This window comes from Equus caballus, chromosome 3 (genome assembly GCF_041296265.1).
Source record: "Equus caballus isolate H_3958 breed thoroughbred chromosome 3, TB-T2T, whole genome shotgun sequence".
In the NCBI taxonomy this organism is placed as follows: Eukaryota; Metazoa; Chordata; class Mammalia; order Perissodactyla; family Equidae; genus Equus; species Equus caballus.
In genome coordinates this window covers 46,178,017-46,296,937 of record NC_091686.1, presented here as the reverse complement: position 1 = coordinate 46,296,937, position 118,921 = coordinate 46,178,017, and the positions used below count along the sequence as shown (strand labels likewise).

Genomic DNA, 118,921 nt, shown 5'->3' with positions numbered 1-118,921 from the left:
ATTCCTGCTTATTCTTAAAGAAAGGGTAATAAAAAGATACATGAAATGGGATATAGTATTAAAATACTATTCTACTTGATCCAGTTATCTGGTTAATACATAACTAATGGCCCAGCATAGCATCATTATTTATAAGCCTGGAATGATTTGTCATCATTTAGTATCTGTAGATAGTCCTGATCTTTTCTCTATGTAACATATTCCTCGAGCTGGTATATTACTAGTCTTTATAGATTTAACTGATGGTAAAACACTTTAATTTGATGGAACACCAGTTGTTTTTATCATGTATTTACCTCTTTGTTACTGGAATTATTTTAGGATTTCTAGATAAGCAGTCATTGTTTTGCTGGGAATTGTTCAAGTATGGTTCAAACTGATCACATCTGTACAATCAATCCCTCAAAAATAGCACTGCTGCCCTGTCTAGGACTTTAAAAACAGCCATGGAATTTTAGACATCCTGTTCAGATTAGATGCCTTTCTTAGTCTCTGATCAGTACAAAGTCACCATTTTTCTTATAATGAGTAGGTTTGAGAAAAAGATATGAGAGATTGCCTGATAAAGTAAATGATCTTTAGTATTGCAATTGTTGAGTATTAACTTAGATATAAACTAAACCAACCTCTAACCAACACCAACATTAGTTTTTGTTTTTAAACCTATTCACTCTCTTTTTAAACTTGGTCATACTTTACTTTATGCTCTACTTTTTAAAATTGTTATTATCACTTTCTACACTGATGTTCCTTTAGCAAAGACCTAAGACGATGACTTCTAACAGGATAAATACGGGCCGGCCCAGTGGTGCAGAGGTTAAGTTCGCACGTTCCGCTTTGGCTGCCCGGGGTTCTCTGGTTTGGATCCCAGGTGCGGACATGGCACCACTCAGCAAGCCATGCTGTGGTAGGCGTCCCACATATAAAGTAGAGGAACATGGGCATGGATCTTAGCTCAGGGCCAGTCTTCCTCAGCAAAAAGAGGAGGATTGGCAGCAGATGGTAGCTCAGAGCTAATCTTCCTCAAAAAAAAATTTTTTTAAATAATAAATAAATAAGTAAAATTTAACAGGATAAATAATCTTTTCAATTACAATTGTATAGTTCAGTATTTAAGAACATGAGCTCCGATGTCAAATTATCTTGGTTCATAATCCCAATTCTACTGTTTACTGTGTCACCTTACACAGATTAGTCTCTTTGTGCCTCACTTTTGTTGTGAGTTAGGTGGCCATAATAATAGTACTTATTATGTATAACTGGTTAGTGTGAGAAATAAATGAGTTAATCCATGTAACATGCTTCAGTAGTTTTTAGAACATGGAAAGCACTCAATGTTAACTATAATTACCATGACATAATATTATATTGACATAAATTTCTACTTTTTAGTGTAGTATAATATGCTTAAGAATTCTTTTATGCATAGAACCAACCATAGCCTTTATCTTTAAAGATATTCCAGGCCTTCAAAGTCAACTAACATTTATTGATTTCCTATAACATGCCAAGTAGTTTTCATATTGATTACTTCATTTGACCTTTGTAACACTTAAGTGAATTATACATTATCCCCATTTTATAGATAAAGAAACAGACTCAGTAAAGTTAGGGGATGTATGCAAGTCCACACAGCCAATGGTGACCTGGAATTCAAACCCAATTTTCTTGACTCAAAGATTCTTCCCTCCAAATCATGGCTGCTTTCCTCTCATAGGTTCTTCCAAGTGCCTTTTTCTCTTCAAAGGACTTCTGATACTAAGTTCATTTATAGAACTGACAAACCATCCAAGAAGTGTTGAGTTAGTAATGGGAAATGTGAATTGCTGAAGGATATTTAAAGGACATGGGAAGCCCAGGCACTTCCTTCCTGGACTGTAAAATCGGCTTGGCATCCTAAGTCATAGGAATATAAATAGTTCGGTACCCATATAAAGAAGTGTGACTAAGGACCAAAAGGATGCAGCTAACAAGCACTCATTCACGTAATGAATGAGGCAGTCACAGAGTTCCTTCCCTTGTTTCATTCACTTCTCTGTTGCAATGCTGTCTCCTGAGGGAAGGCTCCCTTGACCACCCTGTCAAAATTAGCGTGCCCACTATTCTTTATCCCCTTACCCTGCTTTATTTTTCTTCAGACCACTTCATAATCCTAGCTCTAAACCCAATATTATATTAAACATTTAATTAATTGTTGACTGTCTCCACTAGTAAAATACTAGCTTCTTGATAGGTAGGTAGATTGCTAACAAACATTTGGGAAAACCCCAAATCTAATTTTAGAAACTACACAATAACTCTAGCCTTAGGACCAATAATATAGGTAATAGGAAAATTACTATATGACAGGCGCAATGTTAAGCAGTTTACATGCATTGATAATACCTCATTTTATCTTCAAAACAACCTTCTGAGATAGATAAGGAGCCTGAGGTTGAATAACTTTCCCCAAGAATGCAGTTTCTGTTTTCAGGGCTCTTAACCACTATGTAATATTGACTACATTGTAATTGGATTGCCTAATAAGAAAGATCATTGTCTGAAATCATGAGAAAGAAATAATCTACAAAGAGTATGTGAAAAATTCATCTAAGTAGTATGTTGGGCCAACAATAAGGTTCTTCCCCAAATGAACTTAATTTACCTTTTAAAATTGAAATTAGGAACAAATTAAAATGTATGGGACAAGATCAGTAGTCTTTGGAAATAACCCACAGGTTTGTAAATACCCCAAATTCGGTTAGAGGTTTGCATGGAACTCTGAGGAGGTACAATTGGATTTTCATTACTCTGTACATGAGAAATGCCTGAATTGAACTTGTCTAAAGAAAGAAATATGTTAAATGACTGGGAGTTGGTCTGGGGACATCTGTAAAAGAGGGATCTAAAATGACAATATTTGATGATCTATCTCTAGCATTTTTCCAGGGACAGGGTGCCCTGGCACAAAAATATGGATCTCTGGCTTGTTGGTCCTTTTTGGGAATGATTTCTTGAGGACGCCAACCATACAGTGAATCCATCTTGTTTTGACCCCAGGTTCATGAAACAGCCGTGTGATAAATGTATCTTCCCGTAATATTTGTATGCAGGGCTGATATGGAAACATCAGCCTCCAGACCACAATAGTTATGTTGCTCAGAGTCCATTTTTTTGGAAGAAGAAGAATATTAGCCCTGAGCTAACATCTGCTGCCAATCCTCCTCTTTTTGCTGAGAAAGACTGGCCCTGAGCTAAGATCCGTACCCATCTTCCTCTACTTTATATGTGGGACACCTGCCATAGCATGGCTTGCCAAGCGGTGCCATGCCCGCACCCAGGATCGAAACCAGTGAACCCCAGGCAGTCAAAGTGGAACGTGCAAACTTAACCGCTGCGCCACCAGGCCGGCCCCTCCATTTTTTAAATGGTACTAACTTTTTTAGTTTGTTATAATTATGCTGTATGAGCTTGGCTAAGGGAAAGCTACTCTTGTGGACTGGATTTTCTGTGTCTTCAGACTGTGATGATTCTCCGAGGAAATGCCGACCTATAGAATTGCCTGGGTGGCTAATTGGCCTTCCCCGACACTTGCCATGTGCCTTTCTACTCTAGCTGCATCTTTGGAGACCTGTGATTCACCTGCCTGTTCACTCTTACTCTCAATTCAGAGTTTGACAGACACCAATTCTCATTCAGGAATTGTTTAAAAACATGAGATGTACTAAAAATGATCAAATATGACCTTATGTGTTTTGAGGAGCTAATGGAAAACCATGGTTATTGTATTTTAAAAATAAATAATAAAATAATGATAATGATACTCCAAGAGAGCCATTTATATCTTTTGAAAAAAATGAGAAATCGCTGTTAAAGACTTGCTGTTTGGGGAGAACTTTTGTCATCTCTATGGATGCATTTAGTACAAATTGACCAACGGCATTTAGAGCTCTGAAATGGAAAGTTAGGAAACAAGCATGCATATTTATCATATCAGTACCTTATATTATCAAGTTTTAAGAAGGGAGAAAGGGTTTGATCCAGATATGTGTATTAGCAGACTGGTACTATTTATTTTATTATTATTTACTTATTTTTTTGTATTATTTATTATTTAAACTGAGTTCTGATAAATGAGAAAATACCATGCTGGGCAGACTTATGAAACAAACTGTTAGTTCAATTGCCAGGCAGTTTATGGAAATGGCACCTTAAAAAAAAAAAAACCTGACCTTGCTTAAAAGTCCTTATATGCTTTTAATCTTTATATGCTTTTTCCCCTGAAGGTCAAGAGTATTTATTCAGATGAGAGTTAAATGTGATAACTACTTCATTTACAATAAAATAAGATGGCAAGATGAGTAAACAGGATCTTATCTCTTTACTAGAGCTTAATTTTTACATTCTGAAAGAGGTTTTTGGAAATATATAGGAAAATATCAGCATTGTTAAAATTGAAAAACCAAAGTGAAGTTACTGTGTTTTGTTCATTACAAAAAAAAAGATTAGCTAAATGTAATTAGTACTTGAAAGGCAAAGTGATCAACAGTTCTTGACTGAAAATATTTGAGTGAAAGCATTTAAATATTTTAGCTTTTTACTTTGTTTTTGTCTTAAAAAGGAACATTGGGCCAGCCTGGTGGCATAGTTCATATGCTCCACTTCAGCAGCCCAGGGTTCACACATTTGGATCCTAGGGGCAGACCTACGCACCACTCATCAAGCCATGCTGTGGTGGCATCCCACATACAAAATAGAGGAAGATTGCCACAGATGTTAGCTCAAGGCCAAAAAAGAAAGAAAAGAATGTCAAGAGGCCAGTCCTGTGGTATGGTGGTTAAACTCGGTGCACTCTGCTTCAGTGGCCCAGGTTCCCGGGTTCAGATCCCATGTGCAGACCTACACTACTTGTCAGCCATGCTGTGGCAGCAACATGTGGAGGAAGATTGGCACAGTTGTTAGCTCAGGGCTAATCTTCATCAGCAAAAAAAGAGAGTGTCACATTGTATGTCAACTATATCACAGTAAAGCTGCCTTTAAAAAAAAAAAGCTGAAAAAGAACATGTTAAATATAGAAAATTCATGCTGTTTTCTGAACCTGCCTAGGGGGCAAAGGTATTTAAAGTATTCATAAAGAAACTTGGAATTATGTTGTTGTTTTGGGAAATTAAATCAGATATCTGATAGAATATAAGATTACTTAAGGGGCCGGCCTGGTGGTGCAGCGGTTAAGTGCACATGTTCTGCTTTGGCGGCCCAGGGTTCGCCAGTTTGGATTCCGGGTGTGGACATGGGCTGCTTGGCACGCCATGCTGTGGTAGGCATCTCACCCATAAAGTGGAGGAGGATGGGCACCAATGTTAGCTCAGGGCCAGTCTTCCTCCGCAAAAAGAGGAGGATTGGCAGCAGTTAGCTCAGGGCTAATCTTCCTCAGAAAAAAAAAAAGAGATTACTTAAAAGCCTGGCACTTAGCTCTGAAAAAAGAAAAGTCACAACTACACTCAGAAAATTTGTTTTATTATTTGTTTGATTTTTAACTTGAAGGTGGACTTTAGTACAAGATTTCACTTTGGGGATGGGACAACAGCTTAAATTCATTTGAATCTATAAACTTTTGGTTTTCAAAATTGTTAAGGAACTTTGGAACAGAATTGGAATTTTCAAAATTATTTTATTATTCAATTGTTATTTTTTATTGTTTTTCCCCTTGGTGATTTGCTTTTTTAAATCCATTTAATCTTATATAATGGTTTGTTTTAAACAAAATATAACAAACAACATTAAAGAAAATGTTTTTTTAAAAAGGAAAATCTCTTCTACTACCCTAATGTATCCACATGCCAACACTTTATGCTTTTACATTTTATAGGGCACATACAATTCTGCGTTTTTTCACATGATATCTAATTGCAAATATCTTGGATATTGGTTATAGACTAGATAATTTTTAAACATTTTATTTTGAAAAATTATCAAACTTAAAGAATAGTTGCACGAGTAACTCCCACAAACCCTTCTAAATTTACCAGTCATTAACATGTTACCTGTCTCTCTCAATCTTTCTCTCATTATTTCTGAGCCATTTGAGAGCAAGTTGCAGACATAATGACCTGTAAATACTTCAGCATGTTCCTTCTAAGTGCAAAGATGTTTTCTTACAGAGCCAAAATACAATGAATGAAATCAGGAAATGTAATATTGATTCAATGCTTTTATCTAAAATATAATCGCTATTCAAATGTTGCCAATTATTCCAAAAATTACTTTCATAGAATTTTTTTTTCCAATCCAATATCATGCATCACGTTAGTTGTCAAGTCTCTTCAGTTTCCTTTAATTTGGAAGAGTTCCTCAGTTTTTCTTTGTCTTTTTTTTGTTAACGATTGGCACCTGAGCTAACAACTGTCACCAATCTTCTTCTTTTTTTTTTCTTCTGCTTTTTTCTCCCCAAATCCCCCCAGCACATAGTTGTGTATTTTTAGTTGTGGGTCCTTCTAGTTGTGGCATGTGGGACACTGCCTCAGCATGGCTTGATGAGTGGTGCCATGTCCACGCCCAGGATGGGAACCAGTGAAACCCTGGGCCGCCAAAGTGGAGTGTGAGAACTTAACCACTCAGTCACGGGCCAGACCCTTTTCTTTGTCTTTTGAGACATTGACATTCTGAGGAGTAAATAACAGTTGTTTTAAAGAATAGCCTTTAATTTGCTTTATCTGGTTGTTTCCTTATGACGATTTAATACTCAGTGCTCATAAGGTTGCTATGACCTTGTCACCTTGATACAACACTTCTGTATCTGTCACGTTGATACCACACTTTTGGATCTGTGCACTTTTGGCAGAAATATTACATCAGTAACATTGTGTCCTTCCTAGTGCATCCCATCAACATTGGTAACATTAGCGGCTTCAGAATATTCCACTGAGTGGATATATTACAATTCTGTCACCTGATTCCCCACAGTTACACATTCAGGTTATTTCGTTTTCTCCTATTATGAATAGTGTTCCAATGCTTACACTCACGAGAAGTTTGTTTTCATATTTTAAATGATGTCTTCATCTAAATGGAACTAAGTGGTTTTTAGGATACAAACAGAATTCTGACTCTTCATACATATTGGAATTCACATTGCTCTCCAAAAGTGTTGTATCACTATAACAATTCACAACAAGTTTACAAGCATTGAGTGTTAGAAAGAATGTATTGTTAATGATTTTTATCACTAGTTTCAATATTTATTCATGGCCTTTACCTTTGTTCCTCTACTTTCTATTTTGGAAAGTTTTAAATCTACAAAATTTTCAAACAGTGCAATAGGCACTCATCTGTAAAACTCTTCATCTAGATTCTTTACTTGTTAGTCTTCAAATCAGTAAGAATTGATAAGAATATTTGTGATAATTGAAAAGTGTGTAGCAGCCAATGGGACCTGTGCCTGAGAGTTATAGAATAGTTAATAGGAGATAGAGTCTTTAGGTGCAAAATAGATGGGCAGGCAACAAGGATATATTTGATTTGTATCATCAAAACATCAGTGATGGACAATAAGGAGGTCAAAGGCAGTTGTACCAATAAAACATAATCTTTTGCTGAATTCTTTGACATGAGCCAGTTTTCAGAGCCAAAATCCATTGACTGAAGGAATTAGGTACCCAGGAGAATAGAACCATGGCCAGGAATAGGGAAATGATTTCCTCAGTCCTTCCCCAAATGGATCTATGGCTATTTATTTGAGTAATTGTACACTTTGGAAAGGGGAATACTCAAATATTTCCAACGTTCTTTGGCTTGGGTCTGACTTTGCATTGATACCCAGAGCCCTGAAACATCATCCTTGCTCTCCTCTTAGGATGAGGGTGTATGGGGTTCAGGCAAAAATGGAATCTTGGTCAGGCACACAGAAGGTCACTCTATCCACAAACCCACCCAGTGGTTATTTTACCAGTCCCCAAAGCTGTAATCAGAATAGACATATGCCATTGGTAGTTGGAACTTTGGCTCTTGGGGGAAACAGCTATCCTGGTGGGGAAGGCCAAGGGAAAACCTCCGAAACCCTCCTCCCACTCCAGTTAAGAAAATAAACCAAAAGTATCCTGGGAAAGATGGTGATTGTTACTACCACTCTTAAAACTCAAAAGGGGGCCAGCATGGTGGCACAGCAGTTAAGTTCACACGTTCTGCTTCAGTGGCCTGGAGTTCGCCAGTTCAGATCCCAGGTGTGGACGTATGCCATGCTGTGGCAGGCGTCCCACATATAAAGTAGAGGAGGATGGACACTGATGTTAGCTCAGGGCCAGTATTCCTCAGCAAAAAGAGGAGGATTGGCAGCAGATGTTAGCTCAGGGCCAATCTTCCTCAAAAAAAAAAAATTGGGGCCGGCTCGAGGCCGAATGGTTAAATTTGTGTGCTCTGCTTCGGTGGCCCAGGGTTTCGCTGGTTCCCATCCTGGACGCGGACATGACACCGCACATCAAGCCATGCTGAGGTGGCATCCCACAAGCCACAACTAGAAGGACCCACAAATAAAAATATACAGCTATGTACCAGGGGACTGTGGGGAGAAAAGGGAAAAATTTTAAAAATCTTAAAAAAAAAAAACTCAAAAGGATGCAGGGTTGGTAGTCTTCATCATATCTTGGTTAATTCACCAATCTGGGCCAAACAAAAACTAGACAGATCCAAAAAAAATTACATTAGACTTTTGAAATTCAAGTCAACCAACTGGGGTTGCTGCGGCTGTACCAGACATGGTATCTTTGCTATCACAGATTAACATGGCCTCAGTGCATGGTATATATCCTTTAATTTCGTGAAATTTCTTTTCCATCCCTATCTAAAATGGGAATTAGAAAGAATTTGCATTTACATGGACCAGACAGTATATGTTTATAATTTTGCCCTAAGGCTATGTTATAATATAGTATATTATATGCTTCTGACATCATATAAGCCAGTTAGATTTCGAATGTCTGGACATCCTGTAGAACATCACACTGACCCACTATGTCAATGACATCCTGCTAATTATGATGAGTAAAAATGGACTAGCATATTGGAGACCTTAGAAGGACATATGTGCACCACAGGGTGAAAGATAAATCTACTAAGATTCAAGAGCCTGCATGTCAATACAATATTTTAGAGGTCCAGTCATCAGGGTCATGCCAGGATACCCCACCCAAACTAAAGGACCAGTTATTGCATCCCACACCTCCTCTAATGAAAAAGGAGGCACAATATCAGATTTGCCTTTTCAGGTTCTGGAGGCAACATAGTCTACATTTGAGATCAAATGACAAGAAAGGCTTCAAGGGGCCACCCGGTGGCACAGCAGTTAAGTTTGCATGTTCCGCTTCGGCGGCCTGGCGTTCACCAGTTTGGATCCCGGGTGTGGACATGGCACCACTTGGCAATCCATGCTGTGGTAGGCATCCCGCATATAAAGTAGAGGAAGATTGGCACGGATGTTAGCTCAGGGCCAGTCTTCCTCAGCAAAAAAAAAAAAAAGAGGAGGCTTGGCAGCAGATGTTAGCTCAGGGCTAATCTTCCACAAAAAAAAAAAAAAAGAAAGAAAGAAAGAAAGAAAAGCTTTGAGTAGAGCCCAGAGGAGAAAGGGCTTTGAATCAGAACCAGACTGTGGTGTATACAGCCCTGCCTTTTAGACCATATGATGCAGGAAAACTACAACGTTAGAGGTGTCAATGGTAGGAAAAGATGCCATGTGGAATTTTTGGCAAGCCCCAGTGGAATAATCACAGTGCAGGCCTCTAGGGTTCTAGAGCAAGGCAAAACCATTTGCAGCAGAGAATTTTACTCCTTTTGAAAAACAATTTCTGGCATGCTGTTAGACCCTGGTAGAAGAGACGTACTTAACCATGGGACACCAAGTGACCATACGTTTGCAACTACCCATGATGAGCTGCTCCTATCAGACCTATTCCACCGAGTCACAAGGTTAGGCAGTCTAACAACACTTCATTATGAGATGAAAGTGGTACATCTGGGATCCAGCATACACAGGACCAGAGGGCACAAACAAGTTGCATCAGCACCTCTCTTTCAACTTGCACGATGGCTATATGGGGGATTCCTCATGATCAGCTGGTGGAAGAGGAAAGGCTCAAACTTGAATCATGGCTGGGTCAACTCAGTATGTGGGTGTAAACTGAAAATAGACGTGTCACTACAGACCCACGTAAGTGTGGCCTTAAAAATACTGGTGAGTGAAATTCCTCCCAATGAGTACACTGTGCACTCATACTTCCACAAAGTGGAAAGATAAGAGGCTCAGGGTTAGAACATATATAAACTCATGCCAGTGGTGAATGGCTTGGGCAGCTGGACAGTGGCTGGAAAGAAGAAATATTAGAAAATTAGAGTCAAGTGGATCTGGGCTAGAGCATGTAAATAAACATGAGAGTGGACACAAAGTATGAAGCTGTTTGTGTCACATGTTAATGATCACCAGAGCATCCACCATGGAAGAGACACTAAACAACCAAGGAAACAAAATGACTTGGCTACTTGATGTTAGCCAGCCTTTGTCATCAGCCACCTCAGTGTTTGCACAATGGGTGCATGAACAGAATACCCACGGCGACAGGGAATGGAGGTTGTGAGTGGACCCAAAAAGATGAACTTCTCTTACCAAAGCTGATCCAGCTACTGCCACTGGCAAACTCCACCTTAGTAGACAAGAAGAGGAGTCATCAACCTGTCGGAAGTAACTGACCTTTGATGATGAGGAAGAAGTGGGAGTGCTGTTAAGCGGGAGGACAGGGAGGATATGCTTGGTGCCCGGGAGATCCACTTGGATGCCTCTTGGTACTTCCTTGCCAAATTGTGATGGCAAATGGACAAGTACAGAGATTCTGGCTAGAGAAGGGCATGGTACCCTGGGAATGAGACTCAAGGTTTTATGAGTTATCCCTTATCCCTTTATCCCTTTATGGGATAAGGATCTGGGGCAAACCATGGGCAAACTACCAAGACCCGCAGAGGTGCTCTCTGAAGGGGAGGGGAGTTTTGAGTGGATAGTGCAGGAGGGAGATGATGAGGCTCAGCCGCAGCCCTGACATCAGCGCCTGTGCTGACGGCTGAAATTCGTCCTGCTCGTCTTATGCTTCTAAATTTCCTGGAGTAAACAGGTCTGCTGGCATCCAGGGTGAGGTGTTCCAGAATGTACGTGAAGAAGTGGATCTGAGCCGCACAAGACAAAACTGCTGTGAAAACCCTGGTGAGCCACCGAGATTCCCCTCCAATGAACAGCTTGTTGCCCCAAGCTCTATGTCACAGCCTGCTTCCCAGGGATCCCAGCCAGCAACAATCCATATACATAGATAATAGTTTAAAGTTTTGAATAGTTGTGATTTGATATGTAGGTGTAGAAGAACACCTATATTTAGTACATTTTAAAGAAATATTTTTAAAAATATGTACCAGCATTTGAAGTGACCTGGAGAAGTTAATGATTAAATTATACTTTATGATTAAATTGGAAAATATATAATACCGTGATTTGTCATAAAATCTTGAATACATATATTAAGCTGAATATATAAATCAAAGAATGAAAATTATTAAGTTGCAATGTGACACATATGGCAACTTAAGCTGTGATTTCCATATTTTTTTCTAAATTGCTATATAAAGAATTCATATAAAGAATCGTGAAAGGATTATTATTGCTGCTAAGGATAATACAGTTAAAGAACGTAGCTGAATGCTAGTGTACTTAGATGGATGGTTTACTCATTTCTGCATTTGGAAATGCTAAAGTCCTGAAATTATATTTTATGTTATTGTATGATGTCCCTGCTATTTTTGCTCAGATTGAGAACAGGTAAAAATCCAGCATTCAGATAAAGTGACTCCATAGTCTCCAATCCCCACCACCAAATTCTAGTCTCTGCCTGCTAGGGCAAGACATTCCCACTAAGTGACACTATGTGACGGTATTAGTCAGGGCTCTCCAGAGAAACAGAACCAATAGGCGGTATATATAATATATAGTAATAATATTCTATTATAGAAGCAGTATATATGACGTATGGGAATTGGCTTATGCAATTATGGAGTCTAAGAGGACCCACTATCTGTCATCTGCAAACTGGAGACCCAGGACAGCCAGTGGTATAATTCAGTCTGAGTCCAAAGGCCTAAGAACCATGAGCACTGATGTCCAAGGGCGGGAGAAGATGGATGTCCCAGCCCAAGTAGAGGGAAAATTTGCCCTTTCTCTGCCTTTTTGTTCTATTCAGACCCTCAAGGGATTGGATGATGCCCACCCACATTGATGAGGGCATCTTACTCAGTCTACCATTCAAATGCTAACCTCTTCCAGAAACACCCTCACAGACACACCCAGAAATAATGTTTTACCAGCTCTCTGGGTATCCCTCAGCCTAGTCAAGTTGACATATAAAATTAGTCATCACAGTGACATTAGAATAGTGATCTAAAAATAATATCTGGGACTCATCAGCTTAAAGTAGAGTTGGACTCTTACTCACCCAGCCTCCTCCAATGTTAACCAGATGTTTTATTTTTTAAATAAATAAAGTGTTGCAGATACGCAGATACTGTTGCAACCCCTTTTGCATTCCTCCCAGATCACACTTCCCTCCAACTCTTCCCCAGGGTCCTAAAGCATGAATCTTTAAAAATCTTTTTATGCACTGCTGGTCATATGTAATTTATAACAGTTAGTAATCTTTCCTGATTTAAAATGATTGCTATTTGCCAGCTTCAAGAAAATCTTCAAGAACTTACTGTTAAGGTACTTTATCAGAACCTGCCAAATGGAATTACTAGTTTGAATATTAGTAATTAATATGACACCTAATTCATCAAGAGATTTTGGATAGAATTGATGAAAGTATGAAAATTACAGTTGTATAAGAAGAGGGAATATGTTTGTGTGACTCTCAGTTAAATCAGTCTTGGTGATTTCCAGCCCAAAGAACATGATATGATCTTGACTGTGAATCTGCTCGCTGCACGTTGTCGTCCATGTGCTGGTAACAAAGAAAAAGTATTGGTAGTCTGATCCAGCTGATAGTACATGGGAATTCCTGAAGAAATAACATCCTGTATTTACAACTTTTGAGGCTCCTGTGAGTGAAAATAAAGTTCATAACAGCAAGTATAAACTTAAGGACATACCTCAAAATGTTTTGTTACACCTAAACAAAGTAATGCTTCAGAGGTGGGGGAATGAAATGGATGTCTCCTGAAACTAAAGAGAATATGTTGCTTAGGGAACCAGCAGAAGCAAAAGGGGAATTACTTGTGAATCTCTTTTAATTGGAAGGACTTGGAAAAGACAAGAATACAAGTAGGTTTCAGAAACAGGAAAAGTGAGTAACTTCAGAACTTGTATCTTTTACGTGTGCTCTGCAGGTCTCTTCGTTCTCTCTCACTGCAAGCTTCACTTTGGCTTTCTCCAAATTGAAGGAAACGTGGCTGCCAAAAACGCTAAAGCTCACTGACATCCTACAGACTTTGCCACCACAACGGTACTGACTCCCACGATCCTATGTTAAAATAATGCCAGGGAAGGAAGAGTTCTAAGAAGTGCCCACTTCTGGACCAATCAGTGGAGTCCAGCAGGGCTAGGGTGTTATAATTGGCCTAACCTGGGTTATATGCTCACTCTTGGACCAGTCAACTCCGCCTGGGGGAGAGGTGGCATTTGTAACAAGTAGTAGCTTTTGTTGAGTCAGAGGGTTGGAGGGGAGGGAAGCGCAGGTTAGAGAAAGGCGTAAAGAGTGGTGTGCTGCCAAAAAAGGAGAGTTTAGTGTAGAAGAAAAGCCAAAACAAGAGCTTAAGATCATCCACAGATGACTAATTAACCAGATCGACCATTATGAGATGAATAAGCTCTAACAACAATAGAGTAAAAACTAAAGCATATTTTGAAAGAATAATAATATGGAAATACCCAGAAGGATACATGTTCACTGTATTAGCTGGGGAGCATGCAGAGGGAAGAGGCCATGGAGAGATTTTCACTTTTTACACTTCTATAGTGTTTGGAATTTTTACGAATATATGTACATTTGTAGTATATCAAAGCTAGTGAAGAAATAGCAAGCAAAGACGGAAGACCCAAGATTCCTTAAAAGTCTTTTAAGCAACAGTAATAGGGGAATATTACATACTGGGAAACTAGCAGAGGTGTCACGTGATGAAAAGTACACCCGAACCTACAGAATGTAACAGTCACTGATTCTGCAGATTTGACATGAAGAGACAATAGCTATTCTACTCTCTGGGAGAAGAGTATCTGCAAGAGAAATAACATCCAAGCTGATGAAATTGGCAAGGTACTGCTCTGAGGTCACACAGTACATTGGAATCTAGATAGATAAGAATGAAAAGTAAGTGATTAGAGGAATCTGAGGCAAGAGGAAGTAGGCTGGAGAAGGTTTCAAATTTATAAGACCAAGTTGTTCAGATAGACCTGTAACCAATAATTTTTTAAAATAGTAACAAAAATGGGGCAGGTGGTAAATTTAGGTGGTTCAAGGAGCTGAAAGCAAGGCAGATATAAACTGATGAGTATGCTTCCCCAGTGAGAATGGAATGAGGAAGTGTAGTGTGTTGCCTGGTTAGGTAGAACTTTTTGTTTTAACAAACTTAAAAATTGCCAGCTGCTACTCTAAGAGGAGGTAGAATTTCACTTTACAGCAGATCTTTTTTCTGAGAGGAATCACTGAAGTGGCTGCTTTTAGTTCTGTGAATGTAAGAACACAGGCACCCCTTACCCTTTATTTTGTGGCTTGACAAAGGCTCCCCTTCCTAATGCCTCTTGATATGCAAATTTTCATAGAAAGCAAGGAGGCTCCTGGTTGGAAAGGAACCCCGACCTTGACCTCTTCTCTCTTTTTTTTTTTTTTTGCGGAAGATTCGCTCTAAGATAACATCTGTGCCAATCTCCCTCTATTTTGTATGTGGGTCACCACCACAGTGTGGCTGCTGATAAGTGGTATAGGTCTGCACCCAGGAACCGAACCAGGCCTCTGAAGCACAGACCATTGAACTTAACCACTAGGCCATGGGGCAAGCCCCTTAACCTGTTCTCTTTTGATATTCCAACTTATTGCAATCCCTTTGATAGATTGAGATGGTCCCAATTGATGCCTTCTGGCAGTAAAGGACACCAAAGGCCCCAAGAATTAGCCATGAAGACAGAGGACGTCTTGGAATAGGGACAAAGCCCTATGTGGCATAGCACATGGCTCACAAGGAAGCTTTTCCCCTCCCCACCTCACATCTTACTTGTCATGCAGAGTGTGTTCCCAAATATAAGTTAAAATCCTATAGCTTTGGGGGCCCAAACCTAGAGTGACCTGTGTCCTATTTGGACTAGCTTAGCTATCATTGCTGTACCAGTAGATAAATCATAACCGCAAGCTGGGGCTGTCAGTGAGCTGGTCTGCATCCCTAAGTCTCTCTTCTGCAGCTCAGCAGTTTGGAATTAGAACTGGCCTCTTTGAACTGAGTAAGTTTCTAGGCTTTTTAATAGTTCAGGGAGAAATGCCCAAACAGAGCATACTCTCCTAATAATAAATAAAAATGAACAAAATTCGGTAAAGATGACGGTGTAAATTTAGGGAAGCACAATTGGATTGTGATTTTAACCAAGAAACTTAAAACTAAACAGTTGCAATATATTTGCCTGAACGACAGTTGTGCTTTAACAAAGGATAGTAGGTTGGTGATGATCTCCTTGTCATCTTTAAAAGGAAAGTTCAGAAAGATAAATTTGACTGTGTGGCCTGCATATTCAGAGCCCTGGAACACAAATATGGTAGCTGACCTGTGGGCCAAGAATCTCCCTATATCAGACTAACAAAGTTGGTGACGCTTGTCATTATTGAATTGGCTGTAAAACTCAAGAACAGCCATATAAAATTAATCCTGCTAATTGCTTCGAGACAAATGCTAATGAAGGTAAGTGGAGTCCAGTCCATAGTGCTAATCTCCCTTCTGCTTCACCAAACATGTTTCTTTTCCTAAATTCTTTATCCTGGCTAATGATAAAATCATCTTCCAGTCACTCTTTTTCTACAAATCTTGTCATCATCCCTCCAACGACTGTCTCTCTTTCTCTCATCCTCCACGTCTAGTAAATTATCAGGAATTAACAATTCTTTTAACATTCTCAAATGTTTCCTCTCCTCTTCATTCTTACTGTGGTAGTGCAGTGGACATCTTTATATCTATAGCTCAGCTTTCTCCTTCTGATAATGATAGCACTTCTCTTGGTGACCTGATCCTCTCCTGCTCTAACCATGTGGTCCTCCTGGGGTCCCTCTCACAGGTCCTCTTACTCCAGCCACAAGTGGAGGCAAATGACCCAGGGTAGGAAATTAGCATAACTGAAAGAATGCGCTCAGAAACTTAACCTTCTGCAAGTCAAGGTTACTGTAGTGGTCATGGGAGATGACTCCCCAACACTGGTCCCTCCCCAAATGATTAGTCTAAGTCGGTAAGTCTCCATATTGTTGACATTTGGGATCAGATATTTCTTGTTTGTGGGGGGCTATTCAGTGTGTTGTGGGATATTTAGTAGTATCCACCCACTAGATGCCGGTAGCACCCTTCCCCCAGGTAGTGGCCAGGAAGTCTCCAGATAATGCCACATGCCCCCTGGAGGGCAACATCATGCCAGGTTGAGTACCACTGATCTCAGCCATTTATGGTAATTCCATTACTTTTTCAAGTGGTAGGTTTAGGACTGGGCCGGTCTCCTGAACCTTGCAGTGCGGCATTAAGGACATGTCCACTAGAGGGCTTCTGGGAAGATTTCCTCACTCCTAGCAAAGTGAGCCCAAAGAAACAGTCTTTTCCTCCTGAGAAGAGATAGTCTTTTTCTTGTTAGAAGTTGTGTCTGCGTATACGTGCTTAAACTGTTGCGAGTATCTCGTGACCATAAGGGAACAGGCTGTAGAATAAAGCCAATACGGAAGGAGAACTGGGAAAATGTAGAGAAATGCAAGAAACTTGCATCCTTAAGTACTGAGCTGGTGATTTCCCCTGCGTGCACCTGCAGGAATCTTATCTCTGGACTACTGCATATGTGTATGTGTAGTATATCATAAACAGCAGGGTATGCAGTATACTTCCATTTGGGGGGGATGTATTTTCGAGTATATATATATATATTTATATACACACACATACACACATGTATATCTACATACATATATACTTTTTTTGCCTAATATTCATAGGAGATGCCTCTGTGTAAATACATGTAGATCTGCTTCATTCTTTTCCTTGACTGCGGGTTGTTTCATTTTATAGGTGAAGCATGGTTTATTTAACCAGCATCCTGGAGGCTTTTACATATTTTTTAAAAAACATTTTTCTAATGCAAAGAACGGTTCAATAAACTTCCATATACTTCACATATGAGTATGAGTATGGAACAGATTTCAAAGGAGGAAATGTTAGGTAAAGTGTATGTGCGTTATGTGGTTTTGATAGATATTGTAAAGTGTCCTGGGCAGCAGATAAAGCAAATAACACTCATGAGTGACATATGTCAGTGCCCCCTGCCTTATACCCTCATGGATAAAGTAAGTTGTCAAGCTTGTTGTGCTTTAGTAATTTCATGAAATATGGTATTGTAATGTTGTTTTAGTTTGTATGTCTCTTCTAATGAATGAAGTTGAGTGCTTCTTGCTATAAGAACTATGTGTAATTTCTAATTTTATGAAATGTCTGTTCATGTCTTTGCCCATTTTTCTGTTGGGTTGTTAGGTCATTTTATTATTGACTTTAGAAGTTCTTTTTGTTTTAAGGAAATTTTCCCTTTGTGACATGAATTGCAAATATTTTTTGCCTCGTTTATGGTTTGTCATTTTTCTTAACTTTTGATGGCTTTTTCTATTCAAGAAGTTTTAAAAAGTCTTCTGTGATTCATTTTGTCAGTCTTTTATGGCTTCTGAGTTTATTTCATACTTATGAAGCTCTATCCTACTGAGTCATTTTTTAAGAAATCTCTCTTTTGTGAAGTTTTTATGTTTTTATATTTTAAATGTAAATCTTTGATCTATTTAGAAATATTTTTAGTGTAATGTGTTATGCAAGAATCTAACTTTATTTTTTATGAACTATTATCCGATTGTACTATATGTTCTTTTCTTTCTTTTAGTTTTGTATTTATTTATTATTGCAGTTTTTTCCATAGTTGCATCTATAAGCAGTTTTATCCAAGACTGTTTTTTGCCCCAAAGAATATTGTTGATGAATTCTCCTTGACTACTCACCCTCTCTTTACCTGGGAACTGTTAAACTCTCCCATAATATTAAGGATGGGTACACTCTCTTTGTTATAACAACCACTATACCTTACTGTGATACATAATATGTATGAACCCAGCTTCTGGAGCCAGAATATCATGTTCCATCTGTTGCTTACTAGCTGTGTGCCATTGGGCTTAGTGTCTCTGTGGCTCAGTTACCTTACTGTGAAATGAGGCTATTGTGAGGATTAAATGAGTTCATGCTTGTAACACATTTAAAGTGGTGCAGTCAAGGCTCTGTAAGTGTTGGCTAGTATGATTACTCCCTTTTTGGCTTGGGAGAGAGAGGAAGAGGGCTGAGGCCATGGGCAGCTTGAAGACTTTGTGGATCTTGGGCTTCTGGTTTAAAAATGAACTCAGGTAGTGTTACTCAGAGATTGTGTTCTTAACCTCTAATGTTTATGCCTCTCTCTTTTTCTTCAGTTTAGTCCAGATTCTTCTGTATTTGGAAGATGTTTCTCACAATTTTTTAAAAAGTGTTATTTTAATTTTTTAACGTGGAAGATTCCAAACATTTACAAAAGTAGTGAGAATAACAACAAACCACATTTACCTCTCACCCAGCTTTAACTGTTAATCAGCTTGTGGCCTTTCAAAGTTCTTGGTGTGAGTTTGAAAACCTTTCCCTGGTTTCCACACAAGTGAGGCTATTGTGCTTGCACCAGGAGAGTCAGCATCTGTGGGCCTGTACCTGTCCCTTCAGATTTCCTGGAAGTCTTAAACTCGATACTTGAGCTATCCTGCTTTAGCTGCTTTTTCCTGCAGCCATAACAGCCTTCTCAGGCTTTTCCATCTGTCCCATCCTTTTTATTTCCACTCTAATTGCCTCACTTTGCACCTTCATCACTTTTTAACAGTTATTGCAGTAGCAGCCTAACTGGTCTTCCTGTCCTCAGACCTCCACCTTCAGTCCACCCATCACCCTGTTGAAAGATTATTCTTATATCACAAGGCTCATTATGACGCTCTATTCAGAAGCCAACAATTGCTCTCAGCTGCCTACAGAATAAAATTCAAATTACCTTTTTTCTATAAGAATCTGAGGTGGGCCTTTTCAGTCTTTCACCAGAGTATCTTTCACTGCATACTATAGTTCTTCAATTCTAAGGTGCCATTGATTATGACAGATCATTGATTTAGTAACAGTTTTTGAGTCAGGGACCAAGGGGAAGGGTGGAACCTACTCATCATGGATAAGATACATCATTGATTTCACAATTATTAAAATGTAAGGACATATTTAATGATTCCATATTTAATGATTATTAAAACAGATACAGTATTAAGGTAACAGCAAAAAATGGATGGCGTATTAAACTGGGAAATTTGAGGAGAGTTTAGTAAAGGAATTATTTACAAGATGTGGGCAGGGGTTAGGGGGCCAACAGGACATGGTGCAGTATCCTGAGGCCAGCTTTGGGGTGGAAAGGGAGCTCTTAGAACCTCTAGGTCTGAAAGGGCAAAGAAGTGAGCATTACCAGCACCCAGAGAGGGAAGAGTATGGAGCAGGGCTCTAGATGAGAGCTGGGGCCTGGCCTTTCACAAAGACAGCAGCATGGGAACTCGGCAGGGAGCGGGCTGGAGAATAAATAACCCTATTTCACTCTTCCCCACCCCACTAGCTTCAAGTTAGCTGAACCCAGTTGGAAGCCAGAGGAAAAGTAAGTCTACCAATTCAGGTTAACTTCCAGAGGCACAGAGCATGATGGAGCAGAATGGAGCACAGTGCAGAGGGGATCCATAGGGGCAGATGGAAGACCTCTGGCACACCTGCCATCCCAGTTGCTCTCCCTTTTAAATCATAGATTAAATCTCACATGTCTGTGTATTTGCCCTTTTGCTGTTTATCTAGCCTTCAAGCCCAGCTTGATTTCTACCTTTTCCATGAAACCTTCTCTGACTTCTTTAGTCAATTTGTCCTCCAATTGGCTCCCATAAAATTCCATTCAAAAGATCTAAATTTTACACTTTATTAAGAGCTGTCTACATATTTGTCTTCTTGATATATTATAAACTCTTTGATGGTAAGGGACATTTTGCAATCATTTTGTCTCTCCCCTTCCCCTGAAGACACACAAGCCACCTGTCACAGTGTCTTCTACCCAGAGTCAGATATTTCAGATCTGGAAAAAGTCCTAGAACCAACTAACCCAACTATCTCATTTTATAGGTGAAGAAACTGGGTCTCAAATCAGTGTTCCTAAGAACCAAATAAATACTAGTCGAAGTGAAAGTGAAGTTTCAGCCAGGAAGGTCAACAGACGTCTTCAAGAGTGCTTTGAAAACAAGTGGGAAGAAAATTACCTCCTTGTGGAAAACCTACGGGGCCCTGTCACCTGGAATAGGTCTATGATTTTGGTTTTCACTCAGGCCTCATTTCCCTTATAAGAAGAATGAAATAAGCTAATGCATAAAAGTGGCTTAGCAGACGGCCTGCCACATGGTCAACTTAAATAAAAATGATTATTTGCTCTAGGGGGATTTGGTGAGATAATTGTCAATAATTGAGAAATAAGGGAAATAAGATTTTTTTCTGATACTTAACCTTGAAATTAAATTCAAATAAATGGTGGAACATTCATACAATATAATAATACATACCTGTTAAAATGATAACATACATTTGTAGTTATTGATATGGAAAAAGGTCTATAGAATATTGTTGCATAAAAAAGTAGGTTATAAAAATCATGTATAATGTGACTTTTCTTTTTCTTTTTAAATTCACGGTGATCTGGAAGGATGTTCACCAAAATGTTAACAGTGGTTTAACTGGAGTAGGTCTCTTGGTCAATTTTATGTTCTTTATGCTGTTCTGGAAAATATCTGGAATAAATGTTTTACAACTAGCTTGTATGGTTTTTAGAATCAGAAAATAAATGTTATTTTTATGTCAAAAACAAAAACCAATAATGAGTAAAGTTACCTTAAACAGAATGGTTTCTAGACCAACTTGACTAGACTGTAAAAGATAGAAAGCATTAACATATCTAAAGAAAGAACGTATGAATGTGTCAGGGAGCAGGGTGCTGAATAAGAGGAATCAGAAAAATAAACTTAGGCAGTATCCATCCAAATACTGTCCAAGATGGGGAGAATCATGGCCAGTGGAGAGGTTTTATTGACAAGACCGGTCCTATTGCGTAAATGGTTATCTCAGATACTCTCAGCCAGATGGCATTACATTATAATGAGAGAGAGAGAAGGAACAAATACACCATGTTGGAAATGAGAAGGAGAATGAAACCAAAACTCTGGGAGAGATTTTTAAAAATTACACCGTGTTATATGCAACTTTATTGCAAAAAAAATTTAAAGAATTTAACCAAGAGGAGTCGTGGCTAAATCCACTCATAACATCAGAAGAAATTGAGAAGATGGTCAAAGAGTTAACTCTCCCCAAAACGAAAGGCCCAAATGGCTTAACTTGTAAATTATATCAGATTTCAAGGAACAGATACTATATATTCTATTTAGATATTTTGGAAAAAATATAAAAAGTTGGAAAAGTCTCAACTCACTTTAAGAGGCTAACATGATTCTGACATCAAAACCAGACAAAAACCAAAAATTAGAATGAAAGCTACTGAAACAATCACTCAAACCTAGAGGAAGAAGGCGGGTGGGAGGTAGGCAAAATGGGTGAAGGAAGTCGAAAGGTACAAACAAACTCCCAGCTAGAAGATAAATTAGTCGTGGGGATGCAAGGTACAGAATGGTGACGAGAGTTAATACTGTATTGCATATTTGAAAGCTGTTAAAATTTACTAATCTTAAAAGTTCTCATCACAAGAAAAAAACATTTTGTAAGTATGTATGGTGACGATGTTAACTAGACTTATTTTGGTGATCATTTTGTAATGTGTACATATACCAAACATTATGTTGTACACCTGAAACTAATACAATGTTATATGTCAATTATACCTCAATAAAAAAAATAGAGGAAAAAGAATTCCAAATAAAATATTAGAGAAATTTACCAATTGTGTCTTAAAATGAATCATGGGAAAGTAAGATTTATTTAAGCAATACAAAATAATGCATTTATTAAAAGCTTATCAAACACATATCATGTATGTCATATATAAAACTGATGATATGAAACAGTTAAAGGAAAAAGTTTACAAACTCATTTAGATAAATACTAAAAATATATTTAATAAAAATTCAAGGGCCAGTCCCGTGGTGGAATGGTTAAGTTCACGTGCTCCACTTCAGTTGGCCCAGGGTTTTACCAGTTCAGATCCTGGGTGCAGACATGGCACCCTCGTCAGGCCACACTGAGGTGGCGTCCCACATACCACAGCTAGAAGGACCCACAACTAAAATATACAACTACATACTGGGCAGATTTGGGGAGAAAAAGCAAAAAAAATAAAATAAATAAAAAAATAAAAATTCAGTGCCTACTTCAGATTCAAACTAGAATTGCAGCCTACACCCTTGTTATCATAATTGCTTATCTGAAACAAATAGCCAAAGTTATTCTTTACAATGAAATACCACAGGCATTCTTTCAAAGCTAGTCCTGGACATTTCATTCTTTTTGAAACCTGTACCAAGATGATAGTTGTTATGACTCTCTACATGGTTCAACTTCAGTAGTGTTCCTGAGCATAGCCCAGAAATTCAAATCCCTGCAAGGCAGGGCAGGCTGCATGAATGTGTGACCCAGCCAGCATCTAACAAAATACTTTTGCCACAAAAAAGAAGAATGCTGTCTCCTGTTTTCAAGAAACATATAACACATGGGTATAAGAAAGATTTTATTTCCCTCTGGACTTTACTACAAGTAACACAGCAACACAAGTGTGGTGATAAATGTCGACTGACAGCATTAGCCAGGGGGAGTGATTTATCACTACTGAGCGATGGCAACTGTGTGTGTGCTGCTGGCAGGGCAAGGACCTGCACCTTCGGGCACGATGCTGAAACAGAAACGGGAGAGCACACAGGCAAGGTGATCCTGGGGTGGGGCTCTATTAGTCTGGGTCTTGCATATAATTGTGAACCACATCTGTGGTACAAATCAGAGGTGGGCCTCAGGGATGTGGCATGGGGCACTGTCCGTTTATGAAATGGAAGCAATCATTCCATAGGGAAAAAACTCCCTGAAAGGATTGAGTTGAAATGTTTTATTCAGATCAATTTCATACAGTGACCAGACTTGTGGTGTGTTGTCTGGTAATATTTGGCTTTGGTTTTCTTTAGTCCCTTTGTGATTTGAGCTCTCCGACCTCTGCTTTTGTTGTGTGTGTGTGTGTGAGGAAGATTGGCCCTGAGCTAACATCTGTGCCGATCTTCCTCAATTTTACGTGGGATGCTGCCACAAGCTGTGCTAGGTCCGCACCTGGGATCTGGGCCTGTGAACCCCAGGCCTCTGAAGCTGAGCACGTGACCTTAATCACTACGCCGCAAGGCCAGCCCCTCTCACCTCTGCTTTTTGCCTTGCCCATCAGTACAATCTCCTGCCACCAGGATTTGCCCCCAACATCAGAATTCTTTGACCTCGTGGTCACATCTCCTCGATATCTTTTTCTCTTCAGTACACGTGACATTTTCCGTCCTGAAAATTTCTTAAAGTCTAGTCTGCAGCTTACGTAAAACAAATTAATTACAGATAATTTTGAAGTGTAAAATTCTTGAAAGCTTTTTCTTTTACTTAAAATGAAGAGCATTTACACATAAGTTAAGGAAATAATAATAGAAATTACTTATGCTTTACCATGTGTCAGGCAATGTTCTAAGCACTTTACCTGTGAAATCTCGTCTAATCCTCACCATAACCCTAGAGATAGGCACTATTATTACCCCCGTTTTCAGATGAGGAAACTGAGGCACAGAGACAGTAAGTGTGTTGTACAGGTTCACCTGCTAACAGCTGTAGAGTCAGAATGTGAGCCCAGATGGTCTGGCTCCCATCTCTGCTCCTGGCCACTTGGCCATGCGGCTGCAAGATCACAGACCAAGACGCTTAAGGGGAATATCCCTTCTTTTACACATGCCAATCATTCATTTTCTTCTTCATTTATCATACTATTTGGAGTGCATGCTATGAAAAAAAATGCTCTTCTGGGAATGGTACAGACATTACAAAGCAATCAAACAAATGACCAACAAGTGCTACAGAAACCAAGGAAATGTATACACTCAGTATGAAATAAAACAGTTTAATCAATTATATTAGTGGTTTATTACAATCAGATTTGCAGTTAGCCTTTATCTAGTTCATGGTAAATTATTCTTGAAACCCTAATAAATGCTTTTCACATTTCTAAAAAAAAAACTAGCTTAAAACTTCATTTTATTTTCTCTATTTAATTCTGTTTTATTTGGATAAAACATTTGCTCTAAGCAAATCTAATTTAGTCAATTTTTGGAGCCAGCCTCATGGTGCAGTAGTTAAGTTCACACGTTCCACTTCAGCAGCCCAGGATTTGCCAGTTGGGATCCCTGGTGTGGACCCAGCACTGCTTGGCAAGCCATGCTGTGGCAGCATCCCACAAAAGTAGAGGTAGATGGGCACGGATGTTAGCTTAGGGCCAGTCTTCCTCAGCAAAAAAAAGAGGAGGATTGGCAGCAGCTGTTAGCTCAGAGCTAATCTTCCTCAAAATAATAATTTATAATAATAATAATTTAGTCAATTTTTACAAGTTATCATGACAGATTCAGTCTTTATTTGCTTTGTTCTTCAGTCCTATGAATTACTGACAGCTTTCTAAATTATTCCAGGATTCTGGATTTCAATGATTTATTTGTGCAATAATTTCTGTGAAGTTGTTGAAACCTGGCATGTTTCTAATTAATTACACATATTAGAATAAGCAGTGGGCTCTGACATGAAGTTAATTTTGCTTTTCTCGTCTCTACAGTATTTCTGTCTGCTTGTTCCTGTCTACGGGGATGCCTTAGTTCTGTTTCAGTGGTGGAAACAGCATATGTATTTGTGCACATTACTTGAAGATCTCCTTTAAATCTGGCAGATGGAACTGGGAAAGAACAATATGTCAACTAGTTGTTGAAGCATAGCAAGAATCCCAATTTGAAATTAGGTTAGTTTCAGGCATGAGCAGGGATATCTGGCAAACTGGTAGGGTGGGCCCACCGGAAGCCATTTATATGAGGACAAAGTTGCCTCTTAGGAGAAATCACCTTGAAGAAAGACCAAGTCAGAAACAAAGGACCTGAGATTATAAGACAGACTTAGTGGGAGGAGGCGAGGCAGCCTGGTGGCTATCATTAGCTCATTCTCATTTACAAGTCCTCTGAACGTATGTCTGGGGCCCAGGAAGTGAGAGGGCTCTAAGCAAAAATTGAAAATGCTGATAGAGAATAAGCATCTTCCTTCAGTGTCCTCATGGTGGTGCTTGGTGAGATGCGGGCAGGCAGAGCAATGGCTGAGACCAGTAAGAACTGCCATGCCTGGGGCCAGCCTGGTGGCGCAGTGGTTAAGCATGCACATTCCGCTTTGGTGGCCCAGAGTTCACCGGTTCAGATCCCGGGTGCAGACATGGCACCACTTGGCAAGCCATGCTGTGGTAGGCATCCCACATATAAAAAGTAGAGAAAGATGGGCACAATGTTAGCTCAGGGCCAGTCTTCCTCAGCAAAAAGAGGAGGATTGGCAGCAGTTAGCTCAGGGCTAATCTTCCTCAAAAAAAAAAAAAGAACTGCTATGCCTGTTGGAGCACAGCAGAAGCTGAGATGCCTCATGGAATAGTAGCAACGTCTGCAGGGAACTTGGTGCCTGCAGTGCCCATCAAGTGATCCAGAGACCTCCCTGAGCATCAGCGGAGCCCAGCAGAAATTACCATGCAGCAGAACAGGACCAAATCCTTCTAGAGAAACACAGTGCTGGTGGAAGGGCTCCAGGTTCCAGTGAGCGAATGTGGTACCTGGTGGGTGGTTGCTGAATCGGGGTGTGTTTGTGAGCATATGTGAGACACCCACTGAAGGTGCCTAAAACACCTCAAGAAAGTGTGATTTCAAAAGGGGACTAAAGTCCTGCATTATGCAGATGATAACATGAGCGGATGACTAGTGGGTTATTCCTCTTAATGTGATCTTATTTGCATCTACCAGCTAGTGGAAGCTGGGCACATGGATATATAAAATAATCGAGAGATCAGAAGTCATCACCAGAACTATTAGGGATATTGAAGGGGCCATCTCGGAATTTGTGTCATAATAATTTAGAGACAAGTAGAAAGTGTAATCTCATTGCGTAGTCACAGGCTACCATGTTATATGAGGTCTTATTTAAGATGAAATAACCCAGGCTTTGGGAAATGTACCACTTTGCACTCTAGTCAATGCTGAGAGAGCACAGTCAGAGCTAAAGAGATGACCAACAGCCAGTGGGACTTTCTTCCACCTGGTTGATGTCTTGGCACCGCATAAGATTCCAGAACCCCGAACAACCCTAGGTAGGTTACGGTCAGGCTCCAAGACTGAATAAGGCTAAATTTCCACATGCCTGGTAGAATGCTGGTGGTGTGGCTCAGAACCAGGAAGTACTTTGACGCAGAACATTTTTTGTCCATCTGTGTCTGTGAACTGAGATTCACAGCTACTATGCTCGCATTATCAGAAAAGAGAAAAGTACTGAGATCACTTCTAAGTTTCAAAGTAATCACGGTGGCTATGACGACAGTTACGATTTTTCAAATCATAAGCCAAAAGGGTATGGTAGGGAATCTTAAGGACGGGGCATCAAAGTAAGGAAGACAAATATCTGTCTTACAGTCAGAGCCCCCTTCCCCACAGAGTGAATCTGGAAGGTCATCTGGGTACTAGAAACTCACGCCAGTGTGTTCTCATGCTGCCATGGGGCCTACTGTAGCCCTATACCATTCTGGTGACTCAGCTACTCTTTGTGGCTGCTATTCCTGCTACTCCATTCTCTCCATTGTCTTCCTTAGCTTTTGCCATTCATGGTTTCTGACTACTCTTGACTTTTATTGTCTCATGGCTTCTGATCGTTGCCTTTTCTCTGGATGTTTGTTTGGTTTTGTTCTTTTCACTTGTTGAATTCTACCCCCATGATAAACTGCTGACTCACTCTGTGCGTTATACACTCAGCATTTGCAAGAGAGAATATTGGTTCATTCATTCAGTTATTCATTCTGTTGGGCAAAGCTCTCACACCTGGGTCACCTCTGCTGCAGCCAGGGCTGTGGGCTCTTGAATCATTCTGAGCCTACCTCACAAGGAAGGTGGTAGAGACAGACTCTGTGAGAATAATAATAAAGGGTTAACATTTACAGAGCGCTAACTGTGGGCCAAACATTGTTTCAGGTGCTTTACAGTTGGTCTGTTCAAACCTCTGAATAAAATTCCCACTTTTCAGATGAGGAAGCTAAGGTGATTAGAGTTGAGCAATATTTCCAAGGTCACAGCCAGCAAGCAGCAGAGCAGGAGTCTAGCTAGGCAGTCTGGCTTTTAACCACTGCATTTCCAGTTCAACTGACTTTAAAGAAACCTACGCTGGAGCTGCTGTGCATAGCAGCTGACCACTGAAGATTCCAATTCTGTGTCCACAGTGAGGAGCTGTCATTGGCAAGGAGCTCCCCAGCCGAGGACTGTTTTCCAGTCCCTTTAAATCTAAGTAGGAGCATATGACTGGTTCCAGCCAATGTGAACCGAAGTGACGTGCTTTCCATTCAGGTCAGGGAGTATCTGATGTGACTTCCTCATGCTCTGTTTACCTTCCATGGAACCTTGGAATCCACGTATGGATGGCAGTGTCATAAGATGGGAAGTGCCTTGTTCCTGGAATGACCACTTGGAGAAGAATTGCCTAGGAGAGCTGCCCAGTCAGGAAAGTGAACTAGTCTTTGCGTGAGCGAGAAATAAACTTTAATGGACTGAGATTTGGGGGTTGTTTGTTAGCCTACTCTGTAAATACACCATGTAAGCACCCATTTCTTGAATAAAATTCGTAAATTTGTTGGTAAATACGTGGTTGAGAAGTTCTAACCGTATAAATATTTGGACACTGATATTAAGTTAGATGACCTAAACAATTTTGGCAAAGGCTCTGGAGAGAAAATTTGTAACTCCTTACTGGTCTTTACTAAAAATTAATACATTACAGCAGTAATTAACTCTTCTATTTTGCATGTGTGGCCATATAGGCAAATATTATAGTATGTTAGGGCATCTTTACCTGGACTTCCTAGAATTATCATGCAAATCATCATCATTCATTGGGAAACACTGTGAACTGCTTCCACATTTCCTGGATCTAGATCCTGATACATCTGAGATAACATATTTCCCAATGTTATGGGCTGAACTGTGTCCCCTCCAAATTCATATATTGAAGTCTTAACCCCCAGTACCTCAGAATGTGGTGTATTTGGAGGTTCAGATAGAGCCTTTAAAGAGGTAATTAAGGTAAAATGAGATCATGTGGATGGGCCCTAATCTAATATGACTAATGTCCTCAGGCAGCACAGATCAAGGGATGACCATGTACGGACACAGCAAGAAGGTAGCCATCTGCAAGCCAAGGAGAGTGGCCTCAGAGGAAACCAAACCTGCCAACACCTTGATCTTACTCCTAGCATCCAGACCTGTGAGAAAATTATCTCCTGCTGTTCAAGCCCCCCAATCTGTGGGATTTTCCTATGACGGCCCTAGAAAATTAATACAGCCCCAAAGGCCCTTTGTCCTTCAAAATCAACATTGTGCTTCTTCAAGTCTCCCACGTCGTCACAGGTATAATCTTGCACAGTGTGGGCAAAATCCTTTATGTACGTGCCAATCTCTAAATACTGTGAACACAAATGCTTTATTTCACTAATTCCACAGGCAAGAGCTCTTGGCTTTTATCCTTTGAAATTCTTGTGTATTAGAAACTGTTCCTTTATTTTCTGAGTTGAGACAGATAACTCTTCAATTAAGCAGAAATGTCCCCACTAAGCTGCTGATCACATTTCAGTCTTTGAATATCACCAACAGCGTTAGAAAGATTCTTTTGATAATTTTCACAAATTTGTGAAATGCTTTCCTCCTAAGTGAAACAGAAGAGAGAGAGAGAGATCTTACTATGGTAAATATTTTCGTTCAATATTCAAGACTGTTGACAGCATAACACAGTTTGTTTGGGGACCTCTATTTTTGTTTATTTTAAAAGAAAATCGAAGCCTTAGAAGAGTGGGTTCACTAACATCAGACCTTTCGGAGAGCCCTCTGAAAGTATTTTATGGTTGTGTCCTATTCAGTTTTTATAAATTATAGAATCAAGTACTTATAGGTAATACCGATGCTTTAAATAAGATGAAATGACCTGAGGAATTAGAAGCCTATCTATTCATCTTTGTAAAAAATATCAGAATCCATGGAGAAAACAGTAATAAATATAAAGTTAGTTGAGAATGCTTATTAATATTCTTGTGGCAAAGACTATTATTGAAAAAACTTGCCTAATTGCACCAAATGTTGGAGATAAAATATGGTTTAACTGTAAGATAAGGAAAGAGAATCGAATTGCGTTAATCTGTTGCATTACTCATTTGATGCCGATGTGACTGTAATAAAGCAAGGTAGATAGCTTATGCAATCCCAGGTTGCACACTGATACTCTTCAAACTATCAAGGGACACAATTAAGTAGCATCACACAGTCACACTGGTCATCCTCACAACAGCAGCTGTACTCACAGCTGGATGAAGTGGCATTCTCACAAAGGCATTCTGCCCTAGGTAGCATGTCTGACCTCTCCTTTGAGCCTTCTCTGCCAGCCCCTGTAGATCTCACCTCTTGCACTGCTTTCAGACATGCCCAGAATGGGCTGAAATGGAGTCCGGCCTTAAATCAAAGTCCATGAATAGATAATATAAAATTCCTAATTTATATGCTCCATGGTGTGTATTCCTATGAGAGATGTAAAGCTATGTAAACAGAGTAACTAGAAAGCAAAGCAAAGGACCATTTTGCTAAGAAGGGAAGCAACAGAAGTTAGTAACCTCGTGTCTTCTGAGCGAGTATACCACCAAGCAGGGCGAAAAGGCAGCTGTCAAGGACCTCGTAAGAAGCTTGGCTAAGCTCTCAGATAAAAAGCTAACAGATTTATGAAACAAACAGATGCTGGTCTTTCATCTCCAAACTGGTTTGGTGTAGTGGCGTTGTCGTTCCTGCCATCTTCTTGGAAGGTATTACAAACCGTTCTGTCTAATTTGAGCCCCAAATGAAAGCTATAAAAGAGTTGTACTCCCCCTCGCTTCCTTTCTGGGCCTCTCTTTGCTATAAGGGTTGCTGTGAACATAAGCAGAACCCAGAAGGCTGTTTCCTTGCGTATGAACATTGTGTTCCTTGGTAAGCGAGTCTCCATCTTTCAGATCCTGCCAGCCAATGGATAACTCCTCACCTTCACAGTTAAAATGAGAAAAGAAGTTCAGAATCTGCAATGTGGCTTTGGTGTTAAGGCATATGGAAAACAGTCCATAATTTACGGATATTTGTCTAACTCTAATTTCTCATAGATTTCACTCTTAAATTTATCACCAGCACTCAAGACAGAGAACCAGAATGATTTTCTCCATGTCTCCAAATCCACTTTAAAAAGAAAAAATTACTTTTGGTTCAACTTGTACGTGTAATCAATCTTAGAGAAGTCTTGTAACACCTTGTAGAATACGTCAGCAGAAATAAATTCTAGCAACTCTTCAGCATCTGTTGCTGCCTCACAGGGTTAGCAGATGATGCCACTTGCCATTTTAATTTGTTAAATGTTATTGAGGGAAACTGGACTGTAAGGTGGAGTGCATATTTCAGATTCAGCTTCTTAGTGCTTGGTTGGTATTCACCCAAGGCATTGCATTTTAGAGTTGTTTTAACACAGAATTTGAATCAATTAATTCTGAGGCTGAACTGGAACTGATACATGTGTCTTTTGGGCCAGGAGTCGGGCTTCTGAATCCAGAACTTAGACACTATATTCTAGAAACGCATGTTGAAAAATCTTCATCTTTATAGTTGAACTGAAATCCAGAACTTGTAATGAATTAAAAAGAAATAGGAAATTTTGGACAAATAATGTCGGTTTCACATTACTATAAATAGCATAGTATGTAAGTTAAAGACATAATGATTTTCTTTTTAAAATAGCTTTTCTTCTTCATTTTAAGAAAGCATACGTTCATTAGGGATACTGGAAAATATAGAAAAGTATAGAGGAAAAAAATCTATTTGTCACTGTCCCACCATCCAAAGGTAGGTATTATCCCTATTTGGGAATGTTTCCTCTATACTTTTTTTTATGCTTTAGTTTTGAGTTTCTGTGTGTTCTTATAATTTTTTATTCTGCCCTTTTCAGTTAACAGTATATAGCAGCATTTATCTATGTTAATGCATATCTTTATGGACAATTTTAAATGGTCATACAATTTTCTACTAAGTGTAGGATCCATAATTCATCTAGTCCCAGATCATAAGATATTTAAGTTGATCCAAGTTTTAACTTTCATAAAGTACGCCTCTGTGAACATCTTTGTGCAAAGAAAAGGTTCTTAATTTTGAATTTTGGATTATTTATTCAGGCTATCTTTTCATAAGGGAAATCATATTTAAAGACCTTTAAAGAAAAAGGGCACTACCGCCAGAAATCCAAGAGAATGCTTTGCTTTATTGCATTCTCACCAGCATGGGATAGTGTAATGTATATGGGACTTCCTATTAAACATGACACTATGACCATATACATTTATTTTCTCTTCTACTCAAAGCTTCATTAAAGAGGCAGTAAGGGGCCAGCCTGGTGGCGTTCTGGTAAGTTCACACAGTTTGCTTTGGTGGCCCGGGGTTTGCAGGTTCAGATCCCAGGCATGGACCAATGCACCGCTTGTCAAGCCATGCTGTGGTACGCGTCCCACATATAAAGCAGAGGAAGATGGGTGTGGATGTTAGCTCAGGGCCAGTCTGCCTCATCAAAAAGAGGAGGATTGGCAGCAGTTAGCTCAGGGCTAATCTTCCTCAAAAAAAAAAAAAAAAAAGAGGTAGTAGAAGAATGAAATCTATATTCAAACTCATAAGATCAAAGAAAATGGGAACAAAAACATGAGATTTGGACCAGAGGAGGCTGTGATTCCAGGAGCTGACCAGAAGAGTAAAATGAAAATATGCAGACTCTTTGCTGGGAGTTGAGGAGGTCAGATATATATAACTTCTTGGCAGGAGACAAGAGAATTACTTTCTTGAATAACCTAAGATCAGGAGAAGAGACTACCAAATAATAACGTTCTGGGCTCCTAAAACAAGTGTTGGCTTGTTGTCTGAAATATTCAGAGAGAAACTTGGAGAAGAGAAAGGATAGAAAATATAAAAAGGAGCATGAGAATCATATGGGACATGGAGAAGAAATTGAATGTATGTGTAATTGCAGGTTACTTTTAACATATATGTAAGGAGAGAAGACTAAGAATTTTCAAAATCCAGGGCTAGCCCAGTGGTGTAGTGGTTGGGTTTGCGAACTCTGCTTTGGGGGCTGGAGATTTGCCAGTTCCGATCCCGCACCACTCATCAAGCGATGCTGTGGCAGGTGTCCCACATATAAAATAGAGGAAGATGGGCACAGATGCTGGCTCAGGGCCAATCTTCCTCACCAAAAAAAGAATTTTCAAAATCTGACAAAAGGTATCAAGCCATAGAGTAAATAAGCTCTAGACTCCAAGCAGGATAAATACAAAGAAAATCATGTCTCAGCACATTGTAGCAAAACTACTGAAAACCAAAGACAAAGAAGGAAATCTTAAAAGCATTCAGAGGGCAAAAAAAATCACTTTCAAAGGAACAAAAACAAGACTAACAGCTGGCTTCTAAATAGGAATCCTGAAAACCAGGAGACATCGTAACCGCCACTTTATCGTCTTTCTCAGGAGTACCTCCATGTATTCCTCTTTCTATCTTTCTTTTCTTTTCTTTTTTTGTTTCAAAGTAACTTTTAAAAATTGAGATATAATTTCTATATCATAAAATTCATCACTTTAAAATGTGCAATTCAGCAGGTTTTGGTACACTTACAAGGTTGTACAATCATCACCACTAATTCTGGAATACTTTTATAACCCAAAAAGAAACCCTCGGTCTCACCCCTTTCTCTCTTCCCCCTGACTCCTGGAAACTACTAATTTAATTTTTTGCATCATAGATTTGCCTATTCTGGATCTTTCATATAAATGGAATCATGCAACATGTGGCCTTTTGTGTTTGGGTTCTTTCACTTAGTATAAAGCTTTGGAGGTTCACTCATGTTGTAGCACGTATTATACATCATTCCTTTTTATGGTTGAATAATATTCCATTATGTGGATATAACACATTCAAAAAACTTCATTCATCAGTTGATGGATTTGTTGTTTCCATTTTTTGGAAAATAAATGGGTTTATTTCTAGACTCTCAATTCTATTCCACTGATTTATATGTTGGTCTATAAGCCCATATCACACAGTTCTTTATTTTTTTGAAAAGCAATTATGTACTCCTGACATTTATTGGATTCTTGTCAAAACCTTCAAGAATACAAACTCTGTGTTGTCTGTTGTTCAGTGATATATCCTGAAAATCTGGGATAGTCCTTAGGTTATTGTAGGTGCTCAATAAACACACGATAGAGTTGAATCTGGATTTATTCTTCTGTTTTTAATTATTTCGAAATGTGGAATTTTAGAAAATCTTTCAGAGGTTTTCTAAATATCTAATTTCATTTTTTCCAGCTATTATTTGACCAGTTTTATTACCTTCAATTTTTTACTTTTGCTCTTTGATTCATCATTTTTAAATTTATTTTTCTCCAAATTGCTACTTAATTTCCCTAAGATTATTTATTCAATCATTCTTCCCTTTTATATTACTTTGTAACACTTTTATCATATATCATATGTGAGTAAATTCTCCTATATAGGAGAGGGACAAGGAGAAACTAACTGGAAATGGGGTGAATTAGAATTTGAACTCAGACATTCCTATTTTTCTCACTTCATCACTCTGCTTTCTAAAGTATTTTGTCCCATGGGACTGTATTATTATACTGGTGCCATATACTGTTTTACCTATGGTAGAATTAGGCTTCTCTTTTAGTTTACTATTTCTCTTCCACAATTTTGTGGCTATCCTGTACTGTTTATAAAAAATGAATAAAATTGAAAATCATTCCAATAAAATTAACAAAACAATAATAACCTATTTTACTGGTATTTTAATTGTAATTATAACTAAGCCATATATTAACTTGGGACAAACTGACATTTTTTAACGTCTGTCTTCCTATATATAAATAGTTGTGTGTGTTTCCATTTATTTAAGTCTCTCAGTTAGGTTTTCTAAATTTCTTCCTCTTGATAGTAACAGGTTTTCAACAAGATACTTATTGATTTTTTTTTTCTTTTGAGGAAGATTAACCCTGAGCTAACATCTGCCACCAATCCTCCTCTTTTTGCTGAGGAAGACTGGCCCTGAGCTAACATCTGTGCCCATCTTCCTCCACTTTATACGTGGGATGCCTGCCACTGTGTCACTTACCAAGCAGTGCCATGTCTGCACCCCACATCTGAACCCGAGTACCCCCGGGCCTCCGAAGTGGAATGTGTACATTTAACTGCTGTGCCACCAGGCTGGCCCCTGCTTACTGATATTTTTAAAATTGGTATTATAGGGGCTGGCCCGACAGCCAAGTGGTTAAAATTTGGCGTGCTCCATTTCCACAGCCTGGGTTCACAGGTCCAGATCCGGGCACAGACCTGCTCAGCTCATCAGCCATGCTGTGGCAGCAACCCACATACAAAATGGAGGGAAATTGGCACAGATGTTATCTCAGGGCTAATCTTCCTCACCAAAAACATAAAATAAAATAAAATTAGTTTTATAAAAAACCTTTTTTTGCTATATTTTCTAGTTTCTTATTTCTGCTAGATGTCATTTATAATTGTGAAAATCATCCTCTTAAAAGCACTAACAAACATTTGTCAACTAATATTTACTGTGTCCATTTTTATTATGGCTTTAGCTGTGTCTCATATTTTGAATACTTTAAGAGCCTGTGTATTTATGTGTAAGGGTGGGTGTGGAAACTTTTTCCCCTGGTGATGATTCCACATACACATTGGTAAATCAAGACTAACAGAAATTTTGTTTTTCATACTCACAATTTAATCAAAGCACCTGCTAAAATGCATTTAGTACTTTATAACTGAATAAGAAGAACAAGATATCATTGCTCAGAATTGTAAACAGCCTGTTATAATAATTTAAGAATTATATTGCAAAAAAGTCACCCTATGGTAACATAGTAAAGGAAAATGACTTCTAAAGAGGTTTTAGCAAAATAAGCTAATTCTATTGCATTTCTTGGGTAAAAATCATATTGGAGACACCAGTTCCTACATCTGTTGTCTAATGAACACATCGATATCATGCATAATCACAGGGGTATGTTTTATGTGGATCGTGGCTGAAGTGTACGTTTATGTGATTCCGTTGTTCTGTTATTTTGTTACTCTGTGCACACGTAAAAACCACGCCAGTATGTACGTTATTAATATTCATTTTAAAAACCACTTTCTAGTAGAATTAAAATACGTACATGCTAAAATAAAAGAATTTGAATCAAGGTCAAGCTATCACCTCAAAGTAGGTCAGGCAACTTTCGCAATACCTGTATGTCGAGCACCAGCTCTGCCTATAATTAAAAAAAAAAAAGTTTATTTTACTACTCATGAGAAAAATTAGCCAGCATACATAAAATATTATTTTGTAACTACCTTTCATAGAATGAGGCTAAATTTCTTGAAACAACCTCAAACTTAGAGAAAAGTTGTAAGAACAGTACAAAAATTCATTTTTCTTAAGCCATTGAGGAGTAAATTGCCTAACTGGTGTCCCATCACCCCTGATCCCTTACAATGTATTTCCCACAACCATGGCATTCTGCTACAGAACCACATACTACCATAAAAATCAGAAAGTCACCAGTGATACGTTATTACCAGCTAAGCCCATTCAAGTCTTGCCAGTTTTTCAAATAATGTCTTTTAGAGCAAAAGGATCCATATCAGAATCATGAGCTGTTTTCATCGTCATGTTTTGGCTTCCTTCATTCTGAAACAGTCCCTTAGTCTTTCTGCTGTTTTTGTGACCTTAACTCTTTTCCTGTCACAAGGCAGTTGTTTGTGGAATCTTCCCAGTTTCGTTAGTCTGACGCTTCCTCCTGATTGGAAGCCGGCTGTGCACCTTTGGAAGGGGCACACCTTCTTCTTATTGAACCCTATGAGATGTACAATTTCAATTTGTCCCATTGCTGATGGCATTTACTTGGATTACTTGATTAAGGCGGTGTCTGCTGGGCTTGTCAATTCTGAGGTTAATTTTCCTCCTTTATATTTGATAAGCATTTTGGAGGGAAGACCTTTGAATCCATGTAATTATTCTATTCCTTAACAAACTGTCAGTATATTCATTTATCATTTTGTAGCCGTGTGACTCATTGTTCCCTACTTTAGTCAATGGGCTATAATCTATTACTAGCATTATCATTATTTTGGTTCCTTTTAGCAGAGACTGACATTTAGAAGCTGAGATCTGGGCACAAGGTATGCTCCTCGCCATGGGGATGTACAAGTCTCAGCCTCGCTCAGTGGGTGGAGCTAGGGACTGTATGCATTTATACACACATGTACTTATGTTTACGTTTATATGTATGTCTATATCCATCTATATACATTGAAAACCATAGCTCACACTGATTCCTCCAATTCCAATTCAACACCGCAGTGTTTGTTTTAGCTTTCTACCTTTCCGTATTTGTAACTGCCTTCGCTGACAGAGAGAAAACTGGCTTCAATTATCTTTAACATATTTATTTATTTGATGGATGCAGCATACACAGCCAATCTCATTGCCACGGCTGCCCTCAACTGTGCACATTTTCTTCTTACCACATGTGGGCTCCAACACCCCACATCAGTCTCCCTGTTCCACAGGGATGACTTCCTCGCTTAACTCAGGCTCTGACACCCTGCACCTTTTCCCCAGAGACCTGCTCCTCACAGCATTCAGGCTCTGACTCCCCATGTTGGTTCACCCCTCCGGGGAGATGCCCACCTTACCCCCATCAGCCTCTGACTTTCCGTGTCAAGCTGCCCCTGTACAGGCATCCTCCTCACCAGACTCAAGGGCTGACTCTCCTTGTCAGGGTGTCCGTCTGTGAGGACACCCTTCTCACTCCGCTCAGGTCATGATACCCAACCTGGACCATCAGTCCGCAGAGATGTCCTTGACTCCGTGCTGGGGCTCTTACACCCTACTCCAGGCCATGCCCCTTAGCGACACCCTCTTCACACTGTCAGAGCTTGAGCAGGATGAAAAGGGAGTCCCCAAGAGAGGCAGCCAGTGGGGGCGTCAGCCTGAGCTGGGGGAGTGAGTTGTTACTTAGCGCCACACTGCCTCCTTGCACGGACCCCCTCCACACCCTGTTTAGGTTCTGATACCCTATTCTGAGCTACGTGGACACCTTCCTCGCTTCTTCTGAGCTCTGACACCCTGTCCCAGGTGGTTCCACTCACCCTCCCATGGACACTATCCTCACCCTGCTTGGTGTTAAGGACTGAATCTCTTGGAAAAAGAACTAAGCGGGAGGACTTGCTCTTTTAGATATGAATACTTGTTATAAGCTACAGTAATTAAGGCAGTACAGTATACAGGCAAGGGATAGCCAAATAGACTAATATAATTTAATAGTCTCAAGACGCAGATCCCCTCACATGCAGACACTTGATTTAAGACAAAGATGGCATGCAGAGCAGAGGGAAAAGGGTGGCCTTCGATAACCGAAGCTTTTATGTCCTGTGTAAGAAATCGCTGCCTTCCACCCGGAGGAAAGTGCCCAAGAAACGATGGAGGAGGAAGAGGAAATACCAAAACCTAACTCTGTGGTTGCACCGCCAGGTGTGCCTAAAAAAGAACATGTACATGTAGTATTCATTGGGCGTGCAGATGTTGGCGAGTCAACCATGGGAGGACAAATAATGTCTTTGACTGGAATGCTTGACAAAAGACCTCTTGAGAAAGATGAAGGAGAAGCTAAAGAAAAACCGGGGAAACTTGGTACTTGTCTTGGGCCTTAGACACAAATCAGGAAGAACGAGACAAGGGTAAAACAGTAGAAGTGGGCCGTGCCTATTTTGAAACAGAAAAGAAGCATTTCGCAATTCTAGATGGCCCTGGCCACAAGAGTTTTGTCCCAGATATGATTGGTGGTGCTTCTCAAGCTGATTTGGCTGTGTTGGTAATCTCTGCCAGGAAAGGAGAGTTTGAAACTAGATTTGAAAAAGGAGGGCAGAAAAGAGAACATGCATTGTTGGCAAAGACAGCAGGGGTAAAACACTTAATTGTGCTGATCAATAAGATGGATGATCCAACAGTAAACTGAGCAAGGAGAGATATGAAGAATGTAAAGAGAAACTAGTGCCATTTTTGAAAAAAGTTGTCTTCAATCCCAAAAGGCACGTTCACTTTATGCCTGCTCAGGACTGACTGGAGCAAATGTTAAAGAGCAACCAGACTTCTGTCCTTGGTACATTGGATTACCATTTATTCCATATCTGGATAATTTGCCGAACTTCAATAGATCAGTTGATAGACCAATCAGGCTGCCAATTATGGATAAATACAAGGATATGGGCACTGTGGTGCTGGGAAAGCTGGGATCAGGATCTGCTTGCAAAGGCCAGCAGCTTGCAATGATGCCAAATAAGCACAATGTGGAAGTTCTTGGAATCCTTTCCAACGATGTAGAAACGGATTCTGTAGCCCCAGGTGAAAACCTCAAAATGAGACCGAAAGGAACTGAAGAAGAGGAGACTCTTCCAGGATTCATACTTTGTGATCCTAACAGTCTTTGTCATTCTGGACGCACATTTGATGCCCAGATAGTGATTATAGAGCACAAATCCATCATCTGCCCAGGTTATAATGCGGTGCTGCGTATTCACACCTGTGTTGAAGAAGTCGAAACAACAGCCTTAATCTGCTTGGTATACAAAAAATCAGGAGAAAAAAGTAAGACTTGGCCCCGTTTTGTGAAACAAGATCAAGCACGCATTGCTCGCTTAAGGACAGCAGGAACCAACTGCCTGGAGACCTTTAAAGACTTCCCTCAGATGGGTCGTCTTACCTTACGAGATGAGGGTAAGACCATTGCAATTGGAAAAGTTCTGAAACTGGTTCCAGAGAAAGACTAAGCGTTTTCTTGATAACCCTGCACAATACTGGGAGGAAAATTGACTGCAAAAGCCTTTTTCACACCACCTGCTCTTATTTTCTGCCCATTGACAAACCTCTTCCCATATTTTGCAAAGACAAAGTTCACAGCAAAAGTCCACATTATGTCAGCCTTCTCATATTGAGAGCTCTGCTGTGCCACTGTTGAATTTTTCCTGAGATTTTTTTCTTCCCCTCTCAAACTTGGCTTCCCTGGACAGATTTGGCAGTAGCTTTGTAAGTGATGTGGACATGATTGCCTACAATAATGAAAACCAATAGGAATTTTTTTATTTTTCATTTTCCCCTTAGGCATACTTAGTCTTTTTTTCTCCCCCAGGCAGATCATCCTGAGTGTGCGAACGTGTGTGTACATGTTACAAAACAACTACCATGGTAATAAAATATTCAATTTGAAAAAAAAAAAAGAAATCACTGCCTTCTACAATGTCATGAAGATATATTCCGATGTTATTATCTTGAAGCTGTACTGTTTTGGCTTTCACCTTTATATCCACAATCCCCTCACACTGAATTTTTGTGTGGCTATCCAGGAAAAAAAAAAAAAAAACGAAATGTGGCCCAATACAAAAGTCTCAGGGACGTCAGACTTCTGCGTGGTGGTCAGGTACAGAGACAGGCTGTTCCAAGAGGAGGGTAAGTTGAGACCGCAACTGTCTTGAGGGCTGACCTCAGAAGTTTTAATGTTCATTTGATCCGGGGGTGGTCACCTGAGAAGAAGACGGAGGTGGGGAAGACGCAAATCCTCAAGTGGAGCCCTTGTTGCTTCAGATGGAGCAGAAAGAGGTTAATCTCTTGGTCAGTAGGTCCATATTACAAGCCATCCATGTGAGATTTTGAAAGCAAGATTTCAGGAAAAAAAGCTTCTGGCTCTGTTTCCTAAGGAAGGTAGACACTGCTGTGATTTCATTGGAGAATGGGCTTAGTAAGGGGCAGCAGCAGCATTTGATAAGCGATGCCTCCAAACCCCACCTCTGGGAAAGGGAACTCCTGAAAAACGACTGGGTTCTCAATAGGCCTTAATGGCAAGCACAGTGAAAACACTGCAGCGTTTCAGCTGACACAAGTGCAATATTAAGGCATTATTGAGAAGCTAAAAAAAAAAGTGAATATTACATAGCATTCGTATGTGCATATTCTCATTTATTCATTTATTTATTCTACAAATATTTATTGAATGTCATAGCCAATACTGGTTAGATGCTGATTAAACTCGTTTCCCTATTTCAAGGCCATAGCTAAACTACACTTTCTAGCACCCCTCAGTGTGAGATGTGGCCAGTGACTGACTGTGGCAATGGAATGGGCTAGAGTGAAGCAGAGCACTCCTTGGGTTGGCCTGTTACATCTCATGCCCAAGAAGGAACACTCACATGCCAGCCTATCCTCGGGTAAGGACTCCAAGGACCTAGAAACGGTAGAGATGAAAGATGGATCTGGACTCTCTGATTGACTGAGGGAGCAGGGCTTCCATGGCTAACCTATAGCTGACTCTGACGTAAGGGAGATATAAACTTGGATTTTCTTAAGCCACTGAGAGTTTGGGGATTGTTTGTTACAGTGGTTAGCCTTCCCTGATTAACACTAAGGCAGTGCCTATTCTATGCCGGCCTCCATTCTGGGTACCAGGGACACAAGAGCAACGGACAAGAGAGACAATTTCCTGCTCTCACAAGGTATGTTATATACTGAAGAGGAGCAGACAATAAACAGTGACCCTTTACCTTTGCATGGTGCTCTACAGTTTACAAAGTGCTTTCCTAGGCATTAACTTATGTGATTTTCATACCAATGTTTTACACATGAGGAAACAAAAGCTCAAAGATCTTAAGTGCCTTACATAAGACAAAGAGTTAGGAACTAGCCACATGGATCAGAGTTTTCTGACTCCCGACCCATTGTTCATACTATGATGCGGATGAATTTTCACAATCATAATGAAGAACGGTGACGGTAAGATGAAGACTAAACACAGTATAAAGCCATTATAAAGTTTTAGGACACTCTTGGGAACAATAAACACCAATTTTAGGATAAAGACTCCTTTGCAGGAGACGAAGTAGTGGAATGAGATGGGGGAGGGGTACATTGAAGAGTTTGACTGTCTTGGCCATATCCCATTTCTTCAGATAGATGGTGGGTACAAAATGATTCTGGATTCTCTTCCATTTTCCCCTTCAGATCCTTTTTCTACTCTTCTCAGTCTGGTCCTCTGCTCTGGGAGGCCGACTTGTATGGTCCACTGAGGATCAGTGAGGCTCCTTATCCTTCCAGCTTTAGAGTATTGGAAGGAGGTAAGAGGATGAGGTCGCAAATTCCTGACTTCAGGGTGGTTCGGGCTGGCTAGGTCTCTGAACCAAAAATTGCAGCTCTGCTAGAGGTCCTTTCCTTCCAGCTCACCCTGGCTTTTGGTATTTGCCCAGTCTCCTTACTCCTTCAGGACTAGCCCAGTTGTTAACTCTCAGCTATTGCACCATTCCTTTTGGTTTTCCAAGACACTGCCCACGCCTTAGTATACAGCTGCTTTATTAAACTCTTCACTCTTCTCAAATTACCCAGCCGAAGAGTGTCCTCTGCTTCTTGCTGGGTTCTAACTGATAGACTAGGTATTCTTTTTCTGTGTCTCTGTCTCTCTCTTGCTGTACAGACACACACACACACACACACATCTTCTTTTTCTTTTTTGTGTATTTGAAATAATTCACATTCACAAAAAACTTAAGAAGGAAAAGCATTTATTGAGCATTTATTATATGTTAAGCATTGCAATAGAGATAAATGTTGGGAATAGAGACAAAAGTAAGACATAAACCTCCTGTCACAAGGAAGTCACAGTCCAGTAGGTGAGACAGCTGAGGAAATAAAGTCGATGAAGTGTACTGGTTAAGACCATGGGATTTGTAGTCAGATAGGGTTGAGCTCAAGTCCAGGCTCAGTTGCCTATTGGTTACATGATCGTGATCTTACGCTAGAGAGATAAAATTGGGGTTAGTTCTAGTAGTCTTCCTCATAGGGTCCTTGTGAGGATTACAAGTAAACCCATTAGCATCTATACTTATACATGTTTCCATATGCTTAGCATAGAGTAAGTTCTTAATACATGTTGCTTTGAATTATCGTCAATTGCAACAATAGCACTTTGTATCCAGTTTAGAGGTAGCACAGGGGAGGCACTGATCGGCTACAGCTGAGGAGGTCAGCAAGTGTTTAATGGGTGAAGTGATGTCTGAGCTAGATCTTGAAGAAAAAGTAATTTCACCAAGAGATCAAACAGGGAAAGGCAGACCAGGCAGAGAGAGCAGCATGTAGAAGAGCACCGAAGAATGAAATAGCACTGTGTGTTCAGGGCACCATGAGCAGTTTGCTAGAATGAAATAGCACTGTGTGTTCAGGGCACCACGAGCAGTTTGCTATTGCAGGAGGGTCAAGGCTGAGGCATGAAGAATAGTGAGAGATGAGGCGAATGAGTTAAGCAAGGGGTAGAGACAAAGAATCTGGTTTGGACTTGATCCCGCAGGTCAGGAGCATCTGGGAAGGATTTTTAAAACTTTCTTTTATTTTGAAATAATTCCAAATTTACAGAAAAGTTGCAAGAATTGTAAAAAATACCTCTGGTATACCCAGGTTCCCCAACTGTGAACATTCTGCCACAAATGCCTTGCCGTTCATTTTCTCTCTCTGTCTCTAGAATATACATGTATATTCTGGACCAATGATATGACTACAGTATAACTGTCAAAATCAGGGAATTCTTAAGGATGCAATACAACCAACTTCCTTTATAGCAAAAATATTTTTTTCTTTTGGTCCAAAATCCAACCCAGATCCAAGTTGTCATGTCTCTTTAGTCTCTTTTGATATGGAACAGTTTCTTGAATCTTTCTCTGTCTTTGAGACACTGGCATTTTGAAGGGTACAGGTCAACTAGATTGGCTTCAGTTTGGGTTTGGCTGATGTTTCCTCATGATTAGAATCAGTCATGCATTTTTAGCAGGAACACCACAAAAATACACCGTGTTCTCAGTGTTTCATATCAGGAGGCTCACAAAGTCAATTTGTCCCATTACTGGTGATTTTAACTTTGATAACATAGTTAGAGTATTTTCAGGGCCGGCCCAGTGGCGCAGTGGTTAAGTGCACACGTTCCACTTCGGCAGCTTGGGTTTTGCCGGTTCGGATCCTGGGTGCAGACATGGCACCGCTTGGCAAGCCATGCTGTGGCAGGCGTCCCACATACAAAGTAGAGGAAGATGGGCACGGATGCTACCTCAGGGCCAGTCTTCCTCAGTAAAAAGAGGAAGATTGGCAGCTCATGTTAGCTTAGGGTTAATCTTCCTCAAAAAAAAAAAGAGTTTCTTCAAGGTTTCTCCAAGGTGAAGTTATTATTTTGCTTTTTAAATGATAAATATTTCGTAGGGAGTTACGTTGAACCTACATAAATATCCTGTTCCTTAAAAGACTTTCACCTAATCATTTTAGCATCCTTTGATGGTTCTTGCCTGAATAAATTATTACTTTATGGTTGCCAAATGGTGATTTTCTAATGTCATCATTCCTCCCATGTTTATTAGTTAATGTTCTGTTGTAAAGAAGAGCTTACTTTTGTCCCTCATTTGTTTGTTTATGTATTTTTATCAGTATGGGCTCATGGATTACTATTTTCTTCAATGGGTTATAATTTGACACTATTATTATTTATTCTCATGCTCAAATTATGTCTGGTTTGGCCAGTGGAGTGCCTTCAAATTGGCTTCTGTGTCCTTTTCATAGTCTCAGTCATTTTTGAGCTCTACCGTATGTTCTGGTAAAATGAGACTTTCCAGACTTATCTTGTACTTTTCCTGCTCTGGCCCTGGAATGAGCCAGTTCTCCAAGGAGCTTTGATTCCTTTTAGTGGAAAATGGTATCTAGACACCAAGATCTGGAAATTAGTTGTGCTCATTGCCTCTTAGTCCTCTTAGTGGTCAGAGCTTTATACACACACACATGCACACACACGTCTCTATTCTCTATCAGTCAAAACCTTGAGTTCACATTGGTACTTCTAATTCCAATACAACACCACATGATCCATTCTAGCCTTCATCTTTTCCATATTTGTAATTCCCTCTTCAGGCATTGCAAATTTGGCTCTCAATATCCTTAATTTAGTTACTCACTTGCTCATTTGCCCTTCATGTACCAAGCCCCTGAGCTCCTTGACTGTCTCCTTAGATTTGGCCTTGGTGGTCCCATGGACCCCCATAGCTCTGACTGTTTCATTGGACCCAACTCTGCAGGCTCTGCTCACTTCTTTGACCCTGTCTCCAGCTCCACACTCCCTACATTGGTGAAGGCTTTGAAGCAGGGAAGGCATGATCAGATTTGTCTCTTAGAACTATTAGTTTGATGCAGGCTGGGTTCAATGGGTCAGAAGTAGGTAAGAGGCCACAGGCATAGTCCTAGCAAAGGCTTAAAATCGCCTAAACTAAAGCTGCAGCCAAAGAATAGAGAGAACAGAAAAAAGAAATATTTTTAGAAGATACAATCCATAGGACTGAGTGATTGACGTTGGGGAATGAGGAAGAGAAAGGAGCCTAACTTTTAACTTGGGAGATAAGAGTAGAGAGAGGATGTCACTAAGCAAGATAGGGAATTCAGGAGAAAAAGAAGATTTAAAAGGGGTGGCAAAAGCGGGTAACTAGTAGAGAATTCTTTCTTTTTGGCCATGTTGAATTTGAACCGTCCGTGGACACTGGAAGTAGACTAGCCAGCTGGACAGCAGCTCTGGGCATGTGCTTAGACACCACCTCAAAAGTGCTTTTCTCTGTGCACCAGTCCAGGGAAACAAGAGCCTTCAGGGCCAAAGGACCCTTCAGATATGCCAGCTCTCACTGGAGGCTCGGAGTCGATTCTTCCTCCTGGAAGTGTGCTGGCTGAACTTTGCCCACAAAAATTAAAACAGAAATTGGATGTCCAGTGGGAACTTTGAATTAAAATCTCAGAAGAAAGAGAAGAATAACACAGGGACTATGCCTGACATAATTTAGTAAAAATCTCTTATGTTTTGTCAGTTTTTTATGCTTAAACAAAAGGGATCTTGGTAATTATCTTAAGAACAGCCAGGGGGCCGGCTGGGTGGTGTAGTGGTTAGGTTCAAGCGCTCCACTTTTGCAGCCCGGGGTTCGCCAGTTTGGATTCTGGGTGTAGACCTATGCACCGCTTGGCAAGCCACGCTGTGGCAGGCATCCCACATATAAAGTCGGGGAAGATGGGCATGCATGTTAGCTCAGGGCCAGTCTTCCTCAGCAAAAAGAGGAGGATTCACGGAGGGTGTTAGCTCAGGGCTAATCTTCCTCAAAACAAACAAACAAACAAACAAACAAACAAAAGAACAGCCAGAAAGGTGGTCTTGGGAAGTTTATCTCACTCAGCAGCTTGTCTTGTTGGGATGAGGAGGAGCAAGGAAGAAGTTGCTGCTGGCAAGGCTAACTAATAATGATAATAAGTATGACTTCCGGAGTTCTCAAGCACTTCACAAAGTCTATCTCATTTAATTATCACAAAACTCTATGAGGTAGGTACTCTAACCTGTATTTTTCAGACACGGAAAATGAGGTTAAACAGGTTGCTCATGGAAACATGACTCAGGGAGAGGCGCTGGAGGCAGAGGTTTCAACCTAGGTCTGCCTATCTTAACGCAACATCTGTGCTCTTAACTGCCCCACAGGGCTGCTTTCCATACTAGGAAGCAGCAGCCTCCGGAGAAGACGGCCAGCAAGAGGTGGAGAATTTCCAGTCTCCCTGTGCCCTGGACTAGGTCTTCTGGACTAGAATTTTCAGAAATTCCTGTGTCTCTGTTGATGAGGTCAATTCTGGATACAACCCATCAGGGGTCAACATATTAGAATTCCTCCAGAGCAAATGGACAAAGACTGCAAGGGATCTAAACATACTATAAACTACAAGGGAATAGTGTAAGAACTGACAAACCATAAGACATGATAGTGGCAGATACATAATGAGCTATCATATAGAAAAGGAATAGGACATTGTTTTTTCTAAATCTAAGAGTAATTTATGGCATAGTGTTAAGTGAAAATAAAAAAATATATTAATAACTGCAAATAAGTAAACATTGAATATGCATATGGATAAGGGTTGAAGGTAACAAGGACAACAACACTGACGTGTTTAGGAGATGATATTGTGGCCAATTTGTATCTTGGCTTTGTTGTTTTTTGCTGAGGAAGATTAGCCCTGAGCTAACATCTGTGCCCATCTTCCTCTAATTTATATGTGGGACGCCTATCACAGCATGGCTGACAAGTGGTGTAGGTCCACACCCAGGATCTGAATCCATGAACCCAGGCCACGGAACCAGAGAGTGCCAAACTTAGCCACTATGGTGGCCCCTTGGCTTTGTTTTTTCCCTGCAAAAAAGAAATTTTAACAAATAAAAACAAACACATAAAAGAAGAAATACAAATGCAATAATCACAGAAAAATGTTCGGACTTATTATTTAATAAAAAATATCATTTTCCATTTATCAAAATGACAAGCATTAAAAATAGATAATACCCAGCACTAGTAAGGTCTCAGGAAATAAGATCTTTAGTATAGTTCTGACCAGAGTGTAAATTTGTGCACACCTTCTGAAGAAAAATTTGGCAAACTATAAGAAACAATAAACAGTGACACCCTTTGATGCAGGAATTCCACTCTCAAGAATATACTCTAAGTAACCCAAACACCAATGTGATTATGAAATTCAGTTAATAAGAGAAAGACAATAATTTCAGAGATGCACAATGATAAATTTAGGTAAGATTATTTTAATGATAAAATCTTAATGGCAAATATGCATCTTCTTTTCTTAAAAATTTACAATTTTTATTTTTCCGATATAAGATATAAGTATATGCATATGTACAAATGTTTGCTGCCTTGATATCCATTTTAAGTAATTCCTAGTATAAAATTATTTATATATTAACATTGTTTCCATTTAATGCTATACTTTTTCTTTCCTTAACAACAACAAAAATTATGAATTCAGTAAGTTCTTTGGATGATGAACCAAAACAGATTAAGATAATAAATATGATTGATGAGAAAGATACAATTTTAAACATCTTATTCTTTCTCACTGAGAAAATCTTCAATTAAATGATGATTAACATTGCTCATTGAAGTTTTTTTTTTTGAGGAAGATCAACCCTGAGCTAACATCTGCTGCCAATCCTCCTCTTTTTTTTTGCTGAGGAAGACTGGCCCTGAGCTAACATCCGTGCCCATCTTCCTCTGTTTTATGTGGGACACCTGCCACAGCATGGCTTGACGAGCCAGTGCATAGGTCCACACCCGGGATCCCAATCAGTGAACCCTGGCTGCTGAAGCAGAACTTGGAACCTGGGAAACCCTGACCCACCAGGCCGGCCCCAACATTGAAAAAAAAAAAAGGAATATACTCTTAGTAAAAGAGTATTTAGAGAAGCCTTGTTTATAATATCTAAGAATTACAAATAACCTAAATGTCTATTATTAGTGAATTTGGTTCAGTAAATTATCCATACAATATTCTGCAGAAATTAAAATTATGTGGTAAAAATATACTCAACCACATTAAAGGAAGTTCACAACATAATTGAAGAAAGCAGGTAACTAAATACTCTGCAGCATGTAGTCCAGTTTTTGTTAAAAAATATTTTATATATATGCACACATATATAGCATATATACATATATATATATACATACACATAGGCATTTATTTGGTGGTTGATTTCTTTTTGCTTATGTGTATATAACATTTTAAAATTTATTACTTGATTTTATCACATTATTTGTACTGCTTATATATAGCAAAATAAAGTTATTTAAAATAAAATATGAGCTTTTCTTCTCTATTAAATATGGAAAATTGTTCTAAAAATATGGATTGGTTAACACAAAGTTCACAGCACTTAGCTGATGATCAATAATAGGAGTTCCTCTCTCCTCCCTAGTGACAGCAGGTATTCAAGCACGAGCTACAAAATGGCAGATCTGGGATGTGGTTGGAGATAGAGACACCAGGTTTGCATCAGATGACCTCTAAAGCTCCTCTGAACTCTGACATTTCATGATTAATACGATTCTCCCCTTTCTGCCTCTTAAACAATCAACTGGGAATAACACAAAAAATTATTGTTTGTGCTGAGTATCTAGTAGCTGTTGTGTTACTATTTCCAGCACGGTAGACTGTGAAGGGAGTCGGGGGGGTGTGGGAAAAAAATGGGGCACGAAGGAGGACCAACGCAAATCTCAGCCCACCTCCTCACTGACAGCTCTCCGGCTCCCTTTTGCGATAATAAGCCGGGGTCCCTGGGCCTCAGAGCAGACGGTGTCAGTGAGAAACAGAACTTCAAAGAGAGAATTAGCTCCCTTATCCACGGGTGGACCAACGCAGAGGAGCGGAGAGCCCTTTCCCACCGCCTGGGTACGTGGGGGACACTTAGGACCCCGCGGGCCAGTCAGCATGGGGCGACTGGGAAGCTGCCTCTCTAGGCACAGACAGCGCGAGGCGGGAGGGCCCCGCGCGCCGGCCGCACCCGGCTTTCTGCGCCGGCGGCGGGAGGCCGCAGTCGCGGGGTCAGCGCGGGACGGCGCCCGGCAGGGTCTCGGCGGCGCTCGCCCACGACCCCCACGTGCGCGCCGGCGGCCGGGAGGCGGGGCGAGGGCCGCGGGGCGGGGCGCCAGCTGCGCGCGCAGGGGGGGCGGGGCGGGGCGCGCAGCGTGGTCCCCGCCGGAGGCGCTCCGCCTCTTTTCGCGCCCAGGCCCGCGGGCCGCGCTCCTCCCCCGGCTCGGCTTCCCTGCCCCCTGCCCTCCCTCCGCCCGGCCGTTCCTCCTCCCTCCTCCTCCTCGTCCTCGGAAGGCGCTACTCCAGCAGCCAGGCAGCATGGCGGCCGTGGAGACGCGAGTGTGTGAGACGGACGGCTGCAGCAGCGAGGCCAAGCTCCAGTGTCCCACCTGCATCAAGCTGGGCATCCAGGGCTCGTACTTCTGCTCGCAGGTAGACGCCCGCTCCCCCGCGCCGCCGCCGGCCGACCCCCTCCCCTCTCCGCCTGCCCTCGCGGCCGGTCGGGACGCTCCTCCTCTTCCCCGGGCGGGCAGCCGGCCGCGCTTCTTCCGCCCGCCTCCGCAGCCCGCCGCCCCCTCCCGCCTCCGGGGACCACGGGCCCCTGGGGACCGGACCAGGCGGGGCGCACGCGGGGCGGGGGCGCTGTCTGCCGGGCCATGAGGGCTGCTGGCGGAAGCGGACTTGCCCCGAGTCGCCGGGCCGCGCTGGGGCGCCGCGTTTAGGGGCCGGTTCCCGCCGCGCATCTTCTGCCCCGGCAGGGGCCGCCAGGTGTGCGGGCCGCCGGGACAGGTCGGGGCGCCAGGGAAAGAGGGCAGCCCAGCGGGCTCTGGTCTTGGTCGCGGGGGGCTGCGGGGCCGGTGGTCACCCTGGTCCCGGCAGGATTGGAGGTCGGAAGAGACCCGCCGGACTTTGAGGAGGGGGCTGCCTGAGGACGGTGGGAGTCACAGAGAGGAGGAGTGGTGGCTCCAGCCCCACCTCTGTCTTTCGGTGCCTCGACACTTAAGCAACTTTGAGGGTGAGGTTGGAGAGGGGTCTGTGTAATTCATTCTTTTCCTTTGGCATCCCAAATTATTGATTTAGCACCCCTTAACAGTATGTCGCCTCGCTTTTACTGAATTTCCCACTGATTGAAAAGGACAGTTCCATTAAGGGTTATGCTTCAAGGCGGTGGTGAATGTTAATAAGTTTTGTGCAGTGGAGCAAACAGCCTTGAATGGGGTCCTGACTGAGACGTGTGCCCGCGTCGATGTTCCCTGAAGAGTCCTAGCGTTGCGGCCGGTCTCCCCGCTCAGAACGCTGGCGGGGCGGCGGCGTGGCTCTCAGCTACAGCCCACGTCCGTCGAAGAGACGTGAATATTCAGGTATTGAATTGGTAGTGTCCTGCGGGGAGAAGAGCATGAACAGAGAGTCTGAAGGCCTGGTCAGGGCCCTGCCCTTGCCAGTTAGTGTGCGAACTTGAACTAGTCGAGTTACCTAACCTTTCTGAGCTCCAGTCCTACCACTGTACGGAGGGGAAGATGATACATTTCCTTACATATTTCACAAGGTTGTTCTGAGACCCAAATTATCTAACGAGTGTGAAATGTTGGTAAAACCTAAGGCATTTTTTTTAAAAAAAGTAATGCTGCGGTACAATTAACACTGCTATATATAAAAATATAAATGAATAGAATGAAAACAAATATATAAGAACAATAAATACAAATAATATAGATATTTCAAATATAAAATATATAAACGTGCAGATGTATATAAAATAAAATCCTTAAGATCACAACACTTGTAGATAAGCCATTGTAAGAGGTCCTTGCTATGTTGTATAGGTCTTGTTTTTAGATAGGATTTGATCCTTGACCTTGTTACTATCTTTTGGAAAAAGTTGCACATGGAGAAGTGTTGCTCGTTCTAAAAATAGCTTTGGGACTACTCAACATGTATGAGTCCTTTTGTTTCTTTAAAACTTTCAAATTCTAATTTCTTGAGGCCCACGTGGGACCTGGACTTAAAACAAAAAAACACTAGTTTGCTTTTGGAAATTGTGTACCATCTGAGTAGATCAATGTGATTTACGTTGCGTTTAAAGTTAGGTGGCAGTTTGTAATGCTAAATGAATTAATATGTACAGCCACTTACCTGTTGAGGTTTTAAAAAGATCTTGTGAATCTGTATTCATGAAGCATAGGTGATATTCTCTTAGGCATGGTATTGGGTAGAAAGAAAGTTGACTCATTGGGGTTTGTGGGAAAATGCAACACATTTGTGAAAATATACAGGGTCTATTCACTATGACAGGATTGGAGGTATTTCATGTTGAATTCTGCAGGTATGTTTCTGGTACCACTGCTATATCTCTTGTCAGACAGATCCTGAGTGGCTCTCACAGCTGTCGCTCTTCATTCCTGTTACCACCTCCTATGATCAGTTTTTTAAAATTTCTCACTAAGTCGGTTGTAGTGGTCTCTTAATTCATTTACCTACTGTAGTTCCCCACCTTGCAAACACCCACAAAAAACCAGCCAAACAAAGCCTTTTGTACAGAAGGTATTTTTCCCCTAGCGTAACAGTCTGCTTATCCCCCATCCATAACAGAGTTACCATTGCTTGCAGGATTCTAGCCCCATAAGGACCGCTTCTGAGTCTAGCTTTATTCTCTTGCACTAAACAGAGGTTGTATTTTTACTCTTTTCTTCACCCAAAATGTTACCTGTCTTCTGAAATCACAGCTATTCTTTTGGTCCCAGCTTGAGACTTTGATCAAATCACAAACTTTTCCTAAGCCAGTTTCCATATCTGCAATGAAACCAGGGCTTCTCTTTGCCACTTCTCTGATCATCTTTACCAGAAGTGATCTGTCTTCTCTCTACTCCTTGCTTTTCTGGTCCCCAGCCTGGCTGGCTGGCCAGCTTGTCTTTGAACAAACTGAGAACAAAACTGCAAGAGGCCGTAACAGAAGTAAGCCTTTCCCAGCTGCTCTGTCACGCTACCTTGTTTATTTCATTTATAACATTTTATACAGTCTAATTATCTCATTTGTTTTCTTATTCATCTGTCTTTCAGTCAGACGGTGAGCTTCATGAATGTTATTTTGTTCACTGTCCTATTCTCATTTCTCAATGCAATGTTCTCTGTGTAGCAGCTGGTCAATAAATGTTTGAATCAGTGAATAAATGTATCAAAAGGCAGAATAGAGAGGTAGACGGCTAGATTTGAATCAGGACTCCATCATTTACTCGCTGCGTGACTTTGGGCAAATAACCTGTTTTCTGTCACATGCTTTTGAAATGGGGCCATTAATAGTACCTACCTCAGGGTTTTGGTGAAAACTACTAATTGTATGTAAAACACTTAGCACATTAGTAAATTTAATCAATGTTAGCTCTTTTTATTGTTTTACTATGTTTTATGCTTAAGAAGGTAAGAATATTTTTATCTAAGATACTTAGTTTTAAGAAAAGTTTTGGTCCTTTAAGTGAGTAAAACTGTGGTACTTGAAAATTGAGTTTTTCAAGAGTTCCTGAAGTTGATTGTATTTCTTTATAGAAGCGTTCATTCTTATTTAATGTTAGTTTATCTATGTCTTATCTTTCCTAGGAGTTTGTGAGAGTTTTCTGAGGATGGAGGCTGTGCTTTACTCATTTTTGTCTTTCTCCTAGTGCCCTTGCACACAGTAGGCACTCGGTACATTAAATGAAAGAAAAGAATTCGATGGGCCTGAGAAGGCAACCAAGGAGCATTCAAGCCCTTAGTGAACAGCCTGGGGCAGATATTCTCTTGTCCTTAAAGGATTGGCTGAGAGGGACCTGAGTGATTTGCACCCATTTATAAGGCACAAGAACTAAAAGGTAGTATAGTGTAAGTGGAAGGAGACTGGGTTTGGAGTCAGACCTGGGTTTAAATCTTTGCTACCTTGTCCTTGGGTAAGTCATCTCCTAATTTCCTAAGACAGGGCTAACGGTGCACCCTCTTCATTGAGTTGAGGGGAAGGTGAATAAGAGAGAACGTGCAAAGTGCCTAGCACAGTGTTCAGGAAATGGTTTTATTATGCATGTAGCCTCATCCCTAATACTATTACAGTCAGTTATTAGGAAGGTTTAAAAATGTTTAAGAAGAAGTATCATTTGTTTATGAACATTTTGAGCAAATCCTTGCAACAGGTTCTTTCAAGGAAGCGGTGGCAAGGTAAGGTGATTAACTAACTGGGTCTCCAGGAAGAAAGTGAGTGGCTGGCATCTTGTAGGTTGGAGTTGGAAAGTGAGGAAGGAATTGCCCTTCCAACATGGAACATCTTTGAAATGCAACCCTCCCTCTGAAACTCTTTCTCCTTTGGTAACAGAGTTCTGACAATGTGCAGTGTTTTTGAAGCTCATCTTCATTATCAATGGAGATATTACCACATTCTACTTTTTATTTATAGGAATTTTCTTTAAATTCCTCACATTACCTCAGACCACCCCTAGATAGTTCTGTAATATAGGCGATTGGGTACAACTGTCGTAGCTTCTTATAGGCAAAAGGAGATGATGAGGGTATAGAGAGATTGTGATTTTTTTTTTAAACAAAAATAAGTTTACTAATATCTTTCTTGTAGAAAAATTAGAAAGTACAGGTGAAAAGTTACCCAGTGATAATTTCTGTCAAATTTTTGTTGTGTATTCTTATAAACATATTTATGTATTGTTACATACATTTATGTGCAGATACTTAGGTATGTTTTTATAAAAATCGCACCATAATATGCATAATCTTAGGGAATTTGCCCATCCTTATGTCTTAACCAACAAATTGGGAGTGTCTGTCATAGCTGCATTTATATTGTCCTTTGTAATGGTTGAATAGTATACTATGTTATAGATTTACTGTCCTTTATTTTCTCACTTATGGTTGAATTTAGTTTCTTTTCAACTTTTTAGTTGCTATTAACTTCTCTTCAATAAATTGTCCTGTAAAATTTGAATCATTTTGATTTACTCAGGGACATAAAATAATGATAGGACTGGTACATGAACCCAGGATTGAACCATCCCAAGCTGCTGGTAGTTCTCGCAGTGGAGTCAATGACTCATTAGTGGTTTGAGGGCCTTCTGGTGGTCAGTGAGGATCTCCTTTTATTGACATGCTTGTGTTGTAAATATTTATGTTGGGGTTTGGCATGAAGTAACACTGATGTTCCAGTACAAGTTGTAAAAGCAAGCATCCTTTCCTTGGTAGGTAATCCAAACTTGAATAGGTCTTTTAACTCTGAGTTACTTTTTTAGGGCTTGAAGGGCTATTGGAAGAAGATGTGGTCTTATACTGTTCATATAGTTTGTGGATGGAAGTTTTAGTCACTTTTTTTGTGCGTGTGTGTGAGTCTTTTCACATTTGGCCTACTTGTCAACTTTTTAGTTTGGTCCTAGTAAATTTGATGGGGGACGGGCACATAGCACACAGCTAAGCACATACCCAGCTCTAGATGTTAGGAGGGAGAAGCAGTAGTGTGGTGACTCCTTCTGTGTTAATGAGGAATTGTTTTTGGTGTTCACAGCAAACATATTTAGTACATGTAATGTAGGCACAAATACTCTACCCAGCAACCATTGGGATTCTCTCCATATTAAAGGTTTAATGTAATGGAATGTAAATATAATTTTAACCCATTCCGCTTGATCCTGAGTCTTCCTGACCTCACACTTAACATGAAGCTTTCTCTTATTCATGCTTGGGCAGGGAGTGCTCCCACCTCAACAATTGTAAGTCTTTTTATTTTGATTTCTTTGACTGGGATCAGTCTGTGTCTCTCTTTGAATAAAAAACAATTCAGCACACTCTGTAAGCCGGGCCTGCCTTCCTCAACATGTGTGTTTGAACCCAGGAGAAGGGACGCTGTGAAACTACCCCTGATTTCCATGTTGCCAATAAGTTCTCTCCTTGCACCACTATTCACCGTAGCTAAGTTGTGGAAATAACCTAAATGTCCACGCACAGATGAATGAATAAACAAAATGTGTATATATACAGTGGAATACTAAAAAAAGGAACTCCTGTTGTATGCCACAACATGTATGAAGTTTGAGGACATTATGCTAAGTGAAATAAGCCAGAAAGACAAATATTGCTTAATTCCACTTACAGGAGGTATCTAAAGTGGTCAGATTCATAGAATCAGGGTGGAATGGCGTTTTCCAGGGTCTGGCAGGAGGGGGAAATGGGAAGTTACTAATCAACGGGCATGAAGTTTCAGTCAAGCAAGACAAATAAACTCTAGAGATTTGTTGTTCAACATTGTCCCTACAACAATGAAAATTGTATTGATGCTTAAAATTTGTTAAGAGAGTAGACCTCTTGGTAACATGTTCTTACCATAAAAAAAGTTCTCTCCTGTTTTTGTCTCTAGTAGCGTACTTGTTTTTTTTGGAGGCCTGAGCTAACATCTGCTGCCAATCCTCCTCTTTTTGCTGAGGAAGACTGGCCCTGAACTAACATTCCTCCACTTTATATGTGCCCATTTTCCTCCACTTTATATGTGGGACGCCTGCCACAGCATGGCTCGCCCAGCGGTGCCATGTCTGCACCCGGGATCTGGGCTGGCAAACCCCTGGCCGCGGAACCGCAATGTGCGCACTTAACTGCTGTGCCACCGGGCTGGCCCTGTAGCTTACCTGTTTTATTGCAAGGTCTAGTAGGGACTTCTTCCTGATGTACCAGAGCTGTGCCATGTCTGTTGGAACACATTCCTGAAAACCCTGTCAGCTGGGGTCTGCTAGTGTGGTATTTATCTGGGTCATAGGCTCAGGCCTCTGAAGAGTGGTTAGGATATAAATAGTAAGTAAAATTATGACTTCAGCAATTTCCTTACCATCATAAAGTGGGAGGCAGCAGAGACTTCTCCATATTGTGAACCTGTATTTAATGATTCTGCCTTGGTAAAAGGTGCAAAAGGCAACTCTCCATCACATTTCAGAGGTTACCCTGCTTTAGCCATCAAGCTTTGAGCTTAAATTATTCAGTGAAATATTAGATATAAGTACTGTTAGGTTTTGGATATAGCATGGCTTTTTGTTTTGTTTTTTTTCAAATTGGGATTTATTTTATTCCTGATTATTTTGCTAAATGGTACTAGTGATGGGTTTGACTATTTGAATACTGATAACTTTGCACTGTTCATTACTAAACAAATGTAAAGGAGAATATAAATGCAGTTATTATGTGAATAATTTAGTGAAGCTTTTTTTTGTGTGTGTGGGGAAGATTGGCCCTGAGCTGATATCCATTGCCAATCTTCCTCTTTTTCTTAAGGAAGATTGTTGCTGAGCTAGCATCCGTGCCAGTCTCCCTCTATTTTGTATGTGGGATGCCACCACAACGTGGCTTGATGAGCGATATGCTGGGTCCGCATGTGGGATTTGAAGGATCTGAACCTGTGCACCCCAGTCTGCCGAAGCAGAGTGTGCGAACTTAACCACTACATCACCAGGCTGGCCCCTTGGTGAAGCTTTTGAGTCGAAGTTTAAGTGTCTTAAAGTCAGGATCTTAGAAATAGGTTTTTGTTTTTCTTTTACTAAATTGTTTTTATTAGCTGTTGAGTAGAGCAGAAAACAATTAGTAGATCATCCATTAGATCTAAAAAAACATGATACAGAAAATGCTTGTATACCTGCCACCTAACTTACTGAAAACTATATTACTAGAAGGACAGGTAAAACCGGAAGGTTCCTGTGTCCCTCAGTTAAGAGATGCTCCCTCTACTGAATTTTGTGTTTATCACTCATTTGCGTTTCCCTGTGTTTGATTTCTTAGATAATGCATTGTATATTTTGGATGTTCTTGAAATTTTTATAAGTGAAATCACTGCAAGTATTCTGCAGCTTGCTTTCTTTGTTAACATTATGTTCCTGAGATTCATCCATGTTGCATGTACTTCTAGTTCATTTGTTTTCATTGCTGTATGGTATTCCAGTGAATTAACATATAACAGTTTATTCGTTCCTTCAGTAATGGAAATTTGGGTTGTTCCAGGTTTTTGCTATTATAAACAGTGCTGCTCTAAACATTCTTGTATGTGACTCCTGTGCCTGTGTGCAAGAGTTTCTCTTAGGTTTACACCTACAAGAAAAATTCTTGGATTATAAGATATGTTGTGTTCAGCTTTGTTTTGATGCTGCCAAATTGGTTCCCAACGTGATTGTACTTATACTCCCATCATCAGAAAGTTTATATTGTTCTATATCCTAGCTAGGACTTGATGTTAACAGACGTTTTGATTTTTGCCAGTCGGATCTTTTGTGTTACTTAATAACAGCATTCATTGGGCTATTTCCATATCTGTAAACCTGCAAAAATTACACTGACCTCAAGGGACTTATGGTTACTTGTACAGACAGGAAGTAAATGATGAGGTGCTAAGTGAAAGTTGTATTTATTCTTAATTATTTTACAACTTTATTGTTTCCCTAGCTTTTTATTGTGAAAAACTTCAAACAGAAAAGTTTAAAGCAGATTATTAGAACTAATTGCAGTTTGCCCACCACCTGAATTAACATTTTGCTCTATTTGCTTTACTTATGTATGTTTGTGTGTGTATTGCATTTGTCGAAATATTTTAGAATAGGTCACAGACAGCATGATACCACACCCATTAAATATTCGACATGCATCATCTAACGACAAGGACATTCTTCTTTCTTAACTACAATGCCATGATTACTTTTAAGAAAATAGGCAAGAAATCCCTAATATCATCTAATAGTCAGTCCTATTCAGATTTTTCAGTTATCCCCCAAGCATCTTTTGTAGCTGTGTTTTTTTGTTTTCTTGAATCAAGATCCTGTCCCAGCTCACAACTAGCATTTGGTTGTCCCATCTCTTAGTCTTTTAATTTAGAACAATCCTCTTATCTTTATTGTCATGTTGCTGACTTTTTTTTTTTTTTTAAGGATTTTATGTTTTTTCCTTTTTCTCCCCAAAGCCCCCCAGTACATAGTTGTATATTCTTCGTTGTGGGTCCTTCTAGTTGTGGTATGTGGGACGCTGCCTCAGCGTGGTTTGATGAGCAGTGCCATGTCTGCGTCCAGGAATCGAACCAACGAAACACTGGGCCACCTGCAGCGGAGTGTGCGAACTTAACCACTCGGCCATGGGGACAGCCCCTCATGTTGCTGACTTTTTGAAGAGACTGATCAGGTGTCTTGTAGAATGTCACACATTCTCAATTATCTGATTATTTCCTCTAATGTCTTTAAGTTGTTCTTTCATCCCCTGTATTTTTTGTAAGCCAGAAATTAGGTCCAGAGGCCTAATTAGATTCTGTCAAGATTCACTTGTTTAGAAGACTCATAGGTGATGCTGCGTACTTTGCATTGGATCACAGCAGGAGGTACAGAATACCTGGTCATGCCACTCCTAGAGGCTACCAGCTCACTGCTGTAAAGATACGTTTTCCACTTTGCAATTGCCATGGAATCTGTGGGATGATGATACTCCGGCACTGTGAGAATACGCACTTCTTCAACAGTCTTTCTCTTGGTGGTTTTAGCATCCATGATGAGCCTTGCCTGATAGTTATTTCAATGGGGGTTACACATGGTAATTCTCACCCTGCCCTCATCCCCCATTCTATCATTTAATAGCTGATTTTTTTCCTATGCGGAAGTTTTTCCTAATCAACTGGTAAATAAACTATGTTCCACCTAAAAATGGTAGTATAATATTCTTACTAAAAAGACATGAAATGGTAATATACCGATCACTTCCAGTGGTCAAAAATGTTTGTTGTTGTTTTCTCATTTTTCGGTTTAGGGATCTTTGGACTTTTTTCCTTCATTGAATATTAAAATCAGTTACAGTCCGTATTCTTTTTTTTTCTTTTTTTAAGATTTTATTTTTCCTTTTTCTCCCAAATCCCCCGGTACATAGTTGTGTACTTTTTTTTTAGTTGTGGGTTCTTCTAGTTGTGGCATGTGGGATGCTTCCTCACCATGGCTTGACAAGCAGTGCCATGTCCGTGCCCAGGATTTGAACCGGCGAAACCCTGGGCTGCCACAGCAGAGCGCGCAAACTTAACCACTCGGCCATGGGGTTGGCCCCAGTCCCTATTCTTTTTGATGTTTAGATTGTCTCAAATTTGGTCAGTGGTGCCACTGTGAAAGTGGCTTCTATATCCTTTTGATTGTCTCAAATTTGGTCAGTGGTGCCACTGTGAAAGTGGCTTCTATATCCTTTTGACCCTCCTCCATTAGCCTCTGATTGCCTCCTAGCTTTCTGGCACGAGACAAATCAGGTTTACTTTGTAATTTCCCTATCCGAGATCTGGAATCAGTCCTGTCTCCAAGGAGCCCTTGTTTCTGGTAGGAATGTCTTAGAAATCTACATCTGGGTCCTAAGTGTGCTCCATGGTGCTGAAGTGTCCTTGCCTGGAGGAGAATGGGTAGTGACATATTCGAGGAACTTTGCTGATGGCTCTGTGGAGGACACAGATAAAACTGCCAAAGGGCAGTTTTTCAAAGAGGCATGCTAAATAGGTGAAAAATGGTATAGGTAAGGACAGGTCCTAGAAGGTCTCCTAAAGGAGGCGGGCGAGTTAAGAACTGGATTTTAATGAATTAAAAAATAAATAAATAAAAATAAGAAGGTAAATAAAAAGGAGTGTATTAAGGCAAAGGAGAGGACATTCTCTCCAGGGAAGGATGTGTTTGTGGAAGTAGGAGCAGGCTGAGGCATGCATGTTACAGCGAGTACATTAGCTGTACTGTAGTGAAGAATCCAAGCACAGAAATATAAGGACGTACAATGATGGTTAGCAGGGGTAGAGACCTGTCTGTTCCATTGAGTATGTTTTTTCAAAATGTAAATATCTCCTTTTGCTTTTCATTAGAAAAAGCTCTACATGACTTTTGCTTAAATTTAAAACAGAATCGTATATGGTCATGTCACTTAATGATGGGGTACGTTCTGAGAAATGCATTGTGGGGCAGTTTCATTGTAGTATAAACATCATAGAGTGTACTTAAGCAAACGTAGATGGTGTAGCGTACTGCACACTAGGCTACGTGGTACTAATCCTCTGAGAACTCTGTTGAATATGTGGACCATCACTGACTCAAATGTGGTTATGTGGTGCATGGCTGTAAAGTGCAACTCCGTGATCATATCCTGAGAGAATGTTAACAGTTTGCTTTATTATTTTTCCAGACTTTCCAGACTGTGTAATACATTGAGTTAATTTAAGAGTGTGGATACTCTGTCAAGAGGGCCTGCATTTAAAACATGGCTTTGCCCTTAATTAGCCGTCTGTTTTTTGAACATGTTAATTAATCTGTCTGCACCTCAGTTTTCTCCTCTGTAAAATGGGATAGTAATAATAGTACCTACCTCTTAGAATTGTTGTGAGGATTAACTAACTGCAGGTGTGTATTAACACACTTACGATGTGTTACGACATAGTAAGTGCCTAAATCAGTGCTTGGCATACAGTACAAACCCTGGTGTCAGCTGTTGTTTTTATTTTTTCAAAATAAGAATGGGATTATTGGTCTGTATTATATACAGATATACAGTTTTGTAACTTACTTTTTTAAAAAAATGTATCTTATTGTGGTAAAAAACACATAGAAACTTTGCTATCTTAACCATTTTTATTTTTTTTATTTTTTATTTTTATTTTTTTCCTTTTTCTCCCCAAAGCCCCCCGGTACATAGTTGTGTATTCTTCGTTGTGGGTTCTTCTAGTTGTGGCACGTGGGACGCCGCCCCAGCGTGGTCTGATGAGCAGTGCCATGTCCGCACCCAGGACTCGAACCAACGAAACACTGGGTCGCCTGCAGCGGAGCGCGCGAACCTAACCACTCGGCCACGGGGCCAGCCTCCATAGTTGTATATTCTTAGTTGTGGGTCCTTCTAGTTGTGGTATGTGGGACGCCGCCTCAGCGTGGTTTGATGAGCAGTGCCATGTCCGTGCCCAGGATTCGAACTGACGAAACACTGGACCGCCTGCAGCGGAGCGCGCGAACTTAACCACTCGGCCACGGGGCCGGCCCCCTATCTTAACCATTTTTAATGGTACAGTTCAGTAGTGTCAGGTATATTTACAGTGTTGTGAAACAGCTCTCGACAGTATCTTACAGAAGTGAACCTGTATACCCATTAAACAACAACTCTCCCTTGCTCCCTCCTGATGCTCCGTTCTACTTTCTGTCTCAATGAATTTGACTGTTTTGGATTCCTCATGGAAGTGGAACCATATAGTATTTGTACTTTTGTGACTAGCTTATCTCACTTAGCATAATGTCCTCAAGGTTCATCCATGTTGTAGCATGTGGCAGGGTTTTCTTCCTTTTTAAGGCTGCAGAGTATTCCATTGTATGTGTACACCACATTTTGTTTATCTGTTCATCCTTGGTGGACAGTTGGGTTGCTTCCACCTCTTGGCTTTTGTGAATAGTGCAACTATGAATGTAGCTGCACAAATCTCTCTTTGACCCTACTTTCGGTTCTTTTGGATATGTATCCAAAATTGGGATCATTAAGTAGTTCTAGTCTTAATTTTTTGAGCACTTGTCATACTGTTTTCTAGAGCGGTTGCACCATCCCACTATGCTTTTTACATAGTGGTTTATAGTTCCGCCAACAGTGCACAAGGGTTCTGACTTCTCCAGATCTCCACCAATACTTATTATTTTCGTCTTTTTTGATAGTAGCCATCCTCTTGAGTGGGAGCTGTTATCTCATTCTGCTTTTGATTTGTGTTTCTCTGATGATTAGTGATGTTGAGTACCTTTTCATATGCATGTTGGTCATTTGTCTGTTGTTTTGGGAGAAATGTCTATTCAAGTCCTTTGTCTATTTTTTAATCAGGTTATTTGATTTCTTTCTAGTTGAGTTGTAGGAGTCTTTTGTATATTCTGGATATTAACCCCTTATGAGATATGATTTGCAGGTCTTTTTTTTTTCCATTCCATAGGCCACCTTTTTACTGTTGATTGTGTCGTTTGATGAACGAAAGTCTTAAAGTTTGATGTAGTCTCACTTGTCTATTTTTGCTTTTGTTGCCTGTTTTTTTGTCATATTCAAGAAATCATTGCCACATTCAGTGTCATGAAGCTTTTCCCTTATGTTTTCTTCTAGGAGTTTTATAGTTTTGGGGCTTATGTTTAGGTCTTTAATCCATTCGGAGTTAATTTTTGTACATGGTGTAAGATAAAGGTTCAGCTTCTTTCTTTTTGCACGTGAATATCCAGTGTTCCTGGTACCATTTGTTGAAGAGACTGTCCTTTCCCCATTGAGTGGTTTTGGCACCCTTGTCAAAGATCATTTGACTTATATACATGAGGGTTTAGTTTTGGGCTCTGTTCTACTCCTCCTTAGTCTGTGTATCTGTCTTTATGGCAGCACCACACTGTTCTTTTTTTTTTTTTGAGGAAGATTAACCCTGAGCTAACATCTGCTGCCAATCCTCCTCTTTTTGCTGAGGAAGATTGACCCTGAGCTAACATCCGTGCCCATCTTCCTCTGCTTTTTATATGTGGCATGCCTGCCACAGCATGGCTTGGCGAGCAGTGGGTAGGTCCATACCCAGGATCTGAACGGGTGAACCCGGGGCTGCCGAAGTGGAAATTGTGAACTTAACTACTGTGCCACCAGGCCGGCCCCAAATGCTTGGTTCCCATCCCTGGGTGGGCGCGAAGTACCACACTGTTTTGATTATTGTAGCTTCGTAATATGTTTTGAAATCAGGAGATGTGAGTCTTCCAGCTCTATTCTTTTTCAAATTGTTTTGACTGTTTGGGGTCCCTTGAGATTGCATGTGAACGTTAGGATGATCTTTTTCAATTTCTGCAAAAGAATATCTTTGGGATTTTGATAGGGATTGTGTTGAATCTGTAGGTTGCTTTGGGTAGTACTGAGATCTTAACAATATTAAGTCTTCCAATCCATAAACATGGGACGTCTGCCCATTTATTTGTGTCTTTAGTTTTTCTCAGCAGTTTTGTAGTTCTCAGTTTAAAAGTCTCTCACCTCCTTTGTTAGGTTTATTTATAAATATTTTATTCTTTCTGATGCTATTGTAAATGGACTTGTTTTCTTAATTTTCTTTTCTGATTGTTCATTGTTAGTGTATAGAAACAGTTCGTTTTTGCCTGTTGATTTTGTATCCTGCAACTTTATTGATTTTATTTATTAGTTCTAACAGTGTTTCAACTTTAGAATCTTTGGAAGTTTTCTATGTATAAGATCATGTCATCTGTTAACCAAGATATTTTGCTTTTACTTTCTTAGTTGGATGGCTTTTCTTTTTCTTGCGTAATTGCTGTGGCTAAGACTTGCAATACTCTGTTGAACAGAAGTCGTGAAAGTGGGCATCCTTGTCTTGTTCCTGGTCTAGAGGAAAAGCTTTCATTCTTTCAGCTTTGGCTTTGATGTTAGCAGTCAGCTTTTCACATACAGGCATACCTTGTTCTGTTGCACTTTTCTTTATTGTGCTTTGCAGATATTGCATTTTCTACCAGACCCTCCACCAGCAAAAAGATTGACTGGCTGAAGGCTCAGATGATGGTTAGCATTTTTTAGTAAGAAAGTGTTTTTTAATTAAAGTATGTACTTTGTTTAGACGTGATGCTATTGCACACTTAATAGACTACAGTATAGTGTAAACATAACTTCTACATGCATTGGAAAACCAAAAGATTCATGTGACTCACTTTATTATGATATTTGCTTTATTGCAGTGGTCTGGAACTGAACCTGTAGTATCTCCAAGTTGTGCCTTTGTGGTCTTTATTATGATTCTATTCCTAGTTTGTTGAGGTTTTTATCACGAAAGAGTGTTGAATCTTGTCAAAGGCTTTTTCTGTATCAGTTTAGATGATCATGTGGTTTTTGTCCTTCATTCTATTAGTGTGGTGTATTACGTTAGTTAATTTTTATATGTTGAACCATCCTTGCATTCCTGGACTAAATCCCCTGTGGTCATGGTATATAATCCTTTTAATTGCTGTTGAGTTTGGTTTGCTAGTATTTTGTGGAGGATTTTTGCGTTAATGTTTATCAGGGATATTAGCTTGTAGTTTTTTCGTGGTGTCTTTGTCTGCTTTTAGTATCAGGGTAACACTGGCTTCATGGAACGAATGCACTGGAAGTTTATCCTCCTCTTCATTGATGGTTGAGTCTTCTCTTTTTCTTAATTTGGCTAAGAGTTTGTCAGTTTGCTGATCTTTTCAAAAACACCAACTTGTAGTTTTGTTTGGTTTTTTTTTTTTTTTTTTTAGTAATCTCTGCTGTAATCTTTATTATTTCTTTCCTTTGGCTGGCTTTAGGTTTGGTTCTTTTTTTCCCTAGTTCCTTGAGTTGTAAAGTTAGGTTGTTAATCTGAGATCTTCTTTTTTAATGTAGGTATTTGTAGCTATAAACGTCCCTTTAGCACTGCTTTTGCTGCATCCCGTAATTTTTGTTATGTTATGTTTTTGTTTTCATTTTTGTGAAGGTGTTTTCTAATTTCCCTTGTGTCTTCCTCATTCACCCCTTGGTTGTTTAAGAGTACCTTGTTTAATTTTCACCTATTTGTGGATTTTCTGGTTTTTCTTCTGTTTTGCCTTTTTTACAGCTTAAAACATTGTAGACTTCTTTGTATGACCTTATGTAAGGTTAATTCCATTACTTTTGATGACTGTGTAGAATTCACTGGCATGGTAGAATCATAATTCATCTAACCCATTTTATATTGATGGATATCTAAATTCTCTTTAATTTTTCACAATTATTAGTAATATTCTATTGAGCATTAAATTGCATATATGTTTGCTCCTTTGTCAGGTTATTTTCTTTGGCTAAATTTCTGGAAGTGAAATTGCTGGTTCAAATTATGTTTTTGTGTGTGGGTACATATGTTTTTGTGTATTGAGTATTTGCGTACAGTATATTTTGATATATGTAGCCTTCTTAGTACCAGTTGACCAGTCAGCACTCTCACTAACGTTATATAGTGTGTTTGTTTGCTCCTACCCTCATCAACATGAATTGCTGTTAGTTTTGAGATTGTGGCAAAGAGAAAGATAATACAGGTTCTGAAGGGGATAGGAGTGGTGGGTAGGTGGTCACATTATGAAAACCATTTGATGTTAATTCTGGGAGCACCTTGTAGAATGGTTTGGAATAGGAAAAGATGAGAAGAGAGGAGAGGGCCGAGGTAGGGAGAAAAGTTGGGAAGCTGTTTTGGTCGTTGGCAGCTCAGTAGGGCCTAAAGGAGGGTGGGAGATGTTGGGATTAAATACACAAGAAGAGTGAAATAGGAAATGACTGTTCTGTCAGAGAAATGGAAACACACACCTCTTAACTCTGGTGGTTCTTTTTTCCTCTCTGGTGATTCACAATCCTGGAGTTAAATAAGAATCACCTACATAGCCTATCCTCAGGGATTCTGATTTAATTTGAGGTGGGGAACAGCATGAGTATTTTTAAGGAAAGGCTTTCCAGGTGCTTCTAATATATAGCCAGGACTGAAAGCCACACTGCGGCATATCAGCTCCTAAAACTGGTAGACATATGTTGATGCTAAAGAAAAAGTGTGTTCTCTTGGGGTGAAAACTCAAGTTTTACATACTAGTTATAATAGGTAATCAATAGACAGTGCTTTGGCTGTATTAAATAGGTGGAGAACAATGCAGTGAGACAAAGTGCACTCAAATGAGTACAGAACAAGTACATGTGACCTGTTAGGCTTGGGGGTGGGATGGGCAGTGGTGTGGACACTTTGTGGGGAAGGAAGAATTTGAAATAGACCTGAAGGGATAGGTAAAGCTGCTGAGGACACAGATTAAAGGTGTGTGTCAGGAGCAGGTAGACCAGGCTGTGGAAGGGAAAGTGTGGTGTTCATCTGGGGATCTCTAGGTCCAGTTTAGTTAGGTCATTGGTATAGTTTTCAGAGAGAAGGAGGGAAAGATTGCCCAGTTAAGGCGTCAAAGGGTGATTCTTCAGGGAATGGATAGTCACTCAGGGTTTTGAGTGGTCCTAGTCTGGTAATGAATGGGAGAAGAAACAGAGTGAGGTTGTGGTTTAGAGAAGGAGCAGTGCTCAGTCTTGAGAGTTATTAGGAGATATGGGAATGTGCTTGACGCCTCAGCGATTTTGAAGACCACGACCTGGTTGGTTCATGGCCTCGGCGAGTGAGAGGAAGGTGGGTGTCCTTATCCAGGTGAGAAGTGTTTGTTACGAGTATTTGATTCCTTCATTTACGTGAAGCCTCATGTATCTTGAAATACAAGCGTTTAGCTAATTAAGCTGTTTTGTGAGACCTTCCCCCAGTTTATTTGAGGATAATCCTATTAGTCCTCTTATTAAAAAGCTGGGATTTGATGAAAGTTTCATGAACCACTCTGGTTCATATAAAGCACTCTGCAATCCTCTGAGGAAGGCAGTTTGGATAGCTACTCTTCAATGAATGTGTGGAATTTCAAAATGTTAGTTGATGGTGGCTACAATGAAAATAAAGTTGGGAGGAAAATTGATGTGGGACAGAGTTGATCCAGGGCATTGTAACCTTCTTCAGAATACCAGGTAGTCTGAAAAATCCAAAGCATGTTCTGCTTTTCCAGGAGCGTGTTCATAATCTTGTTGAAAGTGTTCTTTGCTGAAGTAAAATCAAGGATGATTATTTTTAAATCTTGGTAATTGCTCCATAGCTTATGACTTTAGGATAGATATGAAAAGAAAATAATTTTCCATGAATACGTAAGGTGTATCCTAAGTGGTGGTCATTACATATTATCTTGAGTTTTTTACTCTGTGCACCATGAAGTGAGAACGGAGGAGAAGGGTTATGAAATATGGTTCTTTTCAAAAATTTATGCTGCTTTTAGTTGACCAGAGAAGCACGTCTGCAGTAGAGAATGATTGTTAACTGAATTGTAGAGGCAGTAATTGCTAAAGAGTTTAGAAGTGTCATTTCTCACTGTGGGACAGGAGAGTTTCACAGAGAAGATGGTGTTTAAAATCACTTATTGTTGTGTCTCCTGTACTCTTGAAGGAAGATAAGGTTTGAATGGAGGAAATATACATGTCTTTGCTGTGTACTTGAAAGACACAGGTAGAATTGGGCCCTGGAGGGCAGTACCAGCTCCCTGCTCTCAGGTCAGTCAGAGCATCTCTTTTCTCTGCTTTAAATACTGAAGATTGTTCTATATTTCCTTTGACAAGAGTTCAGTGATCAAAAGGGGTAAAAAAGGAAAATGGAACCTGCTCTGATACACTCCAGATGGCAAGCATTTGCAATTAAAAGTGAAAAGTCTTTGTTTAAAATTCAGGAAGATTGGGTTCTGGATGTAGTCACGTTGTAAATAACATTACCTTCTGAGTGAAGAAACTAGGAACAATCAACAAGTAATGGTGAATGTGTAGACATCCCCACTGTGCAGGGTGGGTCCCTGATGACGACTTAGGAAGGAAATGAGATTGATGTGTGAGAAAGGAGTGATCTGATTGTCCTCTTCGTGCCCCTCTGTCAAGCCTAGTTACCAGAACGGTGATGTCTCCTAGGAAAGAGCTGAAAGAGGGGCTCTGTGTGTTTTGGCCACTGCCACTGTGCGGATACTCACTTAAGGGCAGAGAGGAACTTGTGGTCATGCTGTCAGCAACAAAGTGTAAATATGTTGCCTTAATGTTGTATTAGTTGTTTTCATGTCTGCTTCAGATGACAAGATGCCTTAACTCAAGAAAACGATTTGTCTTTTAGGTGGGTTCTTCATGTGGCTAGAAAATGGCATTCAACTTAAAATACTGGCTGTATGTAGGAAATGAACCTTTATATATATGCACTGAACGTTTTAGAGGTTATACTAATTATTTTTTATTTATTTTTTTATTTTTTTTATTTTTTTATTTTTTTTAAGATTTTTTTTTATTTTTTCCTTTTTCTCCCCAAAGCCCCCCGGTACATAGTTGTGTATTCTTCGTTGTGGGTTCTTCTAGTTGTGGCATGTGGGACGCTGCCTCAGCGTGGTCTGATGAGCAGTGCCATGTCCGCGCCCAGGATTCGAACTAACGAAACACTGGGCCGCCTGATACGGAGTGCGCGAACTTAACCACTCGGCCACGGGGCCAGCCCCACTAATTATTTTTTAAATATGGTTTTGATTCTTGAAAAGATACGGACATTGCTTAGAGTCAAATTCTGTAATCCTCATACGCCCATATAGGCAATCTCTTTCAACATTTTTTTTCCAGTTTTATTGAGAAATAATTGACATATAACATTGCATAAATTTAATGTGTGCAACATAATGATTTGATGTAAGTATATATTGTGAAATGATTTTCATAGTAAGTTTACTTAATATCCATCACCTCACAGTTACAATTTTTCTTCCTTGTGATCAGAACTTTTAAGATTTATTCTCTTAGCAACTTTCAAATATATGATACAGTACCGTTAACTATAGTCATCATGTTGTGCATTGCATCCCTAGAGCTTACGTTTCTTTCAGCATTTTAAACAGATTATTTTGGCATTTAATTCCATATCTCTGAATAACATGATTATATTGCTATGTCTTGATAGTTTGGTTTTAGGCCTTCTCTCTAGGCTTCTTGGAATAGAAGATGACGATTTAGCTGTTTCACCCCTCACCTGTCATATACTTGTCTTCTGACCTGTAAATGGTTTTGACCACGGAGTCATGTAGTGTACTTGCCACTTAATAGCTGTGTGACCTTGGGCAAGCCATTTAATGCCTGTGGGTCTCAGTTTTCTCATCTGCAAAATGGGTATATAAATAGCACCTACCTCATGGATGTTAAGAGTTAACCTTTGTAGAGTACAGTCATGCGTCACTTAATGGCAGGGACACCTTCTAAGAAATGCCTCGTTAGGTGAATTCGTCATTGTGTGAACATCACAGAGGGTACCTACACAAACCTAGATGGTATAGCCCACTACACACCTAAGCTAAAAGGTACTAATCTTAGGTTACCTCCAGCATATCTGTGGGCTGTCGTCGACTGAAATGGCATTACATGGTACATACTGTAATTAGCATAGAGACTAGCACATGGCAGACAGACACTATGTAAGTGTCATCTATTCTTCTTACATTGTGATTACTTTTCTTTTCCTGTTCACCTCCTTTACTTAGCTTTTTATGTACTTATTTTTAATTTACCCCAGCCCTTCCTTTGGCTTTGTAAACTCTTAGTATATTTAAATATAACTCGGTATTCTGTCACTTGGTTCATGTTCCTGGAGTCTCTTCTGGAGTCTTCTGACCTCTCCACCTGGATTAGTGGGTCTCTAGCTCTGCTGTGTATTTTTCTTGGGGGGTGGGGAGGAGATCATCTCTTATCACTCTAGGATTTTCCTTTACCTTCTCTTTTGTGGTATTCCCTGATTCCTGCCTCCTGCTAAATATTTCATGGAAAATGTCTTTGAAAAATCACATTTTGAGTATATATTTTTCTTTCTAGGGTTATAAAGCATTTGTTTCTAATTTAAAACTCCTTATGGGTGGCAGGTTTATTTTTTATGGCCTTTAGTTAGAAATAATTTTGGTCTTACTTTAGAGTTATATGTATAACTCCACCACATTATATATCAATAATGATGAAAGCTATCAAATAGCTATTTTGCATGGAATACCTTAGTTTGGACCAAAGACAGGTACTTTTAAAGGCAGTAAACTGTCATTTAGGGATGCATTTTATCAGTTGAGCACTCATTTAATGTTAATTGATTGATTTTGGCAACTGTTAAACCTTCTATTTGTTGAAAGTTTTGAAATAGAAACAGCCAAGTCTTAGAGTTCTGAAGCCACAGTGTGGCACTGTGGTTGCTGGCTGCAGTTGCTCCAGAACTTATCAGGCGGGAATGTATCTTCTTGGTAAAGGACGTTTTCCTGAACTTTTTAACGTCACCCCGTCCCTTCCTGTTCCTTATGTCTAGTAGGTCTTCCAGAATAAGCAGGTAGTTTTTTGTTTTCTTTATTTGAAAATGAGAAGTAAAGGACCTCTTGGAGCCTGTCAGAAGGAGTTAAAAAACCATGCTGTATAACATTCTGGCAGTGTTTGCTCATTTTTATTATTTAGAGGTTGTATTTTACCAACACAAAGGACTAGTGATCTAGTGGAGTGCCTTGCTTAGCATTTAGCAACTTTTCAGCAGTACAATTGACAAGTTCATGAGTTCATTCTGTTTATGTAAAGTCCGTCCTAGGAGCTGCTGAGGCATCAGGATGGTTCCATTCTATTCAGTATAGTTTTGATGCTGAATATTTTTCTGTGTATGTGTTTTAATTCCATGAAAATCTTGGAAATCTTCATTAGAGTAATGTTATCTCTATTTTAACAAAAGGTCATACATATTAGTTGCAGAGAATTTAAAGTGAGGGGCAGCCCCCCCCCCCACCCCAAGTTTATCTCTCATTCCTTAGGAGCGATCACTGTAAACATTTGTTTTTTTTTTCCAAACATTTGTTTTTATTTTATTTTTTTTGTGCTTTTTTTTTTTCCCCTCCCCGAATCCCCCCAGTACATAGTTGTATATTTTTAGTTGTGGGTCCTTCTAGTTGTGTCATGTGGGATGCTGCCTCAGCGTGGCCTGATGAGTGGTGCCATGTCTGCGCCCAGGAAGTGAACCAGTGAAACCCTGGGCCACTGAAGCGGAGCGCGCGAATTTAACCACTCGGCCATGGGCCCAGCCCCTAAACATTTGCTTTGTATCTCTAGGAGTTTTCAGAGTACATGGTACATCTCTTAATCAGCTTATTATTTAATGGAGTTCAATAAGAAGCATTCTGTTTTCCTGTCTGTGCTTGATAACATGGGTTACTGTAGTGTCTAATAAAGAAATAATTGCTAACTGGTAAGAGAATTAACATACTTTAATGTAAGCTCTGTGGATGAAAACATTTAATCTTTTGTAGAATGTTTATTATGTCGTAAATATGATTCTGCTTGAAACCAGTCTTGTGTTTCTTCTTTTGCGTTTATCCTTTTACCGTTTCTTAGTATATACCGAAAAATTTTTATATATTTTTCATATTTATAGTTTTAAAAACCCTAAGTTAAAAAATTTTATTTAACCTTTCTGTTAAATCTATCTCCTTTTACCTTGATCTCATCTGCTTCTTCCTCTCTCCTCTGTGTGTTGCTAGACTGTTTTTTTTTTTCTTAACAGTTACTGGTTTATTAGAAAGGATGCAACTCAGGGACAGCCAGATGGAAGAGATGCATAGGGCAAGGCATTAGGGACGTGCTGCTGACCTGTATCTTGTCCCCTTTACTGAGCTGTCGCTTCCTCAGAGCTCAGCTGCCTTGTGAGCCTTGCCGCTGTCTGGAAAGTGAGTGGACTTTGGAGCAGAAAGCCCTCTTTAAATTTCAGCTCTGCCACTCACTAGCTGTTTGAGTTGGTTCAAATTATTTAATCCTTCCCTGCTTTAGTTCCCCCGTCTGTAGAATGGGAATATTAATATCCAGTTCCTAGGGTTAGTGTGAAGTCTGAATGAGATAAACCATGTAAGGTGCCTGACGGAAGAAAAGGCTCTCAACAAACCGAAGTTCCCATCAGCGAATGTCGAAAGGGGGCTCGACGGGCTGTCAGCCATAAGAGAAGGCGATGTCCTGCTAACCCAGCTTGGTGGGAACCCTCCTCCACAGAGAGTCACCACTTGGTCCTTTTCACTCACTAAGAAGATGACAGGGCTGTTTTCATTTTTGAGGCAAGACTGAAGCAGAAGTAATGGCTTCCTCTCCGTTATCTATGGGCCATAATCACAAGGGATGGTAGTAACGGTGAAAGGGCAGGTAGACAGGAAAAGGAAGGGAGAGCAGCAAGAAGAGCCTGAATTAAAATATCCAGCAATACATGTCGAGAGACATAAAATGACCATGACTTTGCAAAACAAATATTACCAAGCAGCATTATGCAGCATAGAAGGAATAATCCACCATAGTCAGGGAGGTAGAAATCATTAAATAATATGAAAAACTATTAATATAATACATCAAATCATTATGTCAAATACAAAAAAAGATATTGCTTCTGTAGATGCTTAAAATATGTTTGATAAGATTCAACACCAATCCCTAATTATTATTATTATTTTTTCTGGTAACGAAGATCGGCCCTGAGCTAACATCTATTGCCAATCTTCCTCTTTTTGCTAGAGGAAGATTGTCCCTGAGCTAACAGCTGTGCCAGTCTCCCTCTATTTTGTATGTGGGACAAAAGTCAAGTCAAGGATGGCTTGACGAGCGGTGTGTACGTCCACATCCAGGATCTGAACCCATGAACCCCCGGCTGCCGAAGCACAGCACGTGAACTTAATCACTACACCACTGGGCTGGCCCCACTAATTCTTATTTTAAGAGTGGAAATGGAAAAAAATATTTCCTTAATAAAAGAAAAAGTATGATTCCTCTAGTTTTATTCTTTTTCAAAGTTGTTTTAGCTATTCTAGTTTGTTTGCCTTTTCGTATAAATTTTAAAATCGTCCTTTTCTATATCTAGAAAAAAAATCCTGTTGGGATTTTGATTGGGATTGCTTAAAACTTACAAATGAATTTGGGGAGAATTGACATCTTTCCTATGTTTAGTCTTGTACTCTATGATCACAGGATATCTCTCTGTTTGTTTAGATCTTTGATTTCTTTTATCGTTTCTTAGTTTTCAGCATACAGCTCCTGTACATGTTTTGTTAAGTTTATACTATATTTAATTTTGGGAGGAGTGATTGTAAATGGTGGTGTTTGTGTGTAATTTTCCAATACATTGTCAGTATATAGAAATACAGTGGGTTTTTGTGTGTTGACCTTGTGTTTGTGACCTTGCTAAACTGGTATTTTAGATCTGGGAGTTTTTTCCTTGGTATTTTTAGATAGATAATTATGTCATCTTTGAACGGGGACAGTTTTATTTCCTCCTTTCCAGTCTGTTTTCCTTTTGTATATATTTTTTCTTGCCCTGTTGCGTTGTAAGACACCCAGTGTGATGTTGAAATAGGAATGTTGAGAGTGGATATCCTTGTCTGGTTCCTGATCTTAGGGAGAAAGCATTGTGTCTTTCACGTTAACTTTAAACTTTTTGTAGATGGTCTTTATCAAGTTGGGGAAATTCCCCTCATTTAGTGAGAGTTTTTATCATGAATCGATATTGATTTTTGTTTCCAACTATATTATAGATTTTTCTGTTTCTCCTTTTGCTTCTCTCATTTTTTGCTTCATGTATTTTGAAGCTCTGTTGTTAGATGTATACAATTTAGACTGCTGTATCATTTAGTTAATTGGCCTTTTTTTTAAGATTGGCACCTGAGCCAACAGATTATCTTGCCAACCTTTTTTTTTCCTCCTTCTTCTTTCCCCAAAGCCCCCCAGTACATAGTTGTATATTCTAGTTGTAGGTCCTTCTGGTTGTACTATGTGGGACACCGTCTCAGCATGGCCTGATAAGCAGTGCCATGTCTGTGCCCAAGATCCAAACCAGTGAAACCCTGGGCAGCCCAAGTGGAGTGTGTGAACTTAACTGCTTGGCCACCGGGCTGGCCCCTGACCTTTTTTAATCATTATGTAATTTTCCTATTTACCCTTAGTAATTTTCCTAGTTATTGTCACATAGGTCCCTGAAGCTCTGTTCATTAAAAACAAATCATTTCTGTGTTTGAATGGGATAATTTCTTTTGCTCTTTTAGTTCTCTGAGTCTGTCCTCTTTCGTCTCCATTATGCTAGAGTCCATCTAGTTAGTATTTTATTTTGGCTATTGTATTTTTCAATTTTAAAATTTTCATTTGGTTTTTCTTTGTATCTTCTTTTATTTGCAAAGATTTTCTCTTTTTCCATTGGTTTCAAGAATGTTCTTGATTGCTTGTTGGGACATTTTAATAATAGCTCCTTTAAATTCTTTGTCAGTTAATGTTGGCCTTGGTGTCATCTTAGCACTGGTGTCTGTTGACTCACTTTCTTGGGAGTTCAAATTTTCTTGGTTGTTTATGTGCCAAATAATTTCCGGTTGTCTTCTGGAGATTTTAGATATTGCATTATGAGATCTTGAATCTTGTTTCAATCTTATGGAGAATGTTGATATTTCTGTTTTAGCTGGCTGCTGATCTGGTTAGATGCAGGCTGCAAGTTGCCACCTGCTGTGGTTTTGACTTCAGTTCAGTTTTCATAGCTTTTGCAGGCCTCTTCAGATCTGTCCACTGTTTGGTCTGAGACCTAGAAGATGGTCTGTCTACTAGTTCTGTTCTCACAAGCATCAGTATGTTGTATTATGAACAACTTTATGGGGTCACTTTCTGGAGCTCCTTCCTGGTACTCTCTGGTTCTGTGGGAATCCTTTTTTTGTCCTCTGGCCAGAAAGCTGGGGTTTTAGTTACCTGCTTTGCTGCACACTTCTACAACTGTGCTTGTGTCTGGGGACAAGTGGCAGGAGGATAGAGAGAGAAAAAAGCAGTGGGTTTAGCCACACCCTCTCTGGACCACAGCTTCACTAATCAGAGAGGAAAATGCCTCTTCCCCAGAATTTTGTCTCCTACGCGCTCATGTTGTGGGTCCCACCGCAGGATCGCTTGAGGTCTGGGGTATGAAAGGACAGAAAAGAGAAAAGGTGGATATCTGTACTCTTTGAGCACCAGGAGTTTCCTTTCCTGTTCCTTGCCCCAGAATTAGTGGGTTTCTCCTGGAGGATGTCTTGTGCCTCTGTGGTCACTTCCGTGTTGCCCCTGGTGATTTGGCAGGGGGCAGAAGATGGTAAACTCGTCAGCAGTCAATTGGTACGTCACAGTTTGGTCTCTATCTTCCTGGCTACTTTTACTTTTCAGAGTCCTCAAATAGCTGCTCAGTGCATTCTGTTCAGGTTTTATCATGGGACTAAATCTGTGGATCTGTCAGTTTTGTCTCCTTTGCAGTGTGGCTACTGATGTCTCAGCTCAATGTTCTACTTTATATTTAAGAATTTTTTTTTAAAAAAGCCTGGCTTCCTAAGGGTTGCCTTTGTGTCTGCATAGGTTAGTGTTCTGTCAAAGATTGATCACAGGTTGTGCTAAGACACCCTGAGCCAGTAGGCTTCTGTTCTCTGTGCTGGTCTGTGCTTTCTCTCTGTGGCCGAGAGGGTGTTCCAGCATTAGGCTCTGTGGTCTCTTGCATCCCCTTCCTTGAAGCCCAGGTCCTACGGGCAGTGATGCTAGTAGGATACAAAGCCACAGTAATCACTAGCTGCCTAATTGCTGTAAGTTTTGATAAGCCAAGAATTCAGACCAGGGTTGACACGCACATGTTAAAGATAAACACTTAGGTGCGTCATCTTTTTAAATTTAAAATTTAAATTGCCTTTAAAAATAATAAAATTGATGATAATTAGAATTGCACACTTATTATTGGCCACACATTTTACGCAGTTGTTTTCCCTACCTTCTGATTGAGGAAAGTGGAACTTAGAGATAGTAAGATTTTTTTCCACAGTATCTTACAACTGATAAGTGACCAAGCTGGGATACAAGGCTGTCTGACTTCAAAGTCCATGATTTTAAGCTACTGCTCTAGACTTAGTTTTGAGATTGAATGTTTTAGAAAACCATGTGGGTTTTGAGTTGTCCCTGCTTATAAACCCTGTATGAATTATGTATTATCCTTAGTAATAAGTAGGCAACGTGTTTTTTTGTAGTAGTAAACAATTAAGTGAAGATGCTCGTTTTTTGGTAATGTTTAAATGCTTCTCTTACCTCTCCTCTCTGATGGTTCCTTCCCCTTCCCTTTCTTGATTTAAATTAGTATGTACCCTCTCTTCTTGAGTTAAATTCATACGTAAACTTCTGTGTTCTCTATCATGGGGATAGAGATGTTATTTTATTTAAGGAAATATATGTCAGCCTCTGTGAGGATAAAAAAAGATGCTGGATGATGCAAAAGTATTTTGTTCACATAACCAATTTAGAAAAGTTTTATAAATAGGTTGTATCAGGTTGCCAGTTATGTACAAGCAAATCTCATTTTGCACTTCTGATAGGCATGAATTTAGTGACCACAGTTTAGTTAAACAAAGTCAGTCTCCTGACGACACAGAGCCGTTACACAGAGTGCACCTTACTGCTCGCTCTTCAGTCCTCGGGTCACTGGTAGATGACGGTTGTGCATCTCGATCAGCGACTAATCATCCACTTTTTTCAGAGCCCTAGTGATTGTCACTGCATCTGTCACTCAGTTCTCATACAGACAGCACAGCCTGTAGTTGTGACGCTTTCTTGTTTCTCAGTGATAAACTGACGTGACAGTTTACAAAATGGATAGTTGAAAGAAGGAATTGGCCAACAAAGATGAAAGTGCAGCAAAGAAATGAGATCATGCTGGGAGTGAAATCTAGATGGAACGGCAGTGGGGTTGTAGAAGTAGCTGACTGCAAGGTGTGGCAGTGCCCACCGCGCTGCTAGAGGCTTTGCCCCGCAGCCAGAGGCACTCCCTGGGGCGGACTGGGATGTGCATGAAGCAAATGGTTGTGATGAGAAGGATGACGGTGTCTCAGGGTAAGTGACATGACACAAAACTACATTAAAAGAACTCATGGGACGGAAAGTGCAAAGGATAAAATTTGGAAGCTCTTCCAAACCTAGAAAGGACTGTGACAGTTGGCCAAGCGTGAACAAGATGCCCACTCTGTTTCTTCAGTTATATGATGGTAAAAAGGCAAACAATGTTCGAACTATTCTTGATAAGTTTTTAAATAACGAAATAAAACAGTCTAATTCTCAGTATTCCTAATGTTTTAAATTACAGTGTACTAAATAAATATTAGTTTTGCTTTTTTATCCAGTTCCTGGTATATTTGTAACTGACAGAATTTTTAATATTTTGACAAAAAATTTTAAAGGTCATGGAGCCGTGGTAATTTTCGCTGTTGATTATGAAGATTGCTTTGCGTGGTTACAGCTTGCACGGTTATTTTTATGTTTCTGCACTAGTATGCAAAGCAAGGACTGCCTGTGTTAAAAACCAGTTTTATGAAGTTCTTCAAAACCTTTCTGTGTATTGTTTAGAAAAGAGATTTTTTTGTTGTTGTTGTTGAGGATGATTTGCCCTGAGCCAACACCTGTTGCCAGTCTTCCTCTATTTTGTATGTGGGATGCTGCCACAGCATGGCTTGATGAGCGGTGTGCAAATCCACACCTGGGATCTGAATCTGTGAACCCTGGGCGACTGAAGTGGAACGTGCGAACTTAACTACTAGGCCACTGGGGCGGGCCCCTAAAAAGGAGTTTTAATTTTGGGTTTGTGGATGGAGATCAGGGATGCCATGAACTGATATCTTTATCAGGTTGCTCCTTGGTTTAAAACCCTCAAATGGCTTTCTGTTGTTGTTAGAATAGACTAGCATCCTTAACATGCTCTGACCCCTGCCTCTCTTGTTAGCTCCTGTCTTCCACCTCTTCTCATAGCACTGTGTATTTTTTCTTTATCCCTAAGGCTGAAACTATGTGGTTAATTGTGTAATAGTTGTCTAAAATGGTCAGGAACCGGCATTGTTCCCTGCTGAATGCCCAGCACCTAGCACTGTGCTTGGTCATAATGTGCTCTCTGTGTGTGTGCACGAATGGACAAGCAGAATTGTATGCACATGTTTATATGTGCTTGGATGTGTTTTTTTCTGTGGAGGGAAATGATTGCTTTCCCAAGATTCTCAAAGGATTCAGTGATCTAAAAAAGTTAAGTATTGTACAACAGGAATTGATACAGTGAAATGGATACCCAACCTAGATGGCATCATTAAATATTAATGATGTTCAGTTTCCAGTTTGAAACTGTATTTGAATATCTGGACACACAAAATAGACATGGCCACGAGCAAGCATTTTAAATTATTACATTGTCTATAGAACATAAAATTTCATTTTAAAAAAGATTATCTGTGGTGGGTTATATTAATATGATAGCCTTTTGAAGATCTCTATCAGTTATTGCATAGCTATATGACAACAGAATAGACTTGTTGCTGAGTGGGAGAGAGATTGGTAACTTGGCAAATTTCTTCTTCTATAAAATTGTAAATTTATTCTAGTTTTAAAATCCTGTTTTCCTTTTAAAATTACATATTGATTTTTATTAGATGGTAATTCATTCATATTTTTTAAAGGGGTTTTTTGAGCAGTGGACATATATATGTTTTAAAAATATTTTATATCATAATCTTAATTCACAATAAGGTAATTTAGATATTTCTTGATTGGGTTTATGTTTACTGTCTCAACAGCATAGAAACAAAATGTCCATAATTAATAAAATAATTTTTTGTAACTTTTTAGTCAATTATTCAAATTATTTCACACACCTAGTCAAATGCTTCAAACTTACAAATCCTCTCCCCCCTTTCCTAATTCCCGTTCTTTTAGCAGTTTCTTTGGTCGTTTACTAATTCATCCCCAAACTCTCCCACAGTTGTGTAGAAACTCTTCTCAGTACTTTTAGATACAGTTGGCATGTAATCAGTCTGATCTTGGGAACGTCTCTCTTGGAACTCTGACCTCCTCTGTCAGAACTTCCCGCTCCCCAGGCTTGCCTCGTGGCGGTCATCCTACAGCCATCTTCAGGCCTTGACCTGGAGATCCTTTACCTCTCTCTCACCTGCATTGCATCTTCCTCTTTCTTGGTTTATTCTCATGTTGTATGTAATGTCTCCTCCAGTAGCTTCCTGAGCAAGACTGGAAGGTGAAGTTCTGAGGTTCTGCATATCTGAAAATATCTTGCTATCTCCTGACACTTGATTTTCAGTTTTTCTGGATATAGAATTGTAGTTTTCTCAGAATTTTCGTGTTATTGCTCCATTTTCTTTTAGCGTCCGGTCTGTTGAAGAGTCTGGTACCGCTGGGTTCCTAATCCTGCATATTGCCTCCCCCCTTCTCTGGAAGCGTGCTGGATCTTCTCCAGTTCCGGTGCTGAGAAATTTCGTGTTGTATGCCTTGAAATTTCATGTTGTATGCCTTGAGCAAGGTGATTGTTGTCCATCTTGGGCCTTTTCAGTCTGGAAACTCTTTTCTTTCAGTTATGGAAAACTTTCTTATTTCTTTGATCTCTCCATTTTCTTTCTGAAACTTTTATTATTCATATGTTAGACTTGGTTTAATCCTCTGTTTCAAAAGTACCGTCTCTTTATTTTCAACTTTTTGTCATTTAGCTCTGCTTCTTGGGGAGATTTTCCTAACTTTATCTTTATTTTGAGATATTCATTTAGACTGTCATATTTAATTTCTAAGGACTTGTAATCTCTTCCATAATTACTTGTAAAATAGAATCATAGGCTTATAGAGCTGAAGGGTATCTAAAAGATAGTGTAGATAATGAAACCCCTTTCTCTCCAGAAATCTCTTCTGTATTGTTCTTGACATATTTTTTTTCTCATTTTTCCTGGTCTTTGCTTCATGTGCAAATTTCAGTGATGGCAGGAAAAGGGATAGCCAGGTTGAGGATGCAGACTGTGCTGGTGCTTACCTAGTAATTGGAGTAGCGTATGATTTTGGATAGGGGCTTTATGTGCTGGGCCAGGAATCTGTCTTTAATGTTTTTGGGGAAGAGTGTTTATAGTGCTGCTGCATCAGTGCCCAGGAAACAGGAAAGCCGCTGTAGCCAGAGTTTTCATTGGGCAGATGGCTGATTTGTTCTGAGCTGGCACCGTGAAAATGAGTTGAAAACCGTACCAAGCGTAGTTGGTGTGCAGATGGCTTACCTGGAGGTGAGGAGCGGCGGCCTGAAGGCCTTGCGGTGAAGAAGAGCAGTGGGGCGGTGCCGCTGACGTGCAGCCAGGGTGGGCTTGGCCTCTGGGCCTGGCAGCCTCTGGGCCTGGGTTCCAGCACCTACTCTGAACTTGTCTCTTCCCTGCCTTCCCTCCCCTCCCTGATCTCTTCGCTGACTGTCTTAGTACCATAGGCCAGACTGGAAGAAGGAAAGACAAGTGAAACTCCAGTCTGTGTCCTCACTTTTGCTAATCATGTCTCTGGTGAGGAATAGTTTGGAAAAGGGAGGAAGAGACATTGAAATTATTGACTGAAGTTGGGTTTCTTAGCATAAGTCACATGCCTTTGCTTGCCTTATTTAAAAATTACCATAGATAGTTGGGAGTTGACTCCATAAATAAGATCACGTACGCAGAAAAAGCTTTAGAAAGACTGTCCTTGGTCCTTCGCCTGAGTCAGTGTGGCAGTCAGGGTCGTTCCTGTGGCCCCCTGACGTTGCTGGGTGTCTTAGTTCCTGTGGCTGCTGTAGCAGATCACCACAGATTCGGTGGCTTCATCCAACAGGTTTGTTCTCACACACTTCGGACACCAGAAGTGCACAGTCAGTTGCACTGAGCCTAAATCCAGGTGATGGCGGGGCTGCTCCCTCCAGAGGCTCTAGGGTACAGTCTGTTCCTTGCCTCTTCCAGCTTCTGGTGGCAGCGTCATTTCTTGACTTGTGGCTGCATCACTCCAGTCTCTGTCCTCCTGGCCACATTACGTCTTCCTTTTCTGCATGTGTGAAACCTCTCTGTCTTTCTCCTATAAGGTCACTCGTGATGGCATTTAGGGCCAACCTGGATAATCTAGGATAACCTTGTATCCTAAAATTCTTAATTTAATCACGTATGTAAAGACTCCTTTCCCAAATAAGTTAGCATTTACAGGTTCCAGGGATTGGGGCCTGATGTCTTTGGGTGGCCATGATTCAGCCCATCACGTCACCAGTGCCACCTTCGCCCCTACCGCCTTTGTTTGGTCTGTTATTAAACAGGTCAGTGATTGATTTGCTTATGTCACTGAATTTTTCTTTCTCATAATCCAGTGTGCTTTCTAACCAATACATTTTCCAAAAGTAAAGGTGCAGAGTTTTTTATGATGTCTCTGATACTATTTTTCTTCTATGATGAGGAGTCTGGAAGTGGACATTTCGAGCCTGGAGCGGCAGTTCCACTGCGTCGTCCAGGACCCAGGCTTCCTGGTGTGTGCTTGTTGCTTTGAGGTCACAGGACTGCACCTTCAGCTGAGGCAGCATCTGGGTTTGAAGCCGGGAGCTGGGAAAGGGCAAAGAGTAGGAAATAGGTACCTCTTTTCTAAGGAGAACCTCTTTTCTAAGAAGCTTTCCAGAAGCCCCACCCAACCAACAACTGGGCTTACATTTTGTTGGCCTGCCTGGGTCACATGGCCACCTGTGTCATCAAGGAGGCTGGGAGTGTTTTTGGCAGGGGACAGTCTGTCCCAGAAGGTCATAATGAAAACAGTTTACATTTCTATCTACAAGTAGAAGAAGGCTTTTGTCTGTGTGATCTCACTAATCTTGGTTCGTTCTCCACCATATACTGAGAACCTTTTCAATGCTGGGCACAGAGACACACACGAGGATATCAGTGGCTCTGTACATTCATACTGGCTGTGTGCCAGACGCTGTTAACTGCTTTTGTGTATGTCATCTACATTATCCCCTTTAATCTGCTCTGTTATCTTCTCCTGGTGATATCAACCCAGTTTATAGTTGGTATCAGTCTCTGTATAGGTGAGGCAACTGAGAATCTGTGAAAATGATTAGCAGTTACTGTCATTTACAGATTGAAGACAAAGGTTTAGAGCTTATAATGGTATAGCTAGTCCATGGTAGAGCTTAATCTCACCCGTGTTTCTAGTTCCAGGTTTGGTGCTCAATTGATGTCCTGAATTGAGTACATATACTCCCACACCCACACCCGCCCATCCTATCCTCACTGGGGAACAGTGAGCGAACCTGGCCTTCAGCCAGGCCATCCTGAGTCTGAGTCGTTCTTCTGCCAGGGATGGTGCTGTTATGTGACAGACAAATCACTTGGCTTGTCTGTGCTTCAGTTTGGTCATTTGTGAAACGGGGACGATGCCCTCCTGCCGGGCAGGGTTGGTGAGGTGGGGTGAGGTGGTGCCGGGCGCGGCGTGCACGTGTTTGGTGCAGTAACTCTTAGTTGTTGGCGCGGTTGTCCTCATCCCACAGCTGCACCCTGACTTCCCTTTCTTTTTCTGTCTGTAATAGGTGTGTAATGCTGAAGAAATCTCTTATTCCCATTTTAGTTCTTGGAACTTTTCCATTAATTGTGATATTCCTCTCTTGTGGCAAAGTCATCGAATTTCATTTTTCTGTGAATTTCCTATAACTCCAGGGTGGAGAGAAGTGGATCTTTTTGCCTGTTGTGAGTGGTTTTGACAGTTTGGTAACAGAAAGGGATAGCTCTACGTCCGTCCTCCGTTAGTTTTCTGTAGCTGCCGTAACAGGTAACCACACAGTTGGTGCCTTAAACACAGATTTATTACCTTACAGGTGTGTGAGTCAGAAGTCTGACACGGGTTTCAGGGCTCAAGGCAGGTGTTGGCAGGCCTGCAGTCCTCTGGAGGCTCCAGGGGCAGTCTGCGTTTGCATTTTCAGTTTCTAGAGACCACCTGCTTTCCTTGGCTCGTGGCCGCCTTCCTCCGTCTTCACAGGCGGTAATGTAACGTCTCTGACCCTGCTTCCTTCATTCCGTCTTCCTCTGACTCCCACCTCCCTCTTCCACTTTTTAAGGACGTTTTACATTGATTGCATTGGGCCTATCTGGATAAAACAGGCTACTCTCCCCCACTCAAGGTCAGCTGATTAGCAGCTTTAATTCCCTTTACCCTAGGTGTAACCTAGCATGTTCACAGGTTCTGAGGATGAGGACAGGGACATCCTTGGGGGGGCCGTTATTCTGCCTACCACATCTCCCATCCTCCTCAGGAGAGCTCAGTTTTAGCTTCAAAAGTGAAAAGATGTTTACTGTTGTGGATACCTCTTCATACATTTGAAGTCCGTTGAGGTTGTAGACACAGGGAGTAGGTATGACCTGGGTTTTCCTCACTTCATGTTGCGGGCTGTGGAGGATTCAAGAAGAAAGGGGAAGCGGTGAAGATCCGGCCCCGGAGGGAGACTCTGACCTCTCCGAGGCCTTGGGTAGACCTTGAGGGAGAGGAGCGTGGCCTCGGTGGTATAGTGTGGTTTCATTACTACAGAGTCCTAGGGATGTTTTTTGTGTTTTTTTTTTCTATTTTTGTCTTAGCTTTTCTCTTTTCCCTGACTTACTCCTTTATGTTTGCAAAGTCGAAAACATTTGTAAGAATTTGTGAATTTTCTTAGTATTTGTATTGATTTAAGCAATTTTAAGTTCTTCAAATGAGAGCCTATAAAAATCAAAGCATAAATAAGATCTATGGTTGAGTTCATTTTTATGATTTACTACTTGGGTTCATTACTTGAATTCATTTTCCCAACTCAGTACTTCTTACTGGGGTCTAAAATATGTCACATGCACATATTTTCCTAAGTGAAAGCCTGGTGTTTCTAGTCATCCATCCTGATGGAGCAGCAGGTACTCGCTGAAGCTGCACGAGTGCCGCTCGGGGGCCCTGGGGTACCGTGGCTGACTTGACTGAGTCTCTTCCTCGCGGAGCCCGCGGTCTGGCAAGGCTGTCAGCACCCCGAAAACAAAGTGGGTGTGACTAAGTAGGAATCAGGAAGAATCTGTGAAATTTTCCTGTTTTTTTTCCCTAGTATGTGGTTGACTAATTGATTCATGGTTTTTTTCAAATATTTCAAAATAATTAGGTGACATAAGATTGAAATATAACAGACTAGTATTTATAATATAGGCTAATGTTTCTTGCTTATTTGAAGTAGTCTAAAGTTTAAAAATTCAAATGAATTATTAAATAGATATAATCATTTCTTAAGCTTTTCCAAATATTAAATATAGTGAGGTCACAGATTTTGATTTTTGCAAATAAAGTTTCCAATTACTATTTTTTTTATATAGTGTTCCTTAAAATTCTGATTAAGGAAGGCCTGACACTAATTTTCATGCTTGCTCTTCTAGGAATGTTTTAAAGGAAGTTGGGCTACTCACAAGTTACTACATAAGAAAGCAAGTAAGTAAAATCATACATCTCTACGCCATTCTTCTGTCTCCTAAGTGGCTTTTGTGCAGAGAGAATTCTTCCAGTTCTGAAAGTGTATACTGGCATGTTCTGAAAGTGTAATCCCAAAAGCTAGAATTAGGACCTTTTTTGTTTCACTCTCTGTAGTGTGTAACTGTGTAAATAAAATGTGGCTGAGCTGTATCTCTGATAATTTTGTATCATGTGTGTAACCTGAAATCATGAGATGGTTGCTAGGATAGGTGGGTCTTGCTTGAGCAGTAGCTGGGAATGTCCTGGTCTCGGGCACCCTCTTCCCTTGGCTGGAAGTGCTGGCCTGTGGTAGGCAGGGGCCTGCTAGCTGACTGTCTTCCTTTAGCCAGACCTCTTGTTTTTATTTAGTTTCAATTCTGATAGCTTTTTCAACTCAAAATTATATGACTTTGTTTTTTGGCGTTTTAATGTTCGTGCTTGCAGTCTCACGTTTAATTTTCCTGTTGGGAGTTGCTTTGTGAGACGCCGCAGAGTGAAGCTCTTGCTGCTGCTTAGCTGTTCTTTCAGCCCATGGGTCTCTCACTGATTCAGATGGCCTTTCCTGCTCTGGCTGCTCCTTTTGTGAATTCGAGTTGTCTTCAGCGTGGCTGGCTGAAGACACCCTGTCACATTTACCTGAAAATTGACAGGACCTTCTGTTCTTAGAGCATCGCCATCCTGATGGACGAAGGCTTGGCAGACTGTCCATGGTTCTTGGTAGAAGGTTTCTGTTTCAACCTACCGATCTTGTATTTTTATTCATTTACTTGTATGTTTTTTAGGAATTGGCTGATTTCATAAAGTTTGGTAGATTGTTTTATATATATAAAGGTGTGTATATATATATATATATATATATATATATATTCCTTAAAATCTCATTGAGGTCAGTTTAAGCACCATTTGAAGGAAAAGGAAATAAAAATTTAAAAAGATATTTTCTGTGGTTGTGGAAAGTCAAGTCTACATTTAAGGAGAATGCTAGGCTCTTGTGAGAGGAAATGTGGTCAGAGATGAGGAGAAATGATTGTGAACAAATGAAAGAGTTTATCACAGCATAAATGACAGGATTTGTTACCTCAAATCAAAGTATAGAGATAGGTTTGAATAATGCCATTTAACTTCTTCACTCATACGTTAAATACTCCATTTCTAATGTGTTAGGTGTTTTTAGAGCTCTTGGGGGCAGTGATTAACATTTTGTACCCAGGAGGTTAAAGCGTAGGGAAGGGAATGGTTGAGGTGAAACTGTGTTGGTAAGAGCTTGGCCTGGGTCTCTGCCTCAGGCATTTGCTCACTCACTGAAGTGCGCTGGTTTCTTCAGTGCTGGGTTCCTGAGGGTAGAGCATTCCATTGACAGTTGATGTTTCCTTAGTCGAAAGAACATGATTCTTACTGCATCGGACTGAGATTGTTTAGGTTTTACTTATACGTCCAGTGTTTAGATGGTGTCTTCTTGGCTCTTTCGTGGTGATTTTCTTCAGGTGGTGAATCGAATGTTCTTGATCCCTTTGGGCTGTGTTGGATGGAGAAAGCCCCGTTCTTTCACACCCTAATAAATTGACCCCCGCGACAGCACTGTGGATGACACTCCTGGAGGGGGAATGGTGTGGGGAAGGGTGATCTGCAGAGCTGAGAAGAGATGGAAACTGAGGGAAACTGTTGGGCTAGGAGGGAACCAGGTGTCTTAAAGGATAGCACCTTATTCCAAGAACAGTGGTGAGATAACAGACAGCAGGCAGTTCATGTCAGGGTTCTTTTCCTAAGTGTAATGTGCGCTGATCTGTAAGGATGCCTGATTTATATTTGTGTTCATGTGGGGTATTGGTCTATAATTTGCTTTTAATATCTTTGACTAGTTTTGGTGTTAGAATATTTTTGGACTCATAAAATGGGAAGTGATTCTTCCTCTTCTGTTTTCTGGAAGAGGTTATGTAGAACTGGTATTTTGTCCATCAGTAATGTTTGGCGGAATTTACCAATGAGTGCCTGGACCTGGAGTTTTCTTTTTGTTTTTTTAAATATTGGCACCTCAGCTAACAGCTCTTGCCAGTCTTCTTTTTTTGCTTTTTCTCACCAAATCCCTCCAGTACATAGTTGTATATTTTAGTTGTGGGTCCTTCTATTTGTGGCATGTGGGACGCTGCCTCAACATGGCCTGCTGAGCGGTGCCATGTCCGCACCCAGGATCGGAACCGTCGAAACCCTGGGCCGCCCAAGCAGAGCTCGTGGACTTAACCACTTGACCTCTGGGCCGGTCCCCTGGAGTTTTCTTGATTGCAGAAGCTCATGAGGCCTTAGGAAAATTTCACGAATGACTTCAATAAAGAACTCAAGGGCAGGGGCCCGCCCGGTGGCGCAGCGGTTAAGTGTGCACGTTCCGCTCTGGCGGCCCGGGGTTCGCCGGTTCAGATCCTGGGTGCATACAGGGCACTGCTTGGCAAGCCATGCTGTGGCAGGCGTCCCACATATAAAGTAGAGGAAGATGGGCATGGATGTTAGTTCAGGGCCAGCCTTCCTCAGCAAAAAGAGGAGGATTGACAGCAGGAATAGCTCAGGGCTAATCTTCCTCAAGAAAGAAAAACAAAACAAAAAACACAAGGGCAGAATTTAGTGTGTATGTGTCTTAGTCAAGAAGACCAGTTAGATTGTGCAGCCCTCAAAGGCACCTGATATGGATGCTTGAGTGTGTATCTCCCACACTCATCTCCTGCTGAGTGTACATTGCAGTATTTGCTTTTAGTCTGATCTGTAAAAGATGTAGCACCTCACATCTCAATCCTGTATTATTCTACACTCTTTTTATGTATCACTGATAGATTCAGTGTGTTTCTTTGTCTCCCATTTTCCTAAAGTAAAAGGTGGAAACATTTGACAGATACCTTTTGAATAGCCAAAAACGTGATATAAAAACTCCCTTAAAAAATTCTGAATAATACTTTTTATTCTATTCATCTACCCCTCCAAACTGGTGTGCTTGATTTTTCAGTTGCAGAGGGGAGATGTTATGTAATATTTTAGAGCGCCTTTCACCAAGCATCCTGAACGTGGATCACTTTAAGTCTCACCTCCCAAGTGCTGAAATCATAGATTTGTTGTGAGGATTAAACAAACAAATCCATGTAAATCATCTTTGCTGAACAGCTATTTGGTTACCATCTCTGGATGAACTGAGTGAGGATTCATCAGAGAACCCTGTCCCAGGCAAAGCTTAGACACCTGCAGTCCTTTGTCAGCTGACTGGAGGAGGCAGGCCGCACAGAACCTTGTAAAGAATGGAGCCTGGCTGTGATGTGCTTTGGGCCAGACCCTTCCCGTACCCAGTGCTCTTTGATACTACCTGCAGCTTTCCTGGCCCTGTTACTCTGTGATGTCTGAACGACAGCTTACAGTGTTTATTTACGCTGTCCTGTGCGTTCACACTCTTTTGAAAAAGAACATTAGTGTGCAATTTTGTTACCAACCCCCAGTCCAATTCATATTTGTTAGGTATCTGCTGCCTGTCTAGGACTTACGGCTTAGATCAAATTGATCCTAAAATGTAAACTAAGTTACTTTTGAAGTGTAAGTTTCCCTAAGTAAAGTATACCTGCAGATGAGAAGAGAGCTTGCCAGATTTCAATTTTACTTGTCAAGATAGCTTTTGGGTTATATTATTTGTTCAAGGTCTGCTTTCAATTCTTTTTTGAAGATAGATTGTGGAAGGAGAAGCAGATCAGCAGGAAGCTTTGAAAGATTTTACATCCATCCCTCTCCTTGCTCCCTCCACAGGAGTGTGTGAACGCACAAAGCCTGCGTTTGATTGCTAGGCTGTCCTAGGTCTCAGGTGAAGATTATTCCTGAGGCTCGTATTTCAGAGAAAAGCAGTTGATCAATTCATAGCTGAAGCAAGTGTCAGTTGGCCTGCATTTCAAACTATTTTCTGTAATGTTTGACTCCAGTGGCAATGAGTGGAGTCCATTTTTGTCCTCGGATGAGAAACAGTTTTCCTCTTGACGTTAACATTCACGGTGGCTTTCTTGAACTGCAGAGGAAAGAAAGACGTTTAAACAGCAGCCTAGTAGAGCTTTTCTTTCCGTTTTCTGTTCTCATTCTTAGTTACTATTCTTGTTCTGTTCTACTCCTTTCCTTTATATGTAGTATTATAATTGTGTCCTCTTCCGAAGTAATGTGACTGGATTGGGTGTATTTTTGCATTCTTGTCACTTGTACCTCCAGGACCTTTCACTCCCAGGTTGCACATGCTCTGTGGAGAGTTCTGGGCGGAAGCCAGCGTGCCCACATCTCTGCCGTGGGAGCCACATCACTTCAGTGTCCTCATCTGAAAATGAGGAAATCAGACTCCATTGTCTTTTTGTTGTTAACTCTAGTCACCACGCTGTATGTTACCCCCCAGAACTCATTTATCTGACCACTGAAACTTTGTGCCTTTTGACCGCCTGCACCCGTTTCACCTTTCCTCTCTAGCTTAAGATGATATGATTCCCTCTCTTCTCCAGTTCATATTTTCAATAGATTGTTTAAAGAGGGAGTTTTATTTTTCTTGTACACTTTAAAATTATTTGAAGTCTGACTTTTAAAACCCGTGATAGCATGACATCGGGAAAAGGAAAAGATGGGTGCGCACTGGGAGGTGTATAGGTCTATACGTGGTGTGGGAGGGATTTGAATTCCTGCTGTTGGGAGTCTGGGTAGTAGTTTTATTTTACTTTGTGGATAAGAGTTGTAGTCAGTGTGCTGACATCAGTCACATTGAAGATCTGTTCTGTGTGAGAAGGATTCTTAGGTGCTTCTCAGGTGCATTAGACAACATGATGTAGTGGTAACTAACCTGGCGGGGGGTGTGTGTGTGAGTGAGTGTGAGTGTGATTATTTTCTTCATTTTCCTACTGAGTTTTCAGTAACTTTCTGTTGATTGTTCCCTCCCCTTATCTTTGTCTTTTCCTACCTCCTTCTATTACCCTCTTCCTGAAAAGAGACAAATGATGCTCATAAAATTTTCAAAGCAATCTGGAATACTGACTTGAAAGCCATGCATCGCCTATTTGGGAAATTTTTGTTTTTTATTTTAAATTTGCTTTGGGATTATTTAGAATCTGTTCTGAAGTGAGGGCACAGAATCCATTTGTAATATCTGCTCTTAGTTGGGAAGTTTTGCCTAGGCTCAGATTTTATGTTTCAAAAAACAGTCTTCCTATAAATTGACATTGTTGAGAGAATACCTTTAGCATTTACTTGAGAAAAGGAGTTCTACTATGAGCTGTTCCTATTCGATATTGTTTAAAATCTTAGAATGTGTTTAGGTTAGGTAGAAGTTTGTTGGATTTCTGTGCCTAGGCCCTTTGGCTTGGTTTTCAAACAAGTGATGGTTAAAGTATGCTGCTGCTCAGTAGCTTGACCACTGAGGTGTTTCTTTTTCTCTCTCTCTCTCTCCATCCATCCGTCTCCCAGAAGATGAAAAAGCCAAGCGAGAAGTGTCTTCCTGGACTGTAGAAGGTGATATTAACACTGACCCATGGGTGGGTTATCGATATACTGGTAAACTCAGACCACATTATCCACTGGTGAGTAAGTAAGGTAATAAAAATTTAACATTCTTTTAAACCATTTTCAGTTTCCTAAAAATGATACTGTAATTTTCTTTCAGTTATGAAGCATCTAGTGAGGATTAAGTTTACGTTCTAGCTCTTGAGCTTTTATGGTATATTTGGAAGTTAGTAGGGATACTTGGCAATCATGGATGAAGTGGAAAAAATTTAGATGAAAGGATTAAAACTTCTTTAATATTAAAAAAGAATGAGGTGCAATAGATATTTTCTGGCTGGCACAATGATAGTGCATATATTACTACTTTTCTAAAATTTTTTTTAACATGATTTATTTCTACCTTAATTTAGACATGGCTTTTCTGCCACTCCCACTCCTTCCTATGTTCCTGGCAGACAGACTTCAGAGTCTTCACATAGGAATGTACTTAAGTTGAAATATATTTGTAATCCTTAAGTGTTTAAATTCTCTTTAATTTTTAAAGTTTGGAAAAATATCAAAAACCTAAGAAAGTCTCTTTAATCCTCCCTCCCAGAGATAGTGACCGGGAACATAATGGTGCATGTTTACTTTAGGACATTATTTTATTGTTGGTTTTGGTTTGCCAGTTTGTTTGGAACACAGGGGCACCTTGTTGTCTGTGTGTAGTCTTGAATCCTTAATGGCCTTGGCCAGTCTCCCCTTTCTTAAATAGCCTAAGAAAGCAGGTGGCATTATCTCTGGGAAAGTAATGCTTGACTTCGTGAAATAGATAGGATATTTAAGATGTCATTTAAAACTTTATTTTTCATTTACATGAAATGAGTGAACTTTTTTCTTGAGTGCTTTTTTCCCCCCTTTTATTTTCTTTTTAGTAAATTTTAATAGTGAAAGTTACTTTTATATTTGAGTTGGTTCTAACTAACCTCTTTGATGTTTTTAGATGCCAACAAGGCCAGTGCCAAGTTATATTCAAAGACCAGATTATGCTGACCACCCTTTAGGTAAATTCTGCCACGCTGATTCTTCACATTTTGACTTGGGGGCTTGATGACTACCGCAAAGCAAAGGAGTGCTTTTTTTGTGGAAATTTTTCGGTACTGGATTTCTAATAAATGCAAATAGGTTTTTTTTTAAGACACACTAGAACATTTGAGAGAATTAAAGATTCTTTCCTCCCATTAGAAATCTACCCAATTCTGAAAACTTCGTTTATGTAGCTGTTCAAGGCTACATTCAACATAATACTGTATTTTGTGTTGTTATATCAATTTCTAGATTTAAAAAATAGTTTTGATTTTAACATGTCTTCCTACCTTAAATAAATAATATCTGTTTAGATAAAAGCAGATTGTGGAGGCCTTGAGTGAGTGCCTAAGTGAAGACCCTGGGCTGTAGCGGTAACTGAAGTCGTAGTGTGGTCCTGAGGGTGATGGTAGTAATGATGGTGGCGATTCTGTCACTGACACTTACTTTTTCATAACTGTGTGTTGGGTTCTGTGTGAGGTTCTTGACACGTGTCCCTCCGTTGGAACTTTCAGCATCCCTGAGGTGGGTTCTCTTGTCCTCTCCATTTTGTGGATAATGGTAGTGAGACGCCCAGAGAGGAGAGGGAGTTATGCACAGGCTAGGGGAGCAGTCTCTGACTTTAGGGCCTGTGCACATAACTTAAGTTGGACTATGTGAAATTACTGATTTTGCAAGTCAGAAATGGTTGAATATCAGCATTTTAATGTACTAAGCTAAGCTACCTTTGCCTGGTTCCCTAAGAAGTGGGGAACTAAGTTCTTATGAATATCATTTTGAGATTTAGTTAAATGACTATTTCAGATAAATTGAAGGAAAAGACAGTCTGAATGAAAGAATACTGTCGAGGATATGTAATTTCATTACTCTCTAATCTTGAATATAGTTTTGAATTGCATTTTTTAAAAATACATAGACAAGATAAATTCTGATAGGGTAAAATGTTACACAGTGAAAAGGGAGTCCTACTCCCCAGAGGGAACCTCTATTAACAGTGTCTTTCAGAACTTTCCAGAGGTCTTGCTTGTATGTACACACATCAACACCCTCCCCCCAGTTATACACAAAAGGAACAAACTATATACACCTTTTCACCTTGTTATATTTTCTCAATGTATCTTGGAAATATTCCGTATAAGCCCATCTGGAGCCAGTTCTTTTTAATGACTGAAGTATGTGTAGATGCATCATAATTTATTAAACCAGGTCCCTACCAATTTTTCTTCGCCCAATTTGACTGCAGTAACCATTCTTGTAATTACATCTTTGTGCACATGTGAGAGTATTTCTCTAGGTTAATTGCCCAAAGTAAAATAGCCGGATCAAAGGATACATGCATTTTTTATTTTGAGAGATACTACAAATTTCAGAGATTTTGCTAGTTGTTACTCCCATTAAAAACATAGGAGAGTCTCTTTTCCTCTATCTTCCCCAGCATAGCGTGTTATCAAACTTTATGATCTGTGCTAATCTGAAAGATGAAAAATGGTATTTTGCTCTTATTTTAATTTGCATTTATAAATTATGAGTAAGGTTGAGCATCTTTTTAGGTGTTAAAAGTTATTGTATTTTCTTTGCTTTGAACTGTCTATTCGTATCCTTAAGCCTTTTTTTTTTTCCTGGGTAGATTACTAGTGTTTGCCATAGTGACTTAAAATTACCTTTTCTGTATTAAGGAAAATAATCCTTTGATGTATGAGCTATAAATGTTTTTTCCCATTTGGATATTCACATTTTGTCTTTGTTTATAGCATTACATGTATGACAAACTTTCAGCATTTCTTCTGTAATAAAACTTAGTGTTTTCTTTTAAGGTGTCTGTGGCTTTATGATCTAGAAAGACCTTTTTGGTTCAGGGATTATAAAAATATTTTCCCTCACCATTTTTTATGGTTTCACTCTTTTTGTGTGTGATAAAATTTCTGGTCCATCTGAAACTTATTATTTGGAGTTAAATAGGGATACAACTTAATTTTTTTCCCAGAAGAATATCTGGTTGTGACATCACTAGTTATTGAAAAAAATCAAGCCTTCTCTTACTGATTGAAATGCAACGTATATCATTATATTAAATTCTCACATGTCTTTGGGTCTGTTTTTGGATTCCATTCTGTTTCATTAACCCATTTGTCTAATCATGTGCCATTGCCAAACTCTTTAATTATTGTAGCTATATATGATGTTTAATATTTGGTAGGCCTTGTTGCCCCCACCTTTCCTCTTTTTCAGAATTTTCCTGGCCATTCTTGCATGTTTGTTTTTCCATGTGAAATTTAGAATCAGCTTGTCTGGTTCCCAAAAATATCCTGTTGCCATTTTTTATTGGGATAGTGTTAAATTTGTAGACTAATTTTGGAAGAATTGACACTTTTACAATATTGAGTCTTCCTATTCAAGAACAGGGTATGTTTTTCTATTTTAAGTCTCTTTTTATGTCTTCTAGTGGTGGTTTCAGATTTTCTTCATTAGGTCTTAAAAGTTTGTTCCTGGATACTTTTTTAGTTATTCTGTGAATAGTATCTACTAATATATTTCCTAGCTCATTGTTTGTGTTTGGGAAAGTTACTGATTTTCATATGTTTATCTTAGACTCTGCTAACTTGCTGCATTTCTATTTCTAGTCTTTTCCTAGATAGTCCCTTGTTCAAGGGACATATATAATCATCTCTGAAATTGATAAAAATTTTGTCCTTTTCTTTCTAATTTTAAGTCTTTTTTCCCCTCTTGTTTAATTACATCTGCTAGTACCCTCAGAACATTGTTAAATAATAGTGCTGATAGGAAGCATCCATGATGTCGGTTCTTGACTTGAGATTCATAGTTCTCATGTTACGGTGGTAGTTGGCCATGCTATCAGAATTATCTGCCTGGATGATCATTTATTTTTCCTTCCTTAATCTATGGCTATGATGAATTTCATTAATAGATTTGTTGATGCTGAACCATCCATGCCCTTCCAATATGAATCTCACTTAAGTCATGATGTATTATATGCTTTTTGGATTCTGCTGATAATACTTTGGAATTTTTATATCGATATTTATAAAAAAGATTAGTCTTTTTTGTCAGATTGTGAAAGAATACTTTTGAATGTATGAATAACTTAAGCTAATTTTATTAGTGAAGATTCTTAGGACAATATTTTTCAAGCTTTTTTTTTTGAGGTAACTACTGCCAGTCCTCTTTTTGCTGAGGAAGACTGGCCCTGAGCTAACATCCATGCCCATCTTCCTCTACTTTATATGTGGGACGCCTGCCACAGCATGGCTTGCTAAGCGGTGCTGTGTCCATACCTGGGATCCGAACTGGTGAACCCTGGGCTGCCAAAGCAGAACGTGTGCACTTAACAGCTGCACCACTGGGCCGACCCCTCAAGCTTTACTGACCATGACGCACAATGAGAAATGTATTTTAGATCTGTGTATATGTGTGTGTATATAAATTAATAATCAAACATTTCACAACAATACTTACCCCTACCCTGTATGATATAGTCTAATTTTTTTCTATTCCGTTTATTTACTTTTAAAAAGATTTTAGTCATAGCCCACTGAAGGGCCACAAACAGCAGTTTGAAAAATATTGACTTAGGTTCCTGTTTAAAAAATAAATGAGTGTAATTGATTCGTCAATTGTTGGTATATAGTTGCTTCATAAGAGGATGATCATGAAAGCAGTTTGTAAATTGTATGGTACTGTTCAAATGTAAATCATTTAGTGATCTTATTAACATATCACCTGTCATAGAATAAGTGCTGCATATTGACTGATTTCTAATGGATCTGGAAGTTTGTTCTTTAGAATTCTTTCCTTCAGTTTGTTTTTAGCAAATTTCCTTTGCATATTAAAAATCTGACCTGGACCCTCCCAAATTATGAAATACCATTGCATGAAATGGTGAGGTTTGACTATTATTTTGTCATCAGGGAGATAATTGTGCTAATAAATGCTACATCTTTCTGTTGATTTGGTTTTACTTACTGATTTTCCTTTCCAGGAATGTCTGAATCTGAACAGGCTCTTAAAGGTACTTCTCAAATTAAATTGCTGTCATCTGAAGATATAGAAGGGATGCGACTCGTATGTAGGGTAAGTTATTTTTTCCCCATGGAGTAAGACATGTTTAAGCATTTAGGAGAAATGAAGTCAGTGATTTGCTGATTTACAGAGGTAGCAAATAGGTTGTAAGACTGACTGGCCATACTTACTTTTCATCAGACTATTGTTAGTATATAATTTTATGCAACAGTTGTTTTCTACATAAACAGCCTATTTGAAAATTAATATGTCAGGTAACCTATATTTAGTTGACAATCTGTTTCTTTTATCCCTTGTATTTTATTTTTTAGAGAACCAGATTTTTATGATTCTGTCATTTTCTTTTTGTGAGTCATCATGACATAGGGCAAAGTTTAAACCTTTAATAAAGTTAAGCTAAAGCTGCTGTTGTGAAATACCTATGAAGTATGGTAGTAGTGGCTAGTACTTATTAGTTGAAATCACATGTTTGTATTTTTCTAAAGAAAAATAATATTATTCATTTAGCCCTGAGCTAACATCTTTGCCAGTCTTTCTCTATTTTATATGTGGGTTGCCACCACAGCATGGCTGACGAGTGGTGTAGATCCGTGCTGGGATCTGAACCCACGAACCCTGGGCCACTGGAGTGGAGTGCACTGAGCCTAAGCATTAGGCCACAGGGCCAGCCCCCGTTAAAGTTTTTATTCTGTGCTTAAAAGTGATTTGATAATAATTTTCTTTGATAATCTGGAGAAATTTGTATTTCTATCACTTATTTGCTTTGATTCTTTGAGGAAAATCATTTGTTTATTCTCTTATCTTTCTCCCTTCCCTTCTAGGAATTTAAAATGACTCAACCTTCAACAGTTGATCAATGTTTAGATTACTTAGGATGTGCATTTTCATGTAGAAACCAGTCAGGCTGACTTACTAAGCTATTTGCTGGCTAGCCCAATTTTGTGTATATATTTACACGCACACATGCATTTATTGATGGGTGTTAGGAATACAAATGGTTTTGACGTGAAAATTCAGAATTATAATTTTCCAGGTGAGAGCCATTTGCAATCTCTCACAAAAATCTAAGGTAGTACAAAGATTACAGATTGATTTCTGTCTCATTTCTTCTTGGTGTGTTGCTTCTCCTTTGCAGCTTGCTAGGGAAGTCTTGGACATTGCTGCTGGCATGATTAAACCGGGTGTGACTACTGAAGAAATAGACCATGCTGTACACTTAGTAAGAACTTTTATGCTTTGAAAACTTTTTTCACATTGGATTTCTAAAAATTAAGTAAACTTAAGTTCTGGATGTCTAAGGTAGTGTGGCTAAGCTAATTTGAAAGCAAGTTTTTACTGTTTCAAATACAGAAAATATTCAACAGTAGTCATTATTCCCATCTTTAAGTATCTGTGAGATTGAGGTCGGAAGTGAACTTGAAACATTTTGTGTGAAACCTCAGATTTCATAACATCTTAGTTTAGCTTTTAGAAAATGGTTAATTTTATTAGTGCTTTAAATAAGTCTTGTCACCACCATACATCAGATATTCTGAAATAAGAAAGAATACAACTTCTGAAACTAGGTTAGTAGAGAAAGATGTTCCCTTTCATGGCCATAGTGACAAGGCAGTGGACGGACCAGACGAATACTTGCCGTGGGCCTGATGCAGGGGCCTTTTTAACAAAGACCACCTGTCCGTCAGGCAGAGCCCTTAAACCCTGTAGCAGGTGCGTGCACACATTCTGTAAGTCATGGAAGAAGAGCAGTGACTAATCAGTGAATCCTATGGCAGACTAATTAAAGCTGCTCTGGTAATCAGACAAATGCAAACCATAGAGACCTACTAAGTTAGTGACTGTTTTAAGATGTTTATACCCATTGCCTGTGTGGAGATGCTGGAACTGGTTCTCTTTTACATGATGGTGGTACTGTAAACTGGGACAACTCTTTTGAAAGGGAATTTGACAGTGTGTTTTGAGCTATAAAAATGTTTATAAAAATTTTTTTCAGAATTTTATATAAATCCTGGTCTTTGGGTAATGTTCTGTATGTTATAGAATGTGTAGTGTGTGGTAACAGCATTTTGAGTGCTTCCTGTGGGCCAGGTGCTCTTTTATGTCTTCTTTTACTAACTCATTTAATCACAACAGCTCCACGAGGTAGATGCTACTGTCATCTCCACTTTACAGATAAGGAAACTGAGGCAGAGAGAGGTTAATTAAGTTATTCAAGGCCACACAGCATGGAAGTGATAGTGTTGGCATTTTAAGTCAAGACCATTTGCTTCTGTGTGCGTTTCACCACAGTTTATGCTGCTGTGAGAAGTACAGAAGTTTGTCATTAAACAAGGGACCAGTGACAGGCAGGTAGCTATGGTTTGTAATCATTTTTGTAAGTGAGGAAACAGTTTAAATTTACAGTAATAGTGGAACTGCCAGTAAAATTATGGTACATTGCACAAATTTTATTGTGTACAACTATTTAAAAATTATTAGTCTGAAGACTGTGTGGCAGTATGGAAAGAGAAGTTAGGTAGACTGTGACTACCACTGTGAAAACGTCCAAGTCAAATGAGACATTACAGAGACCCAGACCGTTCTCCTCGAGGTCTCTGTGCTGCTCTGCGGGAGTGCAGGCTTCCAGTGTCTGCGGGAGTGCTGCCCCAACACTTGCTTCTGCTGGGTTCATTGTTTGCTCAGAGGCATATAGGCCTGTGTGTCTACAAGAAGTTTCAGCTACATCAAAGTACATGTTAAAATTTACTTTACTTATTATCTTTTTACTTTCATTAATATATTTTTCATAAGGAGTAGTTAATTTTAAACTAGAATCTTCATATAGTAACTTTTGTATACTTTGCACTTATCAGTTTGTCTAACTGGCACAAAAACCCTGTGGTATACTGTTTAAGGTGATATCTACTACTATTTCTAAAATAAAATATTAAGTAAGTTCTTCTCTATGAACATCTGTACAACAAATTTTTTCACATTTTTCAAAGTTTAAAATCTGGTTAACTGCATACAGATTAATTTTTTCTTTTGCACATTCCAAATTATGTTCTCTGTATTTTAATTTATTATAGGCATGCATTGCCAGAAATTGCTATCCTTCTCCCCTGAATTATTATAATTTCCCAAAGTCTTGTTGTACTTCAGTGAATGAAGTGATCTGCCATGGAATTCCAGACAGACGGCCCTTGCAAGAAGGTGATATTGTTAACGGTAAGGAATACATTATTGTGACTTTTGTCACCATGAACAAAGAAACAACAAGGTTTGGGAGTCTAATAATGACTTGTGTTTTTCTTCACTTGCTTCCTGTCTTTAACTTATCTTTTTTCATGTTTAAAATTTAAAATCTTAAATCTGGGGAAACCTTTTGTATGGTTTGAGGTACTTACTGCTTTTAAGATGCTTCTGTTGTGATGTGTTTGGTACAGCATGTGTTCCTTTAATGCAGATTATCATATGTGATTGGGAAATAGGTGAAAAATATCAGTGAAATGTGAAAGCAGTGTTAATTCAGGTGGGATTTTTTCTTTTTTTCCTTCCACTAATGGTTTTGAAGAGATCAGGGCAGTCTTTCCCTACACGTAAAGAGAAATTCTTAGTAATACATGAAGAACTTAAGAAAAAAGCTGAAAATCCTGTAGAAGTGTTTTCTTTGATGTAAGAAACTTGGAAAGTGGCTTTAGGGACCACTCAGTTAAGCTGTTTTGGGAAGCTGCATGTGCAGAGGAAGAAGCTGCCAAGACATTTCCCTCTGTGATTAACAAGTAGTGAAGAAGGCCCCCCCAGGTGGTGTTTTTAATATTGATGCACTTGGTCTCTTTAGTAATGAGGTGCCTTCAAGGACCTACATATCAGATGAGGAAGCATGAGCCCCAGTATTAAATGCTGCACGGAATGCACTGACCCTGACTCTGGCTGTGCCTGGCAGTGGAGACGTAACTGACACTGTTTTTATTTGGATTGCTGCTAATTTAGTTACAGTATCTGTTTTTAAACTTCCGTAGGTTTTGAGGAGTCTGCCCAACCTTGTTTTTCGTAGAAGCCCTGTTATTTTTGTTACGTGCATATGCATTAGCTTTTGCAGTGATGTATGTGTTGTGCTGGAGCCAGTACACCTTACTGCAGTATTGTAGGTTGAGTGAAAACCCTGGTTTAAGAATACTCATTTAATGTGCCCTCTAGTATGCATTTGGTGTATTATAGGGTGTAGTTGAAATTTGTATTCTTAAACATGGGGACACAGAGAAGGGTAGGTATTCACAAATAAGTGAAAGGCAAATGAGTTTTTGAAGAATAAGTGTAGAATACTGTAAATTTTTCTATTTACTGATTTACTAGGAGGAGAGAAAAACTCCTTAATGATAATATGTGAAAGCAGTTTTTTCTGTCTATTGTCAAAATGTAGCAAAGTCCTTCATTTAATGTTATTAACTTGGGTTATTGATCTTGCATGACTGTATCCTGGATTCATTTTTCTTCTCCTGTAAATGATCTGATTACTACCATGAGGGTATAAAAGTCCACTGTCTGGCTTGTGCTGCGTGACCTGTCCCTGTTCTCCACGGTGGGTTTAGTTGCATTACAGACAAGGAGTCTATTGGGCGATGACTCCGTATCTGTTGGTGTCTGATTTGAGAATGCAGAACTGTCTTTCTTGTTAAACTGCTTGATGCTGTCATGTAGGAGAAACTTGACTTCTGTTTTGAAGTAAAACCAAATGTGATCTTTATATTTGCACACGTTCTTTTGCAGTGGACATCACTCTTTATCGCAGTGGTTATCACGGGGACCTGAATGAGACGTTCTTTGTTGGAGACGTGGATGAGGGAGCGCGGAAACTGGTTCAGACCACTTATGAGTGCCTGATGCAAGCCATCGACGCAGGTCAGCCTCGGTGCAGGGCCCAGCTGGAACCGCTGTGTGTTGGTGGGCCTCAGATGGCTCTCGCTGCACCGGCACTGCTTGTCCCCACCAGCTTTGCCTCTCCCTACCTGAGTTAGCTTTGGGTTTTAGCAGTGCTGGGTTTAAGGATGATTTGGGAATCCCCTGATGAGGATAGACTGGACGATTGCTTATCATCCTCGTCTCTTCTGTGATTTATCTTCCTTTTCTCTGGCTGATAAATGAGGAGTGTATAGGTAATTCTTGAGTGCAGTTTTTTTCCTACTTTCTTATTCTTTTGTAAGTACTATATTCTTCTTATAAAAATTTAAAACAAGATGCGAGATGATGAGAGAGAAGTGAATGATCCTCCTTTACGCTTGTCTCTCCTCTTTCCTTTTCATATCTCTCTTTTCTCCAGAGGTATCCACTTTTTACATTTAGGTTTTGTCTCCCCTGTGCATTAACACACACACACACATGCACACAAACCCATGTGTACGTGCTTAGTTAGGTTAACTGGAATCATAATATTTGTAGTATTCTCTAATTTGGTACTTTTTAAAGTAATAATATCGTAGAGATCTTTCCACATTGGCCCGTGTACCTGCATGCACAGATCTACCCCATTCTTTTAATGCCTTTGTGTTATATTCCATAGTGCAAACCTTTCTCCAACCAGTTCCCTACTGGATTTTGGAGTTTTCCAGATGTCTTGCTGTTGTAGTCAATAATGCCTTTGGGTAGAGGTGTATTTCTGTAGGATTTTCCTCAGGCTGTCTTTGTCCATACAAACCGTTCATTCAGGTTTTTTGGGTTATATGCTATATCTTGTGAGGAGAGAGAAGGAAAGGCGTATTGCAAATGTTAACAGATGATTAAAGAGGACAGTTTGAGGGCAAACAACTTTTCAGTTGAAATTCACAGCATTTCAGCTTTATTTTCTTGTTTAGTGTATTATGCGCACCCACCCCTCCTCCCCCAGTAAACCGACTGTATCATCAACAAAGTATTGGACAGGACAGGGTTCTTAGGCAAACGTATAGTTATCTCTAATAACATAGATTCATTATTTTTGTTGTTTTAATCCATTTAAAATGCATGGAGGATGAAATTTTTACTAATTTGGTAAAGTTGGAGGAATGAAAAATGAAAGCATGTGATATTTTCATGTATCAATATGTGAGATTTTCTTTTCACTTACTACTCACTCTTGATTATTTAAAAACTTTTAATACTCTTACTGGTATTGTGAGATGGGTGCTTAAGTGTTTAGTTTCTCATTTGTGGAAGCTTTAGGTTTTTTGTGTGTGTGAGGAAGATTAGCCCTGAGCTAACATCTGTGCCAGTCTTCCCCTGCTTTGTACATGGGATGGTTCCCCAGCATGGCTGATGAGTGGTGTGTAGGTCCACACCCAGGATCTGGACCTGCAAACCCTGGGCCACCAAAGCGGAGCGTGGGGAACTTCAACCACTCAGCCATGGGACTGGCCCCTGGAAGCTTTAGTTTTAAATAATTTTTAGAGTTTCCGCCAAAGAATGTGTTCAACGTTTATATCCTTTTTGCTTCTCTGTGAGTTGGTTGAAATAATCAGACAGCTGGAATGTTGTTTTTATAAAAGACACAGGTGTAAAACTTTCTGAGAAATTACCAGAAACCAAAGTCTTCATAACAGTAGCTAGGAAAGAACAAAAATTGCTTAGTCTCTGGAAAGTGCTATTAAAATACGCCTTCATATGTATCATCTCTGCCGCTTCTTTTCCACTCAAATCATTTGGCCGCTCACCGTGGTGCAGAGCACTGGAGAGCTTGACCAGTTGTTGAAATTAGCCTGCTAAGTAGGCTTCTCATCCTTCACGTTAATGGCATTTTGAGCCTGGTCATTCTTTGTAATGGGGGGCTGTCCTGTGCATTGTAGGATGCTTAGCAGCATTCTTGGTCTCTACCCATTACATGCCAGTTGCACCACCACTCCTGGATATGACAACCAAAAATGTCCCCAGATATTGCAAAGTGCACCCTTGGGACCAGAGTTGCCTCTAGTTTGAGAATTAGGGAGGAATCTCCATTCTCAACCTCCCTCATTATTGTTTAACAGAGGTTTTCTTTGTTGTATACTGTGTGACATGGGTTAAATTTTGCTTTCTTCCCCACCTGCTAGGGCTGATAGGAAGGTGTGGGTGGTAATGCAAGAAAATCATTATGAAAGTTGGCATGGTTCCTTAAAATCGTTATTCTCCCAACCCTCAAACAAGTTAAGCTGGAACATGTGGTTAAGAGCAAGTAAATGTTAATTAAAATGATTCCATGAGCTGTTTGCTCAGAAGTTTGATTGACTAGAGAAGATATGTTGTACGTGAACCTCAGGTGGGAAATGAGATAGGCAGAGTAGGAGACTGTAGGGAGTCAGAGGGTCCCCAGAACCACTACTAGAATCCTCAGGAGGCTGGCAGCACCCACATCCTGGGGTCTCAGTGCTAGGAGAGCTGTAATAGCAATAAGAACCACATCTTCTGTTTTGGTTTTCATTGAAACAATGGTAAAAGTCATAAAAGTTGAACAGGGCAGGTGATATTTAGTGAGAAGTACCTTTCTATACCCTGCCCCCAGGACCTTCTGCAGAGGCAATATGAATAATTTGAGAAGCACTTTTATGGGGATAAAGAAGCAGGGGAAGAAGTAATTCTTTGAGAAGTAGACCAGATTAGAGAAGGAGAGGAAGAGATGTGTGTTTTCCATTCTCTTGTTTATTCAGAAAGCAAAAGGTGCCTTTCCCCAGCCCCTTAGTACTGTGCACGAGTCCCCTCTTCTGCATCAAAGGAGGAAGTCTGGGTGCTACTGGATTGAATCTCAGCTTTGCCATTTGCTGGCAGTATGGCCTCTCTATGCCTCGGTTTCCTCATCTGAAAGTTTCGGCATGTAGGCGAATAAAGCATTCAGAAAGCTTCCTGGCACATAGATGGTAATTGTTAGTAAATGTTAGTTATTATTGCTCTTTGTCCTGAGCCTTTTCTCTTCTTTCAGTAAAACCTGGCGTTCGATACAGAGAATTGGGAAACATTATTCAGAAGCATGCCCAAGCAAATGGGTTTTCAGTTGTTCGAAGCTATTGTGGGCATGGAATCCACAAGCTTTTTCATACAGCCCCGAATGTACCCCACTATGCCAGTAAGTACTGTCCAAAGATTTGGTATTTGCTAACCATTTAGTCAACAAATGTTTATGTGAAGGTTTAATAGGACCTCCTGTTTTGTATTTATTAGAGTAATCTCTTGGCTGTTATAAATAGACCCCCAAAATGTCTATTTGCTCATCATGATACACATTCATATCGTGCTCATATAACAGTCCAGAGCGTGTGTGTTTGCTCACTGGGGGTGAAGCACTTATTCTGTGAACCAGCCTCTGTCCTCTTCAACCTATAGCTTCAAGAAGGTCACTTTGGGAGTTGCCCCCCTAATCGATAGATACTGGGGAGGAGCGGGGCTTGGGGGAGGCGGGGGTGGGGGGGGCGAAGCGTGGAGGATTATGCTTGGAGGTTTTAGTAAGCCAGCCTGGAATTGGCATAAATCACTTATATTTACTTTGCATTGGCAGAGACTTGGTCACGTGGCTACACTAATGCAAGGGAGCCTGGGAAATGTAATCTACCTGAGTACTCTGGAAGAAAAGTAAATGAATTTGGTGAACAGCCAACAGTCTGCCACGTGTATAGCCATCAGTATTCTGATTCCTTAAATGAAATTGATTCAGCTTGGTTTGATTTGAGTTCTTACTGTGTGTCAGATACTGTACTATTTGCTGATGTAAATAGAGGGGAATAGACAAAGTGCCTTTCCTCAAGTTGAATGCTGTCTGATAGAATAACAGAGGAAGTGTGGGGCCATTAGTGTCTTCCTGAAACCTTTTCTCTTAGAGTAGTAAGGCATGCAGGAAGAAATCTGTTATTTAGTGGTAGAAATGAAGGCTGTCCACAATAAGTGACCTAAGAAGGAATTTAACAAATACGTATGAGCCACTGCCGTGTGGACACTGATCTATCTCCTTGTACTTCCGTTTTCCCATCTGTACAGCAGTGGTGAATGCACCTGCCCAGGAGCTGTTACTAGGATTAAGTGAGATCATCCATGGAAAGCACTTAATGTTAGCTTTTAGGAGGAGGAGAGGATGATGATACACATTATCTCATTTGATCATCATAACTCTATGAATAATTTCTTAGCTCTATTTTAAAAAGCAGATTCCGTGCTTAGAGAAGTAATTTATTTACTCAAGTTCACACTAACTAGTAAGTAAATGCCAGGCCTAGGATTGCTGCCTGGCTTCTGTCTGGCTCTCTGGAGTCAGTCTTGTCTCCTGTACTTGGCCCCCTGGGTCCTGTAGAGAAGGAGTGAACTGCTGAGATTTTGGTTTGGTGATGAGGGCGAGCATTCCAGGTGCGGGGGAAGCACGATGGGTGCTTCAAGTTGAGACTGAACAGAGGTAAGCTAAGCTTGGGCTGAGTATTGTGTGTTAAGAACTAGCAATAGGCAGTGCGAGACCGAGGATATTTGACTTCTTTTATAGGGATTTGCAGAAGCAATTTTGAGCAGAATGGCAAGATGAAGTTGCTGTTTTGGGAAGGCAGGTTTGGCAGTGGTGTCTAGAAGGTATTGCAGGTGTGAGCTAGTCAGGCTGGTCAGCCCCATGAACGGCTGTCGCCCTTGTGCAGTGTGAGGCGGTCAAATCCTAGCTGTTGGTAGTTGTAAAGAGAAGGGGAAATGAGTGAGAAACCTGTTGACAGGAGAAGCTGGACAAGTTGTTTAGAGCACAGCATTTGACATATATCAGTAAGCGTTTGTTAGCAGACCACATAGTGCTTATGTAAGCCGTGACTTGTGCTTGAAATAAAAGCTAGCAACAGAAAATTATTAGCTGACTTCATTCCTTCCTGGTAAGCCCTGTGTGTGCATCCCCTCTAACAGAATGGAAGGAACTGTTCTGATTACGGTGGCGTATGTGCGCATGTGTGCTTAAAAAGAGCATGTGCAGGGGAGGGAATGAAAAAAGTCCCTTACTTGCAGAGGTGACAAACTCAGGTTTGGGTATGGATTATATACAGAGAGACTGTACGGGTCAGTGATGATGGTGTCAGCAAAATATGGTGCCACTGATAGATATACAAGCGGTGCCACTTGAGTTTCATATTAAACCATTTAATTAGAAATAAAAACAGTTCTGAAAAAAGCAAGGACCAGGTATTCTTGATTTCATACATTTGCTGTATTTATGAAAAGTCAGGTGTAAGTCAGGTTTTTGTAAATCAAAATATGTCGTGATCACTTTAGGGAGTGTTAAAGGAAGCTGCTGAGGGAATCCCTGTAGGCAGAGGCCCTTTGAAAGGTGAGTGATCTCTGCTTTGGCTGGTACCTCTATTCCTAACCAGCCAGGGAGGAGCAGGGAAATGGCGGTGTAACTTCCCTCCACCCTCTCCTATGTAAGACAAGTCCTTGTTCCGGGAGAATTTATTTGCTTCTTTGTTTAAGTCATCATGGTTGGGGAATAATGGTGATAACACCGTCTGTTTAGAGTGTATATTGCAATAATTCTGTGAGATAGATGGTAGAGCACTTAAATTTTTTTTAAGTACTTAGCATATTGTCTGCAATAGTGTAGTCACTCAGATAATTATATTTGTTGAGTGAGGTAGGTTGAGAAACTGAAACCATGAGCAGAGATGCCTGGGTGTTGTGCGTTTAATCAGTGGCGGAAACCAACTCTGGAACTTAGATTGTCAGTGCTGTACGATGGAAACAGACTATGAGGCACTGTGTAATTTTAACATTTCCAGTGGTCATATTCAAAAAGTAAAAAAAGTAGGTGAAATCAGTTTATTTAATCCGTTACATTCAAAATATTAACATTTCGGCCTTTAATCAGTGTAGACATTACCGAGGTGTGTGGCACGCGTGTTGCCTTTGGCGCGGGCGGGCGCAGGGTCACGCCGACGCCTGGGCTCCGGCCTCCTGTCCCTTTTTCTTTCCGGGACACCACGCCGACCCTCTTGACGTTTGCTTTTTAACATCCCCAAGGAAATACGACCAATCCTGTGTACACGGGAAATGGCATGTCATTGGGAGATCAAGTTCATGAGATTAGGAGTCCCACTCGGCTTGCCCCTTAGATTTGATCACACTTTCAAGTCTGGCTGTGGAACCGCAGGCAGTGTACCTGGGCGGCGCCTCGGGTGGTGGCGGCGCAGCGAGGAGCCGCTGCCCAGGAGGGCCGCGCGGGCACAGCCGGGGAGCCGCCGCCGCCGCGCTGTCCACCCGGCGCCAGGGTCGCCGTCGCGAGGGCCGGCCGCCTTAGCCGGAAGCCCCGACAGCCTGCGCTCTCGCCCTCTGGTGGGCGGGAGGAGCAAGCGCAGGCGCTCGTTCACGGGGCTCAGCCCGGTTGCGGTTTTTAATTTGGTGTTTCAACTGGCTCTCCGTTTCTGTCTGAGGTTGTTGAAAAAGGCCTATCTCTATTTTAAAATTTTTGTCTTTTTGAGAGGATAGCAGGTCAGGATACTTTAATTCATGGTTGTGTTTCTCATGATGATTTTGAAAAATCACTGTTTCATTAGTCTTGAACAAAAAGCTAAAAAAGTGTTTGGAGGGAGAAATAGAATTTCTGTTTTCAAATAAAAAGGGGTAGTCTTTTCAGCATGAAGAAAAAATAGGTTAGTGTGCAGAGGCTTTGTTCCCCCTGAAGATAAGAAAAAGAAGACAGCTTATAAAACTGTGAAGATCATGCTGTTGTTCCCCTGGCTGTGCCCTCTCCGCACCTGCTGAGAGGCGGGAGCTTCCAGCATAATCTGAAACATCTGCTGTTCTCCTGTAAACTCTTCCACCCGGAGGATAACAGCACTGCGCGTGGCTCACGATTGCACTTCTACTCCTGCGGTGACACAGTTGGTGGCACTTTTCCTTTTATAGAAGTGACACAGTTGGTGGCACTTTTCCTTTTATAGAAGTGATAACCACATCTGAAATCCAGCCTACAGACAGCTCTGTGTTTCCTAGAGAAAACAGAAGCAGAATGGAATATGCCTTGGACAGTGTATGCCCCCAAATTGGTAGTTATCGGTATAACACCTGTTTGATGAATGATCTCCTTTGAGAAGGGGGATCTGGAGACGAGAAAGTAATTAATGTGAGAATTGCCAATGGCAGTGTAAGTTGCGTACTCTTTTAGTGAGCTGTTCAACAGTGTACCGTTGGTTTTTTGCTATGTTTTGAGATTTTTTTCCCTTTAATTTCAGAAAATAAAGCAGTTGGAGTGATGAAGGCCGGCCACGTATTTACAATTGAGCCAATGATTTGTGAAGGTGAGAGAAAAGGATGCTGTAACATTGTTTAACAGAGATTTTATTTACTTTGGTTACTTGTGATCAGATTAATAGTCTGCTCTACTTACTTTTTTTTTGTTTCATTTCTACTCCCTGTCCCATCTTGAACTTGATTCAGTGTCATGTAGAGAGCTGAAAATTGTAAGGGTTTGCAAAATTGAGCAGTACTTTCTACATGGTAATTCTGCTGTCAGTAGATGCTGAAGTACTTGAATCCTGGTCCCTTTTCATTAAGATCCTGTCAAAGGGTGCACTGTAATCGGGAGCCTCCATCAAGCCTGTGTAGAATTCATGCTTGACATGAGGGGCATGCGTAGGGGGGGAGGAAGAAAGAAGTCAAGCCACTCACTTTGAGGGAGACAGTAATATGATTTAATTCTCTGCACCTTATGAGGTGGTGCTATCCCCATTGTACAGAGGAGCAGACTGGTCCTTGAAGAGGTCGAGTAACTTGCCTGAAGCCACCTACAGTTAGTCAGTTCCATGGCAGAATTTGTGGACGTCTAAACTCACGAGCCATTCTGCCTCTTCAGGGCCTGCACTCACGTCGTGAGGTGGCGTCATACAACTGTCGTGGGGAAGGCACAGCACAGACACACCTAGCACTGGTAGTTTTATGTCCTCACTGGTGTTATTCCCTGTGATAGGCGCGTGGCAGTGATGATAGACTCAGTGGCATGATGCGAGCTCCTCCCAGAGACTGTCAGAGTAATGATCAGGGGCTGCTTCCGGAAGCCTTGGCCTTTCCTTCCCGCCAGCTCTGACCCTGTTGTGATTAGGGGATGGAGAGTGAGGCAGTTATAGCAAGGCTAGCGTGTCTTCCCGGACACCTCATCTCTGGATCTTTCCAGGCTTTTTTTGTTTTTCTTTTCTCCCCAAAGCCCCAGTACACAGTTGTATATCCTGGTTGCAGGTCATTCTACTTCTTCTATGTGGGGTGGCGCCACAGCATGGTCTGATAAGCAGTGTGTAGGTCCACGCCCAGGATCCGAACTGGCAAACCCCGGGGCCGCTGATGTGGAGCTGCAAACTTAACCACTATGCCTCCGGGCCGGCCCCTTTCCAGGCTTTTTTATATCCTGATCTTGGGTGTGGCATCTCCTTACTCTACCAGAGTCTCTTGGTAGAAGTGAGTCGCTAAAGGCAGCCCACCCTCGAGGGGAGCATGAGGGGAGCATTGGAGGTCGTTGTTGAGGCTGCCTTCTTAACTGGATCCTCTCTTGCCTTTTCTGTAAAGTGGAAATTACAGTCGGTGGTATCCTGCCAGCTCCCCAGGGCTGCTGTAAGAATTAGGTGAGATGACTTATATTAACACAGAGTGCCTTGTGTACTTTAAAGGGCTGTACAACTGTAAGGTATTATTTTTGCCATCCTCATGGAATAAGAATAAAGTTCTGATCATGTGTAACCAATTCGAAGGGCAGTAAGTATATAAGGAGAGAAAGGCAAGACAGTGAGAGCAAAGTGTGGTTTTGGTTACTTACCTGTTTTCATTAATTGGCCCCGGTTGATGAGGCATAATGTGGTGTTTCAGGAGTAAGCAAGTGACTTCGTACAGAGCCGGTTCAGATTGTCAGCTATGCTTCACTGCCCTCAGCTAGGTGAAGTCCCAGCTCCAGAGTGGGAAGTCTTGATCCAAAGAGGACTTTGAATTTCCTCAGAAGAGTAGCCAAGCATGTTTGACTTGACAGTAGTAAAGACCCTGTTTTAGCCCATCACAATAAAATCAAGGAAGTATTAGGTCTTAAATCCATTTGTGAAAAGGTCATTCGTTACACTGAAAAATACCCATTTGCTTACCTTTAGATGTTTCACAAAGCGTGAGTTAACTTTCTTTAAGCTACCTCGTATTTTTTTCTTAGACTGGGGTTTAATATTGCAAAAGTAGGTTAATTCACTGCGGAGTTTGTGTTACGGGATTTGTTTGAGTCAGTGAGACCTAATCTTTGAGATTACTCAGAATAAAGAAGGTATTGATTTTTTTTGCCATCTAATTTGGAGACAAGAAAGTCTCCACAAACATTTTTATAGTAGTGTCCAGAATTGTATAACTTCCTCATTCTATCTCCGCCTCCCCGCCCCGCCCCCTAGTGTAGCGTTTCTTCTTTTACTGTCCCTTCATTTCCTTTCTCTAGTGTCAACCCCTCTCTGACCCATTCTGCCTCATAGTAATTTTTTTATTCTCTTGCCAATCTCTGCTTCTTTCTCTTTGCCCTTCTTTCTGGTTACCAGGGTGTGGTCTACAAAAATGTCACAGTATAGGGCTGGCCCCGTGGCCGAGTGGTTAAGTTCGCGCGCTCCGCTGCAGGCAGCCCAGTGTTTCGTTGGTTCGAATCCTGGGCGTGGACATGGCACTGCTCATCGGACCATGCTGAGGCAGCGTCCCACATGCCACAGCTAGAAGAACCCACAACGAAGAATACACAACTATGTACCGGGGGGGCTTTGGGGAGAAAAAGGAAAAAATAAAATCTTTAAAAAAAAAAAAAAATGTCACAGTATAATCTGCTCTGTGCCTGCCATTTAAAAATATATTAGGAATTAAATGCTATAATAAAAGTATAACAAGTTACATTATTTCCTTTACAATATACATTGGCTATAGTTGAGTCAGATGCCAAAGTTATACCAGGAGAGAGCTAAATTCATTAATTCAGGCTTTTACTTGTAGTACTGTGATGAGTGGTATCAATGTTTTCTACTGGAAACATGTGCCTTTATTTTGGAAATACCATCTTGGTTTGATATTTGGGATTTGATGAAAAATGTGAAGTTATAACACACGTGAGGAAATTTAAATATTGTTACTTCATTGGACTAAAGACCGAAATGAATTTGGGAAGGCTTTAGCTAAAACAACTGACGGAATCTTAGTGGTGAAATTTCTAGTTGGTTTCTGCAGCATCCACACGTAGGAGTATGTGCAAATACACTTACCTAGAGTTTATTTAGAAAACTAACTGAGAATTATGGAATTGTTTTTGTTTGTTGAAGGTGGATGGCAGGATGAGACCTGGCCGGATGGCTGGACCGCGGTGACACGAGACGGAAAGCGGTCTGCTCAGTTTGAGCACACGCTGCTGGTCACGGACACTGGTTGTGAGATCCTAACCCGGCGGCTCGAGAGCGCACGGCCTCACTTCATGTCCCAGTTTTAACTTCTCCGAGAGGGCACGTCTCAGTGATACCTTCTGGCTGTACTATGCATTTCACTGAGAGCTCACAGTGGAGGAGGAGGTTTTTATTACTTGTTTGTTTTGACTATAGATAAGGAAGGACTACAGCATTTGATGTGTGTCCCTAAGAACTTGTCTTGAGTCTGAAAAAGCTGAGAAGAATAAAGGAAACATTTCTCAACTCCTTTCAATGCTCTCTCCCCCAAATCTCTGCACCCCTGTTTTCTCAGTTGCCCTTTGAGCACTTTTACTTAAACCTGCTTCTAGTTGTTTCTATCACTGCCATGACTGGGCTGTCAAGAGCCAGCTGATTGTTGAAGATGAGAATTCTTGAAACTTTAGCAACATCTGTTGCTCCAGATTTTTTTATTATATATGTATGGAAATATATATGTAGACATTTTAAATTCCATGTATGTATTATCCGACACTGTGTGACCTGGGCTTTGTGCGGACTCTGCTCTGACAGGGTTCTGCGCTGTCCTGAATGGACCCAGAGTCCGCAGTGGTTTAATTCCCAGCTGGGAGTTGGCCTCCCCTCCTCCCCACGCTCGTGATTTGCCCTTGTAATTGTGTGTAAGGAAGCGCCCAGCCAGTGAGGCCCTCTCCCCAGTGTGGACTCTGTCAGGGAAGGGATGTGCCAAAATTCACTTTGGAAAAAGGTTATCAGGTTTTTAAAAATCTGGTTTATGGCAAAAATAGCCATGCTCCAAGTGGTAGCTGGCTGTTGCAGAGCATGAGAATTTCGTAATACACTGCTATTTCAGGCCTTTACATGGTCAAAATGGGAGGAAAAAGTCTCCCTTTCTTTCCCTCTCTGTTTTATTTCCAGCGCATTCCTTCAAGATGTTCAGAGAAGGGTGGAGGTTGCACTGTGGAGGCTGACGGGGAAAGACATTCTGAGATCTCTCGTCCCGTGAGCAGAGTGGGTCAGGTGGGCCGTGAGCTTGAACACTGAGTGAACCTAGTGGTGATCAGAAGGAGCTTCTTTGAGGACTGGACTTTCCCTTGCAGTAGGGATGCAGCTGTCCTTGGTGTCCTGAGAACACTCACCATATTAGTTGAGAACCTCATTAGAAATGACCTCAGCTGCCCAATATCTATGTTCCTTTCAGTAGTTCAGTCCGAACGGGAGTGCATCCAGTGGAGACGTATCAGATCACAGCCATCGTCATTAGAGCATACTTGATAACTGGGTATCTGGTAGCTTTCTTGTAAGACAATTTGATACCACTGACATGTTATACTTGTATGAGAACATCTTTCCCAGAGTGCCTCAGACCTTTATTGCTTTAAAAGAATTATGATAATGTTTTCATTACTTTTATTATTTTAATGATTTAGTAAAGTGACCGAATCTGGTATAGACTTTTTGGGGTATGTGTGTGAAATTTTTTATCAAACTGTAATATTTGTGAATGGAATGCCTTGCAACATGAATGTTAATATAATTGTAAAGGGAGATTAAAACGTTTGAATGATTATCCTGTCATGTAGTCATTAATGTGCTAAATTTGTTTGGGATTCAGACGGAAGTGGTGGGAATGGGGTGGCTGATTTCATAATCCAAAGTAAACTCACGACCATTTGAGTAAAAATACTTTTTCAAGGTTAATGGCTGTGTAAACATTCCAGTACTGTGTGTAGTTTAGCAGAGTCTGCCAGCAGCATTTGAGATGCAGCCGTATTTTTGAGAACTTTTAAGACAGAATGCTGAGTGTTTAGGGGAGCATTTTATGTACTGATGGTGGAATCTACAGTGTGGACTTACTCAGTGTTTATCATTAGAAAATAAGCTCAAGGGAAAAAATCTTGGGATCATTTACCACACTGGTGATGATGCTGTTTCTAGTTTGGGAGCTTTTAAAAGAATATGGGCTATAGTCTAATTGTATATGTCTAATGACACTTGTTTATTAGATTTAGATGAGAAAACATCTAGTTTCATAATTCTGCCAACTTTTTAAAATAAGTCAATGCATTAACTTGTAAAATCACCCCCCCCCCCCCAACCCCCTGCGCCAGTCCTCTATCCCTCTTGAAATTATAATTTAGAAGAAGGGAAATATGTTTGCCTTTTATCTTAGTTTTGTCTTTTGCTGATCAAATGGATTAAGGTCCATTAGAACCTGTGCCCCAGCACCTTCACACACTTGCCCTCCACGTGTCTAACTTAGGAGGAGGCGGCGGCGGCTCAGGAATTTGTTGGCCGTCTTGGCTTGATTCCTCAGTTTGTCTAGAGCCGCTTCTGGTTTTTCACCAGGTTTGGTTAAAATTGAGAGCAGGACGCTCCACTTTGTTGAAGTCCCCAAATGTACCCTCATGGTATCTGTAAGCTATTTCTTTATTTTTTTCACTTCCAACTTTTTTTTAACTTTTTTTTCTTTTTGCTGGGAGAGATTCGCTGTGAGCTAACATCTGTTGCCAGTCTTCCTCTCTTTCTCCCGAAAGCCCCAGTACATAGTTGTATATCCTAGTTGTAAACAGTTTTTTATTTTTAATATTTTCAAGTTTACAGAAGGTTGGAAGTATAGTACAATGAGATAGTCATGTACCTTTTCCTGTATTCAGCAATTGTTATTTTGCCAGTCTCTCTCAGCACTTTTCTTTGCAAAGAAGCGGCATCATACTTCACCCATTACTATTACAGCTTGTCTCTCAAACATGAAGACGTTTCCTGTGTGACTGTAATATGATCACCATACCCAAGGGATTTACCAGTGACACAGAATTGTCTAATGTATAGTACACATTCAAACTTGAGTCTCAGTTTCCCCCTACATTTTCTTTAAACTTTTCTTCTTTTTGTAAATCCAGGATCCAAGCCCACTGCGTTTGGTTGTCGTGTGTCTGTAGTCATCTTTACCCTGGAATGACCTTCCCACCTTTTCCGATCTTTTATGAAATTGACACTTGAAAAAGCAGGCCAGTTGGCCTGTGGAATTCTGTACTTCTCTGATTGTTTCTCACAAGTAGGTTCGGGATAAACATTCTGTCAGAAGATTCCATAGATGGCATGTGGCATGTCCCATTCACTGTGTCACATCACACTGGGAGGCATATAATGTTGTATGTTATTGCCAATATAAATTTGGTCACTTTTTTTCTGTCAGATCTGTCCATTTTAAGAATATCCTCAAGCAAAAAATGTGGGAGGAAATACTTGGAGACCATTTGGGTATCCTGTTCACTCAGTGGTTTTAGCATTCATTGATAATCGTTGGCAGATCCATTATTTTATTACACTGGTGGCCGTAAATTGGGACTTTCTGAATCTAGCATTCCATCTATTAGCTGGCACTCTTTTACAAAGAAGCACTTTTTATCCTCCACCTACCTGCTTTTTTTGAGTATCAGTGTGGACTCACTGATTCTTCTTAAAAATTTTGATTTCTGTAATTGTTCCACACTTGGCCTGCAAGAGTACCGTTAAGCTTATTCATAGGTCGTTTTTTTTTAAAGATTGGCCCTGAGCTATCATCTCTTGCCAATTTTCTTGTTCTTTTTTCCTTCTTCTCCCCAAAGCCCCCCAGGACATAGCTGTAGATTCTAGTTGTGAGTGCCTCTGGCTGTGCTATGTGGGACGCCGCCTCAGCATGGCCTGACCAGTGGTGCTGTGTCCATGCCCAGGATCTGAACCAGTGAAAACCTGGGCCGCTGAAGCAGAAAGCGTGAACCCAACCACTCGGCCACGGGGCTGGCCCCTATTCATAGGTGGTTTTGCCCTGTGCCTGTCCGTGCTTGAGCACTTTCTTGCTTTTTGCCATAGCAAGATGTTCTGGGTTTATCATACAATTTTCCTGCCCCTGACTGAGAATTGGCTGTTCTCCAGGGAACCCTAGTTTCTTTTCATGGGGAATGGTATTTGGAAATCAAGATCTAGGTGCTACTGGGGTGTCAGTGTTTCCAGGCCCTTTCAGGGAACAGAGCCAGGAAATGCATTTTTTAAAAATAAATCATGAGTTCATTCTGATACTTTCATTTAAAATCTAACACTAATCTTCCTCACCCTTCCCTGTTCCATATTTCTATCTTCCTTCTCCTATGGTAAGAACTTTGGTTCTGAACATCAATATTTACCTATTTGCTTGATTCTACAAGACATGTAAAATTATTTCAGAATTACATCAAAATCACTACCAACAAGGGCTAGCCGGGTGGCGTACTGGTTAAATTCGTATGCTCCACTTAGGCAGCCAGGGGTTCACAGATTCGGATCCCAGGCATAGACCTACGCACCGCTCATTAAGCCATGCTGTGGCAGGCATCCCACATAAAGTAGAGGAAGATGGGCATGGACGTTAGCTCAGGGCCAGTCTTCCTCAGGAAAAAGAGGAGGATTGGTGGTGGATGTTAGTCAGGGCTAATCTTCCCCTAAAAAAAAAAATCACTGCCAACGGTAAACTTTTTAAGTGCAAAATTTGTGATTATTTCTATTCTTGGAACATATTTCACTAAAGGGGTTCCGAGTATTGGTTTAAAAATTATTTGAAGTAATTTTGATCGTACTGTATTCTAAATTTGCTAAACCTTGAGCTACTTTTTAACAATGATGCAGTGAATCTTGGGGACAAAACATGCAGTAGGGGGTAGGAGGATATTTTAGGGGTCTGACAGTTAGAAATACTGGAATTGTTTGAGATACTGTGATAAAATTCTGTCTGTATTTAATGGTGTTTGACTTCTACCAAGCTCTCTAGCTACAAGAGCAAATTACACCACTTGTAATGTGGATGTGTAGCCCATTTTCCAATATAGTAGGAAAAAAGTCTGCACATTAATGTTTTAGGAAAGAATTGTCTCACAATGTAGGCTGCATTATGCTAATATTCTAAAAGTTATGTGTTTTGTTTCATTTTAAAAATGAACATCTAAGGAAAGTTTAGCTTAGCGTGGAAGGCTCCATGCGTGGAAATTCTCTGGCCCCACTGTGTTTGAACTGTGAGGGGCAAGCAGCCTTTGGTGGTAGCCACCTCCCTTCTTCCTTTTGGTGCAAAATATGAGAAAGAAAAATAGTGGTTTGCATTTGGTTATTTTTCAAAAGAAGACAGGAATAAGGTGGCATTGTCTCCCTGTTAACCTGCTGTTTTTCATTTTGGGGACTGTGGGTGAATAACAGAATCTGTATATGGCAATTCTGTGGTTATATTAAACAAGTGTCAGCATTAGTCTATCTTAGTAGAGTATGCAAAAAAGTCGGTATGTGGAGCACTCAGGAAGGGCTCCCTGGGCAGATTTTCACTTATCACTAAGATGTTTGTTATAGGTCAAAGTACTGTAATCATTTTCCCTATGGATGTCCAGCCTTTTTCCTGCTGTAAAGCTTCAGTAATTGCTCCCATCTCCAGGTGATAGCCTTTTGCCTATTACTCTGGCCTCCTCATCCCACTCCCGACAGCAAACACATGCCAATACTTACTTTCCAAGACTTGTAGGTACATTTGCACTCTGGGGCCTTGAGAAGAGCCCAAGACCACCATCAGAACCCCAGGGCTCACATTTCTCTGATTTCTAAGCAGGCTCCATTGCCAGGACAGATCCCCGTACTTCTCTGTGGAGATCTCCTATTTGTGGGATGATACCACAACTTAGCAACTGTTATAATGTAACTGTTATATATAATGTAACTTATAATGTAACTGTACGGCAAATTTGCTTTACTTCAGTAGTTAGGCCAGAGGTCAACAGAAAATTCGGGCTAGAATTTTTAAAACTTTTTCAGTAAATCTGAGCCCTGCGTGATTCTGAGGAAACAAAATAGTTGGATAAAAATCAATCTGCTTAAATGCCCATTCCACCTGCTTTGTTCCCATAAAGAGAAGTTACACCCAAAGAAATCTGTATCATGGAGGACTTCGTATGTCCCTGTTCACTTCATAGTTGTTCTTTAAAGACATGATTGCTTTGGTATAATTCTGTGCATTTATTATCCAAATAACTATTTAAACATACGTAATGTTTTCTAAATATGTTTGTGGCATACTTTTTCTAAAGGGTATTTGCTGACAAAGAATCTGATTTTGCATGTTAATTGAAACAAAATTGGCTGAATCCAAAACTGGTCTTTTTCCTGGGTCAGCAAAGTGTCTCTAGGCCCAGAGAACTGTCAGTTACTTTAGGACTTTGATCATTAGCCTACTTGGCAGATAGTAGCCAAGCAGAAAATGTTCTGAAGCATTCCCTGCGTGTAAAATGTGTTCCCTCTTCATCAACAGAACATTTTCAGAATTAGCAGCTAAGTATAATTTTGCATGCAAATGGGATAAATAGAAGTAGCATTATGTATATTTTTTGGAGGTGTTTTTTTGTTTGGTATATGTTATACACGTTAATTGGCTTCACTGTGAGAGTTTAGGACATAATGCAGTTTTTTCCTCACCTCCATCCCAGAAATCCCCATCATTCCACACATTCTATTCTGTATGTTAGTTCCCTGTGCACATAATAACGGACTTGTTCCAAGTCAGCCTGCCTGTATATGTATATGTTAACTAGAAAGCAGAATAGCCCAACATACTGAAAAGGGAAATGCAGGCAAGATTTGAAAAATGTTAGGAATATGAAAATTTTTCAATAAAACTGCTTAACAAATTTTAGATCCTTAAATTTTAAAAAATACTTTTTACTTGCTTTCGTGAAAGTGGAATAGCCATTTGTGTTAAAATTATATACCTTTTGTCCAAGAAAGCAGTTTAAAGATATTTTCTAAAAACTCCTAACAATGCTTCTAAGGGAGTAGAATCCTAATTTTGGAAGACAGATAGATGCTGACGTGCGTACAGTGAATGGATTTTAGCTCTGTGTTGTGTCTATACTTTCTGCCAAAACCTGTTTGGTTCAGTAATATACATAACATCCTAGATGCCATCCAAGAGGATGTATTAAGAGGATCTTAACGCGGAAGAATATACCTATAGTTCCATGATCCAAGAACCCCTATAGTAGGGATCTTATAAAATTCTTATAGTTTGAAAGAGACAATTGTGTTTTCAGCTAGGAACTGCTCAAACTAAATTGTCAAACTAAATTAGCTGGCTTAAAAGTATGTACTTAACTGTGACAGAAATGAAAAGTAAACTCCCTAATTGGCCAGCTACAAGAATTTGGAGTTACATTATTTTAACATCTTAAAACCGGTTTAGTTTTTCACATTGGTGAACATAAAAATGTTTGCTGTTCTCATTCATGTATACCTCATGTTTCAGAAGAAAAATAAAGGGGAAAAATTACTGTTCACAGCATTATTAGCTCTCCTCCATTACTACCCTACATGCCATTTTGTTATTGCAGTTGCCCAAGACAATATTATACTTTGTTCCTGGAAGACTGGGCTAAGCCAAACCAGATTAAAAGCACATTTCCTACAGCTGGGGTAGAAGCTAGTTTAGTTTTCCTTCTTCCAGTTCACCCAGGATAACAGCTTGGGGCCATTGGGCCCCTACTGTCTCCAGCCCTCTAGGTAAAATGATAGAAGCTAGGTTGCATTACCTGGCCCTTCAAATGCATCAGAGATGCAGAAGGGAGTCTCGACCCTAAGTGCCACTTTCCCACGTCTTAATTAAACACTGCCCTCTCAGAAATAAACAGAATCTTCTGGGAGCAGTTAAGCCACATCAATCAAAAGTATTAAAATGAGAAGACCCCACATGGTTTCAGCTCAACCAAAAGAGCTATGTGCATGGCATATCTGATGTGCTGATACAAAAAGTCTAAAATACCTACCATGGGAAACCAAAAGGGCATGGACTGCATTACTGGGATTCCTTTGTGTGGTTTTAAAGCAGATGGATAAATGCTATTAGATATATAGAAACTTAGCGGTCATCTGTTTTTGGGGGAGGGGAGTGTAACCTTTCTTTCTCATATACTTTTCTCTGCTATTTGAATGTTCTAACTCTTGGATATATTGCCTTCGTGTTTTTTTGTCAATGTTAAGACTATGGATCATTTCTTTTTGTTTTATACTGCTCAGGATAAAGAAATGTAAATGTTACTTAACAGTACCAGGAAAAGACTGACTATATTAAAAAAAAAAGTTTCTTAAATATAAAATATATTAATATAACACTGACAAAGGACTGGCATCTAGAATAAAGAAGTAAACGTTACTCAGAAAAAGAGAAATATACAGTAAAAAAAAAATGGGCAAAGGATGTGAACAGATACTTAAGAAGAAAGGAAATACAAATGGCCAGAAGAATAAAAAACTTTAGGAACTGAGTTTTTCATTCAATGGAATGGAACGATGAAATACCATTTCACAGCTATGTGATTTGCAAAAACTTCTAATCCTTCTGAAGAGCAATTTGGCAATTTCTAGTGAAGTTAAAATGTGCTTATCCTATGATGTACATCCTAAGTAACACACTGAGTGAATGTACAAGAATGTTCCACCACAGCACTGTTAGCAATACAGAAACAATTTTGAAACAACTTATGCCATCGATTGGAGAACAGATAAATTACGGTAGTTCATATAACTGAGTACTACTGCATAGTACTAAAATTAATGAATGAGCGCATCACATATAACATGGATTAATCACACAGTGATTGAAAAATGAAAGCTGCAGAATGAGACAGTATCAGGTTTAAGATATGCACAGCAGTACTGAAGGAGAGGGTTTATGGCTATGATAGTGAAAGTGTACCACCATGCATGAGAGTGATCAACACCAAATTCTGGACAGTCACTACCTCTGGAGAGGAAGGCAGTGTGGTCTGGAAGTTCTAAAATGTTAAGATTTGACAAAGTAAGTGCTGGGGGTTCAGACAGTCCGTATATAAACAACTATTTTCCATATGTTTGAAATAGTTCATAAAGCCACTGCCAACACACAC

At 40.2% G+C, this 118,921-nt stretch overlaps 1 protein-coding gene and 1 pseudogene across 1 annotated transcript; both read left to right on the top strand.

Annotated features, from left to right (window-relative positions):
• Nucleotides 1-37,567: 37,567 nt before the first annotated feature.
• LOC100066271 (eukaryotic peptide chain release factor GTP-binding subunit ERF3A pseudogene) lies at nucleotides 37,568-39,860 on the top strand (annotated as a pseudogene).
• Nucleotides 39,861-49,296: 9,436 nt separating this feature from the next.
• METAP1 (methionyl aminopeptidase 1) lies at nucleotides 49,297-111,562 on the top strand. Its single transcript, XM_023637673.2, has 11 exons — nucleotides 49,297-49,614; nucleotides 83,994-84,045; nucleotides 89,518-89,630; nucleotides 90,536-90,596; nucleotides 94,616-94,707; nucleotides 95,792-95,875; nucleotides 97,725-97,863; nucleotides 99,406-99,537; nucleotides 102,560-102,703; nucleotides 106,818-106,883; nucleotides 109,899-111,562. Exons 1-11 carry the CDS (start codon nucleotides 49,501-49,503, stop codon nucleotides 110,060-110,062), a joined length of 1,161 nt encoding a protein of 386 aa, XP_023493441.1. The 5' UTR covers nucleotides 49,297-49,500; the 3' UTR covers nucleotides 110,063-111,562.
• Nucleotides 111,563-118,921: the final 7,359 nt, after the last annotated feature.

Excerpts from the sequence above, each read along its gene's own strand:
- METAP1 (XM_023637673.2), top strand. The coding sequence starts at position 49,501 with ATGGCGGCCGTGGAGACGCGAGTGTGTGAGACGGACGGCTGCAGCAGC. Across the intron at positions 84,046-89,517 it reads GTTACTACATAAGAAAGCAA|AAGATGAAAAAGCCAAGCGA; the intron begins GTAAGTAAAATC and ends TCCGTCTCCCAG. Across the intron at positions 102,704-106,817 it reads GAATGTACCCCACTATGCCA|AAAATAAAGCAGTTGGAGTG; the intron begins GTAAGTACTGTC and ends CTTTAATTTCAG.